The 144,179-nt window shown below is 38.4% G+C and overlaps 2 protein-coding genes, 1 non-coding gene and 1 pseudogene across 13 annotated transcripts in view; 1 reads left to right on the top strand and 3 right to left on the bottom strand.

The window, feature by feature from the left end:
* The window catches only part of Ctnna3 (catenin alpha 3), a 1,794,873-nt gene extending 1,741,372 nt beyond the window's left edge, over window positions 1–53,501 (bottom strand). The window contains exons 1-2 of one of the 10 annotated variants that reach the window (XM_021259452.2): window positions 53,483–53,501; window positions 49,757–49,850 (exon numbers count right to left, since the gene is read on the bottom strand). In XM_021259452.2, coding sequence (XP_021115111.1) covers window positions 49,757–49,829 — 73 coding nt within the window. In that variant the 5' untranslated portion in view covers window positions 49,830–49,850; window positions 53,483–53,501. Of the gene's footprint in view, window positions 1–7,176; window positions 7,298–13,194; window positions 13,431–19,012; window positions 19,115–49,756; window positions 49,851–50,387; window positions 51,086–51,592; window positions 51,809–51,849; window positions 52,032–52,225; window positions 52,352–53,482 lie in introns of those variants that run through there. The other 9 variants (XM_021259448.2, XM_021259451.2, XM_087185497.1 and 6 more) reach the window with 9 other exon arrangements.
* Trnas-uga (transfer RNA serine (anticodon UGA)) lies at window positions 52,407–52,488 on the top strand. The gene has a single exon. It is a non-coding gene; the product is annotated as a tRNA-Ser (tRNA).
* A 22,506-nt stretch (window positions 53,502–76,007) lies between the features above and the next one.
* Dnajc12 (DnaJ heat shock protein family (Hsp40) member C12) lies at window positions 76,008–127,248 on the bottom strand. Of its 2 annotated transcripts, none has more exons than XM_004846144.4 (5): window positions 127,019–127,248; window positions 111,199–111,277; window positions 93,547–93,686; window positions 83,232–83,436; window positions 76,008–76,731 (listed from the first exon to the last, which is right to left on the bottom strand). In XM_004846144.4, the coding sequence occupies exons 1-5, from the start codon at window positions 127,094–127,096 to the stop codon at window positions 76,637–76,639; spliced, it is 597 nt and encodes a 198-aa protein (XP_004846201.1). In that variant the 5' UTR covers window positions 127,097–127,248; the 3' UTR covers window positions 76,008–76,636. The 2 variants fall into 2 exon arrangements, with proteins under 2 accessions (XP_004846201.1, XP_087040932.1); XM_087184806.1 differs by having other exon boundaries at window positions 76,149–76,731; window positions 93,547–93,930; window positions 127,019–127,225.
* On the bottom strand, window positions 118,530–120,220 carry LOC106009496 (coiled-coil domain-containing protein 112 pseudogene; annotated as a pseudogene).
* Window positions 127,249–144,179: the final 16,931 nt, after the last annotated feature.

The raw sequence follows: 144,179 nt of genomic DNA, 5'->3' as shown, positions 1-144,179 counted from the left end.
CTCTTTCTCTCTCTCTCTCTCTTTCACTCAACATTATCTGCATGTTTACTTACTCAGTACATAGTCCCCACCTTACTCTCCCTTGCCTTTTTCTGCCATGGAAGTAAGACACTTGATTTCCCAGCTGTTTTTGCAACTCGAATGGCATGTAAGAGAATGCTGGCCAATTAGATGGTGGCAGATGTCTGCTGAGGAGAAAGCTTTTGCTTTCCCTATAAAAAATGAGTCAGATGTGCTTGCCATAACCCTTGTTCTTTTCTTGTTCTGACTATAGTATGACACCTAGAAATAAAACAGCCTTACTACAAAGCTGAGAAAGGAGACAGAACAGAATTACAGAAAGAGCTTGGGTCCTTGATGTCATTGGATTTGAATTTCTTTCCTCCAGACTTGTCATTTAATAAAAATGAGTTCCCAAATAATATACTGGATTTAATCTGCTCCTTTATTTTCCACAATATCCCTGTATAGCCTATTTCATCTGTTCATACAAGAACATTTACATAGTAACAAACTCTTTACTATGGGAAGCAAGGCAGTAATAAACACTCTTATACATGTCTCTTTGGGTGCCTATGCAAGATTCCCTCTGGTAAACAATCTGCTATGAGCTGAACTGTGTCCTCTCACAATTCATATATTGAAGACTTAGCCCCAGTATCTTGGAATATGACTGTATTTGGAAATCAGGTCTTTAAAGAAGCGATTAAGTTAAAGTCAGCCCAGTTAGTGGAGTACTACTCAGCCATAAAGAATGAGAAATGAGAAGCATTTACAGCTAAATGGATGCACATTGAGGCCATACTCTTAAGTGAAATAAATAGGACACACGTGTAAATACCAAATAGTTTCTCTGGTGTGAGTAACTGAAAGTATAGATAAAGATAAAAATGTGTAATAGATAATGTGAAATAGGAAGAAAAGGTGCAAATGGGAAGGGGAAGTGGGAGGGGTAGGGGAAAGAAAAGAAGGGAATGGAATTAATATGAGAAAACGAAAAAGTGGAAACAAAGTCTTTGTAAATAGGGAGGGGGAAGGGATTGAAGGGAAAGCAGGGGAATGGGGAAAAAATAAGAATCAAGATATATTATGTAAAGGTACAAATCTCCAATGATGAATGTCATTATGTTGTATACCTAAAATGTACCAATAAAATTAATTTTTTTTAAAAAAAGGCCATTTAGGAAGAGCCCAAATTCAGTCTGATTGGTATTCTGATAAGAAGATAGGACGCACCCAAGAAAAGACAGCAGAAATGTGCACAGAGGGAGGACCATGAAAGGAAAGTGGCCATCTGCAAGCAAGCAAAGAGGCCTCAGGAGAAACCAAACCTGCCAATACCTTGATCTTACATTTACCAAATACTAGTGAAGCAGGCTAAGTATTTTTTCATTTATTTATTCAGCATTCCAGTTTTCTGTGAATTACCTTTTCACATACTGTTGATCAAATCAGTGAGGGATTTCTATAATACTATATAACAAACCACCTTAACACACAGTGTCATAAGACATTCATTTTCATACCTTACTTCTGGCTTCCAGAACTGTTGGGAAGGGAGGTTTCTGTTTGTTAAATTACCCAGTGTTATCTGGTTGACAGCCCTAGCAAACTACCACAATTCAGAAGTAGAATTCCTGAGTTAGAATGTACGTAATAATTCAGTTTCAATAAATATTTCCAAATTGGTCTCCAAAAAAACATCACCAGCAGAGTACATGGGTTCACATGTCCCCACCTCCACACCACAAGCTATTGTATGACATTTTAATTTCTGCCAACATAGGAGGTGCAAAATGGATCTCACTGTTGTTTTAATTTGCACTTCTGATTACCAGTATAATTGGTAGCTCTTTTTAAGTTGCTTAGCCAAACAGCTCTCTATGAATTGCTTACTTGTATCATTCCCCTATTTTTCCTTCCTCTCTTTTCCCCTAGGTTGCCTCCTTACTGATTATTAAAAATTCCCTGCACATTTTCAATTTAATCTTTTGTTCATAATAATCCCTGACAATACCAACTGACTGTCTCATGTGTTTCTCTTTGTCCAGGACAAATATCCTCTGAAAATCCTCTGCATATGAAGTTCTGTTTTATTCATATTCTTATAGATACTGCATTATTGCTAGACATTCAATTTTTACTAATCTAATAGGTACAATGAGGTATCTATTTTTGTCTTAATTTTTATTTACCCAATAACTAGTGAAGCAAGCTAAGAATCTTCTCCTTTACTTATTGGTCATTTCAGGTTTCTATAAATTGCTTTTTCACACATCATTGAGCCTACTGGATTGTTCCTTATTTGATTGTTCATCTTTTCTTATTAACTTTTTAGAAGTTTTTCACAAATTCTTATACTAAATAATTTTTATTAAATGGTCTTATTCGTCAGGTATTTCCACAATAATATTATACAACAAACCATTCTGAAACTCAGAAGCATAAGACAAAATTTATTCTGTCATATAAATTTTCACAGTTAGCTGAAAACTGGCTAATTAAAGGTGGACCTGGCTGGGTTTGCCCCAAGCTGTAGTTTTGAGACCCAGATCTAATCCATATTTTTCTCATATCCCTATGGACAAGAAGGATACCTGAAGCATGTTCTTCTCAAGGAAATGACAGAAATACAAGAGGGACAAGTAGAAATATACAGTGGCTTTTACGGTGTACCCTCCAATTTGGAGACTGCCTCTTCTATATTCTCATGGGAAAACCAAGTCACATGGCCAAGTTGAACATTAATGAAGCAGAAAAATGCATTCTATCTTTAGTAGAAAGAGCTTCAGAGTCCCATGGCAAAGGGCATGGATGGGGGAGGGGTGAGAGAAGAATTGGGACCAACGATGCAATCCACTTCACATGAGTTAGTTGTAATCTATCATCTCAATTGGCAACTTTTACTTCTCTTCTTTTATGGTATCTTTTATTCACAAAGGAAGTGCTTATGTTAATGGAATTAAATATTTCAATCTGTACTATATTACTATGCATTGAGGTCTTATTTAAGAAATTATTTCCTAGCCTAAGGTGAAAAATTGTATTCTCTTATTTATCTTCTTAAGAAAATAATCATGGGAATAAAAAACAATAGATTGTAAATTAACACATGTGTAAATGTAAGATTACATAATGTTAAAGTGACCAAAGTTAAAATAGGATTACATTACAGTTTATTGGTCTGTGTGTGGATGTGTGTGTGTGTGTGTGTGTGCACATGCACACACTATGGCTTCATGAATGCTAAACAGGTGCTCTGTCACTGAGCTTACATGCACAGCCCACAGATAGATTTTTTGAGCTGAGTCTTTAAAACATATTAATGATATAGGTTGGCAAAGAAGAAAAAGATACAGGAATCATTGAGAATCTTCAAATTTGACATTCTTTTATAAATTTATTGACAAAAGCAGTATATTCAAAACTGCAAGGAACAAGACCATAGTAAATATATATAGTCTTTTAATGTCATGCCATTAGGGAAAAAGGAAAAAAGAAGCTTTACCATAATTTAATAATTACAGAACCATATCTGTTATGATGTAGGATTTGTAAAATGTATATCAGATAATAGTAGGGTCTACTTCAATAGTTTGGGGCAAAAATGAGGCACACCTCTTAATTTGTCAAGTTAAAATCACTTCCCAACTGCTGGACTGGCAGGAAATCTATTTATTATCTCTCTTGTCCCTCAAATTATTGAAAAATTCTGGGGAGATTCGCATGCCCTGAGGAGAGAAAACCAGAGAAGTAGATTAGAATGCAAGTGGGCTGTGTTGAAGGATGCTGGTGTTCTGTCCCTGGCACAGTTTACTGATGAAAACTGATCCCCTGCCATCTAGTATGACCTTTTCTCCTTCTGTACTCTCACTGCTGCAGATCCTGTCAGAGGCCACAGTGACTTCTAGATAGCAGTAGCCTCCTCCTTCAAAAATAAGTCAGGCACTTATGTCTTCAAATTCTTAGTTTATTAAGCACAGTGGTTGGGTCAGGAGGGCCTGCCAGCTCAGTTACACTAAAAGCAGCCCCTTTTGGAGTAATGCACGCCACAAGAGGTGAACTCCAGTGTAAGGGTCTTTTAAATTCTCTCCCCTAAATCTTTACCAGGACCAATTCAATATAAACAAACAAACTCAGTGTTGATCAGCCCTGCAGCTGAAGAAACACTGGGAAGGACAATCTTTGTCAGCTAAAAAGAGACAGTTATACCAGTAGCTGAGATACAAAAAGATAAGGATTTCATTAATGATGTGCAAACACTGGGAAACATTTTTCCTTACCTTATGGCTCACAGAAAAAATACAAAATGCCCACTTAACTTTGAATTTCAAACAAACAATAGACAATTTTCTAGCACAAGTTATGTCCTATGCAATATTTGGGACTTACTAATGTTCACAATAAAATTTGTTATATTCTTGAAATTTCTGTATTTTTATTTGCTAAATATGGCCACTCTACACTATCCATTTCATGAATGGTACAAATTGGATATACAATTTGATTCCAGCCCTCGTTCCAATTGGGAATTGTGTCTGAATTTACAGTGGCCACAGAGCCAGATCCTCACATCCCACCTGTGTATCTTCACATACTATCAGACTTGGGCCTGGTAAACACAACCAGTCAGCTCATACCTTCTCACTACATAGGAAACATGTTTTAGATTACCAGGGGTGTTTCCTGGCCACCTCCCAGAAATACATTTCTAACTACCTTTAGTCAGATTTTAGTTCCCAGAAATGCAACACAGGATAAAAGGGGACAAGAAAAGCATGATATATTGTGCCCTGGTAGATGAGAGTTCCAATAGCAGAGGCAGACTCAAGTAAAACACAAGCTGAACGATACTCTTGAAGATTAGAGTTTCCATGTTTCTTTTAGAAAAGTAAATCTGAATTGCTTCAAATTACTTAGGACAAAACTTGCCTCCAAGTAGAGCACCAAATAGAAATAGGAGAAAAGTTGCCCCACTAGATATGTACTTCAACCCAGAAATTTAGCAAGATGCTTGCCCTCCACTTTAAGACTTGAGAAAGAAATGCTGTAATACAAAAGTTCATAGTGGTGGAGCTCAAAAGGAATACATGTATCTCATTTAAGACAAACACCAAAACTAAATAAATCTTCTTTCAAAAATAAGTAAAAATCAGACTTTAAAAGACTGCATGACTTAAAAGAGGAAATGTCTTAAAGATACAAGGGGAAATTATCTCCAAGACAAAAGAAAGTTTAAAACTACTTCAACTCTGTGTGCTAAGTAAAATACCCAAAATAATAAATTCTAAGAAAGAAATGGTAGAAAAGCTAAATAAAATGAAAAGAAAGTTGATTTTAGTGAGAGATTTAAAAAGATACCTGGCATATATCTAAAAATCCAGCAAAACCTAAAGGATAATAAAGTAATCAAAATCCGAATTGGAACAATAATATTATCTTATCTCTCAACCAACAACTTTATCATTCAGAGAGCAAAAGAAGCAAAGAATGGAACTGTGCCCTAGACTTAATTTTTACCAACGAAGAGGAATATATTAGTAAAGTGGAAGTGACAGGAACCTTGAAAGAAATTGAACATATCACTTTAGAGTTCATTATTGCCAAGAAAGAAAACAGAAAGCAAAGTAAGACAAGTATCTTAGATTGCTTAGCAGTTCACAGAAAATATAAGAATGTTCCAGAGCTGCAGACCTGCAGACCTTAAAGGACAGGTCAAAAAAAAAAAAAAAAAAAAAACTGAACTACTACAATCACAAATGAGGGGAAAATGAGAGAGAAATATATATATATATGTATATATATATATATGTATAACTCAATATGGTATACAAGGAACTTTCTAAAGAACTGAGTTTTTTAAAGGACACACAAAAGAAGGAAGAAGGTAAAAGATGAACACATTGGTATGGTACTGTTATCAGAAGAATGAGCTAAACCTAAAATGAGAGATTACTGAAGAACACTCACACAATACAAAAATTTTAGGTTGTATTTGAGGCTGGAAGGAGAAGAAAGATCTAACCTGCCTCTCCCCAGGAAGATTTTATAATATTAACAAGTGAACAAAAAGGAAGAAAAGTGACAATTATTTTACTCTGCTTTCATCTTGTCTACCAAAGAAAATGGCCTTAAAATGGAAAAACTGTGCCAACATATTGAGAGAAAACTGATAAACAAGATAGGAAAAAAGATAGAAAAGGAATGCTTAACTGTTTGGATAAATGTACATTTTGGAGTATATTCTACCAAGGAAGGTTTCACATCTTTAGCACTACTGACATTTTGGACTGGATAATTCTTCATCGTGGGGGACTATCAGTGTGTTGTAGGATTTTTGGCAGCATCCCTGCCCTCTATCCACTACACACCAGTGGCCCACTAATGTGATAATCAAAACTATCTCCAGATTGTCAGCTGTCCCTGAGGAAGCAATAACACCTTAAATTGAGAATGACTGCTACAAAACAATTTTTAAAAGATGTATATATTATCACAGAATTCTTGTTGGCATCTTTGAATAACAGTGGAAGATGGGAGTAGTAACAGAAGACTGAGAACTGACAAATGTTGTCCCAAATATCAGAGAGGATCTGAAAATTAAAACAAAAAATTAAATGGTATGTTGAACCCAGCAAAGTAGCAAAATAGTAATTCCAAAAGCAAACAAGGATCTCATGATAGTATCTGTTAGTTCATTAAGAGCCATTCATACAAAACTAATTTATTTTCTTTTATTTTCAATATCATTGCTAAAGAGGATAAACTGGTTTCACTAAAATATTTTTAAATCTTTTATGAAACTCTCTTCAACAAGATAAATGTGAACTTTCTGGTATACTGTTGGTCAGAGTATATATTGGTAAAATTTCTTTGGAGGGCATTATGGCAAGATCTATGAAATTGTATGCGTACAACTCCTGGACTAAGCAATGGTATTTCTAAGAATCTGAAGATATGTACAAAGATGCATGTCAAGGTATATTGTTTGTAGTAACAAAAAGCTAGAAACAACCTAAAATAGCTAAATAAATACTTTTCATTGGTGTGACTATAACTATGACTAGATGATCAGAAAAGGCCTTGGGAAATAAACAGAAACCAATAGATACCATTTGCATTAACAGTGGGTGAAATATCAAAAATATTTAATAACCAGCATGCCTCAGACCTCACCCAATCAGAACTTAACCTGGGGCTGGGTCTCAACGTCCCCTCTATGCCGAGTGTTCACTCTTATTTGCTGAAGAAGAGAGGCCTCAGGGGTCCCAGGCAAAAGCCAAGTGGAGGAAGGCCACTGATCAGAGAAAAGAAAGAATACAACAGCATTTCAATTTGTATGGCCTGACCAGAGAATATCAGCCCTTACCACCAGATAGAAACTACATTAAAATAATTCAAAATAGTATGGAATAATACATTGGTTGAATTAAATCAAGTGTCAGCTATTTTTTAAATGAAATAAATTTAAAGTACCAATACAGAAAGATATATTAATTTTTTGTACCACAAATTGAGAATTGATAGTGGTTGTCCGTTAGAGGAGGGCCAGGGAACTGAAGGAGTCAGGGAAGGTGGAGATTTATTTTGTTATATACTATTCATAGCAGATATTATCAATTTGTTAACTTCACACCCCTTCCAGTCTTGACTCTGTTTTGCTCTTCAACTGTAGAAGCTGGATAGTAGAGGAGCAAAACTGGGCCAGGGCTGAAAAAATGTTAAATTAGCAAACCTATAGTATCTGCTACAAAGGATATACAATGAAATTGTATAAAACCCTGCTCTCCCCAGACTCTCTTGTTGAAATAGAATCCAAATTTCACCAACCAAACATGGCTTGGGTGAGATTCTAGAAGGTCACAGGTATCAGTTCCTTCTGAGAAGGTTTCCAGTTAAAGAAGCTCCCCCCATGCCAGCCCAAGAACCTGGAATGATGGAATTTAAAAGCTCTGCCTCACTGTCCCCCAGGATGGCTGAATATCATTTCCTACTGCACTGTCTCTGGCTCTCCTGATGAACCTATAAAACACCTAATGTCATTTATGAAATTCTTTTTTTTTTGCTTAAACCAGCTAGACTCTTAGATTTAATGAAAACCTGTGGCGAAAATGTACTTTGTTAAAATAAAAATAAATGTTCATGTAACCTTTATCAGTTTAAAATAAGAAATAGGGAAACAGACCTTTCATAACAGGAGAGGAGACCAAGAGATGGAAGAGCGAGGGAAGTCGGGGAAAGGAGATGGAAAAAGAACTAAGATGTGCTATGTACATGTACCAAGTCCCCATGATGGATATAATCATTACGTACTGCAAACATGTACTAGGGCCGGGGATTTAGTTCAGGGGTTCTGTCACCTGCCTTGCAAGCACAAGGTCCTGAGTTGAATCCCTGTTACCAAAAAAAAAAAAAAGTACTAATAAAAATAATTTTTAAAATGTTTAATGTTTATAGAAGTTTTTTTTAAGACAGTAAGATACAGTTCTGAGAGAAAATATCTAGTTGAAAAAGAAAATTTGAAAGGCCCAGTATAGAGATCATCAGAATTATCTGTCTCAACCACTCAAGAGTTTTTTTTCTTTCTTTTTGTTCTTTTTTATTTGCTCAAGATGCTTCTTTAAAAACACAAATATGGATCCAAATCAATGATTCTCCTTCTTATACATGAAAATTTCAAAACATAGTTGATGAGAGGGGAAAGGGATGAAAAAAGATGTGTTATGTACATGTATATAAACTCCCCAAGATAAATACAATCATTATCTACTGCAAACATGTACTAAGAAAAATTTTTAATTATTAATAAAAAACATAGTAGAATGAAAAAGACCATTATGATAGCAGCCAAATTTTATAAAATACTGATATGAAGAAAACTTGAAGCACTCAGAAGGCTGAAGCAGAAGGCCTTTCTTTCTTGAACTAACTTGGAGTTCTGCAAAAAGAGGAGAATGAGTGGATACTGCGTAGGCAACCAACAGTATCTATCACATATTCCTTTGTTATCCCATATTGGAAAAAGAGAAACTGCAGAGGCTAGTGGGAAAGCAAGTTAATCCTATAAAAATTCCCGTGCAAACATAACTTATGAGCTCTAGCCCTGCACTAAGGTGAATCCCTGTACTTCTGGGAAATCTCAGAGAAGTTGATTTTATTTCTTACTCTCCCTTCATTCACACTCACAAACATACACAGCCACACTACAAAGGAAATATCATGAGAGTAGGGCCTTTGTTTCACTAGTGTCTATCACAGTACAGCACTTTAGAATGAATCCCAAACTCAACACTTGAGTAGACTCAATGTAGCAGCAATCTTGCCTCTCAAGTTATTCGGTGGGCTCTTCAACCAGCTAAATCAAGGGCCTCTTTGCATTGTTACCGCCTCAAGGCCTCAACAGCTGAGACCTAGTAACTCATTATCTAATTAATTTTATACCTCCATCCCAATTCTCTGCCCTCATGCATATAAATAGAAGGGATAAATGTTTATGGACTGCAATTTAAGCAATGCTGCTGCAACTGCACATCTGCAATGAGATAAGAAGCTTGTGTTAAAATGTAAATCAGTGACTGCTTCCTTCATCTAGAAAGTCTTGCTACAAAGTGCTAGGCTATAGCTGATTTAAATTATAAATCACAAGCTCTGGCACAAGCTCCTTATCTCCTCGCATGAACCAGTAACAAATTGAAAACTGCAGATAACACTTTGAATAACACTAATTTAAAGGAGGGACTAAAGCTATCAAATTCAAACTTGTGAGTCTTTCTTTAAACATTGTTTTCTCCATCAAATCAATTTCCCCAATGACAGGAAGAAACTGAAACAGCACAGGTATAATGATTAAGATAATGAAAGGCAGGAAAAGTGGGAAGAGGTGCCAAATAAACCTGAACAAATTTACAATTTTGCACATAGGAACTTAAAGTCATTGCTACTTCTCTAAAGTTAGTGATTATCTTAGTAACAAATTACTAGCTGAGTTCCAGGCAGCAATAATGCAGTTAAAAAGAGTAATTAAGTATGTGAAAATCAGGTACAGTGGCTAATACAGTAGTCCTATTCATTTTCAAAAACTCTAGTCCCAATTATCTGTCACTTTTGATGAGATTTAGCAACTTGGCTAAATTCAGGATCTCTACCCTACAGTAGTACCACATCCCTTAAAATACAGAATCCAAACAAAAATCAAAAAATTATACTTTTTGAATCTCTGGACTAATATTCCCATGTGCCAATGATCCATAAATAAACATTATATTTAAGTCTTCTTTATGAAGCACATAGTTTCTCTCCAGACAGGATTAAGTTCCCAACTTCTCTTCTTAAATCTTAATCCCCTCTATTCCAAAGAAAAAATAGAAACATGCAAACAGGGGTCCATAGAGAACAGAGACTAGAATTCCCATCCATCCACAGTTTTATCACTGAAAAATAAAACTCCACAATTTAAAAGATTTTTTTAATATGGGCAAAATATATTCTTTACGAATTCACAACTCCATACCTCATCTCTCAAATAATATCCCTACTCTCTCCAATGATTTATTAATCTCTAATTCCCTAGCTTTTTTCTTTCAATATATTATATTTCTATAACCATGATTCCCAAATTCAACAATGAAAAAATTAAAACTCATCTTCCCCGACTCCCACCCTAATCATTCTAATGTTTCCCTAAATAGAAAAACCCAACACTGAATTTCTGTTCTTGGGTGCCCTCTGTTCTTTTTCTTTCCATTCTTCTGGCTACAGATTTCCTCCAAATACTGCTAATTTCCCAGTTTTACTATAACTGAAGTATTTACTCTTCTTTCTATTTCCTATTTTTCTGTCATGATTGAATCATAAAATTCATATAAATCAGAACTGTAAATAAATGCTCTTCCAGCAGAAATTATTTATAAATTCTATTGGTCTAAGGTCCAAAGCAATATAAGTGGTTAACAGTAATATTGGTTTCAGGCAGAGCTGAAGCACTTTCAACTCTGATGTGTAGGTCTGTTGATATCTGTGAGTTTATAAATTGAAATTTTCTAAGTAGAAGACATTGTATCCTTACAATTAGTATGTCGCTATCTATGTGCCTGATAACAATGTTTTACACACCATAGACACTCAATAAATATTTTATTTGGTAGACAAGGAACTTTATAATGCATTAAAAGGGAAACAATAAAAACACATTTTAAAAATCATAACCTTTGCCTTCGAATGGAATGCTCTCTAACTCAACTACTCCACATTTAGGAATAAAGATTATTTTAAATATTAATAGTGTAAGTACGGACTAAAAGGTATAATAAATAATGTGAAATAGGAAGAAAAGGGGCAAAGGGGAAGAGGGAGTGGGGGGGAAAGGAAAGAAGGGAATGGAATTAATATGAGAAAATGAAAACAAAGTCTTTGTAAATAGGGAGGGATGGAGGGGTTGAAGGGAGGGCTGGGGAATAGGGAAAAATAAGAACCAAGAGAGATTATGTAAAGGTGCAAATTTCCAATGATGAATGTAATTATATTGTATACCTAAAATGCACCAATAAAATACAAAAAAAATTTTTTAAATACATAATATATACATAAACACATAAGACATATATAAATACACAAACATATCACAGCACCTATGTTTTCAGCAATGATTTATAAAATTACATCCATCTTCTTGAATGTCACACAGCAATTTAAAATAACATCTATTGGGCCAGGGATTTAGCTCAGTGGCACTGCACCTGCCTCACAAGCGCCAGGTCCTGAGTTCAATCCCTGGTACCAAAAATAAATAAATAAATAAAAATAAATTAAATAAAATAGCATCTACCTAGAATAGGTAGCATTATGTGAAAAATGTTTTGGCATAAAGTTAAATGAAAAAATAAAGTTCAAATATTAACTACAGTATTATCTACAGTATTATTATTGCAATTACTTTTAAAGCTATGCACAGAAAAAAAAGACTACAGAAAAAAATCTATAAGATTACAGGTAATTTTTTTTCTCTGTGCTTTCAAATTTCTTACAATGAGCACTTGCTACTTTTGTAACTTAAAAAAATCAGTTTAACTATTAAAATCCCAATCTTTGACTCAAATAAGACGGAAATCTCAGACTATGCATAGAAGGTAACAAATGAAAATAAGAATGTCTCTGCATTTTAAGTTTCCTCATTTAATAAACTTCTCCTATGCTACTACTGAGATAATTTTTTTAGTGGGTAATGAAATTTTAGTAGCACATCCAAATACACCATTCAGATTTTATTGGTGATAATCCACATCTCCAAATCAGAACTATTCTCAACTTACTGACCTCTCAGTCTAACTGAATAAAATAGCCACAAACCAGAACCAAGGCTAATGTGAAATCCACGTTTTCCCATTTATATTTTAAGCAAGCCATTGAATCTCAAGTATCTCAGAGATGTTGCAAGTCTTTCTTAGCGTCATATATCAGTGATTCAAAACCTCTCCAGTCAGTGAATTTCCTGCTACCTATGGTCAATTTTTTCTTGTTTCTGTTTGAACTCATTTCTTCCAATTCTGTTAGTGGCAACTGACTGCAGCTGCTCACAGTCACTCAAGACCCTACTAGATGTTACCTTTCTGTCTACATTAACATTACATCCCGTTCGTTACACACAGTGATTTTCCTTTTATTACAAAGGGAGGTCGATGAGTTCCTCAGAATGCCTAATATTACTGTCAATTATATAACAGATATAAGATAAATGTTAAATTCAGAAGTTAATGCTTTTTACCCCTCTTGCTTGAAGCATCTTCCATTTACTATGAATAAAGTTTTGGTTGAAAGTAAAATCCCTTCATTTTTCATCTTTGCTTCCTTTTTCTCCAGTCCTATGCCAAAGCATCCAGGCCATATCTTATCTTTTCCTGCACAGCATCCAATCAGCTTTTTATAGCCAGAAACTCTCTGAATGCAAAGCACGACCTTGGCTACTAGCTTCCGCTGGCACTAGTTTGAAAGTTATTTATAACTTTATAATTAGCATGAAAACCTACATTTCTCATCATAACCAGTTAAAATATTCCTTTTTTATATAATAATGTGATCTTTCCTTCAGTAAGAACCCCACATTTTAAACCTACAATATATAACTAAGACACAGAAATTCAAGGGAGAAATGAGAATGTACTGAAGTCCAGCTCTTCTCTTCACAAACTTCACTCTTACCTTTCTGTTGTTGCTTCCTATAAAGTAAATGTGGTTAAAATTCAGCTCTTGTAGGGAATTTTCCAGAAAGAGAGAGAAAGAGAGAGGGAGGGAGGGAGGGAGGGAGAGAGAGAGGGCGCTTTGGGGGTAGAAAAAATCTTCTTGATAGTCACAAAGTTACAAAATACCAAACTGAGGGGCAGTGACAGTGGGGCAGTCACTTTAGCTGAGCGCTGTTCACCCAGGATAAGAAAGAAAGGGGAGGTTACAAGCCAGGGTGGGTGGTATCTAATCCTGAACCACTAGTCACTGACCTCACTGACAACTTGTTACTGAAAATACTTCATTGAAAAAGGCCAGACACATACTTTGCCTAGAGACCTACATAGTTGTTAGGAAGCTCTGAATGAGATAGATTTAAATTTCTATAGTCCCTCCCCAAAATAAGGCCATTTAATTTCTAAATAGAGCTAAAAGCTAGACTTATTTAAAGTAAAAAATAATAATGCAAGGATAACAGGAGCCCAGGAAATGTTTGCATCAAAAAATCTATTATTTAAAATTCCAAAAAAAATAAAATTAAATTAAAATTTAAAAAGTAAATAAAATTCCATGTATTTGGAGCCATTAATGATGGCATCAAGGCCATGTGTCACATCTGAGATAGAATTTGTCTTCTGAAATCTTACTTTCTCATAGCCTTACATCAAGCATCACACTCTGCTTCCAGTATTTATGAGGAACCACATAATTATCAGTAAAGAAATTCGATTGAAGATTTATCAAAAATGCCATAAGTGTAACAATTCAAAATTAAGCCACCAAAAAGTCTTCTACACCAAAATTTTTCTATGATTATCCTTTTCTGTATTTCGTATATCCTTTTTAAAATATCTTAATATTTATCAGATCAATATTTTAACATTCACCCAAACAATACTGAATATTCTTGCCGTATTCATTATCATAACATCAATTCCTTAACACCATACTTGAACTTATATGGTGTTTCCTTGGACTTTACCACTTTTCTGACTTTCTTCTACTAGCTTTTAAAATAAGAGGTAGTGACTGTAATATGAACTATCATCTGAGTTTTGGCAGTCCTCTTCTTGAAGGGCTGAATTCAAAATAAAAGAAAGCATTTATTAGCTCTACAGACACTCTTGGAACAAATACCAGGGAGCCAAGAGGAAAGGCAGAGTCTGGAGATTGTCAGAGAATCAACTATGAAAGGGGTTTCATTTTATATGATTTTCAGGAAAGCCTGCAAAATAAGTGTATGTAGCTTTCTATGTAGCTTCCTTTAAGATGTGCATAATTAACATTTATCTAAAGATTTAGTCGCTAACATACTGTCTTCCCCCAGATTTTTTTTAAAGCTACTTTTTCCCCTTGGAGAATCTAGGAATAGCCTCTTTTCACAGAGAAACAAAGAGTAAGTTTTATGTCTCTCAATCCATCTTTTCCTGAATAAAGAAATCACTTGACACTTGCAAAATAGCAGGTTTTGTTTTAGAGCTTTAATAATGAATGTTTTCAAACCAGGACTGTTGAATTGAGCCCAAGATAAGATATCCAAATTCTATTACAAGCCTAGCCTGTCTAGCTATAAAACCACAATAAGTTTCCTACCTGCTCTGTACCTCTCCTTTCTATCCTCAAAATGAACATGAAAGCTCCTGTTCTTTCTACTTTTTAGTGGATATGTGAATTAAATGGATAAAATCTGAAGTGCTGCAAATTACATTGTACTCCTCAGAGAAGCAATACAGATAAAGCCTTATTATAGTACTTTGTGTTATCAAAACAATTAAATATTACAAATATCTAAATGATAAGTTTAAAGAGCTTTGCAAAGTATTTTTTTTTTCTTTTTAAGTCCCTTACAAAAATGTCTACATCCCCCAAGATAGGTCTTAACTGAAATATTTCCTACTCTAGCCACAAGGGGCTCTCTCCTAGCAATTCAAATCATGGCTAGGACCCCATGGTCCTTTTTATTTATATCACTTTGCTGACAGAAAACACAGATCACCTATGTCAAATTTCCATAGCTAACTATAGGGTAGCAAACAAACCAGCAAAATCTGGCTTTCTCTGTGTGATCACTGAAGCATGCTGAACACTAAATAGTTTCTGTAAACTACACAGTGCACCATTTTGCATCCTGGCCTCCTTCCAGATTTTCACAGTAATTCCTTTTTGTCATCTTGCCCAGTCTTATTCAGTATTTATGTTTCTTCCCTATTTACTTGTTTCCTTTTTATACTTTTCAAACTTGAAAGTTTTGGCTTACATTTCTCTTGCAAGCAAACAAAGGTTACAAGTAGAATAAATGGAACAAAAAGAGAAAAGAGGGAGAATAAATCAAGGTTACTCATAGAAATCCTCCCAAGGTAATCAAAAGTGTGTTTTAGGTTCTGAGTATCAGGGATAGTCCTGGACAGAGACATTCAGCTGCATGTACTGAGAACTTCTTGATATGGTCCTTGTGCTAGCAGTCAGCAAGAAGATTAGAGGCAGGGAAGGAAAGCTCCAAAAAGAAGATGATTATAGGGCTTGGGGTTTAGCTTAGTGGCACCAAAACTGCCTCGCAATTACAGGGTCCAGAGTTCGATCCCTGGTACCGCCCCCCAAAAAAAGAAGAAGATAACTGTATCACTATCAATAACCTCTCAGAAAATAAGCCCCCTAGAATGTACTCAGTTCTTAATCAGAAAAGAATCATTTCTTTTTGTCATTAAAATCCCTTAAGAATAAAAATAGCTTTAGTATGAATCATAAAGCTATTTTATCCTACAAATGATACATAAAAATACTGGCAATTTCAAGTTTGGGCTTTTAAAAATGTAATTTTCTGAATAACTATAATAACATTTTAGAATGAGGTTTAAAGCTAAGGAGAATTCTTGTTTGGGATCATTAAAATTATTTTATCCAAATAATGTGTGATAAATATCTCTGGCACCTTGTTGGGCATTTCAGATGAATCTAAGTGAATCTGATCTTGCTTCAAATATTTTAGGTACTATAACAGAAAGACGTTTCTCACTGCCCCTTCCCACCCATTCTTACATTACCTGCTAACCAACTCTCCTGCTTCCCTGAAAGAATAGAAGCCATCCAGGGAGATGTCCCACATCTTCCCATCATCAGATCTACAAACCACAAGCATGGAGCCCCATCTTCTCTGACTTCCCTCCTATTACAGTGCAAGAAATACCCTTGCTCCTATCAAAGGCCAATCTCTCTTCTGCTCTGGATCCCTTCTTGCCCCATCTTCGCAGTCTTCTTTGCCACCTCAGATACTGTGTTATCATCATTTCTCTAATGACCAATGCAAAACTACACTACAGGACCTCTACCTAAATGATAGCAATCAAACAGGAGCTGTGGGTGTGGTTCAGTGACAGTGTGTGCTTAGCATGAGCGAAGGCCTAGGTTCAATCACCAGTACCAATAAATAAATAAATATTTAAAAATCAAGCAAAAGAAAAATTGCCTTTATCCTACAGCTCCCTCCTATTCAATATACCATCTCCATATTTTCACCTCCTTCACTCCACAACCTACTCCATGAGATTTCCAACCCTTTCGCTGCCATATGGGCCATGTTTAAGTCTACCAACAAATCCACACAGTTAGCTCAGGGAACTCATCATATACCATGGCTTTATAAGAGTTCCATAAGAGGATGCTAAGTGGACCTTTTCCTTTTCCCAGAATTGACAAATAAGGTTCAAACTGAAAAACAAGTGACACCATCTACTTACAATAACATGCTAAGGAATTTCTAGTATATGAGAACAGATGCCTCACTCAGGGCTTACTAAAAGGAAGTTAAGAAAAGAGCTGAATCCTCTCCTCTCTTTATTCCCTCTCCTAGCCCCAACACTAGAGAAAAAGTTAGAAGACCTGAAAAGTTAAGGTATCAAGGTCATCTGTTTCCTCTCCTCTTGAAGATACCAGAGCAGAAGTGGTCTTGCCCCTTCGCATTCCAAGTCCTTCAAGATGACATCTGGTCAGTGTTGGGTGAAAGAGAGATGAGAGCCAAATTGAGATAAATTCACAATGTTAGTCTGGACTAAGAAGGCCTTTAAAGAAATGAAAATGGCAGCAACCTATCCACTGTATTATTAGAAAATAAGAAAGGAAGATATAATAGAGCAAAATGAAATGCAGCACCTAGAACAATCAAACAAGTTCATTCAATAAATCAGTTGAGTAACTGGCCCATATGCTGCTTCTCAAGTTTGTACTCTGAACCAGACCTCCCTCATGACCCCCAATGCATACATCCAACTATCTTCTCCATTTGGATAGCCAATATATATTTCTAATTGAATATGTTCCCCAAAAAAGCTCTTGATTTTTGCCTCTCAAACCTATTTCCCTCCATCCATCATATTCCAGAACAAGAACTGGTGCCATGGCCCAACTACTTAAACAAAAACCTAGGAGTCAACCTTTATTCTTTTCCTTTATTGCCACCAAGAATTCCCATCAATTCCTTTCAAAATTTATCATTAATATGTTCATTTGTCTCTATCTCCTCTGCCCAACTATAGTATTCCAAAATTTGCAATCCATGAGCACAGCTTAGCTCATGTTATTCTCCTGCTTAAAATTATCCAATGGCTTTCTATTGCTCATAGCAGAGACAAATTAAATTTTTTAAAAATTCTTTAGCTCATGTTATTCTCCTACTTAAAATCATCCAATGGTTTCCTATTATTCACAGCAGAAACAAATAAAAAATTTAAAAACTTCTTTACCAAATCTACAAGGTTCTGTATGATCTGGCAACTGTCAACCTCTCCCACCTTGACTTCCAATACTCTCCCTTCTAATTCATTGACTACAGTTATACTTTCCAGTCATAAAGTACCAATAGTATTTCCTAAGGGCAACTGCACTTGCTATTCCTCTGCCTAAAACGGCTTGTTCCCAATTATTTACGTGTCTGGCTCATTATCGTTCTTGATGTAATCCTTCACCTACTCAGACAGCTATTTCCTGATTACTCTACCTCACTGCCCCCTGTCTCCAGTGACTTATCATAAATTGACATAGTTTTTTGTTTCTTTGTTCTGTCTTCACTACTGGAATTAAAGCTAGAAGTAGTAGCATTGTCCACAACTGCATGACATATGCAAATTAACTATAATACACAGTAAATCACCAGGACTTAATTGGAATTCAAAGCAGGAAGGGAGAGCTCTAGGAGGAAGGGGTAATCCAAGAAAATTTCCTAGAGGAAGGTACATTTGCACCGACGCAGAAGCAAAAGCTATCAGCATCATAAGAGAGCAATGTTCTATTAATTTTATTTGTCCAATATTCTTCAAATCTATGCCTTATCTCCATCCATTTACAGTTACTACCCTGGTACAAACTACATCTTTGCCGTGCTTGTTGTGATTATATTTACTACTTAACTTCTTCCTCTTCCTTTATTTTATTTCATGTAAATCTAAGTATAGCATTTAAATGCTAGTCATAGTGCTTATAGTACTTAAATGTTTACATTTCAATTTAACTGTTTCAGAACAAACTACTGAAGTTGATTCATTAACTTTATTGTCCTGGTGATGACAGAAAGGATAAAATGAATGTTTTTTCATTAATTTTTCTCATTTAATTTTCTCAAGGTGCTATGCCTTAACTTTGGCAACCCTTCTTGCTGTTAGTCAATAACCTTAACAAGCACATAATTATAGTCAATCATATCTGTTCTTATTGATTACTTTGTTATTTCTTTTTCAACTTGCAAATGAAAATTCCCAGCACACACCCTCTAAAAGATATTTTTATTAATTAACCACCCTATCAATACCTTGAATATATTAATAAACCACAGCATCTTTATTGATGGTTCAAAATCCAACTTGCTCATGTAGCTTTGAAAATCACAATCATTTCCAGAGACACAGAACACCTAGAATGAAATTAACATTTACTGTCATTGAAGCTTCTTATTTCAAATTGCATAAACAGGAATGTAGAATACTACTATAGAATTAGCATACTTAATTTTTGATATAGCTTCTAAGTATTAAAGAAATTGTCATGTCTTGTGATGCTAATTTCAAGACTTATCTTTTTTTTTAAGGAAACAAAGAGAATAGATTTTCTAGTTGTGCAAATGTAAAGCAAGACTATCTAAATGTGATGAAGAAAATGACTGTAGTTGTGTCAAGCAGAGAAATTGTGTGAGCTACATCTCTGCAGAGTTTTATTGTTTCTTAAAGAAAACTATTTTTTCCCTATATGTACTTACCTGGTCCTCTAACACACCAGAATTTACACCTTTTTTATAAAATAAATATTTTCCAATGATCTTTTTTAACATCCTGAAATGAAAATGATAGTTACTAACTACATACTGAATATCTATGCTGAGTCATTAAAACATGTTATATATACATATTTTATATATATGTATATACATAACTTTCATTTTGCAAATGATCAGACCCACTTATGATATAAGACATAAAACAGTCACTTTTCCCCCTTAGGCATAGAATCAGGTATAATAAATGTAAGATGCATTTATTGTCAATTCAAATACCATAACCAGCACTATACTAGTGATATAATTTTTCTGAAATGGTGAACAACTCTCAATACTGTTATGGCTGTCCCAGTGAAAAAGACCACACCATGAAAATGTCCAAATTAAAAGAATCTTTTAATTAATCGATGAGCAAGAATGACCTCACACTCCCATTTTCCTTGGTAAAGATCAAGCAGAGAAATCCAGTTTTTAAAGGGAAAAACCACACAATAGAATATCATAATCTCATCTTTGAGCAAGCACAGGAGTACAGAAGCAGATTACAAGTTAAATTAAAATCCAATTTTTGAGATCCACCAGGAAATTCCTATCTTTACAGTTAGGGCTACAGTATAACATGTCCTGTCCTTTGTTCCCAACCACAAGACAAGATATGTCCTATCCTTTGTTCTTAACCACAAGGTAAGTTATGTGCTGATTCATTTATCACTTTAAACAAGCAATTTGGGGAGGAAAAAGGGTAAAGTTCAGGCACAGGCTATTGGGGGATTTCTGGTTAACTTGCTTATTTCATTCCCCACTTTCTTTGGTTCTGGTTAACTCCCTTAGTTCAATACAATATAGAACAAGATAAAAATAATATTCCTTTGATATACTCAAATGGCTCTATTCCTAGAAATTCAGGTTATATTAAAACTGGGCAAAAAAAAAATCTGTGTTTATAAGTAAAATGAGTTAGTTCCTAGACTTTGAAATTTATAAAAAGGCATACATGAATGTCCACCAAGATAATTAAAGTTGCATGTGATGTGAGACAATTCTTAATTATAAAGCAGAGTTCCATACATATCAAATGCTTTAAGTTCTCTGGCATGACACAGACTTTTTGGTCAAACTATTCAAATTTCTAAACCTTTTCCTAGGCCTATCTGTGCACTTGCTTGTAAAATCCAGTTTCAGCAAAGGACCCTGTTTTATCAAGACCACACACACACACACACACACACACACACAGACAAACACACACAAAATATCTGATCAAATTCCTCATCTGATCAGGTTCCACATTCTCCACCATACCCCAGGTATCTTCAGCAAGAATTGTGCTAAGTTGCCTTAGCCAGAATCCCCCTTATCTCTGATGCTTACTCTTGGTAATTTTCCACCCACTGATTCCAACTTTGCTGACTTGACTATAAATTCCCACTTGCCTTTGCTGCAGTAGTTTAGCCCAATCTCTCTCCCCAACTATAGGTAGTCTCTGTATATCTATAGCAACAATCTGAAATACAGTTTTCTTTAGCATTCCTTAACAAGTATCATTTAATAATTTTTCCTTTAACAACCCCAGGCCAACCCTCAGGTGTACCCTTAAACTACTGTGACAACCAAAACTGTCCCAAGGGAGAAAGAGAGAAAGGGGACTTAAAAACCACTGCATGTTTACAAAAGCCTCAAAGCTGAAATGGAAAGGGAGAAAGAGTAAGAGAAGGAGGGGATGGGGGAAGGGAGAAAGAAAAGCACTAACAGGACTGACATAGCACAAACTGGAATGGATCATTGAAGTCTCAAACATGATGTTAAGAGCACAATCAGAGTAGGAAATGTGCTGACAACTATGCAATTTCCTGGAGAAAAGGAGATGGGGAAAGTACCCACAGGACAACACCACAACTGATCAGGAAATGAAGTTTCTCCTAAAGAGAACAGATATCTCCATTGCTATTTATTCTAAAGAAAGAATTTATTTATGTTGGGATGAGAATGCTTTTAGCCTAAAAGAGGGGAACATCCTTTTTCTCTCTGAAGTCCTGTGGTTTGAGAGTGCATCTGTGTTGCCTATATTCTCCCTCTTTCTGTGAACTCTAGTTACAATATGCTGTGGAAAATTCATGGAAGGATCCATGTCCTGGCTGAAATGAAATAATGACCTGGAGCCCAAGAGCAAATAACAGCAGAAGAATATGTTGGACCTCTTCCTGAGCACCACTGAGAGAGCTCTGGGGATGACTCAGAAGAAACACTTTAAGGAGCTAGTTTCCAGCACTTAGTCTAGACTTACTTATGCTTTAGAATGTGACCTTATTTTAAAAGGAGATGTGGCCTTATTTCATAAACCAGAATCTGAGTCAAAGGCATTTGAGCTACACATAGTTGAGTCTTCAATAAATATTTTTAATCATGTTAACTACTAGTAAATGGTTTACAGTTCATACTGCAATTTAGGCAGTCTGCACATCAATTTTTTTGGCGGGGGGGACAGGTACGGGGATTGAACTCGGGTCCTTGAGCTTGCACAGCAGGCGGTGGAACCACTGAGCTAAATCCCCGGCCCATGCACATCAATTTTAGCAGTGAGCAAGTACAAGAAAGAGAAGGAACCAAGTAACAATAAGGGACCAAGCAAGAGTAAAGCTAGAAAAATTCACCTCATGATGGGGCTGAACTCCCAAGATTCCTGGAAAGCAGCCCAATCAAAGTAGGTTGGGGGTTCAGAGGATATAACAAACTTGTATTTAATTAGAACCAATTTCAATTTCTAAAAATCAACTATCTTGTGAATGGGACACTGCAGTAGGAGTCTCCTTCCAGCAATGTTACTGTGTGTTAAATTATAGTGATGCTATTTCAGATGGTTCAGCTGGAAACTGGCAAGATTGGGCAGGGAATTAGAACTCTAGTCAAGTGCCTCTCAGGCACTTGAGAACTGGGACTAAAATTCCAGATTCCATATGTAGTAGCATATGCCTGTAATCTCAGCAATTTGGGAAGCTGAGACAGAAGGATTACAAGTTTGAGGCCAGTCTGAGCAACCCAGCAAGATCCTATCTCAAAATAAAATAATAAAAAAGGTTTGGGGATGTAGTTTAGCACTCCCTGGATTCAATTCTAGTACTGGAAAACAATCCAGATTCCAGATAAATGGTACATATATTTAGGAACTGAGTCTGGCTGAGACTGTACTTTGCTAACATTGGTATCTCCAGAGGTGAAAAGTTTGACGTAGGCATTCTTTACATAATGCTGGTGTTACTGCTTATATCTAGATATCTTCCCCAAAGCCTCATGTGCTATAGGTGGGGTTTTTCGGATGTAGTTGGATGTAGCTTGAGACTGTATTGATATTTTCTCTTTATTCCCTTACAAAATACAAAGAAACCACAGCTAAGGCATAGAGTTATGTAGTAAAAGCAGTAATAACTCTGGAAATGGTATCTAAAAGACACAAAGAAGCAATAAGTAAGGGCAAAATCTCATCAAAAGTGTTTTATAAAATCTCTTATCCCATATAAAACACCTATAAAAAGGCCTTATGAATGACTTCATGCTTTCATAAATTAAGTTTATATTTTCAAATTTCCAATATTAAATAGTAACTAAATGAATGAATATATTTGCTCACATATCTTAAATACTGATGAACTTGATTAAAATCTCCTCTGTGGGTTTCCTTTTTGTTGTTGTTTGGTTGGTGGGTTTTGTCTTTGTTTCTTCAGACAGAATCTTATCACTTATGTAATTAAGGCTGGCCTCAATCTTGCTATATAGTCCAGGCTGGCCCAGAACTTTCACTCCTGCAGTACAGGGATTGTAGGTGTGTATTATCATGCCTGGCTCTGGGATTTTCCTTTTGTTTTTGTTTTTGTTTTTGTTTGTGGCACCAAGGATTTAGCCAGGGCCTTCACACAAACATACATCACCAGCCTTTCTATTCTTCATTTTGAGAGAGGGTCTCACTATGTAACTAAATTGCCCAGGCTGGGCTTGAATTTTCAATCCTCCTGCCTCAGTATCACAGGGTGCTGGGATTACAGGAATGTGCCAACATGCCTGCTCCATCTGGATTTCTTATAAAAAAAAAAAACTGCTGGATAATTAAGAGTTTTGGTTGGGAAGAATAAGGAGAAGGGAGAGTAGCAACTACATTTTCCCCCCAAACTCTTCCAGTTCTCTGATAAAAAATTTATTCCCATACAATCCATGATACTAAACAGTGGTTTCATTGTGAATAAATGCTTTTTAGTCCACATTTCAAAACATGACCAACTATTATATATCTATCAGATGCTTCTAATGCCCTGCCTACAATTGCTTACCCTCACACAACTGTGGAAGACAATTTCTGGCAGGCTGCAACTCCTTCAAAAGTCAGCAACTCACAACATTTTTCACTGTCTGCCATAGGGCTTCTACAAAACCATAGATGAGAGGCAGCTCTGTGCACGATCTACCGAGGTCCTGAGTTGCACAGAACATGCCGAATCAGCCCGCTGCAGACAGGCAGGTCTGTGCATGCCCTACCGAGGTCCCCAGTTGTGCGGAAGACACCGAATCACCCCTCTGCAGACAGGCAGCCACCTGGTTCCACACTACAAAGATGCAGAGGACAACCAGACCACCAGACCAAGGTACTGAGTCCCGCTGCTCCCGGCCCAGAGGTAGGGGCTTCTGAGCCACTGCCCCACTGCTCCTGGTGCAGATGAAGGGGTTTCCCGGACACCATCACTCCCGCTGCTCCCAGCACAGAGGAAAGGGTTTTGGGGCCACCTTCTGTCCTGCTGCTCCTGGCCCAGAGGAAGGGGCTTCCGGGCCACCATCCCTCCCACTGCTCCCAGCCCACAGGTAGGGGCTTCTGAGCAGCCATCCCACTACTCCTGGTCCAGAGGAAGGGGCTTCCCGGCCACCATCCCTCCTGCTGCTCCCAGCCCACAGGAAAGGGCTTTTGGGTCACCATCCCTACCGGTGCTCCTGGCCCCTGTCTCACCTCTCCCAGCTCAGAGGAGGTAATCCGGGCAGGCGATAACAGCCCCCCACCCCAGTCAAAATGAGAAAACACGTAAATAAGTCTCAAAACCAGACTTCCAGATCACCTACAGCAACCCCAAAGGGAAATGAGATGGAACACTCTGATACTCAACCACCTGGACCCACTGAACTGGCAACAAAGGGGGATCTGGAAAAAATGAAATCAGAAATAATTGCTCAGATAACAGGAGAAATTGTGCCCCTAGTGCAAGATATGATTAAGAAATCTACAGAGGAGCTCAGGAACATGATGGAATCCCAACATAAGAAACAAATGGAATCCATACAACAGATGCAAATAGATTTCCAGGACATGAAAAACTCCACTGAAAGTCTACACAGCAGAATGAGCCAATGTGAGGACAGAATTTCAGATATAGAAGATAAGATTGCAATTAGTGACCAGGAAAAGAAAAATTGCTTCAAAATTATAAGGGAACATGAGAAATCAATCCAGCAGCTGCTAGATGATGCAAAGAAGAATAACATAAGACTGATTGGGCTCAATGAAGAAACAGGAGAGAGTACATATGACATAAAAAATCTCTTCACAGAAATAATGCCAGAAAACTTCCCAAGCAGGGGAAAAGAGCTTGACATACAGATAAGTGAGGCATATAGGACTCCAAATAGCCTTGATCAAAAAATATCTACACATAGGCATATAATTGTTAAGATTCCAGAAACACAACAGAAGAACAAAGTTCTCCAAGCAGTCAGAGTAAAAAAAACAAATCACATACAAAGGAAAGCCCATCAGAATCACAGCAGACTTCTCAACACAAACCATCAAGGCAAGAAGAGCTTGGAGTGACATATTCCAAGACCTAAAAGAAAACAGCCTCCAACCCAGATTGATGTACCCTGCAAAACTATCTTTCAAAATGGATGGAGAAATAAGATACTTTCATGACAAAGAGCACCTTAGGAACTTCATGAATACCAAACCAGCACTCCAAAGAATTTTACACAATATCCTAGGAACAGACATTGAGGATCACAACCCCAGGAAGCAAAGCAGAATGAACCCATCTGGCATGACAAGAAATTAAATGTAAAGGGGGAGAACCCAACAAAAAGAGAAAGACATGGCAATGACAAGTCAATTCAGTTATAACCATCAATGTTAATGGTCTCAATTCACCAATCAAAAGAAATAGACTGGCAGAATGGGTCAAGAAGCAAAATCCAACAATATGCTGCATACAAGAAACATACTTCATTCAAAAGGAAACTCATAGACTGAAAGTTAAAGGGTGGAAAACAATACTCCATGTGACAGGAACCCAAAAAACAAGCAGAAGTAGCTATCCTCTTTGCAGATCAAGTAGATTTCAAACCAACACTGATTAAGAGAGATGAAGAAGGACACTACATCCTTGTAAAGGGAAGAATCCAAAAGGAAGAGATGACAATCATAAATATCTATGCACCAAACACTAGTCCACCCAACTATATAAAACAAATACTAATGGACATGAAAAATCATATATGCACTAACACAATTGTAGTGGGGGACCTCAACACCCCACTGTCACAAATAGATAGATCAACTAGACTAAAAATAAGTAATGAAATACTACAACTCCATCGAACTCTTGAACAAATGAACTTAACAGATGTTTACAGAGTCTTCCACCCCACAAAAGCAGAATACACATTCTTCTCAGCTGCACATGGGTCATTCTCCAAAATAGACCACATACCCACACATAGAATATGTTTAAGTAAGTGCAAAGGAATCGAAGTTATCCCCTGTATATTATCAGACCATAGTGCGATGAAATTGGAGATGCATAGCAAAAGAAACTCAAAAAATTTCATAAACACGTGGAAATTGAACAACACACTTCTGAATAACCAATGGGTCACAGAGGAAATTAAAGAAGAAATCAGACAGTTCCTTCAATTAAATGACAATGACAATACAACATATTGGAATCTATGGGACACAATGAAAGCAGTCCTAAGAAGGAAATTCATAGCAGTGAATACGCATATTAGGAAAACAGAACGAGCCCAATTAAACAACCTGATGCTGAACCTCAAGCTTCTAGAAAAAGAAGAGCAGGACAACCCCAAAGCTCATACAAGGGAGGAAATTATAAACATTAGAGGAGAAATCAATGCAATGGAGACTAAGAGAATGATACAAAAAATCAATGAAGCCAAGAGTTGGTTCTTCAAAAGAATCAACAAAATTGACAAACCCTTAGCCAACCTTATCAGAAAAAGGAAAGAAAAGGCCCAAATCCATGCAATTAGGAAGGAAAAGGGTGAAATTACAACAGACCCAGCAGAAATACAGAGGATCATCAATACCTACTTCCAGAACCTATACGCCAATAAGATGGACAACACAGAAGAAATGGACAGATTCCTAGATACATATGAATTACCAAAGTTGAACGAAGAACACCTAAAAATTCTGAACAACCCAATATCAACCAATGAAATTGAAAATGTAATTAAAAACTTATCAACTAAGAAAAGCCCAGGCCCTGATGGCTTCACTGCTGAATTCTACAAGACATTGAAAGAGGAACAGCTGCCACTACTGTTTAACTCTTCAATGAAATTGAAAGGGAAGCAATACTCCCAAATTCATTCCTGGAAGCAAGCATCACCTTGATCCCCAAAGCAGAGAAAGACCCAACTGAAAAAGAGAACTATAGGCCAATCTCACTAATGAACATAGATGCAAAAATCCTTAATAAGATAATGGCAAACAGAATGCAGAAGATCATCAAGAAGATCATACACCCTGATCAAGTGGGATTCATCCCAGGGATGCACGGATGGTTCAATATACAAAAATCAATCAATGTAATACACTATATCAATAGAGCCAAGGACAAAAACCATATTATACTCTCCATGGACACAGAAAAAGCATTTGACATAATCCAACATGCATTTATGATAAAAACCCTACAAAAAATTGGAATAGATGGTCTCTACCTCAAACTGATAGAAGCCATCTATGGATAAAGCAACAGCCAATATCATACTAAATGGTCAAAAACTGAAATCCTTCACACTAAAGTCAGGAACAAGACAAGCATGTCCACTATCGCCACTCTTGTTCAATATAGTTCTGGAAACATTAGCCACGGCAATTAGACAAGAGAAAGAAATAAAAGGAATAAAGATAGGTAATGAAGAAGTCAAATTGTCATTATTTGCAGATGACATGATACTCTATATAGAAGACCCCAAGAACTCCACCAAAAGTCTTCTAGACTTAATAACCAAATTCAGTCAAGTGGCTGGTTACAAGATCAACACACAAAAATCAATAGCTTTCCTCTACACCAATGTCAGACTCACTGAGAGAGAAATAGGGCAAATAATTCCTTTCACAATAGCACCCAAAAAACTGAAATACCTAGGAATCATCCTAACGAAAGAAATCAAAGACCTCTTCTCTGAAAACTATGACACTCTGAAAAGAGAGATTGAAGATGATATCAGAAAATGGACAGACATCCCCTGCTCCTGGGTAGGAAGGATTAATATAGTGAAAATGGCCATACTTCCAAAACTGCTATATAGATTTAATGCAATTCCAATTGGGATCCCAGCACCATACTTCATGGACCTTGAGAAAACAATCCAAAAATTGATTTGGAACAAGAAGAGACCCAGAATAGCAAAAGCAATTCTAGGTAACAGAGACATGGCAGGGGGTATCACAATCCCCAACCTGCAACTCTATTACAAAGCTACTGTGATAAAAACAGCATGGTACTGGCAAAGAAACAGACTTGAGGACCAGTGGAACAGATTAGAAGATGCAGAAACAACGCCAGACACACTCAGCCATCTCATCTTCGATAAAGGAGCCAAACACCCTCACTGGAGGAAAGATAGCCTCTTTAATAAATGGTGCTGGAAAAATTGGGCTTCAACTTGCCAAAGATTAAAACTAGACCTGTATTTCTCACCATGCACTAAACTAAAATCAAAATGAATTAAAGATCTAAATATTAAAATAGAAACTCTGAACCAGTTGGAACAGAGATTAGGTAGAACCCTTGAAGACATCAGTGTAGGAAAAGATTTTATGAACAAAACCTCAGTTGCCTGTGAACTAGCACAAACAATCAACAAGTGGGATCTCTTCTTATTAAAAGGCTTCTGCCCAGCAAGAGAAACCACCAGCAGTGTGAAGAGACAACCCACAATGTGGGAAAACATCTTCACCTGCTCTTCCTCAGACAAAGGTCTACTATCTCGAATCTATAAAGAACTTCAAAAGATCAGACCTCCCAAATTGAAAGACCCAATCCAAAAATGGGCATCTGAAATGAACAGACATTTCTCAGACAAAGAAGTAGAAAGAGCAAATAAATACATGAAAAAATGTTCAACATTACTGGTCATTTGAGAGATGCAAATGAAAACAACTCTGAGATTCCACTTCACTCTAGAAAGAATGGCTGCTATCATGAAATCAACCAATAACAAATGCTATTAGGGCTGTGGGGAAAGAGGAACCCTGCTCCACTGCTGGTGGGAGTGTAGACTGGTGCAACCACTGTGGAAATCAGTATGGAGATACCTCAAAGAACTAGAACTGGAAGTCCCATTTGACCCCGCTATTCCCCTGCTGGGGATCTTCCCCAAAGAATTAAAACAATCATACCACAGTGATATATGTGCGCCCATGTTCATAGCAGCACAGTTTGTAATAGCTAAAACTTGGAAACAGCCCAAATGCCCATCAACTGGAGACTGGATAAAGAAAATGTGGTGTTTTTTTTATAAAATTGGAGTACTACTCAGCCATCAAAAATGAGAAATTTGAGACATTTATAGCTAAGTGGATGCACGTTGAGGCGATACTCTTAAGTGAAATAAATAGGACACACATGAATAAATTCTTAATAGTTTCTCTGGTGTGAGAAACTGAAAGTGTAAATGAGGACTAAATGTATAATAGGTAATGTGAAATAGGAAGAAAAGGGGCAAAGGGGAAGGAAGTGGGAGGGCTAGGGGAAAGGATAGAAGGGAATGGGATTAATATGAGAAAATGGAAAAATAGGAACAAAATCTTTGTAAATAGGGAGGAATGGAGGGGTTGAAGGGAGGGCTGGGCAAGGGTGAAAAATAAGAACCAAGAGAGACTACGTAAAGGTGCAAATTTCCAATGATGAATGTCATTATATTGTATACCTAAAATGTACCAATGATTAGAATGAATAATCGATAATGCAAAATAGGAAGAAAAGGTCCAAAGGGGTAGGGGTAGTGGGAGGGGCAGGGGAAAGGAAAGAAGGGAAAGGAAAAATGACGAGAAATGGAAAAAATGGAAATAAAGTCTTTGTAAATAGGGAAGGGTGGAGGGCGTGAAGGGAGGGCTAGGAATGGGGAAAAAATAAGAACCAAGATGCATTATGTAAAGGTACAATTCCCAATGAGAAATGTAATTGTGTTGTATACCTACAATGTACCAATAAAAGAATTTAATAAAAAAAAAGAATGAGTACTATTGAAAAAACAAAAGCAAAGGTCTGCAAAGATATGGAAAATGAATGAAACAATTGTGTTTTTCTGGTAAGAATGTAAAATAATAAATATTAAATTACCATACCATCCAGCAATTCTGTTGTTGAGTATATACAAGAGAATTGAAAGCAGGGATTCTAATGATATTTATATAACAATTGATGTTCACATAGCTAAAACGTGGAAACAGCCCAAATGGATTAACAACAAAATGCATTCAATGATATATGTATACAATGGAATATTAGTCAATCTTCAAAAGGAATGAAATTTTGACACATACTGCAATGTAATGAACCTGGAAGACATGTTATGAAATAAGCTCAAAACAACAAATATTGTATGATTCCACTGTTAAGAGGTACCCAGAGTAGTTTTCTATGAAGTATTATGTGATATATTATGGCATTAATGTGAGTTACAAAGCAATCAACTTCATAAGACAGAAAGTATCACAATGATTACCAGCAGCTGGGATGAGGGAAAATGGGGAGTTACTGCTTAATGCGCATAGAATTTCAGTGTAGGATGATTAAAAAGTTCTGGAGATGGATGGCTGTGATGTGTGCTCAATGATGCAAATATACTTACTGCCACTGAACTATATACTTAAAATTATTAAAATGGCAAGTTTTATGATATGTATATTTTTACTAAAATAAAAATTTTAAAAATTTAAAAAAAAAAACCCACAGATGACACTGGAAGCCCATTTAATATAAGCATATCTATAGAAGTTCAGGGGAATTAATGCTCAAGATTAACTCACAACCAATCAAATTGCAGAACTGGTAGATAATTGCTACCTCCAGGTGACCCTTTGGTAAATTCTAAGCAACATTCTACACAATCCTCAGAAGATTCTGGGTAACATCAAAACCCAACTGGGCTCAGCAGTGACCTTGATATACATTCTTATTCTAGATTACTGGTCATCTTTTCCTTACTATGCCTTGTCCCTTACTGATACTCCCTTGGCATTCCCACACTGATAAACTACAAAGACTCGGTCATGTCAGGCTCTTGCTTTCAGGGAGAATCCAAACTAAATGTATGGGGTGTGGACCTAGAAAGCAGACTCTTAACATGGTGCTCTTGAACTGGATCACTCACAATCCAGTTGGAAATGAGGAGCCATTGCTAATGATAAACCCTCATATGTGGTAACTAAGGTGAACTTAAACAAAGGAGAGGTAGAAGAATTAACTGTGTCAGTTCCCACATTGCATTCAGATTATTTGAACACAACAAATAGGTTATCGCAAAACATCCATGGTAAAAGTATTTACACAACAGAAATGGCCAAGCACTGCAAATCAAGGTTCGACCACCCCCAGTATTCTATTAAGAGGCCAAGATGGTTGAGAAGACACTTTGAGACTAGTTGCCTTTTACACAAAATTTTAGCCAATGTCCCAGTTTTCCTCTCCCACAATCTCATTTTTCAGGGGAACCTGTACTACATTTTCCAAATTCTGTGGCATGAATCAGTTGTTTCCATCATGATCAGTTCTTATCCAAGTGCCCAATGCCTACTTTTAGAAATCAGAAAAATAGTTCAATAGTGAGGTTTGAAAGTTTCTAAATACGTACTTATGAACTCACTGCCATGAGTTCAGGGCCAGGCCAGGCTACATAGTGAGTTCAAGACCAGACTGAACTACACAGTGAGACTCCATCTCAAAAGAGAAAAACAACAAAAAAAGAAGTAATACATACTGGTTATATTTTTTATCTACATACAAGCCATAACATTCCACCCCTGGCCCCCAAAAGACTCATGTTCATCCCTTTACACAAAACGCATTTAGAGTTGCCAAAGTCCTAACAGTTTCAGCATCGCCAAAAAGTTCAAGTACAAATTCTCCCCTGAGATTCAAGGCAATCTCTTAGCTGCAAGCTCCTGAAAAGATGAAAAGAAAGTTAAACACTTTCAACATACAATAGCACAAAATGACCATTCCCTTTCCAAAAGGTACAAAAATAAGGGAATAGAAAGGAATGGGACCACAGAAAAACCAAAATTCAGCAAAGCAAACATTAGATCCTATAGTTCCATGACTAGCATCTTGGGCAATCTGTGGCAAGATGTGAACTCCAAAAGGCTTGGGGGCCTCCGCCCCTACAACACTGGTGGTAGTTGCAGCCCTCATGGCTTCTCTCTTGGCCAGCTTTGCTCACTCTTGCAGCTTTGCTCAGTTGATCCATGTTCCTGGCTCCTCCAACCTCCTGGGGTCTCCACTGCACCTTCAGCTTCACCCTCACAGCTTCATACACTGCCCTCTTAAGAGCACATTGCCCTCAAGGGCACACTGCCTGGCTTCCTAGGCTTTTTTCTGAAATCTATGTGGAAGACTTCCTGCCTTCACAGCTCTTGTATTCTGCACATACCTAAAACCAACACCATGTCGATAACACCAGGGTCTGCTGCCAGCTGGAGCAGTAGCCAGGTTTCCTTCTCTCTTAGCTGCAGCATCAAGTAACTGGATTGCTGAGCACTATGAATCCAGTCTGAAGGAACAAATTCTCTAGCCACCACCATCCTGGAACATGTTGCACTGGGGTTCTGTACTCAAAACAAACTCTATCACCTTTGTAATTTTGAGGGTGTACAGGGTGGAGTCCTACAGGTTCTTGTGATGTCCTTAGGCCATCTTTTCTATTTTTCTCTTCTGAAATACTTGGCTTTCTACTCCTAATTTTTTCAGCAACCAAATCCCCCTCTGTTACATCTTTGTAGCCACAATTTTTCTTCTGGCCAAACTCAAAACTTTTTAAATTATTCTGTTGGGCCCTTTGCACTTGATTCTCACATAGATCTGGCTAAAAACTCCCAGTAGTAGCCATGCCACTGCCTCAACATTAGACTGCCTTAAAATTTCTTCCACTAATTAGTCTAATAATCTAAATTGGAAATTAAAATTTAAAAAGAAAATTAAAATAGGAATAGGAATTCTTTTTTAAAAAGAAAATTAAAATAAGACCTTCTTAAATCATGTTTACCATAAAAATTTAAGTTTTCATTTTAAAGCTTACATATAACTATAGGATAAAGTCTTACTTTTCTCTCATTGCTGAGACAAAATGCCCGACACCCAAAGTTAAAAGAGGAAAGGTTTATTTAGCTCAAAGTATGTAGAGGTTTCAGTCCATAATCAGATGGCTCCAAGGCAGAGTGGCACATGGCAGAGGGGCAACAGTTCATGGTGACAGAAGACAGCAAAAGCAACAAGAGAATTTAATAGTGTCTTTCTGCCCCTTTTATTTTATACAGACTATTAGGATTAGGGCAGTGCCAAACCAATCAGTGTAATGGTTTAGTAAACACATGTCCTTAATCCCAGTATCACACATTCTAGATTCAGCCACTTCTGAAAAGGCCACCTATGACTTCATGAGCCACTGGGGGGACATCTAGACCCAAACCATAACAGAGAAAGGGCCAATTTACCATTAGTAGAAATATAAACAATTTAACCATTAGTCTCAAAAATAAAAGGCTAAAATCAGAATCTCAGCAACTATGCAAAGTTGACCGTAAGGTTAAACAAACACTAATGATACTTCTAATTGCATTATGTCAGACACTACACTAGGACTTTAAATTTAATGTAATGCTAACATCTGTAAATTATAATTTAGGCATAATGTAATGTTCACCTCTCTAAATTAGAAACAATTTCCCCCCTAGATTTTACAGAGGAAAAAAATTCAAGGTCAAAGAGGTTATTTGCTGGCTGTGTGGTGTTGCATGCCTCAGGAGGCTGCGGCAGTAGTATAGCCTCGAGTTTCAGGCCAGCCTGGGTTACTTAGCAAGACCCTGTCTCAAAAAACCACAACAAAACAAAACAAGAAAGAAACAGGCTATATACTAAAAACACAGACCTATGGGCCAGGGATGCAGCTCAGTGGCACCACACCTGCCTGGCAAGTGCGAGGTCCTTAGTTCAATCCCTGATACCACAAAAAAAAAAAAAGAAAAGACACACAGCTAGTAAGTGGAAAGGTAATGTATCTGACTACTCCAAAAGCTCTCACTTTACCACTAAACTCAAGTAGGGCTAGGGATGTAGCTCAGTGGTGCCACCACCTGCCTCGCAAGCACAAGGTCCTGAGTTTGATTTCCTGTACCAAAAAAAAAATTTTTTTAATAAAATAAACTCAAGTAAACAAGTGGCTCTTCATTGATATTAAAGATAGAAAATTAATCAGTCCCAAAGTATCTTCAATTATTTATCAGACTCTATAAATTCATGTCTTTACAGAATAGAAAAGCAAAATGAAAAAATACAATGGGAAGAAGTGAATAAAAAAGGACTAAACTAGCTGGGTTCAGTGGTGCACACCTGTAATCCCAGCACTCTGGGAGGCCAACTCAGGAGGACAGCAAGTTCAAGACTAGCCTTGGTAATTAGTGAGACCTTGTTTCAAAATTTTAAAAATAATAATAAATAATAAAAAGGGCTGGGGATGTAGCTCAGTGCATAGGCCCTGGGTTCAATCCTCAAATGAAAAAAGAAAAAAAGCACTAAAGCAGGGAATGAAACCTTGAGAAATCATGGGCCAAAAAACTGAGGAGCTAGAAAGGATGCAAAAAGGAGATGTCAGAAAGAAAAGACATGAAATGAAAAATACAAATGATAATTATACTTATTGTACTTATTTAAAATTTTAAATTATTATACACTTAGCATTATATAAATTATATTTACTTTTTTTAATTCATATTTTTAGCCACTCTGTCCTGCTTCACAGATTGACTAAATTTTTATATGCCATTTTGACAAAGTAGGAAGATATAAGCACACAAAGATAACATGGTAGGAAGGAAATGCTCCTTAATCCTTCCAGCTGAAAACAAAATTTCTCCAGTACAAAATGTGAAAAATTAGAAGAATGCAATCATGAAATGTTAAGCAGACTTTACATATTATGTTTACAAACTACTTTCAATGACATGACCAATGCTTAATCCATAATAATGAGTCCAGGAAAAGGCAAATTTTTAAATTATACAGATCATATTTTCTAAAATGTATTAAAATATACATAGAAAAAGAGGCTAAAAGGAAATGTTGAGGAAAGAAAACTTTAAAACATACCAAAAAATTTTTTTTCTTGTTTTGTTTTGTTTGTGCTTGTTTTGTAACAGGGTCTCCTCACAATCCCAGGCTGGCCTCAAACTCGCAGTGATCCTCCCACCTCAGCCTCTCAAGTGTTGGAATTAAACATTTGGGATTATAAGGGTGTACTACCACACCTGGCTCAAAACATAAATAGCGGGCCGAGGATTTAGCTGAGTGGTTTCGCCACCTGCTGTGCAAGTGCAAGGACCCGAGTTCAATCCCCAGTATCAAAAAAAAAAAAAAAGAAGAAGAAGAAGAAAGAAATCAAAACATAAATATCTTTTCATCCTTTCATCTTGCCAGGTGCAGTGACTCGTGCCTGCAATCCAAACCACTGCGGAGGCTGAGGTTGAAGCAGAAGGCTTGCAAGCTCGAGCCCTGCCTGGGCAACTCGGGGAGCCCTTGTCGCAAAAAATTTTTTAAAAAGGATAGGGAAGAAGCTCAGTGCAAAGGCCCTGGGTTCAATCCCCAGAACCAACAAATAAATCATCTTTATTTTTACATCAAGACTGGGGAGGGGGTCGTACCAGGGATGGAACTCAGGACCTTGTGCTTGCGAGGTAGGCATGGTGTCACTGAGCTAAATCCCTGACCCTACATCAAATTTCTATTCCAGGCCTACTAAGTCCTCAAGTGCAATTTCAGCAAAAACACTAAAAACACCATAGGGCACCCTACCAATGTCTAACACAATGGTTCTCAAACAAGCAAGGTGGTTCCTGCATCACAACCACCTGGAGGACCTGTTAAAACAGATTCTAGGCCCCCACCCCTGAGTTTCTAATTCAGCAAACTGCATTTCTAACAGTTACCAGGTGATGCTAATGCTGCTGCTCTGGGGACACTGAGAATCACTGGTTTAAAAAACTATACGTAATTATTATGTATATATGTATGCATTTGTATGTATACATTTAACATTTTTATTTAATTTGAAGTTCTTTGTTGTTTGGGAGATTGGTTTTTTAAAATGTTCAATGTATTTTATTTTTTTAATTTTCATTGGTACATGCTGGCATACATAATGATTACATTCATTGTGGGGACCTGGTACATGTATATAACACATCTTATTTCTCTTTATGTCTACTTCTCCTCCCCAAGCCCTCCTCCATCTCTTTGTCCCATTCCCTTTTGCAAAACATCTGTCTCCCTATTTCCTATTATCGTATATTTTGCTATTGATATTTTGAGTTTATCATATAAGACAAACCAGGCAATATGTAAGCGCGTGCTTATTTCACTTAACATTATGGTCTTAAGGTGCATCCATTTTCCTAAAAGTGACTCAAATTTATCTTTCTTTATAGCAGAATAGTACTCCACTATGCATAAATACCTATATTTTTTGGAGATTCTTCCTGGAATATCTCCAACATATTCTTCTTTTTTTGGTTTTTTTTGAGACAAGGTCCCACTATGTAGTTGAGGCTGCCTTTGAACTATGTTGTCCAGGCTGGCCTCAAACTCAAGGTAGTCCTCCTGCCTCAGCCTCTCAAGTGCTGGCCCCAGCTCCCTGTTTTAATTTATTATTGCTTTATTTATATTCTAACTAATCTATAATTTTAATACTTACAGCTGTGTGCTAATTTATAAAGGTCCATAGTCGCCAGATTCCTATGTGTATTTTACTCCACACTAAAAAAAATTGTGTATTTTGTTGATAAAATGAGACAACAAATCTGGTTTAACCATGTCCAGTTAAACCAAAGCTAGTGAGAGTCCACTGTTTAGAAGAAATGTTGCCTCCTCTGAATTTCCTTATTAACTTCTATATCTAAGTATAAACAATGAGCCAGTAATTTTTAAAAGCAGGAATTTTAAGTTGATCTAAATTTTCAAATTAGAGTTTAAGTTTTTAAGATAAATTTTAAATCCTAAAGAGAATTTTAGGGGAAAATGCTATAAATGTTTAAAAGCAGTCTCTGGCCCTTTTTCTACTCCCTTTTACTCACTGTCCCCAAGAGCCAGCAGAAATATTCACTATGTAACGAACTCTAAGGAGAACTTTCATCACAGAATGATTGTATAATCATCTTACAGCATGTGATAAATGGCAGCACAATGTGATGGTGAAAGAAAAGAACCATTTATAAATCTATTAACTTATTGTTAAATGAACCTTTTGTTAATGTGATTTTTCTACTCTTTAGCCTGAATTTTTAAAGTTCTTCAGCAGTACATTTTGTAGTATCCCATAACAGAAACAATAAGGAAAATATTAATCTAAATCTAATTTTTGAATACTACATGGATTCTAACTCAATCTCCACATTGAGGGGGGATTCAAAGAACATGACAGCCAGGAAGGACATTAATATTCTTCTATGATTTTCTGATAAGAAAACTTTAAACCATACACAATGTAATTTTGAAACTGCACAGTCCAAATATAATAAAAGTTATTTCCAGAATTACTGATATATTAAAACCCAATTTTTAAGACAACTACAAGAATATGTTCTAAGATCAGTATCAATGTTTAGAAATCCTTTCGGGGTGATGAAAATGGTTGAGAGCCAGACAGTAAGTGTTTGCACAGCTCTGTGAATATACAAAGTGACCAACTTGTCTCTTTTAAAATGGTTAATTTTATGATTTATGGTTATATCACCTCAAACAAACCCAAAAATATGACAACTTTCACAGGTTATAAGTTGTTTTAAGATACTTGCTCCAAAATTATGAAGAAAAAAATTTAAGAGGAAAATACTGGTTTTCCTATGTATAAACCAAAGGGTACTAATCTTGAATGCTAATTTCACAAAACCATTTCATTTGATTGGTATCTCCCACCCACCCAGATCTTCCTTTACAATCCCTTCTCTCACGGAGGGACAGTCTTAGTCTGACTTCATACAGGTTCTTTATAATTCTAAGAGAAAATCATCAAAATTTCCAATCAAACTACACATACTAGGGCTAAAAAGCAGAGAGGTAAACACATTACTTTTTTAAGAAATTTTATCAGTACATACTTGTAGTACATTATGTTTACATTCCTTGTGTGAACATGTACATAACACATCTTAATTCCTTTTCTCATCCCCTTTCCCTCTTTCCTCCTCTCTCCATTTCTTGGTCTCTTTCTCATTTAAGAAAAATCTATCTCCCTACTTCCTATTTTTTATCTTTTATTTTGCTATTTATAGTTTGGCTCTCTCATATTAGAGAAACCATGTGATATTTAAGCTCGTGTGTCTGATTTATTTCATTTAATATCATGGTCTCAAGGTGCATCCATTTTCCTAAAATAATTCAAATTTATCCTTTATGCCAGAGTAGTACTCCACTGTGTGTAAATGCCACATTTTCTTTAACCATTCATCTGCGGGTGGATATAGTTACATATGTTTGGAGTTGTTTCTGCATCCTCTATTCGCTTCTGTTGATCCTCACATCTTTTGTGTGTGTGTGTGTGTACAGGAGATCGAACTCGGGACCTTGCGCTCTCGAAGCAGGCGCCGGAACCACTGAGCTAAATCCCCAGCCTCACGTCTGTTTTCATGCCAATACATAGGTTATTTTTAACTACATTAGATTCAAATGGTTTGTATCTTTCAAAATAAATACAAAGTTAAGCTCTTGTTGGATCTTTAGGAGGGAGTATTTTTAAAGAATATTAAAACCTTTGATTAAACTTGGATTCACCCTACAATTTTTTAAATCAGCTACACTATTAAACACACACAAGAAAAAAAGTTATTTTCAGATGTGCAAAATTTAAAAATAATTTTTCCTTCCTTTCTAAGGAAGCCACTGGGGCTCATGATCCCCTAAAGAAAGAAAGTAAGATAAAGAGGAGGAATAAGTCAGGAAACAATAGAAGACATTACAAGAAAGAATTGAAGGGAGATTCGAGGATGACAAGTGAGCACTAGGCTTAAAGCAACTAACCCAGACTGGAGCAAAAAAGTAGAAGGTTCTAAAAAGAATACCTGGATGAACAGAAGAAAGGAAGACAGGAAAGAAGGGAGGAGGAAAAATATACAGGTAGAGAAAGAGAAGGAGGAAATCCTAACAGATTACTTAATATGTTTAAATATAATAAGCGATTTATAGTTCTTTCAGAAAAGTTAGGTATAAATTAGGCAGACAAAAAGAAAGAATACACTACTAATATGTAGGAAACAAAAGTTCTAATACAAAGATTACTTAATCATAATGTAATATGTGGCTTAGCTCTGAACAGCAACCACATAGTCACAGTAAACACTTAACACTGATTTAACCAAATGTGGTCATATAATTTTTAAAAGATGTGGGAAGGGAGAATTGTATTACAAAAATGAACAGCTTATATTTTATATTAGAAAGTTAAGAGATAAAATATGAAACTAAAAATTCAAAATATAGCAGTAAAATATTATTGTTTAGAAAAATAGAATACCAGAATAAACATTTGTAAGTGTTAAAGGTGGTAGTGTCTGGAGAGTAAGAGAGGAGAATGGTAAGCGTGATGAAGGGAATGCTACTTTTTCATTAAAAGTGCTATTACTGAATTTTGTTTTTAAACAAGTGTTTTATCATTAGATAAAAATAAAGCTTAATTTAAAACAACAATATGCATGGATTTCTATAATACCAACTACTGGGGTTATATTTTTAAAATCAAGAAAGGGTAGTATGGTATATAAAACAATTTAAACAAAACATGCTTAAATTAGAACATATTTGTGACTATATAGATATTTTTCCACTTAAAATCTTATTTGAGCATCTGAATAGAACATAGTCTTGGTGGAAATGTCTTAAAAATCTCAAAAATCATAATTTTAACATTGTTGATTTTATCTGTTTGATCAGTAAAAATCTTGTCTTACTACTAGAATTTCACTCAACCTGAAAAGATGCTGTTATGTGTTCTAAGCACTTCTGATTCTTTTTTTGTTTTGTTTTTGGTACTGGGGATCGAACTAGGATCCTTGCGCTTTCGAGGCAGGCGGCAGAACCACTGAGCTAAATCCCCAGCCCCTAGCACTTCTGATTCTTAATGCAACTTCCTAATTAAAAATGTATTGTATTGGGGCAAACTACATAACCCTTCATTTCATAGTTCTCAGGTATATTGGCCTTACATCTTCTTACATAAAATGTAAATCTTACTAAATCTACTTTAATAACGAGCCAACAACACAAAAATAGGCAATGATTTTTGTAATCAAGATATTCTTCTAATATGATATGAAATAACTTATCATCTCTTCCAGAATATATTAGTTTCTTGTTTTTTGTCATGTGACTACAGGGGCTGAATATTAACATTGCTCAATATAACTTGTTAAGAAAATATTAAGAATTAGTCTAACGATGACAAATTAAACACTCCTTTGTCTTCTGTTCTTCTCAAGACTAGATTAACATTGTAGCTAAGTAAACAAGTCTAACTCCAAAATAATCAGAAAGCCAAGAAACCAAGCCTAGAACAGCATTTATGGGGGAAATATATAAAGATGGGGACAGTAGCAGGTGCACAGTCCCTTCTGCCCATTACACAACTAAAAATATAAATGTTTATCTATTTTAAAATAAATACCCAGTTAAAAATATAATGCAGAAAGTATCATGACAAGTTAGTCATGTACCTGTTATTATATAGCTAAACATTTATATTTTAATTTTTTTTAATATAAAGTTCAGTTTTGGAAAAGCTAAGATTAAAAAATTAGATGACTCATAAATTTTCCTTGAAAAGCTGCTACTACATTTCCAGTTCATATGGTTTGATTTTGCTAAAAAGGGTACCAGTGTCAGTCAAATCATAACAAATATGTTTGAATGTATCAAAGGCATTTCTAACACCGTACATCTAAAATAGAAAGCTGGATTTCTCAACTCACTCTCCATCCCTAGATCATACCCACATCCCAGCTCAGGGGCTTTAACCAAATCTGCTTAGAAAAGGGTCACATGTACTGCTGATGTTATGCAGTTTCCTCTATTTCTTAAAGCAATTTGCTTGTGACCCTAATCTTGTACATGCCACATGGAAAAGTAAAAGTTAGACTCACCTTCCTTAGAAATTAGTTTAGCCACATCTTCATTACTGGAGCATGTTCCCTTGCAAGCTTCACACACTTTGCCTACAAATACTCCCTGGATCACTCCAAGTGCTTTATTCCTTCCTGCCATGTTTACTTCTTGTCCTGCAGGCATTCTGGAAAATACAACTTTCTCCGTTCTGCTGCGTTGCCGTTGGTATTTTAGTAACACTTACAAGGAAACATTCTGACCAGCTCCTTGCCAGGTAAAACCAAAATTTGGCTCCATTTTCAAGAGATTAAAAAATAGCAAAAGAAGTCACAGTAGCTATGGTTTATAAATTTAGTTTCCCTTTCCATGAAAAGGTTGCAGGTAAGCTACTTAGAGACAGACAGACTTTTAGAAAACACTTGTCTTCCATCAGGAAATTTATTTTAATATTTCATAACAACCATGCTAGAATTTTTTATTATGTCTCACCTAAATTTTTAAGCTCCTTCTATCTTCTATGTTGTAGATTTAACACTTTATTAAATAATCTTTCTCTTGTTTTCTGACCACTCAAGAAAGTCCCTTAACCTTTGTTCAAATATTAACTCTACATTTTAATTAACTTAAATTAATTGCTCTAATTTTTTTTTTTTTTTTTTTTTTTTTTTTACTTTTTTTTGTACCAGGGATAGAACTCGGGACCTTGCGCTTGTGAGGCAGGTGGAGGCACCACTGACCTAAATCCCTGGCCCCCTAATTTTTTTTTAACATAAGCCAAGAACTATGTAAAGATGAAGTTCCTGATTGGTCACAATCAGTGTGCAGGTGAAACTAAAAGATCAACAATCACATTACATGTTCTAAATCTGGAATTGAGAGCTGAAGAATTTGTTGTTTCAAATGTGTAAAAATTGAGCCAGGGATTTAGTTCAGTGGTTCTGGCGCCTGCCTTGAAAGCGCAAGGTTCCAAGTTCAAGCCCCAGTACCAAAAAAAAAATGTGTAAAAATTTATTGAGTGTATACCCAGAGCAAGACTACATTTAGATAGATTAAAAAATTCAAAGATATATATAATCATGAAAAAGTAAATAGTATGGAAATAATATGAAGGATTTTACCTTTTACATTTAAAAAAAAACTAGTACGAGTCAAAATTAAAACAGTGGAAGAAACTATTTCTTGCTTATTGTCAAAGATTTTTTAAAATGATAAGACTATAGGGCATAAGAAACTCAACATTATAAAAACTAGATACTGGGGTCAGGGATTTACCTCAGTGGTACTGCTGCCTGCCTCACAAGCACAATGTCCTGAGTTCAATCCCCGGTAAAAAAAAAAAAAGCTAGATACTAAACTATTTCTGATATGAATAAAAACTGAACCTATCTGGAGAAAAAATTAAGTAACAGGTTCCAAAATCCTTTTCAAAATACATGCTTTGGAGCTGTGGGTGTAGCTCAGTGGTAGTGAGCTTATCTACAATGCAGGGTGGCCCTCAGGCCAATCCCCATCACTGCAAAAACAAAAAACAACTTACATTTGACCAGATATTATATATCTAGGAGTATATACCAAGGAAATAACCAAACAGATATTTAAATATTTACAGCAAGTGAGCAAAATAATTTGTAACTGTGAAAAATTATGAATAATCTAAACATCCTAAAACATGAAATCTTTTTTTAAAAATATTTTGATACATAAGTGGGTATTAAAAGGATCATTTAGGTTGACTAAGCATACATATATCAACATGGACATATTCCTGGAATAAAGCAATTTTCACAAAAGTACAGTATTTCTATAAATAACATGCATCACTTTTTATTTTTTTTATATAGAGAATGTCGCTGGGTGTGGTGGCGCACATCTATAATCCTAGCACTCAGGAGGCTGAGGCAGGAGAACTGCCGTGAGTTCAAGGCCAGCCTGGGGTACACAGTGAGTTCAAGTCCAGCCTGAACTATATGGTGAGCCCCTATCTACAAAAAAAAAAAGAAAAAAAAAATAGAGAATTTCCCCAGATATTCTGCCTCAATTTTTTTTTTTTTTTGGTACTGGGGATCTAACTCGGGTACTTGCCCTTCCGCAGCAGGCAGCGAATAATAAACCAGTCTAGAGTAAGTTCTGGAAATATAAATTTTTAATATGTACATCCTTCCCTGTGTGTGTGTGCGCACACAAGCAAACACACTCATCTGGGTGATCTTGACCCAAGTGTTCTGCAGAGCAACCTTTGAGAAATGGTATATTAACATATCTTGAATCTGAAGAAAAATTCCACATGTAAAATAGGAAGATTCTGAAATATGAATCCACAGTTGAAAAAGATGCTGAAATAGAAAGAATGAGAAATAAAGTAACAGGAAAATGAAATATATCAACTGAGTAGACTATTACGCAGCCATTAAGATAACCACAATGACCGAAACAGACATAATTTTAAATTATGATATAATTTTAAATTATGATATAATTTAAAGGTATGCTAATAAATGACACAAATACAAAAAGCCTAGCTCAAAGGTTCAAAGGCAAAGATCTTGAATAGACATTTCTCCAAAGGAGACCTACTAATAACCAATAAGCAAGAGCTCAGTATCATTCATTATTAAGGAAATGCAAAATAAGATACTATTCACATCTATTAAAATGGTCATAATATTTAAAGAACATTGAGCAGGATGCGGAGAAAGTGGAACCCTCATACATTTGTAGGACTGTAAAACGGTGCCACTGCTGTGAAAAATAGTTCAGCAGTTCCTCAAAAAGCTAAACACAGAATTACCATGTGACTCAGAAATTCTACTTCTAGGTATATACCCAAGAGAATATCTGAAAATATATGTTCAAAGACCTGTACATGAATGCTTATAGAAGTATCATTCATAATAGTTAAAAAGTAGAAACAATCCAATGATAAATGAAGAAATAAAATGTGCTATGCCCATATAATGCAATATTATTCAGCCATGGAAGAAATGAAGTGATACTTACATACCAATGTTCACAGTAGCATTATTCACAATAGTCAAAGGCTAGAAACAACCCAAATGCCCAACATCTGATAAATGGATAAACAAAATGTTGAATATGCATAGAGTGGAGTATTATTCAGCCAAAAAAAGAAAATTCTGATAGATGCTACAACATGGATAGATTCTGAAAACATTATGTTAAGTGAAACAAGCCACACACAAAAGGATAGAAATTTATGATTCTATTTATATAAGTTACTTACAGGAATGAAAATAGAACAGAAATTACCAGGGAGTGAAAGAAGAAGGAATGTGAAATTATTGTTTATTGAGAACAGTGTTTCTGTTTGGGATCGTGACAAAATTCTGGAAACAGAAAGGGGTGTACAACACTGCAAATATATGTAAGACCCCTTAATTATGCACTTAAAATAGTTAAAACATTAAGTAAGTGGGATCTTATCTTATTGGAAAGCTTCTGCATTGCAAGAGAAACCACCAACAGAGCTGGGAGACAACCTACAGTGTGGGAAAGGATTTTCGGCAGCTGTACCTCAGACAAAGGACTACTATCTAGAATATATGAAGAACTGAAGGAAATCAGACCCCCCAAATTCAAAGACCCAATTCAAAAATGGGCATCTGAAATGAACAGACATTTCTCAAAGAAGTAAAAGCAGCAAATAAACATATGAAAAAATGTTCAACATCACTGGTTATTCGAGAGATGCAGATGAAAACAACACTGGGATTCCACCTCACCCCAGAAAGAATGGCTGCTATTAAGAAATCATCCAAAAAAAAAAAAAAGAAAGAAAGAAAGAAATCATCCAATAGCAAATCCTGGCGGGGGCGTGGGGAGAAAGGAGCCCTTCTCCATTGTTGGTGGGAATGCAGACTGGTGTAACCACTGTGGAAATCAGTATGGAGATACCTCAAAGAATTAGGCTTAGAGGTCCCATTTGACTCAGCTATCCCCCTGCTAGGTATCTTCCTAAAAGAATTAAAAGAATCATACCACAGTGATATAAGTGCACCCATGTTTATAGCGGCACAGTTTGTAATAGCAAAGGCATGGAAACAGCCCAAGTGCCCATTAACTGGAAACTGGATAAAGAAGATGTGGTTTTTTTATAAAATGGGGTACTACTCAGCCATGAAGAATGGGAGACTAGAGACATTTATAGCTAAATGGATGCATATTGAGGCCATCCTCTTAAGTGAAATAAATAGGACACACATGCGTAAATACCAAATAGTTTCTCTAGTGTGAGAAACTGAAAGTGTAATTAAAGATACACACAGATGAAATGGCCTAATAACGTATTTCTCGGATTGTGTTTCCATCGCGTGTCATATGACTGTATCGAAATTTAAATTAGGGAGAAGTTTGCCTTATGTGGAGTCTGCTAGCTAACTGGAGTTTTTTTCCAGACCACTATTTGTTCAATGTTGGTTTGGGGTATCTTTCTGAAACAAATCACATCCTCTGATGTCTTGTTGGTGCCTGAGATGTTTTTTTAAATTATATGGAAAAATGTTTAAGTGCTTTTCAGTTTGTTTTGGTTGAGTTCTACTGTATTTCAATATTATTGGAGGGTTTTTTTCCTTGCATTGTTCTTCTTTGAATGGTTTTAATTTTTGTATGTGTGTGTTTGATAATAAAGTTATTTTTTAAAAAACAGTAAGTTTTATGTTATGTATATCTTTACCATAATATTTTAAAGGCAAGTAATGCAATATTGTTAAAACACTGAAAAGGAAATGAAGTAGTGATGCATGATACTACATGGATGAATCCTGAAAACATGCTAAAAGAAAAAAGCCAGATATAACGCCAGATACAGAATTGTATGATTCCATCTATATTAAATGCACAGAATAGGTAAATATATAAAGATAGCAGATTAGTGACTCCCAGGGGCTGGGGACCCTGCAAGAGTGGGATGTGATTGCTTAATGGTACAGAACTTCCTCTTCATGAAAACATGCTAGGATAGTGGCAATGGCTGGTACAACATCATGAATGTGGTGAAGGCCACTGAATTGTATACTTTAATGGCTAAAATAGTGAACTTTATGTTATGTGACTTTTACTTCAATAAAATAAAAAATAAATTAATTAATTTAAAAATAAATTAAATTATATTAAAACTATTAAAAAGTATATAAGTATGTGGTGACTAAAAATAAGTATTAAAAAGCCTTAAGTGTTTTTTTCTAGTTTTCAAACTTTAATTAACACTGTTTATATTGTTTTCATAATGAAAAGAGAATTAACATGTATCAAGTATCTACTATATATTAAATACTGTACTAGGCATTTTCATGAATAATGACTTTTCCAGCCATGCTGAAGGAAACATCTGACAGAAACATGGAAGGGAGCAAAGGAATCTAGTTATGGGGAGAAAAAAAACTAAATGCCTCCTTATCGATTATTATATATATAAAACAAAGTACCTCTAAACATGGCAGCTTTAAATAACTATTTACAAGATATCTCTGTACATTTAACAGCATAAGCATAGATAATCTCTCTAAGGTCAACTTGATTTTTTTTGTCGTTGTTGTTACTGGTACTGGGAATTGAACCCAAGGCCTTTGCACTAAGCTACACCCCAGCTCTTTTTATTTTTTATTTTCAGAAAAGGTCATACTAAATTGCTCAGGCTGGGTTTGAACTTGTAATCCTCTTACCTCAGCTTCCCAGAGTACTGGGGTTACAAGCATGCACCACCATCCCTGGCTTTTCGTATACTGTATTGTATTATATTACATTATATTATATATTTTATATAGCTGTAAATCTCACTGTTGCACAAGCTTAGCTTCCTGAATTATTAATTTTATGTGTCAATTTGACTGGGTTAAATGCCAACATGACTGGTACAATATTACTTTTGGGTGTGTCTTTAAGGGTGTCTCTGCAAAGGACAAACATTTGAATCAGTAGCCTGAGTAAAGAAGAGCACCTTCACCAATCATCCCATCTGCTGAGGGTGTATATAGAACAAAAAGATAGGAAGGGCAAATTCTCTCTCCTTGAGCTAAGACATCTACTTTTTTTTTTTTTTTTTTTTGGTAATGGGAATCAAACTCGGGACCTTGTCCTTGCAAGGCAGGCACTGGAACCACTGAGCTAAATCCCCAGCCCAAGACATCTACCTTTTTAATGCCCTCAGAATCAGCCCTCTGGATTCTCAGGCTTTCAGACTGAATTACACCACCAATTTTGCTAGTTCTCCAATTTGGAGAGAGCAGATCACTGGATTTCTCAGCCTCCATAACCTCATAAACTAGTTACTTCATAAATCTCCTCTTAGATATGTAGCCTATTGGTTTTATTTCTCTGGAGAACCCTGACATACACTCAAGTGAAAAGACTTGGCTTTCTTGTTATAACAGCCCCAAAAGAGAAGTCAAAACTACTAAAAGAGATGTTATTTTATAAAGAAGGAAGATAATATTATGGATCTAGTTGTTTCACAATTACAATCATAATCATCAATGTAATCATAGTTGTCTTTTATTCTATCCTTAAAATTCTTAATTTCAGCTGCCTTTATAAAAACCCCACTACCATCAATTCCACACAGAGAAGTAGATCAGAGAGTTTTGGGGGGGGTTGGTTTTTGGGGGGTTTTTGGTATCGGGGATCAAACTTGGGACCTTGCACTTGTGAGGCAGGTGGCGGAACCACTGAGCTAAATCCCTGGCCCAGATCAGAGAGTTTTATAGAGAATCAATTCAATTCTCATAAGTAACTGAGTATAAGATTTCTTTTTTTGGTACCAGGGATCAAACTCAGGACCTTGCACTGTGGAGGCAGGCGGTGGAACCACTGAGCTAAATCCCCAGCCCAAGATTTCATTCTTAATAAATGTATTCTGCCCTTTGATATCTGATTAGGTTTAAAAATAAGTTAAGATGTCTTGGATTGGTCTAGACCTCTGCTATAGCTAAATCAAAGAGAACTACTTCTTTAAAGAACTTGAGCTTGAATATTATAGTGGTATCACATCCTTTAAAAAGTTTCCATCCTGGGTCAGGGATTTAGCTCAGTAGTTCTGGCGCCTGCCTCAAAAGCGCATGGTCCCAAATTCAATCCCCAGTACCAGAAAAAAAAAAAAAAAAAAAGATTCCATCCTTCTTGGTTCCATTTGTTACTTCTTAATTGATCATAGCATTAGAGTACTGATTAGGTAGGAAAATCCTTTAAGTAAATCACTCTATTGCTGACTAGAGTTCAACTTCAGTCTTCTTCAAACAATTATGTACAAGCACCATAATAACTAAAAGGCAACATAAAATTAATTGCTTAAGGCTTTGCAGGTCCAGTCATTTGTAATTCAGCAATTTTTTGATAAGTATTTCCATTACTTTTTACAATATGTGTAATTTACCAACTGAGCCTTCATAAAGATTTTACTGCCAAGAGTTTAGAAATTTTCTTTGCCCAACTTATACTGTTTTCTCATATTTAGTGTCCAAAATATAAACCTAGAGTTATCTTCTAATTACTGAAAATTTAAAGTCAAAACTCCTGAATGTTTTAGAGATGGCCAATGTTTACAGGTGGTTAAGCCTCTAAAACTTTGCAGTTGTTGACAACTCTATTCCTTTCAAGTGAAGTAGAAAACTTCACAAGGCAGCTAAATTAAAAGTAGCAGACTCTGGACACCTGTCATTGGTTACCGTATGCATGTTCTATGTGGCATTTCCATAAGAAATTTTGAGTCTGATTGGCCTACCTTGAGTTGTGTAGTAGGCAAGATCTTAAGATGGCCCCCATGATTCCCATCCCTGCTGCTAACATCCCCCTCAATTGGACAGGACTTGTGAATATGATGGAATAGTCACTTCAATGATTACTTCATATTATCTAAAATTCTGTTATATAGACCAGAGAAAAATCCTCCTGCTGACCTTGAAGAATGAAAGTACCATGTTCTGGACAGGGCCTCGTGGCAAGGACTAGTGTATGTTACAGCTTGTGTCTAGATGTCCTCCCAAAGCCTCATGCAGTCATAAGGTGGGACTGAATCTAGGGTGTGTGATACTGGAATTAAGGGTTTGTGATTACTAAACCACATGAGTGATTGGTTTGGAACCACCCTCATCCCGGTAGTCTGGATGGGATCAAAGTGGCAGAAAGATACTGCTAAGGTCTTTTGTTGCTTTTGCTGCTTCTATTGTCATGAACTGTTGCTTCTCTGCTGCCTTGCCTTGGAGCCAGGTGATTTGGACTGAAACCTCTACAAACTGTAAGCCAAATAAATCTTTCCCTCTTTAACTTTGGGTGTGGAGTATTTTGTCTTAGCAACAAGAGAAAGTATCACAGTGTACAATCTCTAGGAGCTGAGAATGGTCCCCCACTGATACACAGCAAGTCCTACAACTGCAGGAGCTGAATTCTGCCAACAAATAGTGATTTAGAAGAGGATGCAGAGCCTCAGATGGGACTGGAGCCCCAGCTGCCACCTTGAGACCTGGTAAGACTTTGAGCAGAAGACCCAATCAACTCATAACCACCCTTCACCTACAGAAATTGTGAGACAATGAATTTGTGTTGTTTAAAGCCACTAAATTTATGAATATTTCTTATGCAGCAAAGGAAACTAATACAAGTTTCACCATTCCTTCACCAGAGGACAGGGGAATACCTTCATAACAGCCAAAGTAAGGTTTCGTCCAATAGGGAGGGGTGGTCCTTCTTAAGTGCAATTGAGGCATCATTATCAGTTGAGAGGACAGATGCTGGAATAAAAAAGAACAACAATTACCCACCACAATATATTCTCTAGCTGATATCTCACAAGCTTTCAACATTCAACTTACAACCCCCACACTGTTGTTTTTGTCTACTGCCATAAACAGACTTCTAGATTTATGTGTCACAATGCCAGAGACTAGCAAACACCACATGAGAGAGGGCAAAGGGTCTAGTGAGAACATTAGACTACTTGCCTTTAAAAGTTGTAGCCCTTAATATGCCATTAATTATCTGTGAGGCCTTAAGCAAACAACTTGTGGGCCACAGTTTACTGTCTGTACATGAAGGGATTAGATTAGCTTTTAATGTTTCTCCCAGCACTAAATTTCTATGATATTATAAAATGCCCCAAAAACTCCCACCAAAATAATTCAAAATAAATTATTGATTTGCTGTAAAAGAACAAAGGAATGCCATACTGTTCCCAACCACATGCCGTGTTATGCCTCTGAAAGTGGCACCAAGAAAGGTTTTCTGAGAAAGTCACAAGATATTTGCCTATCACACTCAAATTAGCTTACCAAAAGCCAGCCACATAAAAGAACAGAAACTGGGGATGGCAGGAAGGAAGAAGCTATCAGAAGAACCTGAGGCAAACTAAAATTTACATGATTGTAAAGCTATGCTTTATGATGTCATTGCTATGAATTATAATACATTTCTATTGTAACCATATTAGAACATATTATGTATTTTTTTCTTCTAATTTGCCATTCACTTCATTAAATAACAATGCTAAAGATCTAAGGTTGGATTCAAAAGAATTCATCTGGAAATTCACTTTGGGGACTCATTTTAGCAATATGATCAATCAGCCAAGAAAAAAAGAAGCAATTTTGGTTTTTTGTTAGCACGTATTACAGAGAATAATAGGTCTCACTGTGACATTTTTCCATATGTACATAATATACTTTGAGCATATGCTTCCCCCATTATCCTTCCCAGCTTTCTCCCCCTCTTCTCTAATACTCAGCAATCTCACTTTTAAAGCCTACATTAACTCAAACCAGTTGAAAATTAAATATTAAATATTTCACTTTTGAAACGTTGGAAAGAAATTTCAATCACAATTGTTCTCAACAAAACATATTAACTTTATAATAGATTCTTTCCCTTTGCAGTGTTGCTTTCCTCTCCAAAAACACCCTCAAGGAAAATTCTGATTTAAGAATTTTAACCATAATCAGTTTCTGTAACTGTCAATCTCTTCAGCAAGTGAAAGGAATTCTTAATAGAGGAAAGGGAAGTTAAGGAAAAGAAAAAGCTTTCAGTAAACAACTGTTCTCATTCAACTAGAAGGGAAAAAATAAATGTAAAACAAAAGATTGAGACACAACAATAAAATGGTGAGATTACATTCTTGAAGAATGTCTATTGGAGGACATACCAGGGAATTTCATGTATAGGACAAAACTTGTACCTGCGAAGTTGGGAATAACTATGTTCCCCTGCAGTACCCATAGGCAAATGGAACCACTCCTGTAACTCTGCCAAATTAAAAAAGATAAAATTCCCAAAAGAATAATTTCACAGTAGATATAAGTTATCATTTCAATTATTAAGTACTCTGTCCCATTCCACAATTAAATGGGTTTAGAGACCTAGCACATAATTTAGTAAAGAGAAATGCTAAATCTCAAGAAAGTTCTACACCTTTCCTGGCGGGTCACTTAACCTCGGGGCTTGCAAAAGTCAAGGATTTGTCTTCCCTCAGAATGAACCGTACCATTAGGAGAAGAACCGGGAAGCGCCTGCACTTAGGGGAAATTGAAACAAGGGGAGGCGCGGGTAGCAGCTGCGCATGCGCTCCGCGAACACACCCATGCCTCCGTTTCCAGAGGTGGCGAGGGAATGCAGCCCTTAAAAGGGCTCTGAGTTCTAACAAAGTAACGCAAATAAAACACCTAAGGCCGTAGCCACACTTAACGAGGGAGCAAATTAATGGCATTTAAGGGTAACCAATGCAGACGTAACGAGTAGAACTTAATTCGCAAGCTGTCTCCTCAGAGTTGAGAGCATACTCTCCCGCTGGGCTCGGCCAAAAGGGGTCCGTTCGGTGAGAAAACAGGGATATGGCTGAGTGAACAGAAGCCCCCCTAGACCGCGGCAGGAAAGAGCTCTGAGGGGAAATCCTCAGGCGGGCGACGCGACGTCCGCGATGCTGCCCTCTCAGAAATGCACAAATTTTCGAGAGTGTGGGCCCGCAACACTGAACGGGACGGATTCTTGTTTCGCGTTAATGCCTTAGTAAGTCAAATAAAGAAGCGGGAGGGCAAAAACTAGGCCCGTGACCAAAAACCCCGGGAGGCTGAGGTTACCGGAACGCAACGCAAGAAACAGTTTTTAGAGCCCACTGTACCCCTCCTTAGGGAGTCTCCATGAATCCCTAGCTTTCGCGTTGTAGTCCCCCCAAATCGAGTCCTCAGCCCCAGCTGCCGCTCAACTGCGCACCGGGCGGTTGCAGGCCCCGCCCATTCGCGGTTCTGGCGCCAGCGCAGTGATTATTACTAAAGTGTCTCCGCCTCTAGGTTCCTTTCGTAGCAGCGATGGCCGAGTGGTTAAGGCGTTGGACTTGAAATCCAATGGGGTCTCCCCGCGCAGGTTCGAACCCTGCTCGCTGCGGAAGCGGGTGCTTCTCTCTTTTTCCTTTCAACAGATGCTTCCTTGCAATCATAACCCTTATTCTTCCATTCTTAAGTCCATGCCTACCAGCTAAATGGCGCACCCAAGGAATGCTTTATTGTGCGGAAAGAAGGGCCAGTAAATGTCAGGGCTGCAAACACAGTACTATTTATACCAACGGGAGAAGCCAGTCGCTGCCCTACAAAATTTTAGAATTGTGCTTAATCTGAAGGGCAAGTTCACATAACAGAAATAAAATACTGTTATTGGTGGACGTTTTCAGACCATCACAGCTTGAACAAGCTATTACCTCACTAAAACTATGGGCAAAACTATGCTACCTTTCCTTCCGTTTCAGAATCACCTCCAATAGTTTCCCTGCCATTGTGATCCCCTAAAACTGATATGAAATGGGAGTGTTTTAAATTTTTAAAGTTCCATTTCTAAAGCATGATAGATAAAACATTAAGATGATGTTCGTGCTAAGGGAAGGCATTCCTGATGCATTGCCAAATGCAAAAAGAGGGCATGTTAGAAAACAGTACATAAAAAATAAATAAATAAAAATAAAAGACAAAAGAAAAAAAACGAAAAGAAGAAAACAGTACATATAATGATTACATTTTCGTTAAATAATTCATTCGTATACTCATCTGTGTGGGGGAAATGGGTGCGAAGAGAGAAGGCAATAAAGACAGAATGAATGGAGGCTGGAAAGACGCCAAAATGTTAGCCGGGATTATTAGCTCTGAGTGATGGGATTTGAGGGCATTTAATTTCTTAACAGCTTTTTGCTTAACTGGGTTCTCTAAAACTTTTCATATGGACCCAGTATTATGTTTTGAATTATAAAATTAACATTTGACAACCTGCACATCCCCCTTCTGCTCCCCTTCACCCACTTCCACCATGTCTCGCCTCCCCATAATCCCGAGGTGCTCTTTGGTTTTTCCCCCCTTGACACCTGGCGGGTAGGGATAGTTTTCTGTGGTACCTGAAGTGGATTCCACCCACACAGCCTGCTGCAGTTTGGGTAAGTGTCCCCCAGGACCCACGTGTTACAGGCTTGGTCCCAAAGTGGCCCTATTGGGAGGTGGTGCAGTAGAACTTCTAGAAGACAGGGCCCACGGGAAGTCCTCAGGTAACTTGGGTGTGCCCTGGAAGGGGATTGGAGGACCTTGCCTGCTTCCTTTGTGTCTTTTACTTCTTAGTTTATGAGGTAATCAATTTCCTCTGCCACATGCTCCCCACCATTGCCATCTGGGACCCCTACCAGAGGCCAAAAGCATGAGGTCTAAGTCACTAAATTGCGTAGGCTGGGCTGGAACTTGCCATCCTCCTACCTCAGCCTCTCAAAGCTAGGGATACAGGCTTGGCCACCACACCAGGACTGAACCTTTTTTCTTATAATTATCTCAAATATTTCACAATAGTGGCAGAAACTTGATTCATGTACAGCTTCATTCCATTTGACACTCTGTAAAACATACACACCGTATTTTAAATCTGCATTGTCTCTTCTCTGCCTGGTCCCCACTTCTGCCACCATTCAAGTCACTTATAAATAACCAGTTAGGGGCAGGGGTTGTGCAGTAGCTCAGGATTATTTAGCATGCACAAAGTCCTTGGTTCAGTCTTTCAGTTCTGCAAAGAAAAATAAAAGAAAGAAACTGCATTCCTTTCCTAGCTGGTCTCCTTCCCTATATCAGTCAGGATCAACTGTGAATTATAGAAAAATCCAACTGTGCTGGCTTAAATACACATGGGTTTATCTCAAGAAGCCTGGATGACAAGTACCATTCCTGGACCCAAGAAACTGAAATAGTATACAACTTCTCATATTTATTTCAGTTTTAAAAATTAAAAAAATTTTGACTCGATATTAAAATGTTAATCCAAAAAAGGGAGAGACCCAAAATTTTAAATTCATATATGCCATCAAAAAGACAAATAATATTGCACAATTAATAATCAATTCTATTTTTATTTATTTATTTTCAGTGCTAGGGGTTGAACCCAGGGCCTGGTGAGTGCTAAGCACATGCTATACTCCTCAGCTACACTCTCAGCCAATTTAACTTAATAAGTGGTGTTCTATCAGGTATAAAAGATAGCTTCATTCGAGAACTCTTTTTTTTCTTGGTAAATTACATCTTACTGTTTCAAGAGGCTATTGCAAGTAAATATGTAAGATATAATGTTTAATATAAATAGTTAGATGAAAAACAGAAAAGGAAATTCTCAGATGAAAGAAGGGTTCTTTCTATCTTGTGCTTTGCTAGTTGTTACCAGTAGGTCCTGATCCCGTTTGTGCCTCATAGTTCTAATATAGCTGATTCACCTCCAGATTTCACATCTGGTTTCAGCCAAGAAAGGAAAAGGCAAGAATCTTCATTTTATAGCTCCTTTATCCTAACTGTGTAAAATGGCTACCACTATCTACAAGACACTCTAGGAAGTATTGTTAGCTGAATATATTGCAACCTAAATCAAAATTGGAATTTTATTGGTAAGGAAAAAAGATAGATGTTACTGAATGTGCAACCCATTGTGTATGCCACACTCCTGTGACAGAAAAATCAAAGCTTCTAAGCACAGGGCCTTCAAGGACATCTCCCTGTTGGCCTTCCCAGCCCTCGCTCTTTCCCCTTCTCCTTTTGAGTTCTTGGCAGGATTTCCTGCCTTGTCCTTTGGATCTTGCCTTTGGACATTTTTTTGACATGTTTTCATGCAACTACCTGGATTATACTTCTCTTACCTTCACTTCTCACCTTTCATTAGGGAAAAGAGGGCTGTCTATCATTTGAAACCTCTTCCTATTAAGGAGACTTGCTCTCCTTTTAAATCTATGGCTTCAATCTATGCCCACCCCCAGCATAAAAGGTTAAAAAATTTAAAAGCCACACACTTGCTTTCCCAGTCTCACTTGCAGATGGCATAACCATCACTTGCATGTGACAGGCCCAGCCAATCAGGTGTGCCCACCCCAATTTCCAATCAGGAACTATCCATACGAGAGGCAGATGAGGTGGGAACCCATCCTAGTGATGGGCAGAAACACTGGAAGAAGTTTCTCTTACTCTGAGTCCAACCCAACACCCACCTATGCCTCCTTGGAAGCCACCTTTTTCTGACCCACACCCACACAGGGATTTCAAAAGGCAGCTGAGACTTACAGCTGTTTGGTGGCAGGACAAGAGTGTGCGCACCAGACTGGTGGCATAACATTATTGCTGTGTGATCTTGCACTCTACCTAGTTGAAGTTGTTCCTGCTCCATTTTCCAAAATTGGCTTTGCAAGCTTCTTGGCAGTTGAACAAGCTGTTTAAAATCCTTCCAATAAGTTTCTGCTTCAATTGGCCCCAACTTTTTTTCTTCCAAACACCAGATAAAAATTCCCTCTTTACCCCACCGTCATCTGCTGGAAAAACACATATTCTTTTTTCAAGCATCACCTCCTGAGTAAAGCGTTCCTGCAACTCCCAGGCTGATCCACAGCCCTTCCCAATTCCCTACTCCATATTTTAGCAAGGATTGCACTGCACTACTTCCACCTGTTTGCCTCTGCTTTGGTTTAAATGTCCCCATCAAATCTCATGTTAAAATTTAATTCCCACTGTAAGAGATTGAGGGTTTGGGAAAGGTAATTAAGATTAAATGAGGGGCTGGAGATTTAACTCAGTGGTGCCACTGCCTGCCTCACAAGCGAAAGTTCCTGAGTTCGATTCCCCGGTACCAAAAAATAAAGATTAAATGAGGCCATGAAGGTGGGGCCCTAATGCAATGAGACTGTGGCCTCATAAAACAAGACGGAGAGAGCTCAGCTAGGATATACAGTCCCCCTTTTCATGTGATCCCCTCCTTGCCTTGGGATTCTACAGTCCCTGCAGCAAGCCCAACCTAACCAGATACAGCTGCCCAATTTGAACTTCCAGCCTTCAGAACCATGAGCTGAATAAACCTCTTCTTTATATAAATTACCCAGTTTGTATATTTAGTTACAGCAACAGAAAATGAGCTAAGACAGCCTCTCTTCCCACTAAATGATTATTTTCCTAAGACTGTGTAAAGGGAAAATCTCTGTCATTTTTGTATCTCTGTGTCCCTGCCTAGCAGAGAAAAGGTGCTCATATTTTTGATGAAGGAATGAATAAACATATGAGCCAGCACACAGATCCACACTCCAACCCTAGAACACCCCAAAAAAGCAGGGGGCAGGCATATCCAATGTACTATCTTAAAAAAAAAGGCAGTGCTGAGAGGTCTTCCTTTTTGAAAGTCACTAACCTTTGCCTTATATGAGTTCATTTGATATACAGCATCCTCCATCTACAGTAGTTTTAAATTAAAAGATGGCAGAAGGAAACACCTCATGTCCCCTCCTCTTTCCATTGCCTTCCCTTCCCAGCACTGAAGATCAGGTTGCGGCAGGTGGCAAGCAGTTCCAGACCTTTGACTCCCTGAGAGTGCCTCACTTTGTGCATGCCTCCACGCAGCTCGCAGGTCACCTGTCAGTAGTGAGAAAAGAAAAACTCCACAGAAGACATTGGATGTGGGAGGACGAGAAGGAAGTTCTACAGTGAACTCTTCTTCCCAAGCAAACTGTTTCACCCTTTTCCCACATTTCTGTTCTCCTGAGTCCCCCTTCCACCCCCAACCAGCCATCCTGTGCATTCTTTGGAGACAGCTTATTCTGCCCGACCTTGAATTGTGCATAGTCTTAAAAATTTTCCTTCAAGACTCCAAATTTTTTACTTTTTTTCATGGTATAGGACAATTCAGACTTGTCCTTGTCTGCACATCACAATGCCCAGCAATCAAAGAGCCCTCCTCAGAAGGCAGAGAGAGTTATAAAAATACTAGCAAGGTTTCCCTCCCCTAAAACATTTCTCTACCCAGTCCTTCAGCAGAATATAAACCCTGCAATTTCCCAGAATTCAGTCGCCTTAAACAAAAATAGAACAAAATCAACTTTTTTGCAAAGTTTAATCAGTTAATTCATAATAAATGCCAAGCTCATAATCATCCCTTCCTTTCTAAATCCAAGCCTTTCTCCGCATTCCTCATCCCTCATCTCAGCATTTCCGGTATCTCCAGCCCTGGATCACACCCAGTAGGAGTCATCCTGATACTTCCTTTCCCCCATCCCATTTCCTATCCAACCCCAGTGCCACTGATTTTCCCCTAAATATTCTGAAAACCCCCTTTGTGCTGTTTCTACCACTTCCACTCAATCTAAACCAACACCACCTATCATCTTGCTTCTCAGCCTCCTAATTATCTCCTCCATCCGAGTTTCTTCCTCTCCTACCTATTCTTTAAAAATGTACATTGGTTTCCTAACCCTCCTCTTGGAAATGCTTCTGGGAAGTGTTATTAAAATAAAGACTAAAATTGTTAGCATGGCCCCACAACTCTCTGAGATCCCTCCTGGTAAGCTTCCTGGCCTCTCTCCCTCATTCTCCGGCCAGACATACCAGCCTTCTTTTTGTTCCTTGAAGACACCAAACACTTTGCCTTAGAAATTTTGCACATGTCCCAATCTCATCCTCCTCATCAAAGTGGACAGGTTTCCTTCTTACATGAGTTCATTTTGTTCTGGTTTTTTTACACTTAAAATAATCTTTGATACATTAGTATAAATATTTGCATTTCTCCCCACATGTGTGTGTAGCCTCTAAATCCCCTTCTCTGGTATTTAGAAGGCCCTCAACAAATAATCTTGTTAAACGAATTTTGTGGTTCAGAGGGTCAAAAAGCAGGAGGTCTCAGAATACCTGAAGAGGAGGGAGGTAGAATCTCCCGTGAGGGAGAAGACACTCCATTTCCTTCAACTGTGAGGGAGAAAGCAAAATTATGCCTGAAGACATTTGTTCCCTGACTGCATAGATCAGCAGGAATATTGCAGCAGAACCACCTGATATATTGCAGTGCTGGTTAGCCTGATTTATGAAGCTGTTATTTTGTTTAACACACCATGTTCATGGTAAAGGAGTTTCATCTCCAGAGGTTTCATTAATGGAGGTGCTGTTGTAGTGCAGCTGTGAAAGGGGGCAGTGAGGGGTAAGGCTGGCCTGGGATATGTGTACAGCTCCAAGGCCCCTCCGGAGGAGATGTCACTTCTGGAGAACTTGTTCCCCAAGTGCCTATGTGTCCCCAGTTGTCTGCAGAGATGTCTGGTCTCAGGCCCTCTTTACACCGAGTGCAAATGACTGAGGTTTTATCTCATACAGGGGTTAGAGAAACAGAAGTTCTGGACCTGGAATTTTCAGGTAAAATAGACAACCTAGGGCCAGGGATTTAGCTCAGTGGTTCTGCCACCTGCCTGGCAAGTGCAAAGTCCCGAGTTCGATCCCCAGTACCAAAAAAAAAAAGACAACCTGTTCTAACAGCCCTTGTTCCAATGACTCATTTCCTTCCCAACCTGCATGAAGCTGATCAATCAAACTCACCCAAGCTCCTAGACCAGATGCACAAGAAATGAGTATCCCTACTTCCTTTCTACCCTCCCCTCACCTGCTCATCAGCCTTAAGTCTGAGGACAGTCAATCCCCAGCATCACATAAAGAAAAAGGGTGACATCATGGACCTATATTTTCCTTAGCAGCTTCATCTGGTAAGAAGCTTCTAAGGGAGCCATGTGTGAGCAAGGCTGGGTCTCCATGAGTATCTCAGGCCATTCAGAAGACCCCAGTGACAAACAGTGTGGCCCATGGACTTTGCCCTCTTGATGCTTTTTGCTGCTTGAGGTTGTGGAGGGCTGGAGAAGCGACTGGGATTGGCGAACTTCTCCCTCTGCTCCTGAGGCGGGGCCCAGCTCAAGCCAGCTACTGGGGATCTCTTTCCTCCATCACATTATCTGCAAAGACTCTTGGAAAATGTTTTTTTTTTCCCAGTGGAGAAACTTTAGACATATTTTACTTGACATTCCAAGTCATTTCAAAAGATGAGTGTACACAGCACCTATCTAAAATGTACTTGTCTTCTAGATGTTAAGACCCAAGCATCAGTCTGGCATGGTGGTCCAAGCCTGTAATCCCAGCACTCTGGAGGTGAGGCAGGAGGATTGCCACAAGTTTGAGGCCAGCCTGGGCTACATAGTGAGTTCAAGGCCTGCCTGGACTACATAGCAAGACCCTGTTTCAAAGAAACAAAAAACAGGGCTGGAGATTTAGCTCAGTGGTTCTGGCACCTGCCTTGCAATCATAAGGTCCTGAGTTCAATGCCCAGTACCAAAAAAAAAAAAAATGAAAGAAACAAGCATCAGTGGAAACAGAAAGTTAGTGTTTGGCAATAATGTGCTTATATGTAGGAACACGGAAAGATGACACCTGTTTTGGAACACACCTCCAGCACCAGGGTTAGCCAAATTTTTTCATAAAGTGTCATCAGGAAATATTTTAGGTTGTGGCCCCATATGGTTTCTGTAGCAGCTACTGGTGTCTATCTGCCCTTGCAGTGCAACTGAGCTGCACAGAATCTGCACAAAGATGAGGGTGTTCCAATAAAACTTAGCGATAAAAACAGACTGGAGGGACCGGGGATTTAGCTCAGTGGTTCCGCCACCTGCCTCACAAGCCCAAGGTCCAGAGTATGATCCCCGTTACCAAAAAAACCAAAAAAAACCAAAAAATACATATCAGCTGCATGACATGTGTCAGTGACCCCAGATGCAAGACACTCTATCCCTAGGAAGGAAAATCCAAAGTCTTCCCGGTCACCACCACCAACTGCCTCCTTCTGGACACTTCTGACCGCCTCTCTCCCCTGCTCAAAGATCCCCCATGGATCCCCACATTATAAGCCAAACTCCCTAATTTCAGATACAAGGACATAATAATTTGGTCCTAATATGTTTTCAATCATCTCTCACTATTAAACTCCCCAACATTTCTCCATGGGAGAAGTTAGACTGGTTTACTCTCTCCCACAGAACAGACTAGAAATTTCTGGCTCTTTCGCACATTGGCAGACTTGGCTGGAAACTTTGCCCTGTCTTTAATGATTGATTTGGAATATACAACCCCATTAGAATGCACATGCACACATACACACACAAACAGCAGAACACATACACACAAACACACACAGAGAGATTTGAGAACATATACACAAATAAGTTAAAAATATGTACACATGAGCAAAATCTAATTTATATTCATCCTTTTATTCATATTCAAGGAACATTCCAGAGAAGCTAACAAGAACATCAGATATATTAGAGAAATGGTCACAAATTGAAACACCCGGAAAAGTATATACTTTTTTTAAGAGACAGGGTCTTGCCATATTTTCCAGGCTGGCACTGAACTCCTGGTCTCAAGAGAACTCCTGCCTCAGCCTCCTGAGTAGCTAGAGATCTTATTTTATGGTAACACAGATAAGGAAAAAAATCCGTTTATTAAATGATTAATTTGCTTATTGTATAAGTAAAATATTCTCACTATTCAAAATCACAATGGCTCCCTCTCATTCCTGTCCTCCTGCCACCTTGTCCTCCGATCCCTTTCTAGAAGCCACCAGGTATCAGTTTCTCAGTTTTTCTTTCAATGTATTCATTGTGAACATACAAGAACATACATGCATTTTGCACAAATGTTAGCCCACTAAACAAAATGTTCCAAACCTTGCTTTTGTTATTTAAAGGTGGATCTTATCCATCTGTATAAAGAATTTGTTCATTAAATGTGGCCTCTGCTAACTGAAATGCCCCAGGCAGGTAGAGCTCACTGTCCCAGAATGGATGAACTATAATTTATTTAATCAAATCTCTACTGATGACCATGAATGTTGTTTCCAATCTTTTGATATTTCCCAAAAATATGTTTCAAAAAAAACTCTTGTATACATGACATTTTCTGTTTTTATTAACAATTCAAGATGTTCCGGGAATAATTTCTGTGACCACAGGCTCCAGGAACTCAATGCCCTCTGGGTGTAATACGCACTGCCTCTGGCTCATGAGAGAGATAGCAAAGACTAGAGCTACAAAGACTGCAGGTCTAGAGCCCTCCCTGGAGAGTGGGAGATGTCATTTATACAGCAAGCCAGTGACAGGAGGTCCATGTGCCCCTTCCTGCTACTGCTTCAGCCCGCAGGACGTTTCAGGGGTGAGATGGATAACAATTCTTCTCAGTCCCTACATGTACAACCACAGAGTCTCAGCTCCTTTGCAAGGCTGACTTGAGGGTGGGTTCATTTTAGAAAATAATTACTTCTAAAATGCAGGCAAGGAGGCTCACAGATAATATTACTTGGTGCTTTTCTTGTTCCTGCTTTCACCATGAAAAGTAGCCCATGTATTGTCTAGATCTACTTGAGTGAATTTGATCTTGGTTTACATTCATCCAGGTTTGAAAAATGACCACTGCTCAGGCAGATTGACACTTCCAGAGCCACCCATTTCTCTTTTGTATTAATACATCAGCACTGCCTTCGAGCAGCCTGTCTTTCTGAGTCATGCTCCCCACCACTGCGTTTTAGGCTTCATTAAAAAAATAACCCTCAAACCATTTTTCTCAAGATTGTCTCCATAAAACATGCTACTGACTAGGCTGTATATTCACATTTCAATTTCTTAGTTGCTCTTTTTTATTATCTGTTATTATTACTACAGCATTTAAGGATTTCTCATTGAGGGGAAGGTTTGACTATTGGGGAAATGAGGGATTTTCATTTTTTCAGCTAAAACCCCATGCAAAGAGTAACACTTTCTAGTCACAATTCTTCTTGGCTGTCATGTCACAGGTTCTGATGGATGACGTTTTTTGTTGCTGAGATGCTGTATCCCTATGTCGTCCAAGCCAGTCTGGAACTCATGGGCTCAGGTGCTCCACCAGCCTCAGTCTCCCAAGTAGCTGGGAGTGCAGATGTGTGCCACTATGCCCAGCTGTCCACATTTAAAATGATACCAGTGTCAGGCTGGGAGAGAGCTTGCCTAGCCTGCATAAGACACCACAAAATAATTTTTTAAAAATAAGAACAGTATCAAACAGTTTATGTGAGTATGAATCTCAGCAAGAATCAGAAGAATCCGAGCAAGGATTGAGTGAGGACAATTCTAAACAGATTCAATAAACAGACTATTTGCGAGAATATAGCAAAACTACAAAGGACAGATGAGCTGTCCCCTCCCTGAGAAGAGGGAGAGGACCAGAAGGAGAATGGTCTGAGGGTAGGGCTGTTCCAGAACTGCAGGGATCTTCCTTCAGAAGACACAACCAGCTCGAGATGCCCCCTCAGGTGGGCACCCTCATTGTCTCCCCGCCCTGCTCTCTGCCTCCCAACATGGCCAAAAGTAATTAGTACAGCTCTGCAGCTGGGAACAGGCCACAAAGTAGGTCTGGAGGGACAAATATATACTTTTTGTCCTATATTCAAATCATTTAATATATACAGTTACATTAACTGCACCTCATAAATATCCAGTTATTATGTGTCAATTCAACATATTTTAAGATACAGTTACATTAAAAATTAAATCATTATTTCAGAGAGATGCATGGAAAACAACATCATGTATTATATTGTTCATCAAAATTATTTCATGCACTCTTTTGTCTTCATAATCATGAATTTTAACATCTCCATAATAAACAATACAATAGCTACACTAAATTTAAGCAATCAACTGTTGTACACTTAGGTGACTTCCCTCTCCCATGGAATATTGTTATAAATATCTTTGTGATATAAGCTTTTTTCTATTTTTTTCTATTGTCTATTTCTTTAGGATCTACATCTCCAAGTATAGGATATCAAAACAACAGATATGAACATTTTCATGGTTTTTAACATATAATCCTAAATTCCAAAGTTTTGTGCCAATATATAATGCTACCAGGAGTGCAAAAGAAACCTGGGATCATGGTGCCTTCATCTACATTTCATATTGTCACATACAGCTTTTTTTATTGTTGTTAATTTACCAGGTAAGCAAGTTCATTTTTGTTTAATTTGCTTTTCTTTGGTTACTAGCAGAGTTTCAATGTTTTACCATATGTTTGCTTATGGCTTGTATTTGCTGTTCAATTGCTGGGTTTCTACTGAATTAGTTATTGATCTCTAAAGCTGTTGCTAAAATGGATCCCTGCGAGAACACTTTCTAAAGATAATTGAGAGACAGATATGGTGGCGCACACCTGTAATCCTACCACTCAGGAAGCTGAGGCAGGAGGATTGCAGAGAGTTCGAGGACAGCCTAGGCTACATAGTGAGTTCAAGGCCAGTCTGAACTCCATAGTGAGACTCTGTCTCAAAAATAAATAAATAAATAAATAAATAAATAAATAAATACTTGAGCATCGATGGTGGTAAAGAAGGCAATTTCAAAAGGAAGAGGCAGGGGCTGGTGATTTAGCTCAGTGGTTCTGCCGCCTGCCTCGCAAGCACAAGGTCCGATCCCCAGTACCAAAAAAAAAGGAAGAGGCAAATGAATTTCAAGTTGAGGATTTATGGATTTAATACCTACTTTATAGAAAGTATATACCTCTACTAGATTGCAAGATTCTTCTGCCCTCCCCCATTACCCTTCCTGCCTGATATTCCTGCATCTAAAATAACCTGTGCAAAGGTAATTAATCCATGTTACTTTCTGTTTCTTACTGACAACATAAATAGTTCCACGGTGTAGCTGGATTTGACTGACTGATTCTGAGATACATATGGGTCTGTTATGATCTACACACACACACACACACACACACACACACACCCTTTGTGAACAAAAGTATTTCTCTTCCACGCAGCCTCAACATCAGCACTGGCCCAAGAAATTTACATAACTGCTAGATTGTCTAAGATTCTACTGGCCCCTGGTTTGAGGGCTTTATTCATGAAATGCCTGTAGTGGACAACAACCCTAACAGACTACACTATAGAGGTGTAGAGGCAAAGAAACGCGATGCGCATCTTTCCACGCAGTCATAAGCAAATACGTTCCGGGTGGACCCTTCCGCACTACTTGCACAATGCTGCCGTCTTGTGGGGATTGAAGGAAAGGTGATCCAACTTTTCCCCAGGGGTTTAAGTAGAGGAGTAGTTACGTTTCCTTGTTATGTTCTTCATCGATTTTTAATCTAGGTAGACCCTACTTTGGAGAATTGTGAGACCAGAATAGAATAATACTCAGAGAAGCTTTAATCAAGAAAACATTACATCTTAAAAATCACCTTATGAAGAAATGCCCAAACTTTTTCTAAGACAAGTTCACTAAAATGATAAAATCATGATGTATTGTATTATTCTGCTAAAATCACTAAGTATCAATGACATGTTCTTCACATGAGAACTTTGCATCCAGAAATTCTCTCCTTTCCTGAAATGGAATCATTCTAGGGAAAGAACCTCTGCAGAAACCAGCCTGAATGTGTTTGAAGTGCTTTCCCCAGCCCATTTTTCTTCAGGGTTTCGACTGCATGTGTATTTGGAGCTCTGATGTTTTCCCTTGAGTAAAGAAAAAAATCCTTCTTTCAGGTCCCTGTTAAACGCCCAGACTGCTATGCCACTTTCTTGTTCTTTCTCTAAAACCAGTTGCACAGCTCCTTCTTCACTACTAAAAATCACAAAACTTTTGACACACACAGAATATCTTCCCTGGACAAGTACTTGAGATGTGCTCATCCCTCTTTTGGACATTGTATCAAACACATATCCAACGCCATAGCAGAGTGAGGTGAAAGCACCTGAGCTTGAGTGGGGGACATGGCCTCTCAGAGATGACCCCTAAATAGGAATAATAGAAGCTGGGAGAGCCAGAGAATGGAGAGGAAACAAATAGGCACCAATAACTGGCTTCTTAGCCCTCTGAAAGAGAAGTTTTACCATATGTTTGTACAGACTGACCTTAGATACAGTGTGGCTGTGGCAGGCTGCTTTCATTAAGCACCAGCTTGTGCTAGGCCAGGTGTTCAGCCAGGGTATCCAGAAGTGAGCAGGACCATTGCTGCCTCAGGTGCTCACCATACATGGATACCAATGACAACACGGTGTAGTGCATGCTACAGTAGGTGCAGCTTGGTTCAGATGCCAAAGGAGCACCTGGTATAGCACAACTCCTCCCTGTTGGGGAGAAAGTAAGTCTTTTATATGTAACAGCCTGCCCAATATCTCCAAGCTGGTGGTGCTAGAGCCAAAACCCACATCTCATGGCCTCTAGAGGAACCAACAGAGGCTCAGAGGAGCATGACTTATTAGGAGCAATGCAAGCTATAGGGGGCTGAGTAGATTTGAGCTTATTGTTTACATATTTTTCTGGTTTTCTGTGAGTCTTCTTTCTTTACTGCTCCCTCAATCTCAAGTTGCTGGATTTTCTGTTCCATGTCCTCTCCTTATTCAAAGTAACAAAGCATCATGCTCAAGGTAGACAGATTATAAAGGCATTTAGATTATGGTATGGTAGAAAAGAAAACCTTAAAAATGTAGAAAAGGTTTAAAGAGCCAGGAGCTGTGGTGTACACCTATAATCTCAGCAACTCAAGATGCTGAGGCAGGAGGCTCATGGGTTCAAGGCTAGCCTGGGCAACTTAGCAAGTCCCAACCACAAAATAAAAAATAAAAGGGGCTGGGGCTGGAGATGTACCTCAGTTGTAGAGCACAGCTGGATCGGATTCTCCTGTACTGAAAAAGAAAAGTTGAAGAAAGGGAAGTAATTGATGTTTATTAGTTTAACTTTTTATGATGAAGTGTATTCATTTCCTAGGGTTGTCATAACAAAGAACCACAAAGTGTGACTTAAACTAACAGAGATTGATTATCCCACAGTTCTGGAGGCTAGAAATCAAGGTGTCAGCAGAGCTGTACTCCCTCAAGGAGAAAATCCTTCCTTGCCTCTCCTGGTTGCTGGTGGAGGCCCCAGTCCTTGATGTTCCTTAGACTGCAGCTGTGTCACTCTGGTCTGCATCAATCCATCAGTCAAGTGGCTCTCCCTGTGTGCCTTTATCCACATTTCTCTATTTGTATAAAGATAATACAGTAGAGGCCACCCTAATGACCTCATCTTAGCATTTTTGGTTTTTTGTTTTGGGTTTGGGGATTTTTATGGAGGGTTTTGTTTGGTTTGATTTAGTTTTGGTTTGGTTTTTGAGACAGGTCTCACTACATAGCCCAGGCTGGCCTCAAACTCTCAGCAATTTTCCTGCCTCAGCCTCTAGAGTGTTGGGATTATATGTGTGCACCACTATGTCCAGAGTCATCTTAGCTTGATTACATCCACAAAGACCCTGTTTCCAAATAAGGTCACCTTCAGAAGTGGGGAATATTTGAGTGATTAGATTTTCAACATATATTGTGGGGGGACACAATTAAACCAATAACATGGAGTATTTCAAACATAATACATATGCAAACATACAAAAGTAAAGAGTCTGCTGCAATGAATCCTTATGTACACAGCTTCCAAGTTCAACAATCATCAACTCGTTAACAGTCTTGTTTTGTCTGGACCTCCATGCACTTCCCCTTCCCTTATAGTATTTGAAACCTTAGACCTCATATCATTAAATATCTGATATATCTCTAAAGATGAAGAGTCTATATAAACATAGCCACAAAAATATTATTACACCTTAAAATATTGATCAATACCTAGTCAGTATTCAAATTTCTATTCAAGTCAGTTTTTTTAAGTTTGTTTGAATCAGAACCCAAATAACGTCCTCAGAGTTACTGGTGTTTAGACCGCCTTTCTAAGAGGTGCACTAAGAACCTCTGCATCTTTTTCTTCTTCTGGTCGGTTGAGTACAGGATGGTTTTACTTACTGAAACAAGTGTGGGAGTAAGGATTGGAGGATTGCTGAGCTCCTCTCAGTGACCAGAATTAAAAGTGGTTGGAGAAAGATCTTGGCAAGTGGGAAGAAGGGAAGCTGAGCAGAACTGGAGAATGGGGAGGTAGCTCAAGCAGTGGTGGGGAGTAGCTAGCTGACAGATTTCTAAAACAGCAGGTGTTATAAGCAACTTTACATGCAATATGTATTAGGAACCTAGAAGTTTTCTACTTCTATGTTCTTCTTTTATTTTGGTACTGGGGATCGAACTCGGGTCCTTGCACTTGCGCAGCAGGTGGTGAGACCACTGAGCTAAATCCCCGACCCCAGTTTTCTATTTCTAAGCATATCAATCACTGTCAAACTTCCAAGTTGTTCTTCCATGAAAAATACCTTTTCTATTGGAAGAAAAGGTCCAAAGGGGGAAGGAGAAGTGGGAGGGATAGGGGAAAGGAAAGAAGGGAAAGGAATAAATATGAGAAAAGGAAAAAATGGAAACAAAGTCTTTGTAAATAGGGAGGGATGGAGGGGTCGAATGGAAGGCAGGGAAATTGGGAAAAAAAATAAGAACCAAGATACATTATGTAAAGCTACAAATTCCCAATAGTGAATGTCAGCATATTGTATACCTAAAATGTACCAATAAAATAAATGAATTTAAAAAAGACAAATATCTTTTCCCACTCTTACCCCACCCCTTCATCCTGGAGAACATCTATGCTTGTTCCAAAACCCAGATCAGATAGCCTGCCTTCTATGAAGACCCCTCTGATCCTCTCCCAAAAGGTGCCTTATTCTTTTATCCACCATTCTATAGGGCTTTGAACATGTCTCAACAGCACTATTCAAATTGCACTGTCATTGTCTACATTTCTCTCTGAATGCCCCAGGGCTCTTTGAGAGGAGGAAGGATGTTGGTTTGTTATAGTCTGTGTTCTGTTACTGTAACAAAATATTTGATGCTGAGTAACTCATAAAGAAAAGCTTATCTAGGTCATAGTTACAGAGTTTGAAATTCAAACAGCATGGCACCAGCTCTGGTAAGGGCTTCCCTGGTTTTGCCACATTGTGGCAGGTGGCATCATGGTGGGAGCACATGGCAGAAGAAGCAATCACTTGTTGAGTCAAAAAGCCAGAGAGTGAGGAAAAGCCAGTCTATCTTTTTTATAACAACCCTCTCGTGGTGCTTGGCTCACGGCCCTTCACTGGCCTGCCTCACTCATTCACTTCATCTTCCTGGCACATGTGAACATCAGGGTGTGGCAACCTTATCCCAAGCGTTTGCTGACCCCAAGTCCTTGCATTTAGACCTGAAGAGAACTTTTAAATCAACCAGAATGGTTTTGAGTCACAATTTTCCTGGCTGAGGAAGCAGGCTCAAAGAAGTAAAGGACTTGCCTAACAACTTTTTATGCAGTATTACCCGGTGAACAGCCTCACATCATATGACAGGCAACTCCTGTTTTCTAAAATGTGCACTGCCACATTTCTATTGCTTAAACACTGAGGGAATTTCTAATACTGAGTATTTTTAGCTACTGGGCTAGGCACATCATCTTTCCTTCTCGTGAGCTTGCATACATGCGTGTGCACGGGTGCGCACGCACACACACAATGCATCCTTCATCTGTTCAAGGGTTCCTTCTTTGCAGTTGTGAGAGGAAAGGCATTTGGATGGGGCCAAGATGAGAGAGGAAGAGGGAACTCAGAGCGTTTTAGGTCTGTGCAGTCCAGGCAGTCATACTTGTGACCACAGAGGTAGGAGTGAAGACCAGGTGCCTGCAAAGTGTTCAAGATGAGCTACTGGGAGGAGAGGCTGCCTTTTTGCAGCAGCAGCAGCAGGGGGCGCTCCACGAAGCCTCATGGACTGGGAGATAAGAACAGCGCAGCCAAGATGGAGACAGCACTGGCTACAGCTCCTCAGCCTGTGAAGAGCCCAAGTGGGGTTCCCCTAGAGCAAGGACCTGACAAAAACCTGTTATCATGAAAAGGGGAGAATCCATCAACTCCATGGTCCTTAACCTGCTCATTTGTTTACTAAACTTCTTACCTATACCAGTGAAACCAGAACTTGTGGGGTGAGCAGGGTGGTAGTGAGGTACAGAAAAAGCATTTTTCTGACCCTCTTGTCTTGGACAGACTGTTTGCCTTTGGTCACCAAAATGTGTGGACATTTCTTCCCACCAGCAGCCAATCAATCCTCCGGCAGGTTTCCCAGTATGGTGTTCTCTGATCCAACTTAATTCTGACATTATTTACTTGGAGACAGTGCCAGATCCTACAGGTTGAGGGACCAGTCCCACAAAACCATACTGCCTTTCAGATGCCAACTGAGAGCCCCAGGTTATATCCTGCGGTTCTGACTGACTGGCTATAAATCAGGGTTTTTACAATCGCCACCCCCACCCCCCACCCCCAGCTCGGTTTGATTAGTTGCCTACAGAGGCTCACAAAAATCAGGAAAACCCATTACTTATGTTTACCCACTTATTATAAAGGTACGTCAGTGGATACAGGTGAACAGCCAGCTGGAAGAGATGCTTAGGCAAGGTATGTAGGAAGGAGTACAGTCTCCATGATCTTTCTGAGCACACAACCTCTTATACCCCAGCGCCAAACACTGTCCTTTGCAGGTTTTATGGAGGATTTATCATGTAGACATCTTGATCATCTTTGGCCATGATGATCAACTCAACCTTCAGCCCTCTTCCTTCCCCAGAGATTGGAGGGTGGAGTTCAATGTTCCAACCCTCTAACCATGCCTTTGTCTTTCCACTGACCAGACCTCCATCCTAAAGGTATCTAGGGCCTCCAGTCCCCTATCTGAAAGACTCATCACTGCAGAAATTCCAAGTATTTCAGGAACTATATGTCAGGAATCAAGGACAAAGACCAGATACATGTTTTATAATATTACAGGTGAGAATCAGTGTTTCCATGTTCGCTGGGTGATTCCAACATTGAGAACCAATGGTTTGAAACACACACACACACACACACACACACACACACACACACACACACAATCTGTGTTCCATTCTTTTTTTTTTTTTTTTTTGGCACCGGGGATAAAACTCGGGTCCTTCTGCCTGCGAGGCAGGTGGTGGCACCACTACCACTGAGCTAAATCCCTGGCCCTGTGTTCCATTCTTTGTGGTTTTTAGAAGGCAACAAGAGCTTCAAATTTCTCAAGAAAAAATTTAGTGGCAAGGTTCAAACAAGATACACATGGAAATGCTTCAGAAATGGTTCAAGGTAGGAGTTACTGTTAGATCCTGTTTTAGAGCCTTTACTACTGGTCTGGGGAGCTTAAAAAATATTTAATATAAATACTTCACTTGTCTTCATAGGTGGGTTGCTATCAAGACAGACATCAGAGTCAGCTGAAAGTGAAAGGACAGTTCAGGTGTTTGGGGACAGATGCACCTAGTTAATTGTCATCTACCCCTCTCTATCTCTGCCTCTTTATTTAAAAGAACAGTGAGACAGGAAGACTTATCAGAAGGAATGTTGGAGAAGAGACATCCTCTATCTATGACTTCTCTGTCCTCAATAGTCCTCAGCTTCTACTTGTAGCCTACACACTCCTCACCAGTTCCCACTCCATTCTGGCTCCCACCAGGGTCCTAAGCTAGCTAAGCTTGGTCCTGAGCCTCTGTCAAGATCCTGTGTTTTACAAAGGAAAAATCCTTTCATCCAGCCACAGATAGCAGAAACTGAAAAAGAGGGCCCAAGTAATTTGCCCTAAGTATCACAATAGGTTAAGTGTCAGTTCTCTACCAATCTAAACTACATTCCGTAATAAATATAAGAAATAATCAAAGCAAAAACATCAGAACCTGGGGGGAGGAGAAAGGATGAAAATGAGCTGCCTACTGCAAAGTATTTCCCGCACAGTGAAGGTGAGATGACAAAGAGAGGAGAGAAGTAATAATCCTGAAGATAGGGCCACACTGATGCATATCACAAAACCTGAAATTGAAGGGAATTGAAGCCTTTCATTGTGAGGGATTTCATCATTTTCTCAGTAATTGTATCAGTTTTATAATTTCCTCCATCACTGACTCCCCAGAAGTCCCAGCACCTCCAATCTGTGATGTGGACGTAGTGAGCAATGGTGTTTGCCTTCCAGGAAATTAAAGACCCCTCTCAATAACTGTTAGTCACTGACATGAGCTGCTGTGACTGATCTTGTAACTTCCATCAGATCTGGGCAGGGGAAGGATATGAAAATTCATAAGCAAGAATACAATCTTATCTCCTTATCCTGCTCTCTCTTTACAAGAAATATCTGCAAGGTCTTTTTTACATATCTAATGTGCTCATCAAGGGGCCTGTTTTTGACAGACTGGGAATACATCCATGGAAGTCTGGAAACTATTGGAGTCATAGGAAATTGTGAACTCTGCCTAGGTTTTTTGTTTATTCTTTTCACTTGCAAGGTAGGCAGCGGCACCACTGAGCTAAATCCCTGGCCCCTCTGCCTAAGTTTTTTAACAGTTGCTCTGTTGAGCTGCCCTTTACTTAAAAGAACAGAAATGTTTCAGAATCGTTTTTCAACATTTCAGGATGCCCAGAAGGCAAGTAACCTTAGCACTGAAAAAAAAAAAAAAAAAGGCTCTGTTCTCCTCTGTCTGTGGAAGGTGCCAGAAGAAATGTGTACTCTGCTTTTATTATTATTTTATATCTTGGGTTCTCCTTGGTATTAGTGTTTAGGTGAGGTGCTGAGTAAATTGTTCCCTAACCATGGCGCTTCATACTGAACCACTCAACAAAGTCTAGCCTAGAGTGAAACAAACTAAAAGCAAGAATCTCAATGAAAAAGCACTGGGTTTCCTGGGTTTTTCAGTCCAATGGCCCTAAGATCCCTGAAATCTGCCAAATTGCATTTGTTGTGTGCTTAAGAATAGGGTAATCAAATTCTAAATGCACATACATAGTCTTGGATCCAGAAATTCCAGTGCTAGGTATTTATCCTACAGGTACACTTCACATATGAGAAATACCTTGTACAAAACTATTTGTTACAATGTTACCATCTTGCAATGATGATTGCAAAAAAAAAAAGCCATCAGTAGAGGACAAATTATGACTTATCCACAAAATAATATTCTATACAGCAGGTAAAAAGCATACATAGCACTTATGCTCTAAAATAGGAAAATCTCCAAGATATATTAACTAAATAAATGAATGCTAGACAACAGTGGATATGCTACAATTGATGTAAAGAAACGAAACATATGAAAATATAAACATACAAGACATCTAAGGAAAGATATGCCAGAAATAGTGTTTTGAAGATGGACAATTGGGAGAAAGGAGTTGAAGGAGGCCACAAGACTAAACACATATTCATTTAGTAAGAATAGTCACTTAGGGCCTGGGATTTAGCTCAGCAGCACCATGCCTGCCTTGCAAGTGCAAGGTCCTGAATTCAATCCCCAGTACAAAAAAAAAGTCAAGAAAGGAAAGAAGGGAAAGGAAAAATGAGAAATGGAAAAAATGAAAATAAAGTCTTTGTAAATAGAGAAGGGTGGAGGGGGTGAAGGAAGGTCTAGGAATGGGGAATAAATAAGAACCAAGATGCATTATGTAAAGGTACAATTCCCAATGAGTAATGTAATTGTGTTGTATACCTACAATGTACCAATAAAAGAATTTAATTTAAAAAAAAGTCAAAAGAGTAGTCGCTAATACAGAGTGCTTACTTGTCATGTTAAGCACACTACTTATATAAACTAAATCAATATGCTCCTTTTAACCTGTAGATATTTGCATACCTGTCTTACTTCACTATTGTTGACTCCCCTTGAAATATAAACATGACTTAAGCATTTTCATCTCCTACACAAATGCTAGTAAAATATTCATTACATGATAACATTCTCAAGAAATATGTGCCTCATTCATTCATTCTGTATCAAATATAAGGGTAACTAATCCACTTTACCACTTAGTGCTGGTTTAAGATCTTAATAATATTTATGTAAAATTATCTTTTTATAATGTTTGCTATGATGTGAAGTTGAGCCACAGTGCAAAAATGAGTAGATTTTGAAGTGTGCTATTATACACATATCTGATTGTGTTTGTGCTGGACACATGGGAATTCAAACAAATTTGGGCAAAAAAATTATGTTTTCCTCCTACTTCCCATTCAAAGAACTGTGTAATTTAAATACACTCTTCTTCCTTCTTAAATGTTGAGTTCAAGTCAGTATACAAGTGTGTAAGGGTAAAAGGTCTCCCGCTATATTAAATGGGATCAAGTATAGAAAGTGCTTAGCAGGACCCCGACCTATCATAAACTGCCAAATAAGTGCAGCTCATCCTCATTTCTTATTGGGTAGCTTTAGGCATCATGAGAGAGAAACGTAAATAAGCACAAGTACTTAATCTTGTCAACAATTGGGAAATGAGTATGTGATAAAAATAGAGCCACGTGGGATTGGGAGTGATTTTCCATTTAACAAGTCATCAAAAGACAGCAGTGCTATAAACCAGTTGGGGAGAGGGGTGGGGATTTAGCTCAGTGGTTCTGCCATCTGCCTCAAAAGTACAAGTTTGATCCCCCCGTACAAAAGAAAAAAAAATCAGTCAGGGGATAGAAAATGAATAAAACCCTGATTCTCGGATTCAGAAAGTCATTATTCAATACAATATTTATCTGAACATCTACCTGGGCCAGGGAGGAATTATGACAGGAGATTGTTGCCCAAAGGTTCATTTTACTAACTTCAGCATGCTATATTTTTGGCATTTTTGAAATAAATTTTGCAAAAATGGCAACAATGGCAAGCCATGTTTTACTGAAATAGTAAAATGTTGAAAAAAAGAATTCTGTATAAACTGCTGCCCTTGACTTTTGAGTTCGACAAAAGAGTAAAAATTTGAATAAAATTAGAGCCAACTCAAGGTTGTACTACTTTTTTTTTTAATTGCCTCTACTTTACAAACACTGAATTGTGTTTTCCTAAAATTCACAAGTTGAAGCCCCAAGCTGCTAGTACCTCAGAAGATAACCTTATTTGGAGATACATTCTTTAAAGGTGTAAAGAAATGAAAATGAGGTCATAACAGTGGCCCTCATCCAACATGACTGGTGTCTTATAGGAAGAAGAGACCCTGGGTCCAAGTATGCAACTGAGCAAAGGCCATGTGAGGCTACAGCAAGAAGGTGGCCATGTGCAAGCCAAGAGCAGCCTCAGGGAAAAAAAAAATTAAAAACAAAAACCTGCCAACACGTTGATCTTGGACTTCCAGCCTCTAGAACTGTTGAGAAATGTTGCTTAAGCCATCCAGTCCATGCTCTTTGGTTACAATAGCCCCAGCAAACTAGTAACAATCTACTCCAGGCCATTTCATGAAAGGAAGAACATTTGAAACCACACTGGTAGGAAGGACAAAATTTCTGAAAAACAGACACTCTCTAACCAAGGGAAACCCTAAATAAATCTTCTAGCTTTACTTGCTTTTAGTTGACTTTAAAAATCATGTACTTCGGAGGTCACACAACTGAAGGATGTATTATTAGTCTCCTACTAGCTTTGCTATAGACAACACTCTGACAGGTGAGTTATGATGCTAACAGTTGCCCAGGTTACTTTTCAGGGACTTGAGGACCACTTTTGTTGAGTCCATGACTCTTCCCTTGAGCCTGCACAAGTGTCCAATGGGTGAGCTTCACACCAAGGGCCAAAAACTCCACCTGCAGATCATCAGACTACTGATCACCTCCTGTCTCCTTTCCCCATGCCTTCACTCACCCTGCTTCTTTCTTTATTCATAGGTACCCCTGAACTCTAGCGTCAGGGAGGCAGATTTGAAACTTGGATCTCCCACCTCCACACTTGGTGTCCTCATGAAGAACTCACTTCTGGGAACGTTTTTTCAGCAATTGGCATTCTCTACAGTGGGCAAAAGGAGCCTGGATCAGTAACAAACCCTTTATACTGAATGTGTCTAACTTTTTTAAAACATACTGTCAAACTGCTATAACAAAAGTCATAACCTGGGTATCCTGTGAATAATAGAAATTTATTTCTCACAGCTTAGAGGCTGGGAACTCTGGTCAAGGCAGATGTAGTGGTCTGTTAAGGGCACTCTGAAAAATCTCTCTCTCTCTCTCTCCCTCTCTCTCTCTCCCTCTCTCTCTCCTCTCTCTCCCTCCCTCCCTCACCACACATCTCATTCATGAAGGCTCCATCCTCACAAACCTAATCACCTCAGAAAGGCTCTACCTCCTAACTCCACCTCTGGGGGAGTATTGCAACATAAGAATTGTGGACATAAATACTGAGACCACAGTGTTTGCTACTTTCTTATTTTATCTTATTTTGCTATTAGACCAATTAAAACTATGTCATTGACTAAGGGACATCTGCTCAAACTATGTTTTGTTTTATGGTACCAGAGAATGAACCCAGGGCATTCCCACTGAGGTACAGCCCCAGATCTTTCTTTATTTTTTATTTTGAGACAGTTTTGCTAAATTTACCAGGCTGAGCTTGAACCTGCAAGATTCCTGCCTCAGCCTCCCACAGTGCTGGGATTACAGGCATGTGTCACCACATCCAGCTTCCAAAATCTTTTTTTCTTCTTAATTTTCTATTCATTTGTTCAAAAGGTACAAACCAGCCATAGACTACATATGACCATCAATAACTGCAACCTAATGAGGTTTGGTTACCTAGCAGGCCTATTGTCATAGTTAGGACATAATTTATAAATTTATCATTTGCTAAAAAAAGTTTTATCATTTGCTTTTATAAGAAATGTTGTTAAAAACATAACATTTCCTCAAATAACTCACAATCTTTAAAATTCACAATTACTAAAGTAGAAATAACCACCCAAAACATTTTTAAAATATAGTTAAATTATAAATACAATTATGAACTTTGGGAAAATTATTTATTTCACTCCATGGAACAAAGACAAGTAATTTCACCTAACTAAAGAGTCAGAAAACATGATTTATACCTCCAGCACTAACTAATAGAGATCATGGTACATCAATATAATATTTAAATACAGAAACTAATTTTTAAATGGATTTCTATAAATAGTATTAGCAGAAAAACATACAATACAACCTACTTATACATAAGAAGTTTAATAGATTCATTATTGAGAGAAACTAGTCTTCTAAAACTTTTCACACTTCAAAACATACACACATTGTGGAGCTGGGGAGTAGAGCGCGCACAAGGGCCTGGGTTCAATTCCCAACCAAAAGCAGTACCAAAAACAGCCACATTGTGAGGATGGGTTCAAAGTTGGAGGAATCAATCAATACTGAGCAATTCACAAGCATAACAATCGTAAAATATTCCAGCATCACAGGCAACAGACTTGCTCTCCCTCAGGCGAAGCAGGGCATATCATATTTCATAGTTTCTGAACTTCCTCAGGAGTTCAGAGGGGGCATCCCCAGACCAGCGGAAACGAAAATGCCAAGAGTTCACATCTGAAAAACCTATAGAAGAGAGTAAAGAAACTTTTTTAAATCAGAGATAGGAAAAGAAAAATAAAGACTCATAATAATAAAACAGCTTGGAGATAAGATTTCACTGCAACAGGTAAAATGTAAGGGTATGTCTTCAGTGTGATTATTAATATTTTACAGAAACACATTAACTTAAGCACACTTTGAAGTTCTTATGAAGAAGGAAGTACAATTTATATGAGAGAACCTCACATGTTTAAATGCTTAATTCTCTCTAGTGATGGCAGTTTTAACAATTTCACCTACAAAGAAATTGGAAACTATTTTCACACAGCTTTCAAAAACTTTTCAAAAAGTGAAAGGTTAATGGTGAAGGAGCTCTAGAAATACGAGTAATTGAATTCTGTGATAATGAGATTTTTAAAAATTACAATAAACATGATTGTTGAAAACTAAAGAACACTGTCCTCTTCTGGAAGAAGACCAGTAATATATGCATTTGTAAAACTCTTCAGGACAGCAATCTGGCATCATTTGTCGAACTTGCTAAAATGTATAAACCCATAACCCAATAATTCTACTTCTGAAAATTCATCCTAAGGAAATAATAATGGATATGCCCAAGGGTTTAACTATAAGGATATTTATGATGGTAGCATTTATAATTGTGATTTTTTTAATCAAAAAACAATTTTAAAATTTAATAGGAAGATGATTAAAGGGCTTTGATATAGTTATTAACAATGTTTTGTGTGCATGCTGGGTATTGAACCCAGAACCTTGCACATGTTCAGCATGTGCTCTATCTTTTAGCTACACCCCAACCCCAATATTTTTTTTTACACTTTATTAAATTCTTTTATTGGTACATTGTAGGTATACAACACAATTACATTTCTCATTGGGAATTGTACCTTTACATAATGCATCTTGGTTCTTATTTTTTCCCCATTCCTAGCCCTCCCTTCACGCCCTCCACCCTTCCCTATTTACAAAGACTTTATTTCCATTTTTTCCATTTCTCAGCATTTTTCCTTTCCCTTCTTTCCTTTCCCCTGCCCCTCCCACTACCCCTACCCCTTTGGACCTTTTCTTCCTATTTTGCATTATCGATTATTCATTCTAATCATTGGTACATTTTAGGTATACAATATAATGACATTCATCATTGGAAATTTGCACCTTTACATAATCTCTCTTGGATCTTATTTTTCACCCTTGCCCAGCCCTCCCTTCAACCCCTCCATTCCTCCCTATTTACAAAGATTTTATATTTTTTAATATTTACTGTCACAGAAAAATGCTCACAGAATATTAATATGTGATAGATAATTAGAAAACAGCTTATACAGTATGAGCTCATTCCTAAATTAATTATCTGTGTAGGTATTACATAAATTTTTTAAACATAAAAGGAAGTACACCTTAGTACCTAGTACTTAGTAGTTGGAATAGATATAATTATCATTTTTATACTCTTTGTTTATCCAGACTTTATTTTTCTGCAATAGAAAAGGTATATTTTGTGTTTTTTACATTTGTAATATCACTAGTGAAAAAGCAATTTAAAAAACAATACATAAAATATGTTTCCATTGACATTTAAATTAAATATCTAGTTGGGAAAAATAGACATAGAATAATTTACAGTTTATATCAGGAAAACAGGATTTGGTTACACTTTTTTTAGAACTGCCAGAGAAAACAAATCAAAGAATTTCCATTTGGGGATAAAGGGAAAGGGAAGTTGTTTTTGACTACCTATAATTGAAATTCAACAATGTATGTACAATGTGTTCCTTTTAGATTTAGCTATATTATTTTCTTCCTTTCACTTGACCATATTTTCTCACATTCCTATAGTACTTAAGTACCATTTTCATGGTTTTAAAAAGATGTAGTTTCAGATTTGGGTTCCTCCAGAGATAGACACATTATATGTGGGATCCAAAATGTCCCCCAAAGCCTCACTGTCTTGAAGACTTGGTTACCAGCTGATGGAATCTAAGGAACTGAATGGATCATGAGGGCTCTAACTTCATCAAGTGGATTGACCTATTGATGAACTCATAGCTCAACTAGCTTATCAGGACGTGGGGCCTGAATGAATGAGGTGGGTCACTGCAAACATGTCTTTCTAGGCTATCCCTGGCCCTTTTCTCTCAGCTTTTCCCCTTTCTGCTTGCTGGCTACCATGAGGTGAGCAGCTCTCCCTCATCACATCCTTCTACCATGATATTGCTGCCTTCAAGCCAGCTGGCCAGGGACTAAAGCCTCTGAAACCATGAGCCAAACTATACTGCTCCTCCTTTAACTTGTATATGTCAGGTATTTTGTCCCAGCAACAGAAAAGTAACCAATACAGACACCTAGACAAGAATTTAAATGACAGTCGGTAATATAGAAGGTGACCCCAGGAGACATTGGTAGGGGAACGGGAAAGGAAACCAAATCTGTAAGAAGTACCTTATCAGCCACGTTGTCACCCTAAATGACTGGACCTTGATCCACTAGGGAATCCTGGGAAACAACATACAAGTCCTTAGAGATATCCTCTGAGAAGGGTGAAGGGCCTGGGGAACCCAGGCTCCCACTCGCATCCTTTACTGTGATGGCTGCATCCAGAGGGTGTTTACGCCCTGGCACCTACTGCCTACTCATCTGCTGCCAAGCAGGCTCTACTAATAGAGAGAGCCCTCTGAGAGCCTCCATGTTTGTGACAGAGGCCCAAGTGTTGGCAATGCCTGGGCAGGTGAATGTCTGCAGGATATAGCAGCTCACCAACACCACCTGCTACATTTGAAATTTTTAGTTGTTATTCTGGGATTTACATAAAACTATCTGATTCTAGCATTGTCCTTATCAAAAGACATAGTTATCATATACTTAAACAGAAAGTAGAGGTGAGACTGCCTTGCACACCAGTTTTCAGATGTCATGCTCCATATTTTACTGGTTCCAATGAAGTCAGAATATGAGAGGGACAGTGATGACTGCTCATCACAGAAGCATCATAAGGCAAACTCCAAAGTCAGCATTAAGGAAGGCTTGGAGAAATGAGCAAACATGCTGAAAAGTAATATATGAGAGGCCACTCAAGGCTTGATAAGGCTGATGTGAATAATATTTCTTAAATGCTCATGTTACAAAAACTTACAGACGAGGATTTAGCTCAGTGACACCCCACCTGCCGGGCAAGCACAAGGTCATGAGTTCAATTCCCGATACCAAAAAGACAAAACAACAACAACAAAAAATTTACACTATAATAAAATGAATTTATCATCATGCTGATATACTTTAATATATCAAACTCCAACTTTAAGGTGCTACTTGAAGAGCCAATTCTTTCTTTTCTTTTTTTTTTCTTTTCTTTTTTTTTTTTTTTTGATGCCAGGGATCTTTCTTAAACAGCATTAAGAAAATACTAGTAGCTGCCTCTGGTGGAACTTCATGATTCTTCTCAGAACAACAATTGTCTCTCCTTTGGCTTCATTCTTTTTTTTTTTTTTTTTTGGTACCAGGGATCGAACTCAGGTCCTTGCACTTGTAAGGCAGGCAATGGAACCACTGAGCTAAATCCCTGGCCCTGGTTTCATTCTTAAACTGCAGTAAGAGTATACCCTTCACAATGTGAGGACATCAAAATTGGCATCACAATTTTTCTGAATAAATGATGCTATAACTACAAGTGTGGAATATTATCAGCTGTTAAGAAGGATGCATTCTTTATGAATGTGAGGCTCTAGGTCAGGACAAGTCCTGTAACAATAAAAGCTAACACTGAAAAGAGCACTTATCATGTGGCTGGCACTAATCTAAATACTTTACAAATATTAAGTTATTATCTCCTCAAGAAAACTCACAAGGTGGACACTAATATTTTGACCATTTTACAGATAAGAAAACTCAGATACTGAAGGGTTAACCCAAGGTCATACATCTCATCGGTGGAAATCCCATAGCTGAGTCTAAAGTCAGCACTCTTGACCACTGAATAACATAGAGGTATGTGCACAATATAACCCTTTCTTTATTTTTAAGGTTCGTGTAAGGGTGAAAATACTCATATCCACTTGGATTAGCATAGAGAACAGTGTAGGAGACACATTGGAGCATCCATAACAGCTGCTTCCAGAAGCAGAGCAGAGGAGGATGGGAGACTGGGGCAAACACCAAGTTACTCTCTATCTATGATTCTTTCTTTTTTTTTTTTTTTTAACTGATAAACTCATATTGCTTGATTTTTAGAAGTATCAAAATAACTATTTTAAAAAGAAAGAAAAAATGTCACAGAATCCTTGAGAGAGGCTCAAGGGGGACCTCAGTAACATGTCTGACTTTCTGCAATGTCCAACCCCTCCTCCCAGTTCTTGTAAAAAATGGACTAGGTCTAAATCTGACTAGAATCGGGAGTGGTGGCACACACCTGTAATCTCAGCACTCTAGGAGGTGAGGCAGAAGGATTTCAAGTTTAAGCCCACCGTGCACAACTTTGTGACTTACTGAGACTCTGTCTCAAAATAAGAAATGAAAAAGCGTTGGGGATGTAGCTCAGTGTAAAGGCCCTGAGTTTGATCCCTGGTACCACAAAAATAAATAAATAAATCTGGCTAAAACAGATAGACCTGGGGGTTACACAGAACTGAACATTCCAGGGCTGAAAGGTGGAATGTTTGCATGTTTGCCTATTTGTGCATACAGTGGGGAGAACAGGGGGAGACATGTTTGAATGTGTGTATTGGCTTAAAATTCTGTTTTATGAAATGCACTCTTCTGCTTTGATCAAGATTGTTATCATTTAACCACTGTGACCATTGTGCAACAAATGTGACGACACTACAGAGGTCTCTTGGGTAACCAGCAGAGACACCTGAATCAAACTCTAAACAAAATTCCTCATTCCCAGCAACTACCAACTATGTAAAAGTTCTCCCCAAAGAGAAATTTGAAGTGACCATTTCTATAAAGGCTTCATTCACCACAAGCTATCTAATTATCTTCTTTCCAAACAAGTGTTCAAGAATGTTCAGGAACCTTCTACTTAAAGGCCAAATTCTAATGGGGTACTGCATCACAACCCTGAGAATCAACAAATAAGAACTTGAAGGACAGTTAAAGTGTATGTGCACAAAACACCTAAACTATTGGCAGCAGGATGGACAGACAGACCAGGAAATAATAGCAGCCAACATTTACCCAAAGCCTGTGCAACAATTAATCCTGATATGTCAGCTTCAGTGGATTAAGAAACACCTAGAAAAAAAAAAAGAAAAAAAGAAACACCTAGCAGCCAGGGATTTAGCTCAGTGGTGCCACCGCCTGCCTTGCAAGCACAAGGTCCCAAGTTCGATCCCCAGTACCAAAAAAAAAGAAACACCTAGCAGATTAGTGGAGCACACTCCTGTGTGAGGGTGGGTTATGGAAGTGTGCCCTTTGTACTCTGTATGGTCCCTCAATTGTTCCTCTCAGATTTCCTGGCCTCCATGAACTAAGCAGCTTTGCTCTACCCTTCCACCATGATGTCTCTGCCTTGGAGCTAGCCAATCATGGACGAGAACTAAGAGCAAATTAACCCCCCTCCAAATTGTGGGTGCTATATATCATGTCTCAGCAAAAAGAAAGCCGACAAATACAGCCTGCTATAGGCAAATCAATCACTATGCCAAGCATTTTGATTGAATCTCCCCATTTAATCCTCATGGTAACTCTGTGAGAAGATCATTATTATTATGCCCATTTTATAGAGGAGGAAACTGAGGTCTAGAGAATTAGATAACTTTTGCTAAGTGATACAGATAATAAGTACTACAGCTAGGTTGTGAACTCAGGTGGTGAAGCTTGGGACCCAGGAGTTGAATTTCTCTTAACACCCTCCTTCAGTGGACCTATAAATGATTCAGACTGACTACAGAGCTACTTCCATATGAGGAGTCACCGCAGGATAGTGCAGTGTCTTCGACACAGACTCTGAGGCCACATTGCCTTGGTTCAAACCCCTGCCATGCCACAGCTAAGCTGTATTAGCCTTGAGCAAACTATTCGACCTTTCTAGGTGTTCATCACTTGTAAAATGAGATTACTGATAGTAGTATCAATCTTCCAAGTTTCTAGTGAGGGCTTAAAAAGTTAATATATGCAAAATTTAAATTAAATGAGGTAATAATGTAAAGTCATATATATAAAGATTGTCTCTGCACATAGCAAACATTCAGTAAATGTTAGCTAGTGCTGTTTCAGTAAAGCAAAAGATAGTCTGAGAAACATCACAGGTTTCCCTTTGGAGTAACGTATTCTCCACTTTCTGTGTTAATGGTGATACAGAATCCTCCTGTTTTAGCCTCCAGAGTAGCTAGAGTTACAAGTTTGTACCACCTCTCCCAGCTGCTCAGAAGCTTTTAAGATGCTAAACCAATCTTAGGTTTGACACTACTGTGCAAATTGGAGAAGGTTGCAAATAAACACAATATGAAGTGAAGTCTTTAGTTTCAGACCTTCTCTATTCTGCAAAGCTGTATGACATGACTTACTTGGAGAATCTGGATTTTGTGGATAGACAGACTTCTCAAGGGACTCAGATTTCTTTTGCTCCATTTTCTCTGTGGCTGGACCCAGTGTCTCTTCCTTTATTTCTCTTTGCTCATTCCATTCCTCATTTTTAATCTTCTTGGTATGGGTCTGGTCAGATTCTTCCAGCATCAGGTCTTTCTTATCTCTGACAGCCCAGTGCATTGACTAATTTAAAGTAAACACACAAATATTAAACCAAACTGTATGGTTTCTACATTTAAAGTTCAATATGTATAACACCTAATATAACATCATAGTGCTAAATATAATATTGGACTTGACTATTAACCAGATATTCATCAATTAATCCAGATATTGATTAATCCAAAAATTAACTGATTAATTAATCATCACTAATTTGGAAAACTAATGTCATATCATGGTACAGACCAAAAAGGCAAGCACTAGAGAGATTCAAAAAATGAGGTGGTTCCTCAGAAAGCTAAACACAGGGCCAGGGATTTAGTTCAGTGGCACAGCACCTGCCTGGCAAGCACAAGGTCCTGAGTTTGACCCCCAGTACCAAAAAAAAAGAAAGAAAGAAAGAAAGAAAGAAAGAAAGAAAGAAAGAAAGCTAAACACAGAATCGTTGTATGACCCAGCAATTCCATTTATAGATATATACCCAAAATAACTGAAAACGGGTCTTCAAAGAAAAACTTGTACACAAATTTTCATAGGGGCACTGTTCAAAAGCCAAAAGGAGAAACAACCCAAACATTCATCAACTAATGAACAGATAACAAAAATGTGCTTAAAGAAAAAGAAAACAGGCATGGTGGTGCATGCCTGTAACCCAGGACTCTGAGTGGCTGAGGCAGGAGAATTATAAGTTCAAGCACAGCCTTGGCAAGTCAGTGATGTAGCATGACCTTGTTTCAAAATAAAAAAGTAAAAATGACTGGGCATATAGCTCAATGCAGAGGTCCTGGGTTTAATCCCAGTACCACAAAAAATGTGACATATACATATATGTGTGTGTACAATGAAACATTATTTATTCATAAAAATCAATGAGGTACTGATACATGCTACAACTTGGATGAGCCCTGAAAACATACTAAGTGAAAAAAGCCAGATCAAAAACGGTCACATATTTCATTATTTCACCTAATAAAATATCCATAATAGACAATCCATAGAGATAGAAAACAATTAGTTGTAATCAGGGGTTAGGGGAAAAGGAAATAGGGAATGATTGTTAATGGATTTCTTTTTGGAGTGATGAAAAGTTCTGTTATAGAAAGTAGCAATAGATGAGTAATATTGTGAATATAGTTAATACTGGTGAATTGTGTACTTCAGAAGGGTTAGAATGGTGAATTTTATTTTATGTGTATTTTACTACAAAAAAATTAAATAAGGCTGTGTATGCTTTGATCCTTGTCAGAGATTAAACTACTATTATAATTATCACTACTGTAACTATTATAATTACTTACTATGAATAGTGGCCCTAATTTTAAATGGATTCACTTTTGGTGAATTTTTTCAATCCAGTTATCCTCAGATAACAAAAATTTTCTAAATATTGCATTTCCCTTTGTTCCCTTAAAAGGATAATGTAACAGTGTATGTGTATATTATATGGAGGATTTCTAAAGAGAAACACAAGAGAGGGAAGTAGACATGGGGGTTGGAATAAAGATAATTTTTTTTTTTGGTACAGGGATCGAACTCAGAAACTTGCACTTGCAAGGCAGGCGGTGGCACCACTGAGCTAAATCTCCAGCCCTAGATTCATTTTTATTACGTATCTTATTGTATTGGTTTATTACATATCTTATTGTATTTGGTTTTTTCACAATAGTGTGTTAATTCTATTACATCTTCATTTTTTTTTTTGGTACCAGGGATCGAACTCAGGTCCTTGTGCTTACAGGGCAGGAGGCAGAACCACTGAGCTAAATTCCCAGCCCAATTCTATTACATCTTTATAATTTAAAAAATCAAGATCTATACATCAATGGTATTGGTCATTATCTGTGGACTTCTGGTATAACTTTAATATTTACACAAAAGGAACCAAGTCCTTGAAAGCTGTCCCTAGAAACCTGATATCCAAGAACTGTGTATAAGATGATTAGTGGTGATTCTTTGCCTGGTGATTTAATTGTCCACGTAACTCTGGCTGCTTATGGCAGGGTAATGAGGGAGAGGGGTCAGAAAGAAATGGGTCTTTGAATACAAAAGTTGCTAGGACTACTAGATACTGGGAAACAAAGTTACAAGACAGAGGTACTTTGTAAATACCCATTTATTTGTTTGTTTGTTTGTTTGTTTGTTTTTGGTACCGGGGATCAAACTCAGGACCTTTCACTTTTCAGGCAGCCAGCAGAACCACTGAGTTAAATCCCCCGCCCTGTATATACCCTTTTGTATCTTTGTATCTTTTTCACTTTTTGTCTTGATGTGTGTTTCCCATTAAAATTTTTAAATGGGAGGGGGTGTGCTAGGAAAATGACTCAGCGATAGAGCATTTGCCTGGTCTGCATGAGGCTCTGGGTTCAATCCTCACCATTGGGGGAAAAAAAGTTGTGGATGGATGGATGAGTGAGATGGATGGATGGATGGATGGATGGATGGATGGACACAGTAATATAAAGACAAAGATATTACAAGGTTTTTAGGTCAAGAATATTTCAAGTAGAATGGCCCTGGAATAAACCAAAATAGTGAACATAACTGATTCTTGAAACCTCATTTTAATGTTGTGGGAGGCTATTCCTGAAGTACTAACAGTGTGATACTACTTGTTAAGAAAAACCCAAGGGAAATCATGTATCACATGTTTGAGAAGTTTAAAGCCCAGAGTAAAAAAATTTTTTCTGATATCTGAAGTATTGCTTTTCTGTGCTGCAGAGAGAGAGAGACAGAGAAAGGATACCAAAACAAAACACTGATTTTCTAAAGTCCAAAGCTTACTGAATAAGCTCAGAAATTGTGACATTTAAAAACTGTGCCAAGCTAAAACTTGGAAACAACACAAATGCCCGTGAACTGGAGACTAGATCAAGAAAATGTGGTTTTTTTATAAAATGGAGTACTACTCAGCCATCAAGAATGAGAAATTAGAGACATGTATTGCTAAATGGATGCACATTGAGGCGATGCTCTTAAGTGAAATAAACAGGACACATGTGTAAATACCAAATAGTTTCTCTAGTGTGAGAAACTAAAAGTGTAAATAAGGACTAAAAGGTATAATAGGGAATGTGAAATAGGAAGAAAAGGGACAAAGGGGAGGGGGAAGTAGGAGGGGTAGGGGAAAGGAAAGAAAGGAATGGAATTAATGTGTGAAAACGAAAAAATGGAAACAAAGTCTTTGTAAATAGGGAGGGATGGAGGGGTTGAAGGGAGGGCAGAGGAAGGGGGAAAAAATAAGAACCAAGAGAGTATGTAAAGGTGCATATCTCCAATGATGAATGTCATTATGTTGTACACCTAAAATGTGCCAATAAAAGGAAATTAAAAAAAAAAACTGTGCCACGGACTCCAGGAGGAGCTGCCATCTCTGCTACCCATGTGCCCCATGACTTAAGGGCACTTCACTTTTCATCTCAGCACATTTCTTTGCTGAAAAGTCTGAACCATCTTATAATACAGAGTAGAAGAGGCACCACAATTTCTTACCATCTGTCTTAGGAACACTAGCATTGGCCTCACAAGCAGGACCAAGGACCTCACCAAGAAGAAAGGGAAAGCAGGAAGGGGTGAGAGGCCTTCTGAGAATCTTTTAAATAAATTTGTTCAGCATGATCTTTTAATAAGATATACTGAGATAGATGAGGGCTCAGTGGTACAGAGTTTGCCTAACAAGCCTGGGCCCTGGGTTCAATTCCCTGAGAAAGAAATAAAGAAAGAGAGAGACAGAGACAGAGGGACAGAAAGAGAGAGACAGAGAGAGAGAGAGAGAAAAGAAAGAAGTTTCAAAATAGATATATATGTAAATATATGCATATAGTATGGATATAGATACAAATATACACATATGGACTGGAAAACAATGTAGCCCTTTATACATCCTAAAACATAAGCATATCCAAGGCCTCTGCTCTAATCCAATCGAAGAAGTCACTTAATTGTGCCTTCAACTTTTTTCCCAACTACAAAGAAGCATCATCCTGAATGCTTTCCCCAAATACATCCAATCCACAGTGATCAAGCCAATTACCCCAATATCTAAGAACTACTCTGTTAAGCACTTATTCTGTGTAATCAGCTCTCAGACAATGGTGGCCGGGGTGGGGGCACTAAAAGGAAGTGCAAGATAATGTTAACCATAGTTATGCCTACCACAAAATTATTTTATTATCACATTTTCCAAGTTTCCTATGAGAAGATTATTTATTCTTTAACTTTATAGTTTTATTAGTACATATTTGCCATACATATTGATCACATTCATCCTAGGGAATTTATACCTGTACATGATATAACTTGATTCCTTTTTTTCCTCCCCTCCCTTCAATTGAGATTATTTATGCATATATGTACACAACTAGAAAAAATAGCTTTTAAAAATGAGATGAGGCTATAATTGCAAATATATATATATATGAGTGCTACCAATATGCATGCTGGGATGGTTACAAAGTAAACACTTCACAGCCATTTGCGAAACTGTAAATGCAGGTGTTGTGCATTTCTCTGTAGGTTCTATTTCTAAATAAGAATGTTCATTTTAAAAAGAGGCAATGGCCTCAACCAATGTAAAAAAATAATCTGGCTTTTGTTTGGATGGGCTTGCTGTTGTATTTTGGTTTTCTGCATGTGCATGGAATAGAAAAGACTGGCCAGTGGCTTCCTCTGGAGAGGGAGAAGGATATTAGGAAGGTTAATGAAAACAAAGAGTAAAAAAAACTCAATAATTTAGGGCCCAGAAAGCTGAAAATGTGAACTGTAAGCATCACAAGTTGGCCAAGTGGCCTTACATGATATTTCTCTCCTGAAATCAAAGTGCTATGGTCTGCCTTAGACAAGCAATGAGGATTAATGACTCACAATAAATGGTTTGAAAGCCCCCAGTGAAAAGATAGTCTGAGGTGAGTAAATCAGAATAAAATATTTTATCGTCAGACTTCTGTATCTGCTGATCCCAGTTACGCAAATATGCAGGAGAAAAATCCAAACTGTACCTAACCTCATATACAGGTGCTCCTCATGCTTTGCAGTTCAATCACAGGTTGAATGCAAGAGCGACGCTGAGCAGCCTGGTGTGTCAGCTTGCAAATCACTCACTTCTGTGTTCACAGAGTGCACTCAGCTACACGAGGGGACTGGATGCACAGAACAACATTCAACATCAAACAAACTAGTCTGTGGTGGAGTGATTCATTTCAATAGAATGAGCGTCAGTAAAAATATCAAACACAGACTAAAAAGGAGACTAGGAAAGGGGTAGTCTGTACAACAAAAGAATGAACGGCACAAGGCAGAAAGTCAGTTTGTGCATGAAGTGAACTAACGCATGGCAGAAACCAAGCTCAGGTGCACAGGCCACTACTCCTGAAGTCTGTGAAACTGCTATCTGGTTTTTCCACCTTCATAATTAACTTGTTTACCAGCTTTCCTTAATGAGCCTCTCCCTCTCTCTCTCCCCCTCCCCTTCCCTCAGAAGCCATTCTCTAACATTTGGACCTTGGTCAACACTGGCAAATAATTTTGTTTTTATCTATAAGCCATTAAACATAGGAACAAATAGGAAAAAAGAAGCAGGTGACTCAGATGTGCCATAGCTCAGCTGAATAACTATACAAAATTGACCAGTTACTTCCATCCTGGATCTCCATGAGAGAAGTTTTAATTTGCCTGAGTGATTTCTGGCCTGCTTTTGGAAAATGTCCAATTAAGACAGATTGCCTTTCGAACAGACCCAGAAGGTGCTGAATTGCACACTGTTTCCCATCTGGCTGGAGAAACTGCTCAGGTGGACATAGTAGGAAGCTTCCTTGGTAGTGTCTGGCCAACTGGACTCATCCCAAATACCTCACCCACCGGAAACCCAGACACAATCAATAGACAAGTAAGTCTACATAGGGTGATAGGAAGCCCCCAAAAAGCCCTACCACAATCAATTTGTCAAACAGTTCACTAAGGTGTGTTTCTATTGGCTCTTTATAACATTTATAGCAATTGATGTGACATCAAACATTTTTATCAGCTTATGACATTTGTCTTAGAGCTTCACTTTGACTGTGGCTTTGCTGTAACCATGTTCCAGCAGCCCTCCTGATACCATTCTGCCATATATTTTGGAGCCAGAAGGAGAGCCAGCCATACCCAGGATGGCAAAGACTAATTTCTCTACATTCTTGGAGATAGAAAGGTCTCTGTTTTCAAGGTGTCCCAGGATTCCAAAGGCCTGGATTACTGAAACTATCCCACGTTCTTGCTTTCAACCAACACATGTCTAAATGTACATTTCTGGTATGTTCATTGACCTGGGTGAATTCTTATAATATCTTACAAATGAAACTTTTGGAAGGAGCTTCCAGAAAAAGAGAAATAAATAGCTAGTGAAGTGACAAGGACTTGTGAGGGAGTCACTTGTGTCACCCTAAAACTGTGGCTCACTGGAAGCATTCTCCCCAAGGAGAGCTCTGAGATAAGAGCTCGTGTGCAGTGCTGCAAGGGTACACTGTGATTTGTCCTGCCATTAGGTTGGGATTCGTATGCCCTCAACCAATGTTTCCTTCCAGGGGGATTATACTGCTTAAATAAAAAGCAGAAACACAAGATCAGTGACGTGAAAGGAAGAGATTTGATGAGATTTAAGAATTATAAATGTGCAGGGCAAATGAACATGCAGGTGTGTTTTAGACAAATGTCATCAGAAATTCAATTCCTAAAGTTACCACCATTTCGCTGTCAGAATGGCATCTGTACTATAACTAATCCCAAAACTAAAGGTGATGTTTATCTACAAAAAGATAGACAATGCTTTATCCCCTGATGAACAACACTAGGTAGGATAATTGTTACTGATTTCACCAAAGTATGAATGTAAAAGGATAAACAAATGAAATATACACAGTGAGAAAACAACAATTTAAATGTTACAAAGAAGCTAGGTGTGGTGGCCAGCACCTGTAGTATGATCACTCAGGAAGCTGAAGCAGAAGGATCACTTTTAGGATTAGAAAAGAAAGGAAAGAGAAGAAAATTACAGAAAGCAGAAAGTCTACTGAATGCTATACAGATTCTGTTACGGTTTATATCTGGATGTTTCCCCAAAGTCTCATGTGCTCAGAGGTGATAGCTTGTGGAAGGTGATTGGATTATGGGGCTCTATAGCTGGCTTGCTGTTGGGAGGCAGGACCTGGTCAGAAGGGGAGTCTCTGAGGACCTGATCTGGAAGGGCCTATCTCACTCCCCGGCTCCTCCCTTTAGGCACTCTGCTTCCTGACTACCATCATGTGAGCGGCTTTCTCGCCACCACACTTCTCTGCCGTGCCACCCTGCCTTGGAGCCAGCAGACCATGGACTGCACCATGAGCCCATACAAACCTCTCCTTCAAGGTGTGGGTATCAGGTATTGTGTCTCAGCGATGAGGAAAGTGGCTAAGACAGATCCAGTGAAACAGTATAAGGGATTCAAAGTCTACTGAGGAAGAAAAACAAAAGAAGTCAGAAACAGTCAGAAGCAACAAAGAAGACTGGGTGAGGAAAAAAATCATCGCTGATTTTAAAGCAGAGAGATATGCATCTCATCATTTTTGTACCACTAATAAAAATAAATCTGAAGTGAAATGCTAGCCCAGCATATTACTTCAACTTTGCTGACAACACAGATGATGAAGCCAGTAAGACCTAAATGTAATTATTGTAAGATCTCGAACAGTCATAGCTAAGCTAAACTCAAAGCAAAAATGATGTGTTTGGAGACAGGAAATTAGTATTAAAAGGCAAGACACTGGCAATACAAATTAAAGCAGGGATTTTGAGAAGTTTTTTTTTATCCATAGTTAACTTGATATTAGCTGTCAAAAATTAAGTGACAGAGTTGAGTGGATCATCAAGAAAAAATGGGTTATAAATCAGAAGGCAAAGGGTCACTAATTCAGTTGCAGTTACACTGTATCGTACTGAGGGGACTACAAATTGCAGAGCTGGTGGGATAATGTTTATTTAGCTAGTGCCAGCAAGAGAATTATAGATATACACAGTGAAAAAGAAAAGAGACATATTGCTGAATATGTGAAGTCAGGTCCATATTTTTTGAAAAAGTTCCTGTAGTTACTTGGTACATATATTCAATAATCACATGTGCCTTAGTCACTTTCCCATAGCTGGGACAAAATACCCAATACCTGCAATTTAAAGGAGAGGTTTATTTTGGTTCACAGTTTCAGTCCATGGCTGGCTGGCTCCAAGGCAGAAATGACATGGTGGAAGGGCTTGGTGGAGGACAGAGGCATGGTGGGAAGGCATGGTGGAGGACAGCTGCTCAACCCAGGGCAGCCAGGAAGAAGAGAAAATTGAGAGGAACCAGGTACAGGAATACACCCTTCCAGGTCATGCCTCAAGTGACCCACTGAACAGCACATTTAGCTAAACCCACCCTTGGATGGATCCGCTGATGTGTACAGCACCAGGATCCAATCACCTTCCAACCACATGAGGCTTTGGAGGACATTACAGATCTAAACCATAACAATACGCTCAGTACCTCATAAATAATTAACCCACCCTAAACAAATCCATATGAGTACACACTTCATTCAAAAATGAGATGAAGAAACCAGTTTACATTGTATGATGAGCGGCTTTAAACATATACTTTGAGAGTCTTGCACTGGTCTTCCTATTATTTTAAAGATCATCCCTCAGTATCACAGGTCTTTTATAAACAAGCTCTACAAGTCTTCTTAAAATAAAAATTGTGAAGAAGGAAGTCTAAATGTACACTGAAAGGTAAGGATGTGAATCACTTTATAGACTAATCCTAACAAGTGTCCCTGAAAATTTGCCTGGAAGGTGGGAGTCTCAGGTCACAAAACAATGTTTAATGAAAAGAATCTGGGTAATAAATAATGCCTAAGATAATAGAAACCTTTATAATTATATTTCTCTATAATATATAAAAATTGATGTAAACAAAGTAATTAAAGTGATTTATTTGTTTATTGGGGTGCTGAGGATTGGACCAAGGAATTTGCTTAGTATGTGCTCTACCACTGAGCTAAATCACAGACCTTTTCATTTTTTATTTTTTCCAGGACTGGGTATTGAACCCAAGGCCTCAACTGAGCTATATCCCTGGCCCTTTTTTATTTTTTTTATTTTTTTATTTTGAGACAGAATTTTGCTAAGTCACTAAGTTGCTCAGCCTTGGCTCAAAATTGTGATCCTCTTGCCTTGGCCCAGAGTGCTGCAATTATGGGGTTATTCCACCATAGCCCACCAAGGGCTCACCCTTGACCCTTATGATGATTTTTTTGTTTTTGTGTTTGTTTTGAGGCAGCTCTCACTATGTAGTTCAGACTGGCCTTGAACTCACTATGTGGCCCAGACTGGCCTCGAACATGTGGGAATCCTCCTGCCTCAGCCTCCCGAGTGCTGGGATTATAGTTGTACACCACCACGCCTTGCCATAATGATGATTTTCATATGTAGTTTTTCAATGGCATGAATAATGGTTTTAAAAGCCCAACAATTTTTTCACCAGAGTGTACAACAGAAAAAATTTACAGCTTTCTTCAATTAATTAGACTTTTTTTTAGTGGATTTACAAGTCTTGATAAAAGAACAAACCGATATGAACAAGGAAAAGATGGAAGCTGGTCATGGTGGCACACGACTGTAATCCCAACATTCAGGAGGTTGAGGCAGGAGAAAAGATCGAGGTCAGCCTAAGCTACATACTGAGTTCAAGGCCAGCCTGAACTGCACAGCGAGACCCCGTCTCAAAAAAACCAGCCAGGGATTTAGCTCAGTGGTTCCACCGCTTGCCTCGTAAGCACCAAGTCCCGATTTTGATCCCCGGTACCAAATAAATGAATAAAGTGAGATGTAAATGGTAATAGGGAGTGTAGCTACTAAAACCAACAGGCTAACAGACTGAAAAATATAATCACAGCCTTTTCTGACACTGAGTCGTCACCTCTGCTCTGAGTTTTCTCTCCCCAGATTTTGCGAGCGCTGAGTCCTACCCAGACTCTACCAACTTCTTGGCCTTTTCCATCCCACTTCCTGTTGGGTCTCAAATCCGTGAGTCCGACCCATGGGCAGCCTGAGCCTCAGCCGCTCACATCCTCCCCAGGAGATACCCACCGTCTTCACCGAGTCAGTCAGAGCTTCCCACTGAAGGAACGGCACCGATATCTGGCTCCTTCGCCAGTGGTCATAGCGGGCGCGGCTCTCTTTACTGGTCAGAGTCTCCTTTGCCTTCTGCAGTTTCTGAAAAGTCTCCACTGGAAAACAAGTCATGACATGAGCACCTCTCTGCTGCAGGGTTATTCTAAACTCCAAAACCATCAAACAGATCTCCGTAGAACCATGACCCTGCCATTTGCCAGCTACGCGAACTCGGGCCGGTTTACCCAGCTGAGCTTTAGTTTCCTCGTGTGCAAAGTGTGTCTCGGCGACAAGGGCCTGACCCAAGTTCATCGGCTCCCGTACTTGGCCATGGTGATGGGCCAGGCGCTGTTTGAGGTGCTGAGGATATAGAGGCAAAAGACAGACACTATTAGCGGGAGAGACGGAAATTTACAAACACTGGGAAACACATTTTTGTCTACCAGGAAGAAAACTACCTTTTCTACTGCTAGTTATGAGGCAGGGTAGTGACCAAGCAAGGGACACGATATAAGCAAAGACTCTAAGGCAGGAAGAAGCAGAGTGATTGAGAAGAGGGTGAAACAGAGGAGGCTGGAGGACACTGGGCGGGGAAGAAGGGTGAGGGATGGGGCTGCACATGGACAAGGTCCCAGTCGTCCAGAGTCTTCAAGGTCAAGGTGAGAACTCCAGTCTTTTTTTTGTCATTAGAGGCATGGGAAACTTTGGGTACATTAAATAACATTGTAGGCTCTCATAAGTGGCAGCATGGTCACTGATCTGTCTGCTCAGGTTACATGGAATGGAAGCCTCTCCTGGCCCTATTGCAAACACTTCCCCAGTCTCTTCTGCACCCCAGGGAAGTCAGACTTCCTGTACAGCAGGACACAAGCTCAACATGTAAAAAGCAATTGTGTATCTGCACATGAGAAATAAACAATCTGAGACTGAAATGAAGGACACAATTCTGTTCTATAACAACATCCAAGGACCGGGGATTTGGCTCAGTGGTTCCACTGCCTGCCTCGCAAGCACAAGGTCCCGAGTTCAATCCCCGGTACTCCTCCCCCCCAAAAAAGATAACACAACATCCAAAAGAATAAAATACTTAGGAAAAAATTTTTAACAAAAGAAGTGCAAGACATACACTGAAAACTACACTATATTTTGAAAGAAATTTAAAAAACAAAAAAATGGACAATATATCATGTCCCTATATTAGAAGACTCAGTATTGTTAAAATGGTGATACTCCCCAAACTGATCTGCAGAAGCTTGATCAAAATCCCAGCTGTTTTTTGTGCAGAAATTGACAAACTGGTTCTAAAATCCTAAAATATGTGAATGAAGGGAGCCCAGAATACCCAAAACAATCTTGAAAAATTGAACAAAATTGGAGTACTTATACTTCTTAGCCAATAAGTACATGAAAACATGCTCAACATCATTAGAGAAACATAAATCATTCTGTAGTAATAAAAAGAGATAATAACAAGTACTAATTAGGATGTGGAAACAATTGGACAAGAGAAAGAAATAAAAGGAATAAAGACAGGAAAGGAAGAAGTTAAACTGTCATTATTGGCTGATGATATGATACTCTACATAGCAGACCCAAAATACTCCTCCAAAAGACTTCTACACTTAATTAACAGATTCAGTAGAATAGCTGGATACAACGTCAACACTCAAAAATCAATATCTTTCTTGTACACAAATAACAGACCCACTGAGAGAGAAATTAGGAAAACAATTCCTTTTATAATAGCATCCAAAAAAAATGAAATATCTAGGAATCAATCTAATGAAGGAAGCAAAAGACCTCTACATTGAGAACGACATCACTCTGAAAAAAGAGATCGAAGAGGATATAAGAAAATGGAAAGACATCCCGTTCCTGGGTAGGAAGTACCAATAAAGTGAAAATGGCCATACTTCCAAAACTGCTATACAGATTCAATGCAATCCCGATTGAAATCCCAACAGCATATTTCACAGAACTAAGGAAAACAATCCAAAAGTTCATCTGGAACCAGAAGAGACCTAGAATAGCAAAAGCAATTCTAGGCAACAGAGTCACGGCAGAGGGTATCACAATTCCTAACTTGAAACTGTACTACAAAGCCACTGTGATAAAAACAGCATGGCAAAGAAACAGACCCAAGGATCAGTGGGATAGATTAGAAGATGCAGAAACAACTCCAGACATACTCAGCTACCTCATCTTTGACAAAGGAGCCAATCATCCTCACTAAAGGAAAGATAGCCTCTTTAATAAATGGTGTTGGAAAAACTGGAATTTATCTTGCCAAAGATTAAAACTAGACCCCTATCTTTCACTATGCACTAAACTAAAATTGAAGTGGATTAAAGATACAAATATTAAAACAGAAACACTAAATTTGCTGGAAGCTAGGTAGAACTCTCAAAGACATTGGCCTAGGTAAAGACTTTATGAACAAATCCTCAGTAGCATGGGAACTAGCACAAAGAATCAACAACTGGGATCTCATCTTATTAAAAAGCTTCTGCACTGCAAGAGAAACCACCAACAGAGCTAACAGACAACCTACAATGTGGGAAAAAAATTTTTACCAGCTGTTCCTCAGACAAAGGACTACTATCTAGAATCTATAAAGAACTTCAAAAAATCAGACCTCCCAAATTTAAAGACCCAATCCAAAAATGGGCATCTGAAATGAACAGACATTTCTCAGACAAAGAAGTAGAAATAGCTAATAAAGGGCTGGGGATTTAGCTCAGTAGTTCTGCTGCCTGCCTTGCCAGCACAAGGACCCAAGTTCGATCCCTGGTACCAAAAAGAAAAAAAAAGAAATACCTAATAAACATATGAAAAAGTGCTCAATATCACTGGTCATTCGAGAGATGGAAATGAAAACAATGCTGAGATTCCACCTTGCCCCAAAAAGAATGGCTGCTATCAAGAAATCAACCAATAACAAATGCTGCCAGGGTTGTGGGGAGAAAGGAACCCTTCTCCATTGTTGGTGGGAGTGCAGACTGGTGCAACCACTGTGGAAATCAATATGGATACACCTCAGAAAACTAGGATTAGGGGCCAGTGATTTAGCTCAGTGGTTCCACTGCCTGCCTCGCAAGCGCAAGGACCTGAGTTTGATCCCCAGTACCAAAAAAAAGAAAACTAGGATTAGAGGTTCCATTTGACCCAGCTATTCTTCTGCTGGGGTATCTTCCCAAAAGAATTAAAAGAATCATACCGCAGTGATATATGCACACCCATGTTCATAGCGGCACAGTTTGTAATAGCTAAAACTTGGAAACAGCCCAATTGCCCATCAAATGGAGATTGGATAAAGATGTGGTTTTTTTATAAAATGGAATACTACTCAGCCATAAAAAACAAGAAACTAGAGACATTTATAGTTAAATGGATGCACATTGAGGCCATACTCTTAAGTGAAATAAGTAGGACATGGAAAAGTTAGAACCCTCCTGTATGACAGACTGAAATTTAAAATGGTATAGCCAGTTTGAAAAACACTTTAGCAGTTTCTCAAAATGTTAAACAGAGTTACCATATGACCAAACAGCTTTAAGGTATTTATGATGAGAACTGAAAACATTTGTCACAAAAACACTTGTATATGAGAGCAGCATTCTTTTTTGGGGGGTTACCGATGATCAAACTCGGGACCTTGCACTTGCAAGGCAGGTGGCAGAACCACTGAGCTAAATCCCCAGCCCAGCATTCTTCATAATAGTCAAAAGTTGGGAACAACCCAAATGTCCATCAAGTGATAAATGGATAAACAAAGTGTGGTATATCCATGCAAAAGAGGTATCATTGGGTTTTACGAAAGAATGAAATATTGATATATGCTACAACATGAATGAGCTCTGAAAACATTACATTAAATGAAAAAGCCCAGTCACAAAAGGCTACATGCTGTATGATTCCACTTGTTTGAAATATTTAAAATAGGCAACTGTATAGCAACAGAAAGAGGATTAGTTGTTGCCAGAGGCCGGGCAGGCAGGAATGAGAAATGACTGCTAATAAATTGGAGGTTTCTTGTAGTGATGAAATGTTCTGAAATTAGCAAAGTGATGGTTGCACAATATTGTGAATATTCTAATATTTAATATGCTTTACATGATGAGTTTTATAGTATATGAATTATGTTTCAATAAGGTGTTTTTTAAAACTGTCTCTAGGCTCCTAGGGCCAAGAAGTGAGCCTGTCCCAACACCCGGAAGGAAGCTCCCCCACTGCCATCCCAGGCTCCTAGGGAAGTGAAGCTCAGCCAGTCCCAGCACCTGGAATGAAGTTCCCCGCTGCCATCCCAAGCTCCTAGGGCAGAGAAGGTGAGCCGCATGGGCGCCAGAAGCACCCCACCCCACCCCCGTGGAAATGAGAAGACACATAAACAAGCCACAAAAACAGACTTCCAGATCACCTACAGCAACCCCAAAGGGAAACAAGATGGAACACTCTGATACTCAACCACCTGGACTCTCTGAACTGGCAACAAAAGAAGATCTGGGAAAAATGAAATCAGAAATAATTACTCAGATAACAGCAAAGATTGTGCTCATGGTGCAAGACATGATTAATAAATCTAGAGAGGACATAGATTAAAAAAATAGAGGATCTGAGGAACATGATGGAATCCCAACATTGGAAACAAATGGAATCCATAAAACAGATACAAAGAGATTTCCAAGAGAATAAAAACTCCATCGAAAGTCTGCGCAGCAGAATGAACCAATGTGAGGATAGAATTTCACCTATAGAAGATAAGATTGCAATTAGTGAGGAGGAAAAGAAAAATTGCTTTAAAATTGTAAGGGAACATGAGAAATCAATCCAGCAGCCGCTAGACGATGCAAAGAATAACAACATAAGACTGATTGGAGTCAATAAAGAAAGAGGAGAGAGTGCAGATGACATAAAAAACACTCTTCACAGAAGTGATGGCAGAAAACTTCCCAAGGAGGGGAAAAGAACTTGACATACAGATAAGTGAGGCATAGAGGACTCCAGCTAACCTTAATCAAAAAAAATCTACACATAGGCATATAATAGTTAGGATTCCAGAAATCCAACAGAAGAATAAAATTCTACAAGCAGTGAGAGAAAAGAAACAAATCACATACAAAGGAAAGCCCATCAGAATCACAGCAGACTTCTCAATGCAAACCCTCAAGGCAAGAAGAGCTTGGAGTGATGTATTTCAAGCCCTAAAGGAAAACTGCCTCCAACCCAGATTGATGCACCCTGCAAAACTATCTTTCAAAATGGATGGAGAAATAAGATACTTTCATGATAAAGAGCACCTCAGGAACTTCATGAATACCAAACAGGCACTCCAAAAAATTTTAGACAATACCCTAGGGAAAGACAATGAGGATCACAACCCCAGGAAACCCAGCAGAATGAATCCACTGGGCGTGACAAATTAAACACAAAGGGGGAGAATCCAACAAAAAGAAAAAGTCATGACAAGGCTTTTAAAACTTTTGACTTCATCTCCCTAATGAGTGTATAATTCAATCTTGTTATTGTACTGATTAGTATTTTTCTGATTCTAGAGTTCCACACCATTCCTTGTGCTATACATCATCTTCTTATGTCTACATTTTAATTGGGTTGTCTATTAATGAGCTCTAAGAATTCTTTATATATTCTGCTCAAAGGTTATATGCATTATAAATATGGTCTGTTTAAGGACTACTTTTCATTTTAATGTCATTTAAAGTTCTAAATTTTGATGGAATCTCATTTATCAATTCTTTTTCTTTTATACATCATGTTTTTTGTATCCTAGGTAGTTCTTGCCTACCCTGAATTCATAAATATTTTCCCTTATAATTTCTTCTTAAAGTTTTATACTTTTAGGCTTTCTTATTTAGGTTCATAGATCCCTTCAAGTTATTTTCATGTGTGGAAAAAAAGGTTGAGGTTAATTTTTTATGTACAGATACCAGGTGTTCTAGTGCCGTTTGCTGAAGACACTATCTCTTCCTCGGCTCTTGAATCGAGTTTATATTCTATAAAATGCTAATGTTAAATAATCTTTCAAAACTCAGTGGACCATATATGTGTGGTTCTATTTCTAGATTCTCTGTTTTATTCAAATGATCTATATGTCTTTCCTTACACCAACACTGCCTTGATTACTGTAGCTTTAGAAGAAGTCTTAAAATTGGGTGCTAAACGTCTTCCAACACTGTTTTTGGTTTTGTTTTTGTTTTTGTTTTTGGCTTTTCTGGGTCCTTTGTACTCCTACATAACTTTTAAATTTCAATATCCAGTTATTCATTTATACCAAGTATACACAGACCTGAATTTTTATATATACCTTGTGTTTTCTAATCCTGCTAAATTCAAATACAAGTTCTAGGGGCTCCTAGAGGTTTCTTAGTATTTTCTCTGTAGATGATCATTTCATCTACATATAAAGATTTTGCTTCTGCCATGCCAATCCTATCCTAGTTGTGTCATTTTATTGCCAGACTATTTTGGTTTAGACCTATGTTTCAAAGTCTAATGGACAGATGAAGAGTAGGCATATATGCCCTTGTTCCCCACTTTAGGGAGAAAGCATTGTATCGTCTCCATTCATAGAAGGAGTTTTTGTTGGAAGTATGGAGTATATGTCTTTGATCTGTTGAGAAGGTTCTGTTCTACTTCTAGTCTCCTGATAGCTTTTACCATGAACAGCTGTAGAATTTAGTCCAATACTCTTTCTCCAACTAGTGACAGGATCATATGGCTTTTCCCTTTCCTCTGTTAAAATGATGACTTTTGGGGGTGGATCTTCCAATGCTGAACCAACACTGCCATCCCTATAATAAAACCACTTTCTACATACTTCCAGATCTGACTTCTAAGAGTTTGTTTTGTTAAACAAATTTCTATCTATGTTCATACTTTTTTCTTCTATTATCTTGATCCAGTTTTAGGATTAGCACAATGTTGAGTTCCTAAAATGAGGGGAGAAGTGTTCCTTCCTTTTTCTGCTTTAAATGTTTGATATAATTTATCAGTTAAAATGTTTATGAGCCTGATGTTGTCATATAGGTAGGTTTTCAAGCTAGGAATATACTTTCTTTAATAGGTGTTATTCAAATTTTATATTTCCTCCAGAGTTAGTTTCATTAATTTGTCTTCTAAGTTACTTCTTAGAAGTTGTCAAATTTATTTCAAAAAAGATTTTTGTAATATGCTTTCTATATCCTTTTAAATTCTGTAAAATCTGTGGTAATGTGTCCTAGATCTTAATATTGTAATTTTAAAAATGTATCACTGATATTGTGTAACAGGAAGAAAAGGTCTAAAAGAGCAGGGGAATTGGGAGGGGTAGGGGAAGGGAAAAAAGGGAAAGGAAAAAATATGAGAAGAGGGAAAAAATGTAAACAAGGTCTTTGCAAATAGGGAAGGGTGGAGGGGGTGAAGGGAGGGCAAGGAAAGGGGGAAAAAAATAAGAACCAAGAGACTCATGTAATGGTGCAAGATCCCAATGATGAATGTAACTGTATTTTCTACCTAAAATGTACCAATAAAGTTAATGGGTTAAAAAAAAAAAACTGTCTCTAGAGGGATAGAAGCTTTGTATCCTGAGTATGGTAGTTCCTTGAATCTACACAGATACTAAAATTCAGAGAACTGTGTACAAAGAAGTTGATTTTGCTATATATTTCTTTTCAGTACTGGAATCAAACCCAGGGCCTCGTGCTTGCTAGACAAGACATATACCACTGAGACGTACCCCCAGGTGTATGATACTTTTTTAAATAAAATTATTCTAAAACTGCACCAAACAGCACACAGAAGATAACTGCGAGAGGGCCCAGGACAGAATGACAAGTGGAATGCACCATCGTTGCAAGCGTCATCACCTACAAGAAGCTTCTCTGTGCCAGGCTCTGCGCTAGAGCTGGTATGGGTCCTGTGCTTCTCTACCCCCAGGTGGGCATCAGTGCCACTCTCCTCATTTTACAGAATCTAAGGCTGAGGCAGGTTAAGGTAACTTGTCCCAAGTCCCAAAACTTCAAGTGATGGAGTCATATTTCAAACCCACGCCTGCTAGGCCCACCTGTGCTCCCAGACTCCGCTCAGCCACTTTCCTGCTCCTTCTGGTCCCCTGCACTGCTTTCTGCTCTCAAATCCCCCACATTCTCCTCCAGCCCCATTGTTCATCAATAAGATTCAAGCTGTGGGGCTGGGACGGTGGTACAGTGTGTGCTTAGCATACACAAGACCCTGGGCTCAATTCCCAGTGCCACATGGAAAAAAAAGAAAAGATAAGGTTCCACATCATACTCTTGAGGACCTCAGAGCACAGAAAGGAGGCAGACAGATGAAATCATCTCAATGCAAAGTGATGAAGAACTATAGAGGCAAGAGTGGTCTTTCTTGGCAACTCATGGCGTACTTCATTAGTTTTCTATGTGGCTGGCGACATTCTTGACTCTTCTCTTTCTCTCAGTCTGTACTTCCAAACCATTAACAGATCCTGTTGGCTCTATCTTCAAAATATACCCAAGATCTGATCTTGTCACCACCCCCACTATCACCACCCTGGTCCAAGATGCCACCCTCTTTTGGCTGTATTATTACAGCAGCGCCTTCAGCCCTGACTTCGCCTCAGTATATTTTCTACCTAGCAGAATGATCTTTAACAAACGTCTTTCCTCTACTTAAAAATTCCAGTGACCTCCTCAAAAAATCCAATGACTTCCCATTTTTCTTACAGTATAATCCAAAAGTTCTTAAAGATGCCAGTAGGCTTGACCTCAAATCCCCCTCTTCCTTCTCTCATCTCATTTCCTTCCACTTCCTCCATCTCCCCAGATGCCAGCCATCATGATCCTCCTGTGCATGCTGAGCACTCACAGCCTCGGGTCCCTGGCATGTGTTGTCCCTGCAGGGAACATTCTCACGCCAAGCACCCACGTGGCTGTCCTCCTCCAGAGGTCAAAGCGGGAACCTCCTTCCAGTGGGGCCTCCTCTGAGCACACTGTAGAAACAGGCTACCCACTCCATTGGCCGCACTCCTTTATGTCCCTTGCTCCGCTTCGCTTTTTTTCATTGTACTTAACCCCACCCCCTGCATTCTTTCTTTACTTGTGATTTCTTTCCCCTACTAGAATATAGACTCCATGGAGGCCAAGACTTACTGTACCTGTTTTGTTCCCTGTTGCATCCCTTCCACTGAAACAAGATAGTAGATACTCAGAAGGTATTGGTTGAATGAATGAAAGCTTTCTATTCTGAGTATAAATATAAAAATGGTCATATAGTGTTATTCCCTATGTTAGTATTGTCTAAGCAAAATGACACAGATCCTTAACCCATTTCAGGAATTATAGGGCCAGGGATTTAGCTCAGCAGCACTGCGCCTGCCTTGCAAGCACAAGGTCCTGAGTTCGATCCCAAGCATCATAAAAAAAAAAAGGGAATTATGAACAGTTTACTAGCATCATTGGAAAATATAATTAAAGTTACTCTGATATATTGATATTGCTTTTTTTTTAAGACAAGGTCTCACTCTGTAGCCCAGGCTAGCCTCAAACTCACATCAATCCTCCTGCTTCAGCCTCCCGGGTGCTGGGTTTACAGGCATGCACCACCGTGCCCAGTTGATATTGCTTTAAAGTGTCTCGTGAAAAGTAGCCAAGATCCTTTGGAACAGAAAATTTTAGGGCAACTATATAGCTAGTACCTACAATATCTCCACATTAATTGTGAAAATTCTGAAATACTTCTGCATGTTAGTTGTTAAAAGGTGGCCATTCCAGCCCAGCACCATGGCATATACCTATAATTCCAGCACTCTAGGAGGCTGAAGCAGGAGGATTCCGAAACTGGAAACCTTAACAACTTAGTTAGATCCTTTCTTAAAATAAAAAAGGGCTAGGGATGTGGCTCAGTGTGAAAGCCCTTGGTTAAATCCCTAATACCAAAAAAAGTGGCTGTCCTTGGACCCTCCAAAGCACAAACACCATTTCAAGTGTTCTCCAGCATCCAAAGCCACTGCCTGCCTCACCCGGGCACCTCCAGGGCCCCACCCAAAACCTAGCAGCACAGGTTCCTTGCAAACCATTAAATATTTCAATACACCCCTAGAGGTAATAGTGATTAATCTGTTAAAATGAGGACCATAAGGATGGGCCATAAGCTGCAGGAAAGCAAACAAAAAGCATCTCCAGTGGGCAATCCTTCCTGTTGCTGAGGGAAATGGAAATGCCCTGCTACATAAATGAGATGTCACTTTTTCCAACAGGACAAAAAGCTTATTAAATTACCACCAAGGATGCACATGCCAGTCACTACCAGTGCAGTGATTATAGATTTGCATTTCTATCTGTGAGTCACCTTCTCTTTGCACATTACTGTCAGCCTCATTTACCAAAATTTCCAGAACAAAAGAAGCCCACATAGAGTTCTCTGGCTGTCCATCCCTCAACAGCAGCAGATAAGCAGGCAGCAAAAGAGACCTATCTTTCCAGTTACGTGGCCCTTCCCTTGTTCCATCCTCTACACTGCATTAAATAAAAAAGAGTTTGGGTTTATATTTGTCCTTTAATGCATCAGCTAATCAAATGCATTGCACAAGACAACCATTTGCCAGCTCTGAGAAGCGAGATCTCCTTTCATAAGCTGGCACCCTTGAGAGACATTCTGATTTAACTTCTAGGTCCACTTCAAAAATATAGAGGTTCTTTATAATTCATATTTCAAAAAATTAAAATTCATATTTCACAATAGGATCTATATTATGAAATATGACTATAGACACATTTTAAACATGTACTATTTATAATTATTTGAAAAATGATAAAAGATATCAGCACATATTTTGAAAAAATCTATTGGAAACTATACCAACTGTTAATAGTGGTTCTCTGGCAGAGAGAGGTAAGAATAGACTTTCCCTTTCAACATTATTTATTACTGTTATATTGTTTTTATTCTATGGGAAGGTGTCATGTTACTACAACAAAATAGCTGGGATAATTAACTTGGAAAGAGAAAAAGGTTGTTTTGGCTCACAGCTTTGAAGATTTCAGCCCATGATCAATTCTCCCCATTGCTTTGGGCCAATGGCAGGCAGTATATCATAATGGGAACAATGGCTGACCAAAGCTGCTGACTTTGTGGTCAAATGGAAATGAGGAGAAGGAAGGAACAGGGGCCTCAAAACCCTCTTCAGGGACATGCTGCCAACGACCTCCAGCCTCACAGTGGGCCCCACCTCTTAAAGGTTCCAGCCTCTCCCAATAGTTCCAGCCTTTAATACAGGGGCTTTAGGATACATTTGACATCCAAACTATAGAGAGGAGGCAACAAAGAGTTCTTAAAGCATATTAAAAGAGTTACCAAAGGACAAGTTGCTCCCTTCTTCAAATCTCACATCAACAACAAAAATAGCATTTCACAGGTCCTTAATGTAGTCTGAAACTTCCTTACTTTGTGGCTAAAAATGAGTTAATAATGTGTTAATCTGAAACAATTATTGTTGTGCTCACAGGGGCTGGCATGAGCACTAGTCAGGAGCTTTTAGCTCAGGGACACAATTGCTAGAGTACAGCCAGTCCTGCTTACATCACACACTTCAGGAGAGAAGAAAAGACTTCTAAAGGCCTTATATTTAGAGTTTGTTTTTTTTTGTTTTTTTGTTTTTTTGGTACTGGGGATTGAACTCGGGTCCTTGCGCTTGCAAGGCAGGAGGTGGAACCACTGAGCTAAATCCCCAGCCCCTTTAGAGCTTTTTAAAAAATACATAAGAAAACTAGGGATGTACCTCAGTGGTACATCTAAAGACCTAGCACTTTAGGTCTTTAGATAATTGGTAGCATATCCCTGGGTTCAATTCCCAGCACAAGGAGGAGGGGAAGAGGAAAGGAAAGAGGAAGAAGGAGAAGGAGAAGAAAGGAGGAGGAGAAAAAGAGTGAGAAATGGAGGGGGGACCTAATGATTACTAACAAAAAAGAAAGCTACCCCCTCTTCTTTTTAATCTTAGCCTGCAATATAAAAGCAAGGAAAGTTCACTGAATCACAATTGTCAATATCCACAGAGCACTTCCCATGTTTCACCACTTCATTTGCTCTTCACCTGCACATGCATGAAGTAATACACAGTATTATTAATCTACCCATGTTATCTATAAGAATGCTGAGGCTCAGAGAAGTTGCCAAGACATATATAACAGGCTATGTGTAGGGGGACCAAAAAGGTATACATTTGAGTTGAATTCCTCCTACGTATGGATGGATTGTCTACAGGCCTGAATGTCTTCACTTTAATGAGATACATTTTGAAATTTGTCCAGTACATTGTGAATTTTTGTCAAGCCAAAATTCATTCTCTGCGTGAGTGTGTTTTGTTTTTTATATTTTAAAATATTTTGTTTCTATTTTTTTGTTGTTTTTTTTGAGACAGGGTCTCACTATGTAGTTCAGTCCGGCCTTGAACTCAATACATAGCCCAGGCTGGCCTCAAATTCATGGTGATCCTCCTGTCTCAGCCTGCCCAGTGCTGGAATTATAGCCATGCATCACTACGCCCAGCGATACTTTAAATATTTTATCAGTAAATGTATTCCTTCCCCAAGTATGCAAAGAACAACTTAAATGTTCTGAAAGTCAGATTAGTCCAAACTGAATAAATGGAGGCTTAAATACATTAAAAAGGAATTTCCACCCAAAGGGTGAATCATATCCCATCGGCAAGCTTGATGAAGAAAAGATGTTGATGTCTATGTACCTTTTCATTTTAAACATTTACACAGTCGAAGGTTTCTGTGAACAAGAAGCCTAGAGGCAGCCCATACATGAAAACCCCGATCACTATGGCAACTAGAAATGGCAATGATTGCACAGTGACTCATCACATATTGTTCTTCAAGGGCAGAGAAACAACTCAGATTCATGCTTCACTGGAAAGAGCTCAGTTAAAGAATAACCTGGAGCAGTGGTTGTTTTTAAGTGTTTATCAAATTTTTGCAGTTTTACACTAGGGTATCTATCTTAATATTAACTTCAGAGGAGTACTTAATGCTCCCTAAAGAAATGCTCATGGCCCCAGGTATGTAGCTCAGTGGCACAGCACCCGCCTGCCAAATACAAGAACCTGAGTTCGATCCCTGGTACAGGTGGGGAAAAAAAGAAAGAAAGAAATGCTCATGGATATATTCATTCATTCATTCAATAAACTGCACTGCAGGTGCTACAATAGATACAGGAATATGACTGTGAATAAGACAGCAGGGCATCTGTCTCCCTGAGCTTCCGGTATGACTAATAAGCAAACAGGCACCAAGGAGACAGTGTGCTTCAGTCTGCTGCCTGACGTGCAGGGTGCTCAGGGACTGAGAGCACACAGGATATCCCAGAAGAAGTGACGGCTAAGCTGAGATCTGATGCACGAGCAGGACCTAACTAGTCAAAGCAGGGTAGGGAGCTCTGCAGGCCTCACAGCTATTCCAGGCATGGAGGTCTGAAGAATCACAGGAACAGGACACTTTAAGGACCCACTGTAGCTCTGGTGGCTGAAGCATGGAGTTCTAGGCACCATGATTGATGGAAAACGAGGATGGAGAATAGAATGCACAGTATAAAAAGGCCCAGCAAATACAAAGGTTGAACTATTGCTTCACTTGCAGTATGGGTGAATAACACAGATATGATGTAAACCAGAAGTCACTCCAAAAGAACACCTAGTGTATGATTGCATGTTTATATATCCAAACCCGGGCAAAACTAGTCAATGCTGATAGAGATCAAAAAGTGGGAGAACATGCTGACTTCACACAGGTCATGAAAAAAAAAGGCATTTCTGGGGATACTGAAAATGTTCTACATCTTCATGTGGGCAGTAGCTAACTGTTTATACATTTTCATAAATGTATCATTTTGGGCGGGAAGTGTAGCTGGGTGGTAGAGTGCTTGTGTAGCCAGTGAGGCGCTGGTTTCCATGCCCAACACCACAAACAAGAATGTATCATGTTTACACTTTGATTTTCTCAAAATCAAAACAAGTTACCTTGAACAAGTTGTATCTTAAGAAAAAAGGAGAAAAATCAAATGAGCAAAAGTAATGGTTAAATATCCAACAAAAGAGGACTTCATATATAGGAAAATAATGTTTATGCAAATCAAAAGAGCAGTGATTTCTAGAGAAAATTAGTAAAAGCTTTGAGACAAAAATCTTGCTAAACAGGGCAGGGGATTTAGCTCAGTGGTGCCGCCGCCTGCCTCACAAGCACAAGGTCCTGAGTTTGATCCCTGGTACCAAAAAAAAAAAGAAATTTTGCTAAACAAAGAGGAGTTTGGGAATATGCCATGTGGAGGTATAGAAAGTTTTTGGTATATTTTCATTATAGAAAAATCACATATATATATATAAATACTATAAACATGTAGTAAACATAATCATCAAATTTGAAATATAAAAATCAGAGCAGGGTAAATGTCCTGAGTTTGATCACCAGCAATAGAGAGAAAAAGTCCAAAAGAAGAGGTTTCTTAGCTGGACACAGCGGTACTTTGCTGTAATCCCAACACTAGAAGGATGAGACAGGAGGATCTCAAGTTCAAGCCTAGTCTGGGCAACTTACTAAATTAGTGAGACTCTGTCTCAAAATAAAAAATAAAAAGGGCTGAGGATGTAGCTGGGTGCAGTGGTCCTGCATTCAATTCCCCGTACCACAAAAAAATAAATAGAAAGGGTTTGAGGTTTCTGCTTGACCAGCTGAACAGATAGTAATATCACTTATTAAGATGGGAAAACATAGAGAATAGTATGATTTTAGAGGGAATGAGACACGAATAATGAATTCAGGCTGCTTTGTTTTGTTTTGTTGTACTAGGAACTGAACTCAAGGCCTTCACACTGATCTACATCCCCAGAGCCTCACTTTTTAATTCTTTATTCTATTTTTTTATTTATTCTTTATTCTATTTTTTCTTTATTCTATTTTATTTATTATTTATTTCTATTTTTATTTTATTTCTATTTTTTTATTTTAAGGCAGGGACTCACTAAGTTGCTAAAGTTGAGTTGCTGAGTTGTACTTGAAATTTTGATCCTCCTGCCTCAGCCTCCCAAGGTACTGGAATTACAGGCGTGTGCCACCACACTCAGATGCATTCAATTTTGGGGACGGTAAACTAGAAATCTTTCCAAGTGGAAATTACTAAGAACCAATTAAAACTACAGTCTGAAGACAAGGGTGAAAACTGGGTCAAGGACAGATTTGGGAGCTATCAAGGGAAAGCTGGTGACGGAAGCCACAAACCTGGACAAGGCTCCAGAGACAGTGGAATAAGCAAAGAAGAGAGCACAGGAGAGAACCTGGGGGCAGTAGAGACAGAATCACAAAAGAGACAAAAAGAGCAGCCTAAGAGGCTGGGGAACAGATAAACGCATAAGTGCATGTTCTCCTGGTAATGAAAAGAATGAGTGTTTCCAAAAAATAGATATATCAACAGTGCCAAATTTCAATGCAAACTCAGGAAAGGTAAGGATTAAAAAATGCCTTGAATTTGGCAACTAGGAAGTCTTTTGTCTATTTCTGAGAAAGGTGGAAAGGAAGACATCATAGGATAAATGGAAAACTAGGGAGAGGGGCCTGGGATTTAGCTCAGTGGTTTCACCACCTGCTGCGCAAGTGCAAGGACCCGATTTTGATCCCTGGTACCAAAAGAAACCAGCACTTTTAACAGTACCCTTGCAGATATATTTAAGACTGAAATATTTTGGGCTGGGGATTTAGCTCAGTGGTCCCGGCATCTGCCTCGCAAGCGCAAGGTCCCAAGTTTGATCCCCGGTACCAAAAAAAAGAAAAAAAAAAGTAGAGACTCCAGATGTGGGCTTCTTTTCAGGAAGTGTAGCTCCTAAGAAAAGGAAAGAAGGAAGGTATAAGAGGGAGGACAGGTCGTAGAGGGATCACTGGTTTGTTTGCATTGTTTCAAGCTATAGACACAAGTATACTTAAATTATATGATGATGGTAATAGGGAAAAAAACAGAAGTACGAATATATGAACATAGTCAGGTCCTCCAAAATGAAGAAAACACAGCCAAGTTTTCATCAAGACAACTAACTGCCTAGTTTACAAACATACTCAAGTCGTGTTAACACTCATTAGCTGGTGAAATAAAGCACAAACTGGACACATTTTAAATCATAAAGCAGCACATTACAGAAATAAAAATGCTTGTTAAAAGACTGCTATTAAGGCTTTTTCCTTTCCTCTGTTAAAATGATGACTTTTGGGGGTGGATCTTCCAATGCTGAACCAACACTGCCATCCCTATAATAAAACCACTTTCTACATACTGTCAGATCTGACTTCTAATAGTTTTGTTAAACAAATTTCTATGTTCATGCTCTTTTCTTCTATTATCTTTATCCAGTTTTAGGATTAGCACAATGTTGAGTTCCTAAAATGAGGGGAGAAGTGTTCCTTCCTTTTTCTGCTTTAAATGTTTGATATAATTTATCAGTTAAAATGTTTATGAGCCTGATGTTGTCATATAGGTAGGTTTTCAAGCTAGGAATATACTTTCTTTAATAGGTGCTGTTCAAATTTTATATTTCTCCAGAGTTAGTTTCATTAATTTGTCTTCCAAGGTACTTCTTAGAAGTTGTCAAATTTATTTCAAAAAAGATTTTTGTAATATGCTTTCTATATCCTTTTAAATTCTGTAAAATCTGTGGTAATGTCTCCTAGATTTTGATATTGTAATTTTAAAAATGTACAACCAATATTGTGTAATAGGAAGAAAAGGTCTAAAGGAGCATGGGAAGTGGGAAGGGTAGGGGAAAGGAAAGAAGGGAAAAGAAAAAATATGAGAAAAGGAAAAAAATGTAAACAAGGTCTTTGCAAATAGGGAAGGGTGGAGGGGGTGAAGGGAGGGCAGGGGAAGGGGAAAAAATTAAGAACCAAGATATTCATGTAAAGGTACAAGATCCCAATGATGAATGGAACTGTATTTTATACCTAAAATGTAGCAATAAACTTAATGGGGAAAAAAAAGACTGCTATTAAAAAATGTCATTCACCAGGTGTGATGGCACACACCTGTAATCCCAGCACTCAGGAGGCTGAGGCGGGAGGATCATCACAAGTTCAAGGCCAGCCTGGGCTAAAGGGAAAGACTCTGTCTCAAAAAAATAAATAAATGGGGCCAGGGATTTAGCTCTGTGGTTTTGCCACCTGTTGCGCAAGCACAAGGACCCAAGTTCAATCCCTGGTACCAAAAATAAATAAATAAAAATTTTAAAAAGTAAAAAAGATCTTGGGGCAGGGAATTTAGCTCAGTGGTTCTGGCGCCTGCCTTGCAAGTGCAAGTTTCCAAGTTTGATCCCGGTACAAAAAAAAAAGGTCTTTCACAGTCCTCTCCTTTCCTACCATCTAGTAGCAGAAACAAAATTTGACATTGAATGAAAGAATAGCTTTGAGCATAACAAATGAAAGAAAATTAAGTTACTGTCCAAAACTTTTTTGTCTATGTGTTATTCATTTTCTTGAGAAATGACCACTATTAAATTCTTACCAGATGGGGCCTGGGGATTTAGCTCACTGGCACCGTGCCTACCTTGCAAGTGGAAGGTCCTGAGTTCAATTCCCAGAACAACAACAAAAAAATTCTTACCAGCTTTGGAGTTTTCAGGATGCTTGTCAGGGTGACATTCCAGGGCCCTGATCTTAAATTCTGCCAGGATTTGTTCAACCTAAAACAAAAATCAGTGTTTAAATTACTGAGAACTTAAATGGCACAAAGAAAGAAATTGGGCATTGGTTTTCCCCAAATCAGCCACAAGTAACCCAAGTTTTTATTTTGATCTTTACATTTCTATCTTGACTTTTTAACTATATGAAATAATTTATTCAATAACAAAATTCAGGGAGGCTCAATAAAGGCTCCTATTCCAATAATAGCATGTATTATTACATAGGGCTATAGTAGTCATTTACCTTGCTACTGTTTTTAAATGTTGGCCCAAAATACTTATGAGCTCAATATATTTTGGTCTAAGATGAGTTCATATTGGACTCTCTGTGAGGAGGTGAGGCATGGTTACAGCTGGGTCACTTAGGCGCACAGCCTTGAAAGGTATATCATTGCTCCCGACTCCTTTCCCTCTCTGCTGCCTGGCTGCCATGAGCTGAGCAGCTTTTCCTCCACCATACCCCTCTGCCATCCTGTTTCTGCCTTGGAGTTGGCTGATCATGAACTTTGTTTTTGGTATCTGGGATCAAACTCAGGACCTTGCCCTTGCGAGGCAGGCGGTGGAAACACTGCACTAAATCCCTGGCCCTGGTTGTCTTGTTTTTATTTTTTTACTTTTTTTATTTTTTATTTTTGGTACCAGGGCTCGAACTCTGGACCTTGCACTTACAAGGCAGGCAGTGGAACCACTGAGCTAAATCCCTGACCCAGCTGATCATGAACTGAAACTGTGAGCCAACATAAACCTCTCTTCCTTTTAAGTTGCAGGTATCTGATATTTTGTCCCAGGGACAGGACAGTAACTAAGACAACCTTTAAATATCAAAAATAGCCTCATTTCTTCAACTATATAAAATATGTGTTCATATTTCTGGATTCTCCAAAGATGCTTAGCCATCATTTATTATTCAAGACTGATAGTCCCTGAATTGTTGTGTTATAATTTATAAAGTATTTACTATAAAGCTCCTTTTCACTTTTTAGCTTTTTGACATGGGATGGAACTCAAGGTCTTGCACATACTAGGCAAGGGCTCCATCACTGAGCTACATCCCCAGCCCAGACTATTTTTTTAATTAAAAATTTCACAATTTGCAGTGAGTATTGGGGTGTACATCTGTAATCCCAGCACTTAGGAGGCTGAGGCAGGAGGATCACGTCAAGTTCAAGGCCAGCCTGGGGTACATAGTGAGCTAAACAAGAACAAAATGAGAATTGACTAAGAATGACATGGAGCTGATAAGAATATGTTTCTCCCATGAATCTTACACCAATTTTGACCTGTGTTGCTTTAAAATTCATTTCTTAAATAAGAGGTAATTTGCTTTAATGAATTAGTGGCTAGTAGATATGGAACCCGATCTTAGTTCCCTAAGCCTGAAGGATTTAGTCATATAGAGCAATGGTTATGGTGATTGGAGTTAAAGTCTGACTGGTTAGTTTACAAAAAACTCAGCTTCTTTAGTCACCAGCTGAATGACTCTGACAAGTTACTTAATCATTGATATTTAATGATAGCTACCATTTTTGAGTTTTTATGCTCAGGTTTTGTGTTAAATGCTCTGCTATTAAAATTGCTCACCTGATGAAAAGAGCAATGTATGTAGGCGAAGCTGGCCTTGAACTTATGTGATCCTCCTACCCCAGCCTCCTGAGTGCTGGGATTATAGGCATGAGCCACCACACGTGGCTAGTCAATTCTCATTTTTTAAAAAGTCTTTACTTTTATAATCAATAGCATATTAGATAGGCATTAATACAAATTCTTGACTAATTTTAAGCCTTTCCTTTATAAGCTTTGGAGAACACTGCAGGGCGGGGGGATAGCTCAGTGGTACAGCACTTGCCTAGCATGCATGGCCCTAAGTTCCATCCCTAATCCCTCCCAAAAAAAAGTCTGAAAACCTCTTGATAAGAGAAAGAAAGTGGACTTCTTTCTAATAAATGTAACTGTGTGTTTCCTTTTCCTGGGTGCTACCTTTAACCATCAGTCACCATGACCTGATTATATGACAAAGAACTTGAGACTTAGACTTGTTTTTCTTTTTTCTTTTATTATCAGTGCCTATTAATTTTATAAAATATTGGGTTTCAATTCATATATTTTGATCATATCCATCTCTTACACTCCCACCTTCCTTCTTTCCTCTTGTCTAATAATAGTCTCCCTTCTATTTTCATATCATCTTTTTTAGATTCCACATATTAGGGGCAACATGTATTTGTCTTTCCAAGTTTGCCTTATTTCACTCAACATAATTCACTTTATTCTATCCATTTTCCTTTAAATGACAGAATGTACATATCACATTTTGTTTATCCATTCATCCGTTGATGGGCTTCCAGGCTGGTTCCTTAACTTGGCTATTGTGAATTATACTACAATGAACATGGGTATGCAGGTACCCTATACTATGTTGATTTTAGAGAATTAGGCTTGTTTTTCAATTATAAAATATTGATATTCTGGGGCTAGGATGTAACTCAGTGGTAGAGTACAGGCTCAGTATGAGCAAGGCTCTGGGTTGGATCCCCAGCACAGAAAAGAAAAAGAAAGAAAGAAAGAAAGAAAGAAAGAAAGAAAGAAAGAAAGAAAGAAAGAAAGAAAGAAAGAAAGAAAGAAAGAAAGAAAGAAAGAAAAAATGGAAGAAAGAAAAATGCAAGAAAACTGTAAAGAATGTAGTAATAGGCCAGGCATGGTAGCGCATGCCTGTGATCCCAGCACTAAGGAGGCTGAGGCAGGAGGATCACTGAGAGTTGGAGACCAATCTGAACTACATAGTGAGACCTTGCCTCAAAAAAAAAAAAAAAGAATGTAGTAGTAAACAGCTTTAAATTAACAAGTCATTTATTAATACAAACTCTTTTTGAAAAGTTTTCCGTCAATACAGAATAGAAAGTAAAAGCCTGGTGCCCTGGCAACAATCCACTGGACCCCCCTGCCCCGCTCCTCTATAGAGCCACCTGGTTCCACACTACAAAGACACAGAGGACACCAGACCACCAGACCATGGTGCTGAGTCCCATTGCTCCCGGCCCAGAGGTAGGGACTTCTGAGCCGCCATCTCACTGCTCCTGGACCAGAGGAAGGGGCTTCCCAGCCACCATCCCTCCCACTGCTCCCAGCCTACAGGAAAGGGCTTTTGGGCCACCATCCCTACCGCTGCTCCCGGCCCCTGGCCCACCTCTCCCAGCTCAGAGGAGGTAATCCATGCAGATGCCAACAGCCCTCCCAGTCGAAATGAGAAAACATGTAAATAAGTCTCAAAACCAGACTTCCAGATCACCTACAGCAACCCCAAAGGGAAATGAGATGGAACACTCTGATACTCAACCACCTAGACTCACTGAACTGGCAACAAAAGGGGATCTGGAAAAAATGAAATCAGAAATAATTGCTCAGATAACAGGAGAAATTGTGCCCCTAGTGCAAGACATGATTAATAAATCTACAGAGGAGCTCAGGAACATGATGGAATCCCAACATAGAAAACAGATGGAACCCATAAAACAGATGCAAATAGATTTCCAGGAGATGAAAAATTCCATTGAAAGTCTACACAGCAGAATGAGCCAATGTGAGGACAGAATTTCAGATATAGAAGATAAGATTGCAATTAGTGACCAGGAAAAGAAAAATTGCTTCAAAATTATAAGGGAACATGAGAAATCAATCCAGCAGCTGCTAGATGATGCAAAGAAGAAGAACATAAGACTGATTGGAGTCAATGAAGAAACAGGAGAGAGTGGAGATGACATAAAAAAAGTCTCTTCCCAGAAATAATGCCAGAAAACTTCCCAAGCAGGGGAAAAAGAGCTTGACATACAGATAAGTGAGGCACATAGGACTCCAAATAGCCTTAATCAATAAAAATCTATACATAGGCATATAATTGTTAAGATTTCAGAAACTCAACAGAAGAACAAAGTTCTACAAGTAGTTAGAGAAAAGAAACAAATCACATACAAAGGAAAGCCCATCAGAATCACAGCAGACTTCTCAACACAAACCATCAAGGCAAGAAGAGCTTGGAGTGACATATTCCAAGACCTAAAAGAAAACAGCCTCCAACCCAGACTGATGTACCCTGAAAAACTATCTTTCAAAATGGATGGAGAAATAAGATACTTTCATGACAAAGAGCACCTTAGGAACTTCATGAATACCAAACCAGCACTCCAAAGAATTTTACACAATATCCTAGGAACAGACATTGAGGATCACAACCCCAGGAAGCAAAGCAGAATGAACCCATCTGGCATGACAAGAAATTAAATGTAAAGGAGGAGAACCCAACAAAAAGAAAAAGTCATGGCAATGACAAGTTAATGTGTTTCAGTTATAACCATCAAAGTTAATGGTCTCAAATCACCAATCAAAAGAAATAGACTGGCAGAATGGGTCAAGAAGCAAAACCCAACAATATGCTGCATACAAGAAACACACTTGATTCAAAAGGAAACTCATAGACTGAAAGTTAAAGGGTGGAAAACAATACTCCATGTGACAGGAACCCAAAAAACAAGCAGAAGTAGCTATCCTCTTTGCAGATCAAGTAGATTTCAAACCAACACTGATTAAGAGAGAAGAAGAAGGACGTCTTCCAACACTGTTTTTTTTTAACTTTTCTAGGTACTTTGTACTCCTACATAACTTTTAAATTTCAATATCCAATTCATCATTTATAGCAAGTATACACAGACCTGAATTTTTATATATACCTTGTGTTTTCTAATCCTGCTAAATTCAAATACAAGTTCTAAGGGCTCCTAGAGATTTCTTAGTATTTTCTCTGTAGATGATCATTTCATCTACATATAAAGATTTTGCTTCTACCTTGCCAATCCTATCCTGTGTCATTTTATTGTCAGACTATTTTGATTTAGGCCTATGTTTCAAAGTTTAATGGACAGATGAAAAGTAAGTATATCTGTCCTTGTTTCCCACCTTACGGAGAAAGCATTGTATCTTCTCCATTCATATAAGGCATTTTTGCTGGAAATATGGAGTACATGTCTTTAATCTGTTGAGAAGTTTCTGTTCTACTTCTAGTCTCCTGATAGCTTTCACCATGAACAGCTGTAGAATTTAGTCCAATACTCTTTCTCCAACTAGTGACAGGATCATATGGCTTTCTCCTTTCCTCTGTTAAAATGATGACTTTTGGGGGTGGATCTTCCAATGCTGAACCAACACTGCCATCCCTGTAATAAAACCACTTTCTACATACTGCCAGATTTGACTTCTAATAGTTTTGTTAAACAAATTTCTATGTTCATGCTTTTTTCTTCTATTATCTTTATCCAGTTTTAGGATTAGCACAATGTTGAGTTCCTAAAATGAGGGGAGAAGTGTTCCTTTTTTTTTCTGCTTTAAATGTTTGATATAATTTATCGATTAAAATGTATATGAGCCTGTTGTTGTCATATAGGTAGGTTTTCAAGCTAGAAATACACTTTCTTTAATAGGTGCTATTCAAATTTTATATTTCCTCCAGAGTTAGTTTCATTAATTTGTCTTCCAAGGCACTTCTTAGAAGTTGTCAAATTTATTTCAAAAAAGATTTTTGTAATATGCTTTCTATATCCTTTTAAATTCTGTAAAATCTGTGGTAATGTCTCCTAGATCTTGATATTGTATTTTTAAAATGTATAATTGATATTGTGTAATAGGAAGTAAAGATCTAAAGGAGCAGGGGAAGTGGGAGGGGTAGGGGAAAGGAAGAAAGGGAAAAGAAAAAATGTGAGAAAAGGAAAAAAATGGAAACAAAATCTTTGCAAAGAGGGAAGGGTGGAGGGGGTGAAGGGAGGGCAGGGGAAGGGAGAAAACAATAAGAACCAAGATACTCATGTAATGGTACAAGATCCCAATGATGTATGTAACTGTATTTTATACCTAAAATGTACCAATAAACTTAATGGGAAAAAAAAAGAAATGATTTTCCCCAAAATTTACTTAAAAAAAAAAAAAAGAAAGTAAAAGCTTTTTTAACCCTCTTTCTCCAAGACAACAGGCTCTATTCTTCAAAATATACATTTTACATATGTATGTATATAGCTTGGGATTTTAAAATAGCGTAAATGGATAAAATTTTATCTATCTATCAAAGGTAGGAAGTTTGAGGTTTGTCTTGTTGCTGCTGTTTTATTTTTTTAATTCAGATCCCACTAGAAAACATTCTGGTATTCATCCATGGAAGCAAATGGTGAATTCTCATTAGTGTTAACATGTATGGTTGTTATTTTCTTCTTTATATTGTATGGGTTTTGCCAATAAAATAAGTCATATGCCAGAATATTAAACAATTAGGTTAACATTTTTCTCTATGCTTTCTTTGTACTCCACATTTCCTTAGTGAGCGCTTATCAGTTTTAGAACTTAATTTTAAAACTTAAAAACTTATTTCCATATCCTATTAGCATAATATTTTAGTTTATGCAAAGAAATATGCTGCTATGCAATGGGAACTAATCTGATTCTCACTTGGATGAATCTTCTCTAACTTTCCCTTGCCTCACAAATGCCCTTTGTCTCTCCTTCCATGAACCTGCATTGTGGCCATCTGAAAGACCATTTCAGCTCTTCTCAATTTTGTTTTCAAATACACAACATTTATTACACAAAAAGTAATAACTGACAAACTACCAATATGTTGAACTTAGAAAAAGTACTGTTACTTCATAACTCTTTTAAAAAGACATATTTTTATTATTCAAGCTAACTTACTTCCAAGTTACAAAAGTCACAAAATTTTGGTTTAAAAAATGCTTCTCTATGACTGCCTCGATTTATTTTGCTATGCCATGACAAAAACAAAGTATCTTGAAACGCTCTGGGTATTTAAATGGATGTTTGTAACATAAATTTATATAAATAACTTTTATATCAGTAACAGGCCAACATATACCCTCCCTAAACACCCTTTTAGTAGAAACAGGAACCATTAATGATGCAAAATAAAACTTACAGTACCTCTCAATTTACATACAGCATAATAAGCAATCTGACTAGGCTAGTGATATTTAAAGAATATGGTTAGTCACAGTCTCCTGGTATTATTGAATATGTTAGTACTCTCATCAAATGAATAGTATTTCCAGGGTCGGGGATTTAGCTCAGTGGCACTGAATCTGCCTTGCAAGCTGAAGGTCCTGAGTTCAATCCCTGGTACCAGAAAAAAAAAAAAACAGAAAACAACAAAAAAAAATGAATAGTATTTCCATTATCTCATATTTTCCTCTATATACCTTATCTCCAGATATGGGATATGTAGAAGTGACCCAGAGCCTGTTGGTCCTATGCTTTTGGTTTGTTTTTCCCAACCTTTGTTAGATTTGTAAAGCCTAGAGGGATCTCTACTAACATTATTTTCAAACTTTTCCTTTAATTTCACCAATCTTCTTTGTTTTACCTGCCTTTTCCTCTTCTTTTGCTTGCCTATCCAGAATTTTCAATTCAAGTTTATATAAATCTCTTTCTTGAAACCTGGAAATTTCATCAGCAACAGTTTTCCTTTTTTCTGCCTTTTCTCTTATCCCTTTTTCAAGCCTCAAAAATTCTTCTTGTTCATTCTGCTGGGTGCAACTTTCTAATAGTAATTTTAGCTTAAACTGGCATTGGTGTTCTTTTTGCTACTTTTCCTCTTTCTCTTCCTCTTCTTTTAACTTAGAAGCATATTTCATTGACAGTTCTATATTTTTCTGTTTTTTCCAAGCTTCGAATGCCAACTTCTGTTTTTTTCTTTCTTCCTCTTTTTGCTTTTGATTACCTTCTGGTTTATTATGAAAAACCACAGGAATATTGTCTGCCTTCTCTTTTAACTTGAAAATTTCTTGCTTCTTTCGCTGCTTTTTAGTTTTCCAATTCTGAATAGACTTTTTTAATTCTTCTAGAGTCAGAAATTTCTGATACCATTTCTCATGCTGTTGAACTTCATCCTGCATTCTTCCTGGGAGGTGTTCTAGAACTTCTTTCATAAATACAGGCTTCCCTTTATGTTTATTTCTCACTTTTATAAAGTTCTGACGGTCATAATTATCCCACCCACCCCCACCCCACCCCCCACCCCACCCCCGTCACCCTCCTGTTTGCTGCAGGAATTTTTCAAAATCTACCACTGCTGCTGGAAGAGTATTTGGTGTCATTTTGTCTACAGAAACTTTACTTGAGATTGCTCTGAAAGCTTTCTCTGTTTCTGAATTACCCAAAGCCCAAGTGTCAATTTTTCTTGATACAGCACTCAATGCATTACTTGTTGTTTTTTCTTCTTTAATGAGCTCATCGTATATCAATCTTTGTTCTTCTTTAAAAGTGTTGATCGCATTTTCAATTTATTCCATCATTTCTCTGAGCTTTTCAACAAAATCAAGTGTAGGCTTCACATCTTTTAACTGATGCTGAAGTTTGTTTACATTGTTAGGTATTTTGGCTAATTGTTGCTGGATTTTTGCTCTTTGCATTTTCCTGCTGTTAATTTATTTTCCAATTCTTCCAGCATACTGTGCTCAATTCTGAAGTCTTTTTTTTTTTTTTTTGGTTGTAGAAATTACTGTGTTTATCTTTCTCTATAATAATAACTTGATTTTTAAATTTTTCTGCTGTGCGTATGAATTCTGCTTTCTTTGTTCGACTTTCTGCTTCCAGTTTTGAGGTTGAAAAGGATGAATTCCACCTGAAGTACTAAAACGGCCATCGCTCTGTTGCGGCGCCGACGCCGCTTCCACTCTGGTCCCCGCGGCCTCGCCCGCCCCAGTCACCGCCCCAGCGACCGCGGTGGCCGCCGCCGCCACCACGACCGTCGTCAGGGCGGCCATGTTTCCTCACCAATGCGCTCCGGGGGCAGAGACCAGGCGGGTATGGGGGTTCGCGCCTGAGCAACTCCCCGCTTCTCAATTTTTGTCCTGCGTATTAGTTTGACTCAACTTGAAGCCAAGTTCTTTATACACTGCTTTGTTTCCTTTTGTTTTGTCTTGCTTGATTTCCCACCTACCACCACCACCCCTGCCACCACTTCTAGTACTGGCCCAGTGCTAAGTGTTCAATAATTTCTTTATTAAAGATTAACAGATGTCCTTCAAGTAACATCACTATGGTGTAAGTGCTTTCTGAAAGCTGTGGTTTATTCATGAAATGGGTGAATTTATTCTAGTGACAGAAATTTATATTTTGCAGAATGTGCTGCAGAAAAGAGAAGATTTATTTTAATAAGTGAGTTTATTAGTATCCATCATTTCAAGTTACCCATTTTAAAACTGAATTTTTAGGGCATGGGGATTTAGCTCAGTGGCACCGCGCCTGCCTCGCAAGTGCAAGGTCCTGAGTTTGATCCTCGGTACCGAAAAAACAAAGACAAAAAAGTGACTTTTTCTCACAAGACCCCAGCAATATCCCTGTAATAAATGAGAATAAATTAGAGAACTTTCTGAACCATTCTAATCAAATGATAATTAGTTAAAACATGAGTCATAGAAACAATTTGAGCCACAAAATAAATAATGGTAGTATTTGGGTTATAGCCTTTAAAATATAATAACAATTGATTAATCCATAATGATAAAAAAAAAATCAAATAAATAAATAAATAAATGGAGAAGAAAAAGTTTGGCTTTGCTGAAGAATTCCAACTAACAAATTGACAGTAAATCCTCAACTTATGAACAAGTTCTGTTCCAGGAGAACATTAGTAAGTCAGATTCGTTGGTAAGTCTCACAAAGTGAGTCTTACACACCTTTGACACAAATAGTCAATGTAGAGCATAAAGAATCTAAATGTGTGAAAGTTTCCAACTTGGATATTTTTAAGTTGGGGACTTACTGTAAATTGAATGAAGAAAACAGAAAGTTACCCATAGGTAAATGCCATAGCTGTAACTGTTAACAGTCCAGATCCATCAGAGAATGTTAAACAAAGTGGGTGAAAGTTTGAGGGGAAAGAGTGTATTTTCAAAGCATCTTCCCCCAAGACATGTGTTATGGCTTGTATCTAGATGTCTCCCCAAAGCCTCATGTGTGGCTCATAAGTGGGGCTTTTTAGAAGTGGATGCATCCAGCTTGTGTAAATGTGGATTAAGGGTGTGATATTAGAATTAAGGGTATGTGGTATTGGATTAGTCCACTAATTGATTTATCATAGTTCTGGGTGTCAACAATGAGAAGGCCCACCCTAGGTGTGGCTGGCACTGTCCAAAAGGCTTATAGCCTATATGGGATAAAAGAGAAAAGAAGGCTTGCTGCTGCTGCTGCTGCTGCTGCTGCTGCTGCTGCTGCTGCTGCTGCTGCTGATTGCTTCATTGCCTTCTGCCTACCCTGCCGTGGACTGTTTCCCCTCTGCCATGCCACCCTACCTTGGAACCAACTGACTATGAACTGAAACATCTACAAACTGTGAGCTAAAAATAAGCCTTTTCTCCTTTAACTTTGGGTGTCAGGTATTTTGTCTCAGCAATGAGAAAAGTAACTGAGACCAGATGTTAATTGCAAGAGGAAAAATAATAAGTTTACCACATGTAAATCTGGCAAAAGAAATGTGACAGATATCACTTTAATCAAGTAGTCAAGGTCAACAGACATAGCTACATCATGTGCCCCCCTTAATCAAGTAATCAAGGTCAACAGACATAGCCACATCATGTGCCCCCAAAAGGCACAGCATCACTTCTGGGATGTTTCTTCCAAAAATGAAAAACTTCAATTAATCATGAGAAAATAGCTGAGCCAAAATGATGTACAGTTTATAAAATAACTAAAAAGTTCATGTCAAAGTGTCCAGCCCATGAGAAAGTAAGAGAAAGTGTGTCAAATTGGAGGAAACTAAGGGAACATGACAGCTAAGTATAAATAATAAGAGTTCCTAGCTTAGATCTTGGAACAGGAAAAGGATTTAGTAGGAAAACTGATGAAATTAGATTACACCTATCATTTAGCTTGGGGATTGACTGATGCTGGCCCACAGGCTAAATCTGGCCTGTTGACTTTTTTAATAGTTTCATTGGAAGACAGCCATAAACTGCTATCTCAAAATGGTAGAGTGAAGTAATTGTGACAGAGACCTTTAGACCTGCAAAGTATAGATATTTGCTATCTCAGGACTAACAGCAGGACATCTAGGTTTAAGAAGGTTCTCTCCCAGCCATTTGTGCAAACTCAAGCTCACATGCCTGATTTTTTTTTACTTGTGCAACCCTGAGAATTGGTTCCTCCTTAATTTGGCATCTAGGACACCCTGCTTGCTTCCTTCTAGTCTTGACTGCATCTGATCATTTATAAAAAAGTGCTGGCCCCTGGCTGACTTTGTAGAATTGTAGCAATGTTAGTTTTCTGGCTTTGATCCTTTACTACCCTAGGTATGAATGTTAACATTAACAGTAGCTGGGTTGACGCTATGCAGGAATTCTGTGTACAAGTATTATTTTTGCAACTTTTCTGTAAGTCAAAAATTATTTCAAAACAGAACATCTTAAAAATAATTCAAAAGGGCTGGGGATTTAGCTCAGTGGTTCCACCGCCTGCCTTGAAAGTGCAAGGACCGGAGTTCAATCCCCAGTACCAAAAAAAAGAAAGAAAAAATAATAATAATTCAAAGTATAGGATAAATTTAGGAAATTCCAAGTGTACAATGTCCCTGTGAGGCCCAAACAATAGCCACAATCACAGCTTGCAACTTTGTGCCAGGCACTTTCTAAACACTTTATATTGCATCTCAGTCCCCACAACCCTAAGAGGCAAGCACTACATTTGCAAACTAAGAAACTGAGGTACAGAAAAGTCAAGTCATTTTCTCCAGCTTGTAAATGGCAAAGTCAAGATTAGATCCCAGACAACATGAAGCTGATAAGAAAAAGAGCTAGAGAAGTAGATGTTTCTACCTATCAGTTTTGTCCTCAATGTTCAAGTTCATGAAGTCTTGAAGTCATGAAGCCTTCTTAACATTACTCCTGAAATAGTGGCCAAATATTTAAAAACCAAATAAGATCCACACCAGGGAGGCTGATTCACATGCTTAGTGTGAAACGTGTGGGTTCTATGACACACATCTTTCGTGTAAAATCCAATAGAGAGAGAAAAGGCTAAGGAGCCTATGACAAAACTTTGGAAAACTGTTTTAAAATGGGGAAATGTGTTGTTTTAAAATGTGTTGTTTTCTATACAACATCAGGGAAATAGTTCCTCTCCTCATTAATACATGGTATGCTTTAGGTAAAGGAAGAAAAGTAGTCTCAATGTTTATTGTCTTGATTATATTTTTTAATTTGTGAAGGTCGTTTTTTCTTTATCTCTGAGAGAAAAAAAAGCTTCGTAATTACATTTTAGAACCATTAAAATATATATAAATATAATTTTACTTTGAACTTAATTTCCAATACAAACTTTAAATTGTAGGAACTATATATTGTACCAAAGCAAATCATTATCTGTTTACCTTAATTTAGTTGTTATAAGTAAAATCAAAATATCAAATTACTTTGAAATAGTTTTGGGTATGAGGAGTTCTGGACAATTGTAGAGCATCAAACCAAGGAATATGTGAAGTAAAGTAAATTCAACCAATAAAAAAAAATGTTAAGGAAATCTCACACTAAATAGTCCAAAAAATGACAAAAATTTTTAATGGAAAAGATATCTAAGGGCCGGGGATTTAGCTCAGTGGTTCTGCCGCCTGCCTCGCAAGCGCAAGGACCCAAGTTCAATTCCCAGTACCAAAAAAAAAAAAGATATCTAAAAATGAGAGGAAATGATACATATAAAAAGAAGTAAGGAAATGGTAACAGGTTGTTTCACTAAAAATAAATGATCTTTAACCAGGCATTTTAATACACACCTGTAATCACAGCACTTGGGAGGCTGAGGCAGGAGGATTGCCATGAGTTCAAGGCCAGCCTAGGCTACAGTGAGTTCAAGGCCAGTCTGAACTACATAGTGAGACCCTGTCTCAAAAAGCCAAAAGAAATGAATGTAAGCATATTGTATACCTAAAATGTACCAATAAAATTAATGAATTTTTTAAAAAACCAAAAGAAAAAAAAAGAACTTTGTCTAGATATGCTATGTCATTGGCAGTTTAGTAAAAATATATCCAGAAAAAGGAATATTGAGACATATATTAAAATACCCTCTACCACATGCCAGAGTGTATAGACAGAAGTGTTACTATATCTGGTAATCATAAAACAAAACTATTTTAAAAAATCATTATAACAATGAGATTGCTTTGTGAATCTATCCAAAACTAATCCTGCTTCTCAAGAGACAAAAGCTTAGCCAAAGACTAAGTGGGTCAAGAGATCTATTATGAGAATATAACCTTTATAACCTGACACTTTTCTTTTGTTTGTTTAATGTCTGTAATAATGGGGATTGAACTCAGGGAGATCATACCACTGATTTATATCCTTAGCCCTTTTTACTTTTTATTTTGAAACAAGATTTCAGTAAGTTACCCCAGCTGGCCTTGAAATCTTCCTGATTCAGTCTCTAGAGTGACTGGGATTACAGGGGTCCAACATAGTGCTTGGTTCTAGCATGTTTTTTTAAAAAAATTAGCAGTGGATAATGGTGCATGCCTGTGATCCTAGCACTTGGGAGGCTGAGGCAGGAGGATCACTACAAATTCAAGGCCACCCTGGCTACATAGTGAGTTCAAGGCCAGCCTGGACAGAGAGACCCTGTCTCAAAACAAACAAACAAAAACTAAAAAAATTTTTAAATATAAATTGTGAAACTTACCAAGTTAAATTATGTTCCTTTAATTTTAAATAACTTCCTTAAAAATTATTTGCTAACAGTATAAAGTGTGAATGACATACATGGTAAAAGTAGCAATAAGCCTTCTCAGCTGCTGAAAGCATACTAACATCAAAGTGAACAAAATAGTATATTATTTTTGAGGAAAAATATTTAACTAAAAAGAGCATATAAACCATGCATGGTGATGCACACCTGTAATCTCAGTACTCAAAAGGCTGTGGCAGGAGGATCACCATGAGTTCAAGGCCAGCCTGAACAACATAGCACGACCCAGTCTCAAAAAAACAAATAAAAAATAAATAAATAAAAAGAGCATATAATTTGTTCTCTGTGTGTCTTTTTTTTAACTTCAAGTTACCTAAAGTAATTTCCTCAGTGTGAGATTTTAATTCTTTATGTCCAATATCACATCCTATTCTCAAAACAAAACTAAATAGGGCTGGGGATGTAGCTCAGTGACATCACGCCTCCCTGGCATGCACAAGGTCCTGAGTTTGATTCTTGGTACTAGGGGGAAAAAACTAAGCATATTTTATTACTAAACTCTTGCTTTCATGAAACAAGAATAATAAATATTAAAACATTGTACTTTAAAATATTAACATTTCCCGGGAATTTAGCTCAGTGGCACCACACCTGCCTCACAAGCCCAAGATCCTGAGTTCCATCCCTGGTACCAAAAAAAAAAAAAAAATTTAACATTTTTATTTTTAATAATAAAAATAAATTATGTAATATAAAACAATTATATTTTCATAACAATTAAATAATGATGAATACATTTCATATTGATTTAACACTGTTTCAAAAATTGTAAAATAGAAATAAAACATTTAACAATAACAATAATTGTGGTGCAATATGATAAAATGAAATATTATGCAATCATTAAAATGTGTGTAAAGAATAATAGCATGAAAAAATTCTCGTTACTGTGATAATGGATAAAAAGTAGGAATCAATAAATACATATAACATCCTCCCATACATTTTCAAATATTATATATATATATATACATATATATATATGGGGAGAGAGAGAGAGAGAGAATATCACTGGAGAGCACTATACCAAAATATTTAGCGTTACCCTGGGGAGATTAGAATTAAGAAAATGATTTTTCCATAATTTAAAAAAATTCTACTACCATTTAGCTGTTTGGGGGGAACTTTAAAAGCATTACTTCTGTACAGATCCAGGGGACCACTACAGAGTTTTCCACACGTTTTGTTTCAGAAGCCACTCTTTTGGGAAGTAACTTCTTCCACACAATTTGAGATATGAACACAAAAGGATGATTGTTAGCTCATAATTTAACTGGTCACATAAAAGTACATATTTTAATAAAATATTTAGCCAGGAGTGGTGGCACACACCTGTAGTCCCAATGCTGAGGAGGCAGAGGCAGGAGAATCGCCGAGTTTGAGGCCAGCCTGGGCTGCATAGTGACTTCAAGTCCAGCCTGAACTACATAGCAAGACCTTGTCTCAAAAATAAATGAATAGGGTTGGGCATTTAGCTCAGTGGTTTTACCGCCTGCCTCATAAGTACACGGTCCCAAGTTCAATCCCCGGTACCAAAAAAATAAATTAAATAAATAAATAATAAATGAATAAATAAATATCACTTATTTACTGGAAAATATTTCATCTCAATTATAGCATGAATTATCATAATAAAGGTATAGCTGTGTATACTGTAAAACACTGCTGTCAGCAATTGCATTAAATCTTCAAATAAGTACTTTTTAGCATATTGTGAAATAGAATTTACGACCACTTGCTAGAACACACAGATAGTGTTCAATCAGAAGCTCCCGTACAGTTACCATACGACACTGAACAGGTAAAGATCCAACATACATTTAAACTTCTGACTTTCCTTGAGCCCAGAGTATTTGAAAATGACACAGGATTGGGTTTTTAGGCAATGTGACGAAACGTTCAAGGTTAATATTGTAAATGAAAACTTGGCAGAACAGCACCGTCCACTCTTACCGAAGAAAGCTCATCACAGCCCAGCAACGTGTAGTAATCTTCACTATCGTCCAACCTGTAATTCAGTATTGCATCCATTTAGATGAGTAAATTCGTTTCTTTCCTCTCAGAAACAAAAGACCCAATGAGGCCCAAATTAATAGAATAGAACCCTCTACAGATCTGAGTACAGCAGCACACTCGGAAAGGCAAGAGCCAGTCTTAGACCGGTCATAGACAGCGCCGCAGTTGTCACTGGAGACCTTTGTGAGCACCACCTCCCATTGGCCGTGCTCAGACGGGGACCGCCTCCGATTGGTCGTGCGCAGACCGGACCCAGAGCCTGAGGTAGCGGTGCCTCCCGGGGCCTGCAATTTGAGCTTGGGAAGTGGTGCGGGTGAGCCATTCATCTTAGAGTTAGAAAAGACTGCTTTTACAAACTCCCCAAGTCATCTCTCCATTTTCTATATATTTTTATTTTTTTCCTTTTTTAAGAAACAAAAACATTGGAGCCAATGCGGTATATTTTACAATTTTTTAAATAGGAATAGTGGGTATTCTTCTGAGTTTTTACAGTATTTTGTAATTTGGGAAGGCTGGAGGTGTAGTTTGGTGGCAGAAAACTGAACACCCCTCGCGGGCCCCCAATAAATGTTATTTTAAACATAAAAGTGGAAGAAAATAAACTAGTGTAGGAAGTGCTCATTAGTTTCACAACTTATCCATTCAATATGTATTTACTGAGGAGCTATTTTATGCTCACACAGTCTTGATCCTTTGGGAGGGATTGAGACTGGGTTTCACTATGTAGTTCAGGCTGGCCTTGAACCCATATGTGGCCCAGGGTGGTCTCAAACTCACTGCCATCCTCCTGCCTCAGCCTTCTGAGTGCTGAGATTTCAGATGTGCACCACCACATCTGGCCAAGTCTTGATTCTTATAGAGCTTGGCTACTTATTTTCTTTTTCTTTTCTTTTTTCTTTTCTTTTCTTTTCTTTCTCAGTGCTAGAGATCAAACTCAGGGCTTTGTGGATGGTAGGAAAGCCATAGCTCTGGGATACATCCCCATTTATTTCTTGAGACAGGGTCTCACTACATTGCCTAGGCTGGGCTCAAACTTTAGATCTTCCTGCCTCAGCTTCTCATATTGCTGGGATTACAGGCGTGCAATTGCTTTGAAAATTGGGCCCATTTTTATTTTAAATTTTAGTTTATTTTTTGAATAGGTACTACATCCACATAGTATAAAAATGTAAATGCATAAAAGAGCAAACATGGCCAGGTGTAGTAGTGCACACCTGTAATTGCAGTACTCAGGAGGCTGAGGTAGGAGGATCACTCAGAGTACGAGGCCAGCCTGGGCTACATAGGGAGTTCAAGGCCAGCCTGGGCTGCATAGAGAGACCCTGTTTCAAAAAAAAAAGTAAGCATGAAAATTAAGTGTCTCTCACTTTTGGCCTCCACCCACTGGTTCTCTTCCCTAGAGGGGTAACCCCTGTTACCAGTTTCTTTTTTGTTTTTTTGTTTTGTTTTGTTTTGTTTTGTGAAAGAGGGTCTTGCTATGTAGTCCAGACTGTCTCTGAACTCCCTATATAGCCCAGGCTGGCCTTGAACTTGTGATCCTCCTACCTCAGCCTCCCAAGGCTGAGATTACAGGAATATGCCACCATGCCACCTTGTTATCAGTTTATGTTTAAAGTTCTTCTGTGTTTACAAATACACACACATTTCTTGGACCTCCGTATAAATGGTAGCATGTTTATACAGTTATCTCGGTTCATTCTTGCTGCTATAACAAGGTATCTTAGACTGGGCAATGTAGAAATGTTTCTCATAGTTCTGAAAGCTGGGAAGTCCAAGGTGAAGACGCTGACAGGCCACTTCTGCTCGGGACTCACTCTGTGCTCTACAGATGGTGTCTTGTTGCCGGACCCTCACATGGTGGCAGCCCCTTTCCACCTCTTTTCTTCTCCCTGAGTCCTTTCTTCAAATATAGATAGAGTATATACTAGCCTGGCAGTTTCTTCTCTAAAAATTTACCTTGTGTATATAAAAGGAGTGATCAAAATATATATTGAATATTTTTCTGAAGTTTTAAACATTTATTATCATCAATCCTTCTTAAAATATTCACACACATACCCCCTTACCTCCAATACACGTATCCCATCATTCTTACCACTTCCTAAAGGAGTTCTGGAAGTCCTCTTTCATAAGTATCCTTATGAGGTGTGATTAAAAAAAAAATATGCTGAATGCTGCTGCTGAGTGTATCCAACAGAAAGGCAGGCTGTAAAAACACCACAGTATGTCCTTATCCACCTTACTCACTGGATCTGGCACCACTGAACTTCTGGTTTTTCCCAAAAGTCAAAATGACCATGAAAGGTAAATTTTTGACTGGATTCAGGATATCAAGGCAGCCATGACAGCAAAACCAAAGACACTCAGGAAAGAGGACTTCCAGCCGGGCATGGCAGTACATGCCTGTAATCCCAGCACTTGGGAAGCTGAGGCAGGAGGATCGCCACAAGTTCGAGCCCAGCCTAGGCTACATAGTGAATTCACAGACAGCCTGAACTACATAGCAAGACCCTGTCTCAAGAAAAAAAGAAAAGAAGAAAATGAAAAAAAAAAAGAGGACTTCCAGAACTCCTTCGAGAAGTGGCAAGCATGACCAGATTAGTGTGTTTGGAACAAGGGGGAGCACTTGAGAGAGATTAATGGCAATGTGCCTCTTAATGTAATAATTTTTAAAATTTAAACATTCACCGAATAATTTTTTTAATTTAAACACTCACCTCATTTTAAATCACATCTTATATACTAACTGTTGCAGTGTTGTTTGCAACAGAAAAAAAAAAACTAGAGACAACCAAAATGTCCATCTATGGAGCAGAGACAGGGGCTCGATGAATAAATTGTGACATTGTAGTAGGATGAATTACTATAAAGCCATTAAAAAGAGACTAAGATAGCTCTTTATCTGCAAGTATGGAAAGACCTCTAATGAAAGGGGGAGATTGAAAAGATTGTTATAATAGTATCTCTTTGTGTGGCTTTAAATAATATGTACATTTGTGTGACAGTGTAACCTGGGTTAGTCTTATAAAGTCAAAAATGAAATAGCAGATAAAGAAGATAGAAAGAAGCAGTGTTTTTAAGAAGAGATAAATAGCCCCACTAGTCAAGAGGGCATCTGAAAGTAGGTTGCCACAGAGACTTTGTCTGAGGCTTCTTAGACTCTCCAAGTCAAACTGAGGTCAGGCTATAGGACTAAAAGAAGCTTAAACTAGAAAAGGCCCTCTGAGGAGTCAAGGCACGTAGCAGAAGTATGTCTGCAGGTGCCTCTTGGCCTCTATTCTGAGTGGTTTATTAAAAGAACAAAGTGACAGAGAAAAATCTAGGAGCACAAGTGGTCACAGTGGCTGTCCACCACCTTGCTTGTCACATCCCTGGACTCCTGCTCATCCTGACTCCATCTTGGGCCCAGCACTTTCATAGCTGCCTGCTCCCTTCTGCCTAACTTGCCTGTCTATAATATTTGCACTTATAATTTTTTTCTGGAGAGATGTGCCCTTTTTTTAAACCAGAGATGGAACTCAGGACCTTGCATTTGCGAAGCAGGCATGGTGCCACTGAGCTAAATCCCTGGCCCAAGATATGCCTTTTAAAAGAGACAACAAGTGAGGCATAGAAAAAGAGGCCAAAGCCTGGCACAGTGGCGCATGCCTGTAATCTCAGCACTTGGGAGGCTGAGGCAGGAAGATCACAGCAAGTTCCAGGTCATCCTGACCTACATAGTGAGATACTGTCTCAAAAAACCAAAAAGACACCAGGGATTTAGCTCAGTGGTTTTGCCGCCTGCTGCGCAAGCGCAAGGACCTGAGTTCGATCCCCGGTACCAAAAAGAAAAAGAAAGAGAGAGGAAAACAGGCAACAGTGTTCTCATTTTAGGAGAAAAACTAGGTACAGAAAGGAAGTTTTTATTTTAGTTTATCCATTTCTGAACTGTTTTATATGAAATCAATGCAGTTATGCCTTTTTTTTTGTTTTCTTCTTTATGTTTTTACTATTTTTAAAAAGCAAGTATCAGCTGGGCATAGTGACACACGCCTATAAGTAAGCCCAGGAGTGAGGAGGCAGAGGCAGGAGGATTCCCGTGAGTTCAAAGAACCCAGCCTGGACTACATAGCCAAATACTTAAGAGGGAAAAAAAAGCAATCAAGCATCACCTGCTTTATTTGTGTATGCTCACTGAAGAAAACCAGTAATGTATGTCTCAAACCACACAGTAACAAAATCACACAGAGGGCCGAGGATTTAGCTCAGTGGGACTGCAAGTGCAAGGTCCTGAGTTTGATCCCTGGTACCAAAAAAAAAAAAAAATCACATAACTTTTCAATAGAGTTTAAAACTCTGAAATTCAAGATTCAGAAAGCCAGCTGGCCAAGGTTGGTATTAACAGGGCCCTAAAAGCCACCAACTCCACTCCTGTCCAGGTAGCTTCGCTCACTGAGGACTACAATTCCCATGAGGCACAGTGGGAACGGCGCTGAAGGAGTGACGACAGACGTGCAGCTACTTCCGGTTTCCAGGGCGTTTCCCCCACCCCACCCCCCGTCCGTCCCACACACCCCGCCCCCCTTCGTTCGAAGGGCTGTAGTTTTTTGAAATTCTTTCTCCGGGCAGAGGGAAAAGGAAAACAACTAAAACTCAGTTAAAAAAGAAAAAGAACTGTGCTAGGGAGAAGAGACTACAAGCCCCAGAAGCTTTGAATAAGGATGAACTGTTAACTCATAAGTGGGATTCCCCTCAGATCTGGAAATCCACTCAAACACGCCCCCTCGTGCCTCTCATTTTTCGTTCCATTCTTGCCCCAGAGTTCTGCTGCGCAAAACGGGTCAGCGCCTTTCCCTTGCTGTTCTTCCAAATCTGAGCTTCCAAAGAGCAAATTCCAAGTACCAGAAACTATCTGCAACCACTGGTCCTCATTTCCCAGGCACCACCCACCCCCACTGTAACTGCCTTTCCCAGGCTGGGATCCTAGACCAGCTGTCCGCTCTGACACTAAGGCTGGATTTGACACAACACCAGCTCTCAAGGCCAGCGCCTCAGAATCGACTGATCATCTCCATTTTAAGACCCAGTAGAACGAAAACGGAGCCTGGCAGGACCTGAACCGCCCCGTTTCCCACCCTCCATTTCCGGGGATTGGTTTGTTTGTTTTTATTGAGAGAGGGTCTCCCTATGTAGTTCAGGCAGGTCTTGAACTCACTATATATAGCCCAGGCTGACCTAGAAATCGCTGTGATCCTCCTGCCTCGGCCTCCCAAGTACTGAGTTTACAGGGTTGCACCACCGCGCCCTGCTGTCTCACCCTCCGTTTTTAAAATAGGGAATCAGGGCCAGGGATTTAGCTCAGTGGTTTCGCCGCCTGCTGCGCAAGCGCAAGGACCTGAGTTTGATCCCCGGTACCCAAAAAAACAAAAAAAAACAGGGAATCAAATTCCTGGCTGCTGAAGCAGAACAACGTCCTGACCCAAGAACAGTGTGTTTCTAAAGGAGTCCTACTAAGTGAGACACTAAAAAGGATTTAGAAATGACTCTGCAAAGGCTACTGAAATATTTTGAAGTTTGATCTGGTGTGATGACAAATGCGATTAATTCTGTTAATAATAGAGTGCAGGATGTTAATTATGGGGTTGTTCATAGTGGATGGGGAGACAGGGTGTATGGGAACTCTGCTTCCCACTCAATTATGCTGTGAACCTGAACTGCTGTAAGAGTAAAGTTCGGAGGGAGGGGATTGTTTTGTGTTGTGTGTGCGCTGTACTGGGGACCAAACTCACACATTCTAGGCACAGTGCAATACCCCTGAGCTATAACCCCAATCCCAGGTTTATTAATTTTTAAAGAATAGTAAAAATATAAAGTATAATGAACATCTTTAAGGAGACAAAATTACAACAAATTTGAAGATATTCCTTGGCTTTTATTTGCAATTCTAGAACTAAGCAACAATTCATTCTATTTTATAGCCCAGCTCTGTCCCAGTGAGCTAAACTGGAGGTGGGCTTTATAGGCATGAAAGGGCTGAGGGAAGCAGAAACAACAGGAAGCAGACCGGTGGTTTTCATGCTGGCTAAAACCGGCCTGTTTGGGGATTTGATCGTTCTCTGTCTCTCTTTCTCTCCGAAAGTGAGATAAATTTACTTTTGACTTAGTAAAGTGGAACTTCAACATTAGTAACTCCATTTTGGTTTGGTCTGTTGGGCCTAGCACAAGATCTCCATCCAAATCAATGACCTCCTATGAATTTTAAAATATAATTATTGAGCACTAGGAAGGAAGCTCCCCGCCTCCATCCCAGGCTCCTAGGGAAGTGAAGCTCAGCCAGTCCCAGCACCTGGAAGGAAGCTCCCCCGCTGCCATCCCAAGCTCCTAGGGCAGAGAAGGCCAGCCGCGTGGGTGCCAGAAGCACCACCCCCCCAGGCCGTGGAAATGAGAAGACACATAAACAAGCCACAAAAACAGACTTCCAGATCACCTACAGCAACCCCAAAGGGAAACAAGATGGAACACTCTGATACTCAACCACCTGGACTCTCTGAACTGGCAACAAAAGAAGATCTGGGAAAAATGAAATCAGAAATAATTACTCAGATAACAGCAAAGATTGTGCTCATGGTGCAAGACATGATTAATAAATCTAGAGAGGACATAGATTAAAAAAATAGAGGATCTGAGGAACATGATGGAATCCCAACATTGGAAACAAATGGAATCCATAAAACAGATACAAAGAGATTTCCAAGAGATTAAAAACTCCATCGAAAGTCTGCGCAGCAGAATGAACCAATGTGAGGGTAGAATTTCACCTATAGAAGATAAGATTGCAATTAGTGAGGAGGAAAAGAAAAATTGCTTTAAAATTGTAAGGGAACATGAGAAATCAATCCAGCAGCCGCTAGACGATGCAAAGAATAACAACATAAGACTGATTGGAGTCAATAAAGAAAGAGGAGAGAGTGCAGATGACATAAAAAACACTCTTCACAGAAGTGATGGCAGAAAACTTCCCAAGGAGGGGAAAAGAACTTGACATACAGATAAGTGAGGCATAGAGGACTCCAGCTAACCTTAATCAAAAAAAATCTACACATAGGCATATAATAGTTAGGATTCCAGAAATCCAACAGAAGAATAAAATTCTACAAGCAGTGAGAGAAAAGAAACAAATCACATACAAAGGAAAGCCCATCAGAATCACAGCAGACTTCTCAATGCAAACCCTCAAGGCAAGAAGAGCTTGGAGTGATGTATTTCAAGCCCTAAAGGAAAACTGCCTCCAACCCAGATTGATGCACCCTGCAAAACTATCTTTCAAAATGGATGGAGAAATAAGATACTTTCATGATAAAGAGCACCTCAGGAACTTCATGAATACCAAACAGGCACTCCAAAAAATTTTAGACAATACCCTAGGGAAAGACAATGAGGATCACAACCCCAGGAAACCCAGCAGAATGAATCCACTGGGCGTGACAAATTAAACACAAAGGGGGAGAATCCAACAAAAAGAAAAAGTCATGACAAGGCTTTTAAAACTTTTGACTTCATCTCCCTAATGAGTGTATAATTCAATCTTGTTATTGTACTGATTAGTATTTTTCTGATTCTAGAGTTCCACACCATTCCTTGTGCTATACATCATCTTCTTATGTCTACATTTTAATTGGGTTGTCTATTAATGAGCTCTAAGAATTCTTTATATATTCTGCTCAAAGGTTATATGCATTATAAATATGGTCTGTTTAAGGACTACTTTTCATTTTAATGTCATTTAAAGTTCTAAATTTTGATGGAATCTCATTTATCAATTCTTTTTCTTTTATACATCATGTTTTTTGTATCCTAGGTAGTTCTTGCCTACCCTGAATTCATAAATATTTTCCCTTATAATTTCTTCTTAAAGTTTTATACTTTTAGGCTTTCTTATTTAGGTTCATAGATCCCTTCAAGTTATTTTCATGTGTGGAAAAAAAGGTTGAGGTTAATTTTTTAAGTACAGATACCAGGTGTTCTAGGGCCGTTTGCTGAAGACACTATCTCTTCCTCGGCTCTTGAATTGAGTTTATATTCTATAAAATGCTAATGTTAAATAATCTTTCAAAACTCAGTGGACCATATATGTGTGGTTCTATTTCTAGATTCTCTGTTTTATTCAAATGATCTATATGTCTTTCCTTACACCAACACTGCCTTGATTACTGTAGCTTTAGAAGAAGTCTTAAAATTGGGTGCTAAACGTCTTCCAACACTGTTTTTGGTTTTGTTTTTGTTTTTGTTTTTGGCTTTTCTGGGTCCTTTGTACTCCTACATAACTTTTAAATTTCAATATCCAGTTATTCATTTATACCAAGTATACACAGACCTGAATTTTTATATATACCTTGTGTTTTCTAATCCTGCTAAATTCAAATACAAGTTCTAGGGGCTCCTAGAGATTTCTTAGTATTTTCTCTGTAGATGATCATTTCATCTACATATAAAGATTTTGCTTCTGCCATGCCAATCCTATCCTAGTTGTGTCATTTTATTGCCAGACTATTTTGGTTTAGACCTATGTTTCAAAGTCTAATGGACAGATGAAGAGTAGGCATATATGCCCTTGTTCCCCACTTTAGGGAGAAAGCATTGTATCGTCTCCATTCATAGAAGGAGTTTTTGTTGGAAGTATGGAGTACATGTCTTTGATCTGTTGAGAAGGTTCTGTTCTACTTCTAGTCTCCTGATAGCTTTTACCATGAACAGCTGTAGAATTTAGTCCAATACTCTTTCTCCAACTAGTGACAGGATCATATGGCTTTTTCCTTTCCTCTGTTAAAATGATGACTTTTGGGGGTGGATCTTCCAATGCTGAACCAACACTGCCATCCCTATAATAAAACCACTTTCTACATACTTCCAGATCTGACTTCTAAGAGTTTGTTTTGTTAAACAAATTTCTATCTATGTTCATACTTTTTTCTTCTATTATCTTGATCCAGTTTTAGGATTAGCACAATGTTGAGTTCCTAAAATGAGGGGAGAAGTGTTCCTTCTTTTTTCTGCTTTAAATGTTTGATATAATTTATCAGTTAAAATGTTTATGAGCCTACTGTTGTCATATAGGTAGGTTTTCAAGCTAGGAATATACTTTCTTTAATAGGTGTTATTCAAATTTTATATTTCCTCCAGAGTTAGTTTCATTAATTTGTCTTCTAAGTTACTTCTTAGAAGTTGTCAAATTTATTTCAAAAAAGATTTTTGTAATATGCTTTCTATATCCTTTTAAATTCTGTAAAATCTGTGGTAATGTCTCCTAGATCTTAATATTGTAATTTTAAAAATGTATAACTGATATTGTGTAACAGGAAGGAAAGGTGTAAAAGAGCAGGGGAATTGGGAGGGGTAGGGGAAGGGAAAAAAGGGAAAGGAAAAAATATGAGAAGAGGAAAAAAATGTAAACAAGGTCTTTGCAAATAGGGAAGGGTGGAGGGGGTGAAGGGAGGGCAAGGGAAGAGGAAAACAAATAAGAACCAAGAGACTCATGCAATGGTACAAGATCCCAATGATGAATGTAACTGTATTTTATACCTAAAATGTACCAATAAAGTTAATGGGGGAAAAAAATAAAATAAAATATAATTATTGAGGGCTGGGGATTTAGCTCAGTGGTTCCGCCGCCTGCCTTGCAAGTGCAAGGACCTGAGTTTGATCCCTGGTACCTCCCCCCCAAAAAAAGCAGTGATGGAAATGTAATTATTGAGAGCCAATACAGGTGGTGCATACCTGTAATTCTAGTACTCAGAAAGGCTGTGGCAAGAAGATCACAAGTCCAAGCCCAGCCTGGACAGTGTGGCAATGGAGCAAGACCCTGCCTCAAAATAAAAACTTTAAGAAGGGCTGCAGTTTTAGCTCAGTTCAAAAACCAGTACCACACCCGGGCATGGTGGCACACACCTGTTATCCCAGCACTTGGGAGGCAGAGGCAGGAGGATCACCCTGAGTTTGAGGCCAGTCTGGGCTACATAGTGAGTTCAGGGCCAGCCTGAACTACAAAGCCAGACACTGTCTCAAAAAACCAGAACCAGGGCCGGGGATTTAGCTCAGTATTTCCAGTGCCTGCCTTGCAAGCTCAAGGTCCAGAGTTCGATCCCCGGTACAAAAAAGAAAAAAAGAAAAAAAACCCAAGCCAAACAAAACAAAACAAAAACCAATACCATAAAAAAAAGTTGGCTTATTATGTATCAGTGGTAGAGCTAGGATTTAAACCCTACAATGTCTGACTCTGAAACCCATGTTAAAGAAGATGTACAGAGCACTATATCAAGTTATTTGGCCAGAATTTTGGCACAGGAGAAAATGTACCAGAACAGGTATCAAGAGAGCTGATTCTAGTATCAGCTCTCTACTGATTCCTTGCTGAGCCATGCTTCCTTGGACTGGGAAGGATATTGGATGAGAGGAGCGATTCTCAAACTTTAAAGTGCCCATAAATCATGAGATTTGGTTAAGATGCAACTTTTGGTTGGGGATGTAGTTCAGTGGTAGAGTACTTGCCTGGCATGTGCAAGGCCCTGGGTTTGATCCCCCTACACACAAAAAAAATGCAACTTCAGATGTCTGAGTGAGGTCTAAGATTCTGCATTTCTAACAAACATCCAAGTGAGGTCCCTGCTGACCCCAGGGACCATAGTTGAAAAAGCAAAGGTTAGAACTATCTCTCAGAGCCTTTCATTCTCTTAACGTTCACACATTCTTCCCTCTTAACCTAAAACTTTTGCTCTTATCCCACCATTGCTGCCATTTGCTGAAGCAGTTCTGATGTCTTATTTCATTGTGTTGTCATGGCTGCCTCACTGCCCTGAATTGATTCAAAACATTTATCTTTGATGGTCATCTTGACTTTGGAAAAGAGGCAGATCCAGTAAATAAGGTGGATGAGGACACACTGTAGTGTTTTGTTTTGTTGTTGTTGTTGTTGTTGTTTTCCAGTAACAGTGATCAAACTCAGGACCTTGCACTTGCCAGGCAGGTGCCAGCACCACTGAGCTAAATCCCTGGTCCCACACTGTAACGTTTTTACGGTCTGCCTGCCTTTCCATTGGATGGCATTCAACAGCAGCATTCACCGTATTTTTCATCATATCTTGTAAAGAGGCTCATAAAAGAGCATGTCCAGAACTGCTTCAGAAAGTGGCAAGAACAATGGTATAAGTGTGTTTGAAGTGAGGGGGAGTATGGAGTAATAACAATGTGTTTTTTATTGTAATAAACTTTTAAAATTTAAATATTCACCCTATATTATTCTTACCCCATGTATGCCAATGCCAGGACATTTCTGCATTCCAATTAAAAGAGAATATCAGGGCCCAGGATTAAGTTCAGTGGTTCCGCTGCTGGCCCCATAACCCCAAGGACCCGAGTTTGATCCCCTGTACCAAAAAAATAAAATAAAAATAAATAAAAAAGAATATCATCATGCATGGGCAGGGGTGTTTTTATTTTTTTTGTTTTTATTTTTTTTGGCACCGGGGATTGAACTTGGGTCCTTGCGCTTGCGCAGCAGGCGGCAAAACCACTGAGCTAAATCCCCAGCAATATTTTTAAAGCTCCCCTCAGTGATCCTAATGTGCAGCAAGGTGTCACCTAGATCTAGGATGTTAACATGATAGGAAATGGTCAAGGAATAAAATCAAGACATCTATGGCCTAGGCTTCACCTTCAGTAGTAAATTTAAAGAATCCATGTGATTCACTGATAATTCACAGATACTGCATGATTCTGTGAAACCCCAACCTTGCCAAATATCTTTCAAAAGGAAGTAAAATATAAATTTAGAGTAACATTCATAGCACACCGGTGGCTCAGCCGAAGCTGCTTGAGAACATGGTGTGTGCTAGGGAAATTGTTTTTTGGTTTGGCTTTTTTTTTTTGGTACCAGGGATTGAACTCCAGACCTTGCGCTTGCAAGGCAGGTGGCAGCACCGAGCTAAATCCCCAGCCCCATGTGTTGGGGAAGTATTAAAGGAGTTTCTGTTAGTGGTTCTTCTCATAAGTAACTTGAATACTTTTTTTCTTTTCTTTTCTTTTTCCGGCATGGGCATCAAACTCAGGACCTTGCATTTGCCACTGAGCTAAATCCCTGGCAGGAACTTGAATATTTGAATCACAATTGAAAAGACAAGACTAAACTTTGGCCCACAAGTTAAATCAGGTAACCCAAACCATATTCCTTAAAAAAACAAAAATAAAAAAACTGTAAATTTGTTGCCAATAGTCGTACTTTGGTTTACAAACTTAATTTTTTCCACGATTCTGGTCACAAATGGAATTGGTCATGAACTAAATCAAATGTCCTCATAAGGTCAGCATTGAACCTAACCATTGAATTTGACTTGGTTCTTGACCAGTTCAGTTTGTGACCAGAATCGTGGAAAGAATTAAGCTTATGAAGGCTGGCACAGTGCTCCACTCCTGTAATTCCAGCACTCAGAAGGCTGAGGCAGAAGGATCGCCTCCAGTTGGAGGTCAGTCTGGGCTACAGAGCAGTAGCTCCTATCTTCCAGGAGTAGCTTGAGGACTGCAGGATAAGAGGAGTCAGTGTGGTCACTGGTGCACTACAACAGCTCCTGAAACGTCAGGAGTGCTGAGGAGCGTGGTCAGGAGGAGACAGAGCGAGTGGATGTAGAATCTCTGCAGAAGGGGTGAGCTGACTAAGGAGGGAGCAAGAGGTAGCTCTGGGCAGGGAGAAGAGCCAAGGCTCAGAAGAGATGGTGACCAAGGCCTGGGTATTTAAGCCAGATGGTCATACTGGGGAGTTTTCATCTCTTTTTATCTGGGGAGTTTTCTTGATGTTTACATTTTTAAGACTAAAGACACGCGCCTGCCTGACAAGCACTAGGTCCTGAGTTAGATCCCTGGTATCGAAAAAAAAATGTTAAGACTAAAGACTTTGCTGGCGCCTCTTTCATTACTGATGGTGATATTTGGGATTTTTCCCCATCCACCATATAGCAAGGATAACATGCATTCAAGAATTTAAACTTCTTCTACCTAGTATTTCAGGGTTCTGTGAAGGATGCTTTTGGAGGTGCTGGGATTGAATCGAGGACTTCAGGCATGCTAAGCACAACCTCTACCACCAAGCCACATCCCCATTTCCTATTAAAAGTAGTATTTTAGTTCTCTCTTTACTGTGCTGGGTGGGCTTGGACATAATCACCAGGACTACCCCCATAGTCACCACTAGAGGGACTAAAACCAAAGGAATCAATAATCTTCCAGGTCCCGTACTGTATTTACTTTCCTTGATGCCTACTCAACCCTGCATTAAATTTATTTTTTCTTTGAAGCATATTTCTTATTTTGTACATTTTAAACAATTCTTTAAAATGTCAACCCTAGGGCCCGGGGATTTAGCTCAGTGGTTCCGGCACCTGCCTCGCAAGTGCAAGGTCCAGAGTTCGATCCCTAGTACCAAAAAAAAAAAAAAAAAAATCCAACCCTTAGGGCCGGGAATTTAGCTCAATGGCACTGCTCCTTGTCTCACAAGCTCAAGGTCCTCAGTCCGATTCCCAGTGCAAAAAAAAAAAATCCAGCCCTTGCCAGGCATGATGGCGCATGCTTGTTATCCCAGCATTCAGGAGGCTGAGACAGGAGGACTACCATGAGTTTGAGGCCAGCCTGGGTTATATAGTGAGTGCAAGGCCAGCCTGAGCTACATAGTGAGACCCTGTCTCAAAAATAAATAAATAAAACAAGAAAATTTTTTAATTTAAAAATCCAATCCCTACTTAAAGTCAGGAAATCCAAGAGTCCTACTGATTCTCATCTCCAATTCTTCCAGTGGCAATACATATACAAACATATTTATTCTTTTACTTAAACCCATGATTTGTTCCCTAGCTTCCACTTTTACTTCATCTCCTCCTGCCCTCTGTCTGCTCTGCAAATTATATCCTGGATCTTCCAACTTCCCACACTTATTCCAGCCTCAGGACCTTTGCACTCACTACAGAGTCTTCCTGGACCATTCTTCTCCCAGGCCTTCTGCACTCAAGTCTCTCTTCCTCTTCCACCCTGTCTCATTCACACTCACTGTGTTTGAAATCACCTTATATTCTTGTTTATGTAGTCACATAGTGGCATATACCTGTAGCCCCAGCTCTGAGGAGGCTGAGGCAGGAGGATATTACAAGTTCAAGTCCAGCCTGGCCTACATTATCTTTATCTCAAAAGACAAACAAGCAAAGACAAAATAAAATGTAACCTTCACAAGAACAGAAGCATTGGCTGCCTTGTTTACTTCCGTAACTCTAGTGTCCAGAACACAAATGAGGAACTCAAAAGTATTTGTCAATTGGAAAAGTGAATAAAGGAATGCTGCATAACCTACTCAGCAACTGGTTTTTTTTCACTTAATATATCTTATACAAATTGTATTTATTATATGTGGATAAACTTCATCGCTTTATTCAAAGTCAATATTTAATTTAAATTTCTTTATATTAAATGTTCACAAAGCTCAAAAGCAAAACAATATAAAAGATATTCAATGAAAAATCTCATGTCTGCTTCTATCTCTCATTACCTAGTTCCCACTTAACCAGGTAACCATTTATATTACTGTAGTTTGTTATCTGTCCTTTACACAAATACATAGATTCTTATTCTTATAGTAGCATATTATAGTTTTGTTTTCTAGGGTTTTTTTGAGAGAAGGACTCACCATATAGTTCAGGCTGGCCTTGAACTCACTATGTAGCTCAGGCTGGTCTCAAACTCACAGCGATCCTCCTGCCTCAGCCTCCGAGTGTTGAGATTACAGGCATGCACCATCATGCCTGGCCAATAGCAGCATATTATGTATACTCTTCTGAAACTTCATTATTTTAACAGATGCATAGTGTTCATAATGTATGTGGGTTTAAAATTTATTGTACTTAATTCTCTACTGATGGATTTGAATTTTCAGTTCTTAACAGTGCTGAAATAATTACTTTCATTCATGATAAATGTACAGTAGGATAATATCCTAAAAGTAGAAAAAACAGAGCAAAGTAGAGAAAAAATTAAAAGGAAAAATGAAAAATATCCCAAACCCCAAAGAACCAATTAAAAAAAAAAAAAAGAAAAAGAAATGAGTCCTCCAAAATTCCTCTGTGTTTTTGAATAAGTGGTTTCTTTCCAGGGTCAAAAGTCTTAGAATCCAGCAGATATAGGGGACTGAGTCATTGCTAAAACCAATTTTGTTTCCACACTCACATTTTTATATGTGATTACTGGATCCTGCCCTCCCTTTCACACTGGATGGTTGGTCAATGGTGACCATCCTATAGCTGCAGTCACTCAGCAACTCCCACTTTCTGTGTCTTGTGCACCCCAAGTCATGGTTTTCTCTGCCTACCTTTATGGCCTGAGGGTTTGTGAGGTGTCCCTGCCCAGCTCCAGAGACCACTCCGTCCATACACCCCAGGCCAGGGCAACTGTACCGGCCAAGCCTTATCCTTGCTTGCATTAGAAGGTACGGAAAGCAAACAGACCATTAAGTTCTGTGCGGATGTAGGCAGCAGATGGGGAAAAGAGGTGAAGCAGTCTGCTGGATTTAATGCCAGCATTTCAGACCCAGTCTCCTTAGAAGTCACACACATCTGGCCTAGCTCCTCACTGTGGAGGGGAATTTGGGTGTTTTCTTTTGAGATGTGCCTTCTTTATCTATTAATCATCGATGGATATTTGTGTTGTTTCCATCATATGGTTGTGTTTTTGCTCTGTTTTGGTTTTTTTTGAGACAGAGACTCACTATGGAGTTCAGGATGGTCTTGAACCCTGTGTAGCTTGGGCTGTCCTCGAACTTGAAGCAAACTTCCTTCCTCAGCCTCCAGAGTGCTGGAATTATAGGCATGTGCCACCATGCCCAGCTTCCACTACATGTTTTGGGGATTTTTGGTTTGTTTTTCCACTATGTTTTTTTTGTGTGTGGTTTTTTTGTGTGTGTGTGTGGTACCAGGGATAGAACTCAGGACCTTGTGCTTGTGAGGCGGGCACAATACCACTGAGCTAAATCCCCAGCCCATATTTTTTTCTTGAGACAGGGTCTTGCTATATAGTTCAGGCTGACATTGAACTGACTAGATAGCCCAGGTTGGCCTTAAACTCACAGTGATCCTCCTGCCTCAGCCTCCCAAGGGCTAGGATTAGAGGTGTGCCACCACACCTGGCTAACACTAGATTTTAGAACAGGTGAAGACTTTAGAGATTATACTGAGCAAACATAGTGTCCAGAATTACTATGAAAAGCTGGGAGTGGTAGTGCATACTTATAATTCCAATACTCTAGTAGGCTGAAGCAAGAGGACCTTGAGCAATTTAGCAATCTATTTTGTCTCAAAATAAGACTAGGTATGTGACTCAGTGTGAAGGTCCTGGGTTCAATTCCTAGTACTCCCACAAAAAAGACACAACAAAGCCAATATACCTAAAAGTGTAACTTGATTTAGTATAATTGTCTTGTTTTATATATTTTTTGCCAGTTAGTCTGGCTGTTAATGTGTGTTTATGATAATTAACTTGATAAAAACTTATAAAATAAATTAATTAATCTGATACTCACTAAAAAAAGGGAAAACAAAAAACAAGGGTGTCCCAAAAGAATTAAAAGAATCATACCACAGAGAATGTGTACCCATGTTTATAGCGGCACAGTTTATAATAGCTAAAGCTTGGAAACAGCCCAAGTGCCCATCAACTGGAAACTGGATAAAGAAGATGTGGATTTTTAAAAAATGGAGTACTACTCAGCCATAAAGAACAAGAAACTAGAGTCATTTATAGCTAAATGGATGCATATTGAGGCCAATACTCTTAAGTGAAATAAGACACACGTGTAAATACCAAATAGTTTCTCTAGAGTGAGAAGCTAAGAGTGTAAATAAGGATTAAAAGGATTAATAACAAACAATTGATACTTTGAAATAGGAAAAGGTCTAAAGGGGTAGGGGTGGTGGGAGGAGATGGGGAAAGGGAAGAATGGAAAGGAAAAATTATGAGAAAAGAAAAAAAAAAAAGGAAACAAAGTATGTAAACAGGGAAGGGTGGAGGGGGTGAAGGGTGCACAGGTAATGGGGAGAAA

Source organism: Heterocephalus glaber, unplaced genomic scaffold, assembly GCF_053883595.1.
Source record: "Heterocephalus glaber isolate CG9 unplaced genomic scaffold, H.glaber_assembly_v1.0 deba00001497, whole genome shotgun sequence".
NCBI lineage: Eukaryota > Metazoa > Chordata > Mammalia > Rodentia > Bathyergidae > Heterocephalus > Heterocephalus glaber.
The sequence above is the reverse complement of the archived record's forward strand: the minus strand, read 5'-3'. Positions and strand labels throughout refer to the sequence as shown.

Excerpts from the sequence above, each read along its gene's own strand:
- Dnajc12 (XM_087184806.1), bottom strand. Across the intron at positions 83,437-93,546 it reads TGACTGACTCGGTGAAGACG|TCAATGCACTGGGCTGTCAG; the intron begins GTGGGTATCTCC and ends ACTTTAAATTAG. Across the intron at positions 76,732-83,231 it reads ACAAAATCCAGATTCTCCAA|GTTTTTCAGATGTGAACTCT; the intron begins GTAAGTCATGTC and ends TCTCTTCTATAG.